Source organism: Durio zibethinus, chromosome 14 (assembly GCF_047325235.1).
Source record: "Durio zibethinus cultivar Kanyao isolate XHJ-2024 chromosome 14, ASM4732523v1, whole genome shotgun sequence".
NCBI classification, from domain to species: domain Eukaryota; kingdom Viridiplantae; phylum Streptophyta; class Magnoliopsida; order Malvales; family Malvaceae; genus Durio; species Durio zibethinus.
This window is the reverse complement of record NC_143175.1, coordinates 5,621,268-5,765,446: the sequence shown is the minus strand read 5'-3', so window position 1 is coordinate 5,765,446 and position 144,179 is coordinate 5,621,268. Positions and strand designations below refer to the sequence as shown.

The 144,179-nt window shown below is 31.4% G+C and overlaps 9 protein-coding genes and 4 pseudogenes across 29 annotated transcripts; 11 read left to right on the top strand and 2 right to left on the bottom strand.

The window, feature by feature from the left end:
• Positions 1-58,305: 58,305 nt before the first annotated feature.
• On the bottom strand, positions 58,306-59,695 carry LOC111293886 (putative glutathione S-transferase parA; annotated as a pseudogene).
• An 868-nt stretch (positions 59,696-60,563) lies between these two features.
• Positions 60,564-66,900, bottom strand: LOC111293885 (26S proteasome non-ATPase regulatory subunit 12 homolog A). Its single transcript, XM_022886930.2, has 12 exons — positions 66,821-66,900; positions 66,504-66,701; positions 64,110-64,217; positions 63,915-64,019; positions 63,770-63,826; positions 63,456-63,652; positions 62,033-62,132; positions 61,852-61,964; positions 61,587-61,740; positions 61,420-61,497; positions 61,023-61,266; positions 60,564-60,908 (listed from the first exon to the last, which is right to left on the bottom strand). Exons 1-11 carry the CDS (start codon positions 66,821-66,823, stop codon positions 61,048-61,050), a joined length of 1,332 nt encoding a protein of 443 aa, XP_022742665.1. The 5' UTR covers positions 66,824-66,900; the 3' UTR covers positions 60,564-60,908; positions 61,023-61,047.
• A 2,425-nt stretch (positions 66,901-69,325) lies between these two features.
• Positions 69,326-75,266, top strand: LOC111294076 (GroES-like zinc-binding dehydrogenase family protein). The gene is made up of 10 exons (XM_022887241.2): positions 69,326-69,754; positions 69,858-69,994; positions 70,533-70,570; positions 70,894-71,216; positions 71,471-71,553; positions 71,656-71,731; positions 71,819-71,880; positions 72,226-72,321; positions 72,413-72,574; positions 74,811-75,266. The coding sequence occupies exons 1-10, from the start codon at positions 69,706-69,708 to the stop codon at positions 74,925-74,927; spliced, it is 1,143 nt and encodes a 380-aa protein (XP_022742976.2). The 5' UTR covers positions 69,326-69,705; the 3' UTR covers positions 74,928-75,266.
• A 1,062-nt stretch (positions 75,267-76,328) lies between these two features.
• On the top strand, positions 76,329-80,067 carry LOC149514998 (mitotic-spindle organizing protein 1B pseudogene; annotated as a pseudogene). Of its 2 annotated transcripts, XR_016327450.1 has the most exons (3): positions 76,329-76,428; positions 77,067-77,298; positions 79,300-80,067. The product of XR_016327450.1 is annotated as a mitotic-spindle organizing protein 1B pseudogene, transcript variant X2 (transcript). The 2 variants fall into 2 exon arrangements; XR_016327449.1 differs by lacking the exon at positions 79,300-80,067 and having other exon boundaries at positions 77,067-77,714.
• A 573-nt stretch (positions 80,068-80,640) lies between these two features.
• Positions 80,641-81,701, top strand: LOC111295525 (Heavy metal transport/detoxification superfamily protein). The gene is made up of 3 exons (XM_022889053.2): positions 80,641-80,926; positions 81,036-81,111; positions 81,353-81,701. Exons 1-3 carry the CDS (start codon positions 80,879-80,881, stop codon positions 81,673-81,675), a joined length of 447 nt encoding a protein of 148 aa, XP_022744788.1. The 5' UTR covers positions 80,641-80,878; the 3' UTR covers positions 81,676-81,701.
• A 1,312-nt stretch (positions 81,702-83,013) lies between these two features.
• LOC111295408 (pentatricopeptide repeat-containing protein At2g13600 pseudogene) lies at positions 83,014-86,926 on the top strand (annotated as a pseudogene). 3 transcript variants are annotated; one of them, XR_016327447.1, is made up of 4 exons: positions 83,014-84,914; positions 84,994-85,049; positions 85,827-85,932; positions 86,696-86,926. The product of XR_016327447.1 is annotated as a pentatricopeptide repeat-containing protein At2g13600 pseudogene, transcript variant X2 (transcript). The 3 variants fall into 3 exon arrangements; XR_016327448.1 differs by lacking the exon at positions 85,827-85,932; XR_016327446.1 differs by lacking the exon at positions 86,696-86,926 and having other exon boundaries at positions 85,827-86,480.
• Positions 86,927-87,797: 871 nt separating this feature from the next.
• On the top strand, positions 87,798-88,686 carry LOC111294286 (kunitz trypsin inhibitor 5 pseudogene; annotated as a pseudogene). The gene has a single exon (XR_016327445.1). The product of XR_016327445.1 is annotated as a kunitz trypsin inhibitor 5 pseudogene (transcript).
• A 2,364-nt stretch (positions 88,687-91,050) lies between these two features.
• On the top strand, positions 91,051-91,735 carry LOC111294469 (kunitz trypsin inhibitor 5-like). The gene has a single exon (XM_022887778.2). The coding sequence runs from the start codon at positions 91,096-91,098 to the stop codon at positions 91,684-91,686; it is 591 nt and encodes a 196-aa protein (XP_022743513.1). The 5' UTR covers positions 91,051-91,095; the 3' UTR covers positions 91,687-91,735.
• A 2,187-nt stretch (positions 91,736-93,922) lies between these two features.
• Positions 93,923-104,705, top strand: LOC111293798 (uncharacterized). Of its 13 annotated transcripts, none has more exons than XM_089743328.1 (8): positions 93,923-93,989; positions 96,311-96,499; positions 96,612-96,655; positions 98,935-100,477; positions 100,592-101,937; positions 102,589-102,693; positions 102,837-103,011; positions 104,289-104,705. In XM_089743328.1, exons 2-8 carry the CDS (start codon positions 96,386-96,388, stop codon positions 104,469-104,471), a joined length of 3,510 nt encoding a protein of 1,169 aa, XP_089599454.1. In that variant the 5' UTR covers positions 93,923-93,989; positions 96,311-96,385; the 3' UTR covers positions 104,472-104,705. The 13 variants fall into 13 exon arrangements, with proteins under 13 accessions (XP_089599454.1, XP_089599458.1, XP_022742487.2 ...); XM_022886752.2 differs by having other exon boundaries at positions 93,926-93,989; positions 96,374-96,499; XM_089743330.1 differs by lacking the exon at positions 93,923-93,989 and adding an exon at positions 94,083-94,372 and having other exon boundaries at positions 96,374-96,499.
• A 5,106-nt stretch (positions 104,706-109,811) lies between these two features.
• Positions 109,812-114,819, top strand: LOC111294411 (putative metal-nicotianamine transporter YSL5). Its single transcript, XM_022887706.2, has 6 exons — positions 109,812-110,277; positions 112,253-112,407; positions 112,597-112,694; positions 112,786-112,920; positions 113,064-113,253; positions 113,356-114,819. Exons 1-6 carry the CDS (start codon positions 109,869-109,871, stop codon positions 114,451-114,453), a joined length of 2,085 nt encoding a protein of 694 aa, XP_022743441.2. The 5' UTR covers positions 109,812-109,868; the 3' UTR covers positions 114,454-114,819.
• Positions 114,820-116,157: 1,338 nt separating this feature from the next.
• Positions 116,158-123,173, top strand: LOC111293820 (plastid division protein CDP1, chloroplastic-like). 2 transcript variants are annotated; one of them, XM_022886788.2, is made up of 11 exons: positions 116,158-116,769; positions 116,846-116,983; positions 117,751-117,855; positions 117,950-118,072; positions 118,415-118,783; positions 118,911-119,006; positions 119,138-119,257; positions 121,095-121,145; positions 121,211-121,999; positions 122,202-122,392; positions 122,731-123,173. In XM_022886788.2, exons 1-11 carry the CDS (start codon positions 116,371-116,373, stop codon positions 122,813-122,815), a joined length of 2,466 nt encoding a protein of 821 aa, XP_022742523.2. In that variant the 5' UTR covers positions 116,158-116,370; the 3' UTR covers positions 122,816-123,173. The 2 variants fall into 2 exon arrangements, with proteins under 2 accessions (XP_022742523.2, XP_022742522.2); XM_022886787.2 differs by having other exon boundaries at positions 121,080-121,145.
• A 2,068-nt stretch (positions 123,174-125,241) lies between these two features.
• On the top strand, positions 125,242-129,417 carry LOC111293821 (uncharacterized). Of its 2 annotated transcripts, none has more exons than XM_022886792.2 (4): positions 125,242-125,641; positions 125,768-126,593; positions 128,097-128,263; positions 128,941-129,417. In XM_022886792.2, the coding sequence occupies exons 1-4, from the start codon at positions 125,430-125,432 to the stop codon at positions 129,146-129,148; spliced, it is 1,413 nt and encodes a 470-aa protein (XP_022742527.2). In that variant the 5' UTR covers positions 125,242-125,429; the 3' UTR covers positions 129,149-129,417. The 2 variants fall into 2 exon arrangements, with proteins under 2 accessions (XP_022742527.2, XP_089599448.1); XM_089743322.1 differs by having other exon boundaries at positions 125,254-125,641; positions 125,721-126,593.
• Positions 129,418-142,292: 12,875 nt separating this feature from the next.
• Positions 142,293-143,218, top strand: LOC111295174 (uncharacterized). The gene is made up of 2 exons (XM_022888563.2): positions 142,293-142,639; positions 142,727-143,218. Exons 1-2 carry the CDS (start codon positions 142,409-142,411, stop codon positions 142,907-142,909), a joined length of 414 nt encoding a protein of 137 aa, XP_022744298.2. The 5' UTR covers positions 142,293-142,408; the 3' UTR covers positions 142,910-143,218.
• Positions 143,219-144,179: the final 961 nt, after the last annotated feature.

Sequence of the window (144,179 nt, the reverse complement as noted above, 5' to 3'; positions counted from 1 at the left end):
CAATAAGCCGGATTCAACTCGTGACAATTAATATATTTTTGGTCAGTGAATTCGTTGTTGACTTTCTTCCTTCCCTTTCCTTTCTTTGATGACATTTTCATTAATATTTGTTGGGGAGTAATCTTAACATGATTTCTTTCAATTCAATTTAAGATGGGTATTTCAATTTAATTATGTTTTAGGACGCTAATTATAGAGATTGGAAAGACTACCTTAAAACTCGATGCAACTAGATTTTTTCAAGAACAGCCAACAACCTCAATTCATCTAATTTAAATTAGAAATAGAATCAAACTTAAAATTTTAATCTTGAAATAATTTGAATATAAAATAACTTAAATTTGAAATGATCAAACTTAGAAATTTTGAAATATTGATCTGAAACAATATAAACATAAATTTAATTTTTATTTTAAAAGAAATATATAACACAAACTATTATTCTACTAATGTTTAATGACTTTAAATGAGCTTTTGAAATATCTTTTTTTTTTCATTTTTTTCATTATTTCTTTTATCCAAGACCTTTCTAATTATAAAATAATAAGAATTCAATTAATTTAGAATGTTCTTAATTACTATTAAATTATATTTTAATTTAGGTACATGTTAAATATTTTAAACTTATCTTTAGTTTAATTGTAATTCCCCTAGAGATGAATGTATTTTGTTATTCCATTTAAAATAAATTAATTATTTTTGTTAGCAACGTATAAATCTATAGACCTATTGTTAGATATAGATTAAAGGAGTCATCACTAATTTTTGTTAATGTGTGATTGATCACCTGATAGAATCTGTCCTATTTAAAAATAAATCTCAAGATTGACTTAGGTATCTTTAAATAGTATATTCTAATCCACAAAACCAAATCTTAGGTTCGTGAGTATAGTTACGAGTGAAGAAGATTATAGTACCCTCACAATGCTCATCCAAAAGATAGTACTAGTTTGATTTCAAATCATCTAAGCTATAAAGTTTCTTTATAATTTTATCAACTAATTTAATTATTGAAAATTGATCTTAAAATTATTTCAATAGTTTAGTGGCTATTAAAAATAATTTTCTTACCTCAAGAGTATTCATGGAGACTAATATCCTACTCTGAAAAGGCTCTATCATCGAATTCATTTGATTTTCTTCTTAAAACTTTTATTTATGAAAACAAGGTTTAGAACCTTTGTCTCAAAAAATTCTCATCCAAATTCTCCAATATGTTGGTAAAATTTAAAAAAAATCCTCTCACTTAAGAATTTATATAAAGATTACTATTTGCAACGCTTTTAGTAATTCTATCATCGAAAATTCAAAACCTAATTTAAAACAAATAATAATTTATTTTCAAAAATATCCTCCAATATGTTAATAAGATTTTTTTCAAAAAATTATTCTCCAATTTGTTGGTAGGATTTTCTTTTTTAAATATTTTTAAAAAAATTCATTAAGTCCTCCAATAGCTTGATAAGACTTAATTCAAGATTTAAATCCTCTAATAGTTTGATAGGATTGAAAAAAAAAAATTTTGAAAATTAAAAAAAAAATAGACAAAAAAAATCATCATGCAATAATATAATATATCATACAGTAATAATATAATCATGCAATAATATAATTTATAAATTATCACCTTATTAATTAATAATCATACAAAAAAATAAATAGTAATAATAATAATAATAATAAATACATAAAATATCATAAATAATCTTGCCAAATTTTCTTTTTCTTTTTTTCATTATTTAATTATCAATAATAATAATAATAAATAAATAAATAAAACACTTGGTAAACAAATCAAAAAAATCAAAAATCAAAAATCAAAAATCAAAAATCAAAATTTCAAAATATCAAAAAATCAAAAAATAAAAAAAGAAAAAGAAAAAGAAAAAGGAAAAAGAAAAACCTACATCTAGATCGAGTCACAGGCTGGTCAACATACGAATCTCACACGAGTCAACATGTAGATCCCAAGGGATAAAATGACACTATTTCTAACCTATATAAAAGCCCAAAATTTTTTATTTTTCTCATATTCCTTGGCATTTTTTCTCTTTAAGCAAAATTTTCTCTGTCTTCTCTCTAGATACATTAACTGAAAACTTCAAACAGCCAAAATGAACCCAGTTTCTGATGTTGAAAAATTCAACCAATCGTCAAAAACTTCAAAACTTTCCCAAAAACCCTTATGAACCTAGAAATTGACCGTTGCAAAAACCCTTTAGCCATTGTGCATTCCACAAAAAAATTCAATGATTCAACTTTAAATTCAATCAAAATTCAATTAAACCTAGATCCTAGAACCAAAAAAACAATTGAAAATCCTAACAAACCAACCTATCAGAAAATGAATCAATCTTAGAAATTAAAATATAAACTTAAAAAAAAAAAAAACCCCAAAAGCTCTTCAAATCAAACCTGAAACAAAGTAAATCCCAGAACCAAAAAATGCATAATCCCTAGAATTTGTACGAATGATCCCTAAAAACCAAAAACTAACCAAAAAAAAAAAAATTTCTCTTTAATCAAACTACCTTTTTTCCTGTGTGATTTCTGTGTCCAATATCCTCCTTTTCATTTCCATTTTAGAACCATTTATAGGAGTTTTAATAAAACATTTAGGGTTCCTCATTTAAGACAGATTTAATTGTGAAGTGATTTTGAGGTTTTGATTATGATCAATGTTTTCTTTTTGATTCTATTTCCAATTTCATGTAGCTAAAATAAAATCTCCAAAATCGCTCTTTGCTCGATTCTTGTACGAGATGTCCAAAAAATCTCATTTGATTTCTTTTTCTTTCTTTTTTTTTTAAAAAAGTCTTTATTAAAGAATAAACAAAATAATAACAAAAAAAATAATATAAGATAAAATAAAATAATTGTTGGGGCCAAAGCCTACATCAAAGCCTGAATAAGATAAGGTTATTATTAGGCACCAAGCCTAAACCAAAATGTATGTTAGATTCAAAGCCCAAACATTAATTGAATAGATCCATTTGGAGCCCAAAAAACCAATAAACACCTCCAAGGCCTAATGATCCCGATAAGATTGAAATCGAGAAATAGATCGTATGCTCTAGACAAAATGGGGTGTCTATAGTTGTATCTATTTGCACATTTTTATGAAATAAAAATGATGCAAAGACATAGACAACCATTGAGACTAGTTCAACTCCATACAAATTTTTAGAAAACCTCTAAATAGAGGCATGTAAATTTTTTGAAAAAGTTTTAAAGAACTCCTCTAAGCAAAGGCATAAAGCGTAGAAACTCCAACTAACCCCTCTAAACGGAGGATCAACAAACTAAACTCCTCTATACAGAGGCAAACAAATTTAAACTAAGAAATTGGCTCATCTATTCAGAGGCTAAACAACTTTAAAATAAGAAATAGGCTCCTCTACACAGAGGCTAAACAACATTAAAATAAATAATTGGGATTAAACCGTAAAGTAAAAACAAATAAATGAGCTAGACTGATCCGAGAAAGAAAATAAGTGATTGGGACTGAACCGTAAAGTTAGAAAAATAAATGATCTGGCCTAAGTTGAGATTGAAAATAAGTGATTGGGACTAAACCATAAGTCAAAAAAATAAATGATTTAGACTAAGATGAAGTCGAAAATAAGTGACTAGGACTAAATCACAAGGTTAAAAAATAAATGACCTATATTGAGCCAAAGTCAAAAATAAGTGATGGGGATTGAATGCAAGCCAAAAAAATAAATGACTTGGACTAAGCCAAAGTCAAAAATAAATTACCTGAACCGAACCACAAATCATAAAAATAAATGACCTGGACTAAGCTGAGGTAAAAAATGACTAAGTTTGAGCCTAAATTGAGATATGAGATCAAACGGATCCACAAATTTTAAAGACTATGCCCAGAGGTCTTATAGATCATCTTCTGATGTCTTTAAGAAAATAATATCTTTTAAAATAAAGGCCTTTACAATTTTAAAATTCAAAAATGTTCTCCTCGTCCATTTTGTTCGAGTTCAGAAAAATTGAAAACTTTTAACTTGAAATCCAAAGATTCATAATTTGAAAATTCAAAGGTTTGTCACAAAACTTCAAAGATTCTCAAGGTTTCATAACAAAAATTGAAAGCTTGTAAGACGCCAAGATTCGTAAAATAAAATTCATAATAATTTTAAAATTCGCAAAGATTCAAGATTCATAAAAGTTTTCAGATTCTCAAAGATTTTAAGTTTCGTAAAGGTTTTAGATTCACAAAGGTTCCAATTTTCACAAGGTTTTAAGTTTCGTAAAGATTCCAGATTTGCCAGAATTTCATATTCTCAAGAATTTTAGGTTCGCAAGAATTTCGATTTCGCAAGAAAGAAAGATTCGCAAAAACTTTAGATTCACAAAAATTTTAGATTCACAAGAGTTTCACAAACTTTAATTTACACACAAATTTCAAAATTCACATTCAAAAAATTTTTGTTAGTGATTCACATCCAAAATTTAAAGCTTTATAGTAAAAAAAAATTAAGGATTCATATCAAAGATTTCAAGGTTCACAGCAAAAATTCAAAGATTTTCATTCAAAAAATTTTAGGATTTACATCCAAAATTTCAAAGATTCACATTCAAAAATTTTCCTTTAAACAAAGGCTCCATAATTATAAAATTTTGGATAGTTTTCCTTGTAAAAAAACCTCATCATGAAATATTTTCCTCATTCGAGAATTCAAAAATCAAAGATTTTCTCTAATCAAAGTCAAATTTTGTATGCAATAAATGTCAATGCAAATGTCTTTTACATGTTGCAAATGTAATAATCTAGATTCTCACTAAATGATGCAAATGCATGCAAATGTCATACTATGATTCAAATGTTCTCTACATGATGCAAATGCATGCTCCAACCATGATGCAAATGTAATTATCAAGGATTACAATGTAAACACAATGTATGTAATGCAAATGTCACTAAATCCACGTCATGAAATTCTAATTATGGTAAAAAAGTTCTTAAGACTCCATCATTCCTTCTTAACTTCTCAGTACCAATAATCTCAAAATAAATTTTTCAACTGATCCATGTCATTTTTCTCATCCAATCACAACTCACAGGTTACATTGACCAATCCACCATCATATTCATCCTTGGGTCACCTTATTTGCCCTTTTCAAATCATTTTCTCAGGCTTCTTTCATTTCTATCATCTTGGATTTCTTTAAAAAAATAAAAAAAAATCTTTTATGAACACTATCATTCATTTATTTATCATCATTCCAATTTATGGCACACATGATACATTTTCTCAATTCATTCAAAGGATGCAAACAAGAAAAATGGGTATTCATTATCAAAAGGAAGTCTGGTCAATAGCAAATTAAAGGTGAACAAAAGCAAAATATTGTGAAAATGAGGTATTAAAATCCAGAATAATATTAGTTCAAACAATTCTAAACTCTAACCTAGAATTCTTTCTTAAAAACACATTCCATTGATATTCTGAATTTAATCATCATCAATATTCTTGAGATCCTCAAATGAAATTATTTTCTCAAATATCTATTTTACTTAAACTATCCTTTCAAGTTTTTAGTTTAAGTTTTCCTTGTTTCCTTTTTATACTTTTTTTTTCATTTTTCATTTTTTCATCTTTTTTCTTATCTTTCCTTCTCATTTATCTTTCACCTTTATCCATCAGTGACACCTTGATTGAAATCCAAAACAATCCAATAGCAAACTTGCCTCAGTTCAATTCATAATTTTCCAATTCGAGTATTCATATTTGATCAAAATAGACTTTTAAAGGATGTAACATGGGCTAGGATGAGGAGTTATGAAAGAAAATGGACAAAATAGACCCAAAGAAGGCTTTTTTGTAAAATTTTTTGCTTTAATTTTTAACAATAAAATATAACTATCATAACGTTTAGATTGAGAAACCTACCCATTAGACACAAAAACTATGGTGTCACCACCAATCTTTTTTAGCTAGGTGTGATTGGCCACCTATGTGGGTCTATTTTTTTTATACTATGTTTGGATAAATATTAATAAAGGAAATGAAAGGAAAAGAATGAAAAAAAAAGTTTTTTAAAGGAAAGGAAATGATACATGTAACCTTATTTGGATAATTAAAATTAATAAAAGAAAAGAAAAGAAAGAAATTCTAACAACCATTGTTTAGATAAAGAGTGAAAAATAAAGGAAATGATTTATTATAATAATTTTTTCCAATTATAACCTTTCATTCCTTGTGATTTTAGAGTACTATTGGATCATGATATATTTGCTATCTTGTCTGGCATCATAATTGCTGCTATATCAATTTTTAATTAAGTGAAATATGAAGATATTTTACAACCATCCATTGATGGATTTGAGCTAGTCAATCATCTTATAAACCTAAAAAATATATCTATTCATATTCAACCATTCATCAAAATCAAATTATCAAAAAATTATAAAAAATTTGTATATTGAAAGAGATATGTGAAACTTAATTGAAAAAAGAAATGGCTTTGAAAAAATTATAGGATGATTGTGATCTGTTTAGGTTTTTTTATTAGGTTTTTAGTATTAATAAAAAGATGGACATAATAGTCTTTTTATAAAAAAATATTTTTCAACTTTTCTTTGCCTAGCTTTTCCTCCAAATTGGGGTATTAAAAAAATTTACAAGGGAAACCAAAGGTTATTTGGTTTCCACCTATTTCCCTTCCTTTAAATTATAAATTTATCCAAATAAAGAAAGGGGGATTTTATTTCCTTTACATTCCTTTACTTTACTTTCCTTTCCTTCGTCTCCCCTTAATCCAAACACACTGTTAAAGTTATCCTAAGCCTAAGTTAAGGGTTCCCAAAAAGAACAAGTTCTGGTCTATATCAACAGAAATAAGATTTGGGAGTCGATTACATGTAGGGGAGGTATTAGCACCCTTTTATACCCAAAATTGGTACCAAGTTAATTATGTGTTATCTAATTTAAACCTTATCAAAGATGGTCTTATCATGTAAATAAATCAATTTCAATCTTTTAATTTATTTACAAAACATGGTGATACAAAAATTCTATCAAAATATCAAGCAATCATACAATCATGCAATAAATATTAAATTATACCATGCAAAAATTATCATGCAAATATATTATAAATCATGCAAAATATCATGTAATAATATCATGCCTAGATCTGTTAAAATATTCATGCAAAAATGTCACGCAAATATATTAATTATCGTGCAATGATAACAATCATGTAAATATATAATATCATGCAAAATTATTATTATGCAAATATAAAGTACCATTAAATATATTAATAACCATTCATGCAAATATATAATCATGAAATCCAATATAATCACACAAATATATTAGTATGTATAATCATGCAATTATGCATACAATAAATACAAAAACATGCAATTCAATATCATTCAAAAATAATTTTAATCAGGCAATAACATATAATATCATATCATGCAATAAAAAAAAAATTGTGCAATAATAATAGTAATAAATAACTATGTAAATAAATATATTAATAATCACACAATCACACAAATAAATATTATAATAATCATGCAATTAACAATGTAAATCATGTAAATAAACATGCAATTAAATATATAAACCATGCAAATAAATATACAATTAAATATATAATCAGGCAATCATACAAATAAATAAATTAATCATCATGTAATTAGACATGCAATTAAATATATAATCATGCAAATAAACATGCAATTAAATATATAATCATGCAAATAATAACATATAAATCATGCAATCATGTAAATAATAATATATAAACCATGCAAAATATGCAATTAAATATATAATCATGCAAATAAACATTCAATTAAATATATAATCATGCAAATATATTAATAAATCACACAAATAAATATATTAATCATGTAAAAAATATATAAGGCAAATAAATTATCATGCAAATATAATATTAATCATGCAAATCCATGCAAAAATAAATACCATGCAATAAATATAAAAATAAGAGTAAGCAATTAAATATTATAAAAGTTAGGCGAAAATATTATAAATGTTAGGTGAAAATGAAAATTGACTATTAAAGACATTATATTAAAGTTGTATATTATGTAATTTAGTAATTTATTAATATATTTGATATCTACAAAACTTATTAAAATATTTTTGTCATAATGTATAGATCTGTGGACCTATCGTTAGACTTGGAATGAAAAGTAGCCACCACCAATCTTTTTTTGGTTAGGTGTGATTGGTCACCTGATTGAAGCTGATTTGCAAAACAGAGGTTAGGTTCGAAAGGCGGTTGTGTATAGGGAAGGTTGTAGCACCCCCACAATGCACATCATAAATATGGTACCAGTTTGATTTCGAATTATCCAAGCCTTAATCATTTTTATGACTTACCAAATAATTCAACATTTTATTACATAAAGAAAACAGTAAAACCTCAAAATTTTTCTCTTATATTTTTTTTATATATTATTATTTTGACAACATTATTTACAAATGTTTTTTTTTTTATGTTTTTCTCTCTTTTTTTAAAAAAGAAGATATTTTTTCTTCTTTTTTTTATAGGAATACCAATGGTAGAAATATATTTTACTTTTTTAAAAAAACATAAAATAAAAAAATGGGTTAAAAATAAAATAAAATATAAAAGTAAAATAAAATGAAAAAGGAAAAACTTGCAATCAGGTCAGGTCAAAGTGCAGGTTAACTCGTGGGTCACCGAGTCTGCGTGCAGATCCTAGCTTACCCAAAATGATGTCATTCTGAAATGGTATAAAAGGCACCCTTCCGCATTTTTCGTCAGAAGTCTCAGAGCCTCTCTCTCTCTAACCCAAAATCCTCTATCTTTTTTCTAAAATTTTCCATCGAAAACTTCAACCAAGATAAAAAAATCCATCGATTTCTAAAAAAATTATCGAAAAATTCAAACAAAAACTAGAAAACCACCAGTTTCTAGGAAGTTGGCCTAAATGTGATCGAAAAATTCAATGGATCGCCAAAAATATCATTGAAAAATTCATATTTTGCCGAAAAATTCAACCAAACCCAAAAAAATCCAAAATTTTTGAAAAAATTCCAAAAAAATTCCTAGATGTTTCTAAGCCTTCATTGAACCACCTACAACCCTAAATTCACCTCTAGAATCCTGAATTCACTCCCAAAAGTACAAATCAATTCTAAAATTCCAAACTTAACCTTCCAAAATCTTTCAAAATTTTCCCAATAGTATTTCTCTGTGTTTCTATGTTTTTTTTCATGTCCCTGTCTTTTAGAATTGGTTCAATTTATAGGCAGCCTAGGATCAATTCAGGAAATTGATAAAATCAATCCTAAGCTTGAATCCTAGGATTGTATTCTATCCAACGTGATTTTCAATCCAAAATTTTAGTGATTTGATCTTGTGTTTAAAATTGAAATAGCAAAGAAAAGTAGCAAGGAAAGAAAAAGAACAAAGAAAGAGAATAAAAAATAAAATAAAAATAATAATAATAATAATAATGGTAATACTAATAATAGTAATAATAATAAAAATAATAATGATAATAATAAACAAGTTAACACTTAGGCCTATACCTAAATGGGCCCAATTGGGCTCAGACTTTAATGGGCACAATCAGGCTCAAACCTTAACTTGCCCAAACATAAATGGATGTCTATAATTGGTGGGCTTAATTAGGCCTAAACCCAAATGGGCCTAATCAAGCTTGGACCTCAATAGGCCCTAATACAAATGGGTGTCTACAGTTGCCTCTCTTTACATATCTTTATTAGACAAAGATGATACAAAGACCTAGACACCCACTCTATTCAAGTCAAGATAGAGAGTAAAATCGACCAAGATGATCCTCAAGTCAAAAGTAAAATGATCTAACCTGAACTGATGTTGAATGAATGGGACGACATCGCAAGTCAGAATACGATCTAACTGGAGTCGAGATCAAATAAATGACCGAGACGATGCTGCGAACTTGATCAAGACTAAGTCGAGATCGTAAATAAATGACTAGACTAATGTTACGAGTCTAATGAGGATCTAACATGAGTCAAGATCAAATGACTGGGACGATGCTGTAAGTCAAAAAGTGACCAATACTGAGTCAAGGTCGAAAATGACAAGACTAATATCGTAGGTGTGAAGATGATCTAACATGAGCTGAAATAAAATGACTGGGATGATGCCGCAAGTAAAAAGACTACCAAGATCGAGTCAAGGTCAAAAATAAATGACCAGACTGGTGTCACAGGTCTGAAGATGATCTAACACGAGTCGAGATCAAATGACTCAGACAATGCCATAAGTCAGAAGGCTACCAAGACCAAGTCGATGTAAAAAATTATCAGACTAATGTCGTGAGTCTAAAGATGATTTGACATGAGTTGAGATCAAATAACTAGGATGATGCTGCAAGTTGAAAGGCGACCAAAACTAAGTCAAGGTAAAAAATGACTAGATTGATGTTGCGAGCCTAAAAATAATCTGACATGAGTGGAGATCAAATGATTGGGACAATGCCACAAGTCAAAAAATGACCAAGATTGAGTCAAGGTTGAAAATAATCAGATGGATATCACGAGTCAAAAGATGATCTGACATGAGTTGAGATCAAATGAGTGGATAGTGCAAGTGTATGTCTTATGCAAAAGAAACATCAATTGTGGAACTAAGGGTTCCACATTCTCGTTTTTGCACATTTAGCAGAAAAATCATCTTTTATTATCCTAAATATTTATCTTCACTGTACATTTTAGCAAAGAAATCATCCTTTTTTAATACTATTTTCTATCAGCCCTAAGGCATATTTTGGCAAAGAAACTATTTTTCATTCACCTGGAATGTTTATCCTAAGGAAAGCCATGGGAGTCAATTTCTTCCCTTTTTTTTTATTTTTTATTTTTTTTTTTGGATTCATCTTTTACCTTTATCTCCTTTAATCCTTCAAAGTAACACACACTTCTTATGATTTTGTTCAATTATCAATCACTATCCCAATTTTGAAGTATGAGGATACAAGTTATGTATTTCTTTCATTCATGGCAAGATATAAAGAGGAAAAGCAATGTATAGGACTAAGAGAATAATAAGATGGCTTTTATTTATTTGGATAAATTAAAAATGATGGTATAGAGATGAAAATAGAGTAATTAGGAGCAGCTATTTAGGGTAGCGATGCCCTAAGATAAATGATTAGATAAGCATAATAACAAATCTCGAATCTCTTTCAAAAACTCAATTAAAACTTGATGCCCTAACACTTTAAAGCTCTTCAAAATTTATTATCCCTGGTATGCCTTCCCAAGTAATGCTAATTCAAGCTTTCTTTCAGAGTTTCAAACCTTTCTTTGGATCCAAGTCGCTTTTTCGGGTTTTTAACTTGTACTTTTCTTTTTTTTTTGTTTTTTTTAAATCACCTTTTTGGGTTTTCAATTTGAACTTTCTCTTTTATTTTTTGGATTAAGCAAAGTACTTCTTTACTACATTAAAATTGATAGGACCAGGAAGTTCATCCCCGTCCATTTCTAACAAAATTAAAGCTTATCTCGAAAAAGCTCTTTTATCATATATGGCCCTTTCCAATTCAGGGTCCACTTTTCTCTATCATCATGTTAACTTGGAAGAATTCTTTTCAACACCAACTCTCCCTATCAGAACTGACAAGGTCTGACTTTTTTATCATGAGCTCTCATCATCCTCTTTTGGTACAATTGGCCATGGTAAAGCATTGTCAATATCTTCTCCTTAATAAAGTTTAATTGCTCATAGCACTCCTGAATTCATTCAGCATCTTCTAATCCCACTTCTCTTAGGACTTTTAAAGATGAGATTTTTACTTCTACTAGCAACACAACTTCCATCCACAAACCAAGGAAAAAAGAGTTGCCTTAGTAAAGGTACGTACAAAAGTTCAATATGCATGTAGAGTTTAAGGCAATTTTTCGTGCTAGTCCTTGTATGTTTTAGTCATCTTCTCTAAAATTCGTTTGATGTTCTTATTCATGGCTTCCATTACCCCATTCATTTTTAGGCGTTATGGAGCTAAATTGTGGTATTTGATCTTAAATTGAGCATATATTTCTTGCATTATCTTGCTGTTTAAATTCTTTGCATTGTTTGAGATGATTCTCTCTGGAGCCCATATCTGTAGATTATTTCTCTTTTGATGAATTTACAAACCACATATCTAGTCACAATTATGAAAGAGGCAGTTTCGACCCATTTAATAAAGTAATCAATTATCACAAAAATGAATATATTTCCCTTTGAGTCCTTTGGTGTGATAGGCCCAATAACATCCATTCCCCACATAAAAAATGGCCAAAGTGGTGCTATGATGCAAAGCATTAGGTGGAGCATGAATCTTGTCAGCATAAATCTGACATTTATGATATTTTGAGCATAATCAATGTAGTTTTTTTTCATTATCAACCAGTAATATCCAGCTCGCATAACCTATCTTGCTATCATGTGTCCATTTGCATGTGCTCCATATACACCACTATGCACCTATTCAATAATTTGTCTAGCTTCAAATCCATTCACACAATGTAATAACACTTTGGTTTTGCCTTTTTTGTATAAAATTTTCCCATCTAGAAAGAATCTCATGGTCGATCTTTATAAGACTCTCTTATCATTTTTTGTTGCTTGATTTGGATACTGCTAATTTTTTAAATATTACATGATATCATAATACCAGGGACGGTCATCCTCCTCTTCTTCTAAGTTGGCATAATGTACTGGCATATTTTTTACATCCAATTTGATAGGCTGAATCTCTGTAATGTCACCAATCTGTACCATTATGGCCAAGATAGCCAAAGCATCTACAATCTGGTTTTCTTCCCAAGGTAAATGTTCAAACCTAATTATTTTAAACCGTTTGCATAGCTCTAAAATATATTTATGATAGGGGATAAGTTTGGAATCCCTTATTTCCTATTCACCTTTTAATTGATAAATGACTAAAGCTGAATCCCCGAACACCTTTAATATTTCAATTTTTTTGTTCAAAGCAGCATGCAACCCCATGACACAAGCTTCATATTCAACTACATTATTGGTGTAGTTGAAATTCAATTTTGCTGTAACATGATAGTAGTGCTCTGTTGGAGATATCAAAATTGCTCCAATCCCATGCCCTATGGCATTAGCGACCCCATCGAAATACATCTGCCATGTTTCTTCATCGTCTTTATCTTCTTCTAATTCTAAGATGGCCATTAGTTCCTCATCTAAAAAATCAAGCTTCATGGGCTCATAATCATCAGGGGCCCTATCTACGAAGAATTCAACAATGATGCTTCTTTTGATCACTTTTTGGCTTACATATATTATGTCATATTCCGAAAGCATCACTAGCTATCTTGAGATTATTCTTGATAGTGAAATTTTCTTGAAGATGTATTTGATGGGATTGAATTTAGCTATGAGTAAAGTTGTATGATATAGCATGTACAACCTGAGTCTTTTAGCTATCCAAGCCAAAGCACAACACATTTTCTCTATTGATGAATAGTTTGACTCATATCCTGTGAATTTCTTACTCAGGTAATAAATAGCTTTTTCTTTCTTGTTGGATTCATTTTGTTGGCCTAGCACACATCTCATTAAGCCCTTATGTACCACTAAGTATAAAATCAATGGTTTTTCTAAAATAAGGGATGCTAATATTTGAGGTGTTGATAAATACTGCTTGATATTATCAAAAGCTTCTTAACATTGTTCATTCCACTCCCCAGGATTATTCTTCCAAAAGAGTTTGAAAATGAGGTCACATTTAAAAGTGAGTTAAGAAATGAACCGGGATATATAATTCAATTTACCCAAGAAACCTCAAACCTCCTTTTGTGTGCTTGACAAAGATAAATTCTGAATAGCCCGTATTTTGTCTGGATCCACTTCTATCCCTCTTTCACTAACTATGAATCCTAACAACTTCTTGAATCTGGCTCTAAAAATACATTTAGTTGGATTCAATTTGAGTTGAAACTTCTTTAACCTCTCAAATAATTTCTTGAGGTTGGCTGCATGATCTTCTCCTTTTCTAGATTTTGTAATCATGTCATTAGCATACACCTCAATCTCTTTATGCATCATATCATAGAAAAATGTTACCATGGCCCTCTGATAGGTTATCTCGACATTTTTTAGTCTAAAGGGCATAACCTTGTTACAAAAGGTTCCTCATATAGTGATGAATGTGGTCTTTTCTATGTCATCTAGAGCTATTTTTATCTGATTATAGCCATAGAATCCATCCATGAAAGAGAATATCAAATGTCATGCCATATTATCCATCAAAGAATCAATGTGAGGCAGAGTAAAATTATCTTTAGGGCTAGCTTTGTTCAGATCTCTATAATCTACACATATTTGTACTTTTTCATCCTTTTTAAGGACAAGCACCATATTAGCCACCCATTCAGGATATTTAGCCATTTGCAAAAAGCCTGTATCAAATTGCTTTTTAATTTTTTCTTTGATTTTCAATAACATCTTCGATTTCATTCTTCTTAGCCTTTGCTATATCGATTTGCATTATGGCTTCAATGGCAGCCTATGTTTCACTATTTTAGTACTGAGTCCAGGCATATTTTGGTAAGACTAGGCAAATACATTCACAAACTCCCATAGTAAATCTTCTAACCATTACCGATCAACAACTGAGAGTGAAGGACCAATCTTAACCTTTTTCCTATTTTTGGCATCACCTAAATTGATTAGTTCAACAATTTCTTGATGATGCTTAATAGATTTATTTTTTTGTTTAATTAGCCTCATTAAATCTGGGGATAAAGTGTATTCTTCATAATCTTCTTTAATATCAAGTTCATCGGTGTTGATTGAATTTTCAAAGTTGAGCCCTGAATCATTGTCATGATTACCTTTATATTCATTTGGGGACCTGAAAATTAAATAAATAAGAAATATTGGCAAGAAATTTTGATAGGATGATGGAATGGAAGAAATGAACAAAATGCATGCTACTACTTTTATTGAAATAACGAAACACAAAAGGCCTAAACATAAGAATTCATCCTAATGCTTTTGGGCATAAGCAATTAGGAGGTGTGATTACATTGAAAGAGAATAAAAAATAATAGGCATTTGAATGACCTTCCAATTCTGTAATTTATATCTCGGTGGGCATGAGTAAACCCAGGTTTTCTCATCTTGCATCCATCGTCCTCTATGTGAATGGATAGCTTGGCAAAACCTTTTTCCCATTTTGGTTCCTCTTTTGGGTCTTCTTCGACTTTTGAAAGCATGTATCCTTTAAGAGTGAAAGTCTCATTTACATGTGAAACAACTGTCGATTCATTCATTGCCCTTCTACTATGGCTTGGTATTTTCTCTGCCTCATAACCCAATCTTACTCTGCCACTGTTGTCCTCAAGATTTGGAAACTCTCTTATCCCTTGAAGATTCTTACCTAGGCTAAACCCAATACTCTAACCTTTGTTAACCATTTGATTAACCATAATCTGACTAAATTTAAGCCATTCGCCCATTGCATTAATAGGTTCAAAAGATCTATACGAGCACTCTAATAACTCTTTTATTGCTTCCACATATAGGGTATTTATGGGGTTAGGTCACTAGCAAATTTTTTTCCCTGACCACAATCACCAATTACCCTTCTACATTAAATTTGATTTTTTGGTGCAATAAGGAAGGTATGATGCCTACCTTATGAATCCACAATCTTTTCAATAAGCAACTATACGATAGGGATATATTTATGACCTAGAATTTTATATTAAAAATACATGGTCCAATCTGGATAGGCAACTCAATGTCTCCTAAGACTTCTCACCTAGTCCCATCAAATGCTCGAAACACCATCTGATTGTCTTGGATATAGGACATATCAAAGGGCAATTTAGCCAAAGTGGATACAGGTATAATGTTAATGGCTGACCCATTACCAACAAGCCATTACCAACAAGGACCTTGGCTAATATATGGCCTTTACATTTAATAGTGATATGCAATGCCTTAGTGCTTTTTCTACCTTCCGGTAGAATCTCATCATCGCTGAAGGAGATATGGTGTGGTACCACTAGATTACCTGCCATATGGTTCACTTTTTTATGAAAACATTATGGGCTACATAAGCTTGATTCAATACCTTTAACAAGGCATTGTGATGTGGTTCAGAGTTTATGAGAAATGATAATAGAGAAATTATGGCTAGCATCTTATTCAATTATTCTACCATAGAGTATTTGTCACACCCTGGGCGAGCGCGCTAGGCACATCAGGAAGACCAGCAGGCGAGCCAGAGGTTGAGGCCCACAGACCAGGCGTGCTGGCGGGTATCTACATGCAAAGCCTAGCAAACGAGTTCAGAACGCCCGCTCGACTTGTAGGCCAGCCCGTGAGACCAAGGCCTAGCATACAAGCTGTCCGCACCACATCTTGAAGGGCCCAAGGTGCTGGACACGTAAGGGAAGCTTCTGAAAGCAGGCAGAAGTATCCTGGCAGATTTGGTTAACCCTGAAAATCAGGAGTTAGTATCCTGATTGATTGTAATATGTATAATCCCTTGATTTTAGCCTTTATTCTAGGGATATGCTATTAAGTTGTAGCTAGAGCCTCAACTATAAATAGAGGGCTGCTCTACCCTCATTTGTACACCATCAAACACTTCTATTTCAATGAATACAAGAGCATTTCTAAAATTTTGTCTTGTTCATCCTGTTTCTCTTTAACTTGCGTAATCATCCCTTTTCATTGTTCTAGTGCCCGCACACTTGTGTTTTAGGCTGACTTAGGCACAAAGAAGGACATTTCAAGCCTAAGGCCGCATGAATTCTGAGTCTAAGGTCAGAGCTCGTGACAGTTGGTATCAAAGCCAGCTCTAAATCGTTCGATCCACGCCAAGTACCTCGAGGGAGGTAGGCAGGGTGGTCAGCCTCTATGACGAGGGCGTCACGAGGTTGGGTGCGAGAGAATGTCACAGACCTAAAGAAAAGGCCCGAATCCCACATCGAACATAATAGGAGGGTCTCTAGGGTATAAAAGGGTTCACACCACCTCTGCCTTGTGAGACGCCTTTTGTACGACAAAACCGTGAGGCCAGAAAGGTCAGAGTGGACAATACCTCACAAGGGTGTGAACCATGATGGTAGGCTGATCTGAGATGCTGAAAGGGTGAATGCCCGAGTCTCAGAGCCGTACGAGTTCAGAGCTTGAGTCTCGACCCGTGACAAGTTGGTATCAGAGCAAGTTTGATTCTACGTGTTTGTGTTGTACAGGTTAGATCATGATTGAAGAGATGGCATCCCAAAGCGACGTTGCTAGCCAACAACCAGAGGCTTAGGAGCATGGTCAGGGAAAAGGCAAAAAAGCTAGTTCTAGAGATATATGGTCTACCATGGATGGTAGGCTGGCCAAGGTGAAGGTGACCGTGGGTGACATGAGGGAGAAGCTTGAGAAAGTAGAGACTCATATTGCATCGCTAGACTCTATAGAGGAGGAGATCCAAAGTGAGCTGGAAGCTGCTCTCAACAAAGGCTTGGACGTGTTCACCAAAAAGAATCAGACCTTGGAGGTTAAAGTACGGACCTTGCGCGATGGCATGGAGGCCATGCGTCAGCGGATGGAAGAGTTTACCAATGAGCTCGTTACTTGCAAGACTGCCATTGGGAATGGCATGTTTGTTGAAATGTCCAAATCTAGATTGGATGTCCCTAAGCCTAAAGAGTTCAAGGGGACTAGGGCAGCCAAGGAAGTAGACAACTATCTTTGGGGTATGGAGTAGTACTTCCAGGCCATGAGCATGTAAGACGAGGTGATAAAGGTAAGCACCGCTACTATGTATCTCACAGATGTAGTCTTATTGTGGTGGAGGTCCAGGTGTGATGATGTCAGGCATGGGAGCACCAAGATTGGAACTTAGGCAGAGTTCCAAAAAGAGTTCAGAGAACAATTTTACTCGGAGTATGCCAATGATGAGGCACGGGCAAAGTTACGTAGACTGAGCCAGCAATGGGACATAAGGGAGTATGTCTGGAAATTCTCTGAACTAATGCTACAGATCTTGGATCTAAGTAAGAAGGATGCCTTCTTTGCTTTCATGGATAGGCTGAAGCCGTGGGTGAAGCATGAGCTATAAAAGAGAGGAGTTCATGACTTGGCTAAAGTCATGACTACTGCCAAGGCCTTAATAGAGTTCAAGCCTCTGAATAAGTTCGAGTCTTCCAAGCCTAAGAATAAGGGCAGGGACAATAGGGATTAAAAGAAGCAGTCCAATGGGAAGGACCGTGATCGGGAGTCCAAGGATAGAGATCGAGACTGTTCAACCAAGGATGGCGAGAAGAAGCCACCGACAGGCAAGTGGAAAGTAAAAGGGGATCGAAAGCCACTAGCATGCTACCTATGTGGAGGGAGCCACATAGCACGTAATTGCCCGTAGAAGGACAAGCTGGCTACTATAGACAAAGAGTCTGACGATGAGCCAGAGTCAGGGGTAGCAAAGCTTGGGTCATTGGTGCTCAATGCTATCTAGATTAAGGGGAGCCGCAAGCCAAAAGGCTTGATGTTTACAGATCTGATGGTTACGGGTCAAAAAATGAGCGCACTGGTAGATACAGGTACCTCACATCTTTTTATTTCAGGTGATGGAGCCCGAAAGCTCAGACTGAAAGTGCAAAAAGGGATTGGTACCATTAAGACGGTGAACTCCAAGGAAATTCCAGCCATTAGAGTAGCACGGAGAGTGGAGTTGTAGCTTGAAGACTGGAAAGGCAAGGAGACCATAGAGGTAATACCCCTTGACGACTATGAGTTTATGATTGGGTTAGATTTTTTTGTTCGAATTAACGCCCTCCTTGTGCCTTTTACCGATTGTGTTTGCATCTTGGATGCACGGTACCAATGCCTAATGCCATTGAGAAGAGGGTCTGGAGTTGAGTCGCGGGTGCTGTCAGCCATCCAATTTGCCAAAGCAGTAAGTAGACAAGAAGACACCTTTTTGGCAGCCCTGAAATATGATGAGCCAAGGGAAAAGGAGATCGAGTCACCCTTGGAGGTGCTAAAAGTGCTGAAGACCTTTAGTGATGTGATGCCTGTAAAGCTACCTAGCAAGCTACCACCTAAGAAGGAGGTGGACCACAAGATCGAGCTGGTGTCTGAGGCTAAGCCACCAGCTAGAGCCCCTTACCGAATGTCTCCACTAGAGTTAGAGGAGTTGAGGAAGCAACTCAAAGAGTTAGTTGATGCTGGCTTCATCAGGCCATCGAAGGCACCCTATGGTGCACCGGTTCTATTCCAGTGCAAGCATGATGGGTCGTTGCAGTTGTGTATAGACTACAGGGCTTTGAACAAGCTGACCATCAAGAACAAGTACCCCATCCCACTCATTGCAGACTTGTTCGATCAACTTGGGAGCGTAAGGTGGTTCACCAAGCTGGATTTGAGGTTGGGCTACTATCAAGTCAGGATCACAGAGAAAGATGAGCCAAAGACAGTATGTGTCACTCGATATGGTTCGTATGAGCTCTTGGTGAGACATTCAGACTCACAAATGCCCCAACAACATTCTGCATCCTTATGAATAAGGTACTTTAGTCATTCATTGATCGGGTTGTTGTACTTTATTTGGATGACATTGTGATCTATAGCCAGACTTTGATAGAGCATGTAGACCACTTGAGATAGGTGTTCGAGGTGTTACAGGCACACAAGCTGTTTGTCAAGAGAGAGAAGTGCTCATTCGCCCAGCAGGAGATCCCGTTCTTTGGCCACATAATGGGAGGTGGCAGGATATGCATGGATGAAGGCAAGATACACGTCATCCTGGAGTGACAACCACCAACCAATGTCACTGAGTTGAGATCGTTCCTTAGGCTGGTTAACTACTACAGGTGCTTCATCAAAGATCATTCAACAATAGCCACACCATTGACTGACTTGCTCAAGAAAAAGAGAGCATGGGAGTGGAGCGCAGGGTGCCAGGAAGCCTTTGATAGGTTGAAGCGGGCTATGATCGAAGAGCCATTCTTGGCCTTGCCAGACCATGCCAAGCCATATGAGGTGCATACGGATGCATCAGACTTTGCCATAGGGGGCGTGTTGATGTAGGAGGGACATCCAGTCGCGTTCGAGAACAAGAAGCTGAACGAGACTGAACGTAAGTACACGGTCTAAGATAATGAGATGACTGTAGTAGTGCACTACTTGCGCGCTTGGTGCCATTACCTGTTAGGGTCGAGGTTCGTGGTGAGGATGGACAATGTGGCAACCAGCTACTTTCAGATGCAGAAGAAGCTGCCCCTCAAGCAGACGAGATGGCAAGATTTTTTTACGAAATTTGACTTTCAAATGGAGTACAAGCCAGGGCGGGCAAACCTAGTGGCAAACGCCCTGAGCAGGAAGGCTAACCTTGCTGCCATTAGCCAACCAGAGGGGTCACTGGTGCCGTGCATTAAGGAGGGACTTGCACATGATCTTACAGCCAAGGCTTTGATGGAGTACGCCTAGTAAGGTAAGACTAGGTGATTTTGGTTGCAGGATGGTTTGCTATACACCAGGAGCAGTAGACTGTTTGTACCGCAGCACAGAAAGCTCCGCAAGGAAGTTTTACAAGAGTGTCATGATTCAAGGTAGGCTGGACACCCAAAAGTGAGCCGTACCTTGGTGCTGATCGAAGATCAATACTACTGGCCGCGTATGAGGGACGATGTGGAGGCCTATGTGAAGACTTGTCTTGTGTGCCAACAGGACAAGGTAGAGCTCAAGAAACTAGGTGGTCTCTTGGAGCCATTGCCAGTGCCAGAGCGACCATGAAAGAGTATTTCTCTGGACTTTATAGTCGGTCTACCCAAAGCAGAAGGGTTTAGAAGCATCATGGTAGTGATGGACAGGTTTTCCAAGTATGGAATCTTCATTCCAGCAACCAAGGAGTGCCCAGCCGAGGAGGTAGCTCGATTGTTCTTGAAGAATATGGTTAAGTACTAGGGAGTGCCGAGGACTATTGTTAGTGATCAGGACAAACATTTCACGGGCAGGTTCTGGACTGAGTTGTTCAAGCTGTTGGGGTCAGACTTGAACTTTTCCACCAACATGCATCCACAGACCGATGGGCAAATAGAACGAGTGAATGGACTATTGGAGGTCTACCTCAGGCACTATGTGAGTGCCACACAAAGGGACTGGCCAAAGCTGTTAGATATTGCACAGTTTTCCTACAACTTACAAAGGAACGAGGCAACAAACCAGAGCCCACTTGAGGTTATGACAGGGTAACAACCACTAACACTCGGTTCGATTGCTGCAGGTTATACAGGGTCGAATCTAGCAGCATACAAGTTTGCCAAGGCATGGCAGGAGCAAACTGACTTGGCCAAAGTTTGTCTACACAAGGCGGCCAAGAGGTCGAAGAAGTTGGCAGACCAGAATAGGCGGGACGTGCAGTTCCAGGTTAGAGACTTAGTGTTGGTGAAGCTGCATCCCATTGTGCGCCATAGGGGGCTGCACAAAGGCCTAGTTCGAAGGTATGAGGGACCTTTTCGAGTAGTCAAGAGGGTAGGCAAGGTTACCTATAAGTTGGATATGTCACCCAAGCTGAGGGTACACCCAGTGTTCCATGTGAGCATGCTCAAGCCATTCCATAAGGATGAAGGAGATCAAGGACGGGCAAAGTCAAAGCATGCACCATTGGGAGCAAGAGCCTCATATGAAAAGGAGGTCCACAGCATCATAGCTGACCGAAAGGTGAGACGAAAGAACTATCAGCCAAAACATGAGTACTTGGTGCGCTGGAAGGGACTTTCAGACAGTGAGGTGAGCTAGGAACCAGCGATGACTTATGGTAGTTCAGGGAACAGATCAGGCAGTACCATGCAAAAGACGCAATGAAGGTGTTGCACAATCAGGTGGGGGAGAATGTCATGCCCTAGGCGGGCACACCAGGCACATCAGGAGGACCAGCAGGTGAGCCAGAGGTTGAGGCCCGCAGACCAGGCGTGCTGGCGGGTATCTACGCGTAAAGCCTAGCAAACGAGTTCAGAACGCCTGCCCGACTTGCAGGCAAGCCTGTGAGACCAAGGCCTGGCATACAAGCTGCCCGCACCACATCCAAAAGGGCCCAAGGGGCTGGACACGCAAGAGAAGCTTCTGGAAGTAGGCAGGAGCATCCTGACAGATTTGGTTAACCCTGAAAATCAGGAGTTAGCATCCTGATTGATTGTAATCTGTATAATCCCTTGATTTTAGCCTTTATTCTAAGGATATGCCATTAAATTGTAGCTAGAGCCTCAACTATAAATAGAGGGCTGCTTCACCCTCATTTGTACACCATCAAACACTTCTGTTTCAGTGAATACAAGAGTATTTCTAGAATTTTGTCTTGTTCATCCTGTTTCTCTTTAACTTGCGTAATCAGCCCTTCTCATTGTTCTAGTGCCCGCACGCTTGTGTTTTAGGCTGATTTAGGCACAAATGAAGAGATTCCAAGACTAAAGCCGCACGGATTTTGAGTCTAAGGTCGGAGCCCGTGACATATTCACTATGCTCAACTAGCTTCAAAAACTCACAAGCCTCTTTTTCACCCACAGACTTTGGAGTATCTTTCTCTGGGATCTTTAATTCAGTTTGTTTCTCATTTTCTTTCCCTGTTCTTTCCAAATTCTTTGGAGTATAATACCTTCTACATCTAGTCATGCCCCCTACTTCTATTATATTGGGAGTTTTAGCTTTTAGTTTTTGCTACCCTTGAGTCATCACCTCACATTCATATCTCCAAGGCACCGTCTATTATCTTTATAAGGAAATGGGTGAGGAATTTTGAAAGCTATTGGTTTAGGAACAAATTTGCTCTCAGTTGATTGTGGCTTCTATTTATAGCATATAATGATAGATTTTGGCACCCACTTATCTGTCATAACCACCCTAATATTTTTTGAGGCTCCTATTTTCTCATATAACTCTATCGATAAGAGTCTAATAATTTCTATACCTCTTGATGAAATTCTTGACATTTTTCAATGGAATGCCCTAGAGCTTCTCTGTAATACTTACACCCTTGATTAGGGATATATCCTCTTATATAAGTGCATGGAGTCACTGGTTGTATCAGCCTAACTTTATATAAAGTATCATAGAGTTGGTTGAATGGCATCTTAATCTTTTTCACCCTTCTTTTTACATGCCTTTTATCTTTATCTGAGGCATTAACTATATGACTAGGTAAGGGATTCCCACTAACATTAGGTGCTAAGCTCCCACTAGTATCAAAACTTATCAACCCTTCTTTAATCAGATGCTACACTTTTCATTTTAGAAAAAAGTAATTTTCAGTAGAATGGCTCGTTACACCATAACAGTAGTCACAATGGGCAGTGGCATCATACCATTTGGGATAAAGAGGTTCAGGCTATTTGGTAAGGATAAGAAGGATTAAATGGTTCTTATAGAGCTCTTGATATAACTCTGTGTAGCTTATGGGAATAGAATCAAAAGTAGGCCTTTCTCTAGTTCAAGGTTCCTTAGTATTACTTGTAGCACTGACTGGGTGAGCAGAAGATTTTGGTGAAGATGGATAAGATGATCAAGTGGTTGATCGGTATGGAGTTACAAAGGTATGATTTATCGTGTAATGGTATGTGGGGTAGGTAGGTTGAGAGTAACTTTTAAATTGCTGCCCCTCAAGACTCACGGCTTGAGTCTCACTTTTCTTCTTCTTGAGTGCTCTCTTGGAAGACTTACCTCCTTCAAGCTTACCATTTTTAATGGCATTTTTAATAATCTCTCCCGAAATCACTATATCAGTAAAGTTTTTAATCATATTTTCAATCATCTTTTCATAATAGAGTGACTTTAGAGTGCTTACAAATAGCACAGTAGTTTGTTTTCTATTAAAAGAGGTTGTATTTGAACAGCTACATCTCGCCATCTTTGGGCATATTGTTTGAAGCATTCAAATACCTTCTTTTCCATTGCCTACAAAAAAAGACGATTGAGGCCATATCAATAATATGGCGATACTGATTGATGAAGGATCGAGTCAAATATTTTTATATCTTTATTCAGGTCATATCCAACTGGACATACCACTTTACAGCAGACCTAGTCAAACTATTCTGAAACACATGCATTAGTAGTTTGTCATTGCTAGCATGTGCCATTATTTTATGATAGTACATGGTGATATGTATGATAGGGTACTTAGTACCGTCATATTTTTTAAGCTCTGGTATTTTAAACTTGGGTAGTACCACCACGTTTGTACTAGGCAAAGTCCTGCAGCATCTATGGACCCATAAAAATCCATTCCCTTAACCATTTTTAATCTTTCCTCAAGCCAACTCATGGTCTAATCAGTTTTAAAACTTTCTAAGGGCACAACTATTTATAGCTTTTCTTTATCCTTTACTTCATTTATAGTAGGGAGTTGAATGGGCTCAGTTGCCCTTTTGATAAACACAAGATTATCATAACTTTGAACATTTTCATGGCTTGGTACATAGGTCATTCCTGGATAGTTGTATTTCGAAAAGGATGCCTGTTAAGGTTAGAATAATGGTGTGGTTTGGTTTTGTTGTGGACCAAAGCTTGAAAGATATGCTAAGTTGGTAGCTTTTTGTGAAGTATTTTTTTCTACTAATTTGCTCCTATTCATTTTTTCTAGAGCCTCTAGAATTTGGCTCAGCTTTCCTTCTAGTGCCTCTTAGGCTTTTTTTATCTTTTCAAAGTGGCTCATATTATCCTGCTTCATCTTTCTAGCTTGAGCCCGAGTATTGTATTGATGTGTAGCTATTCTTACACCTTATACCACAATTGAAGATGTTGTTATGATAATGAATGGATGAATGAATGAATGAATGTAATGCAAATGCATGAAAAAAAATAGAAAAGAAGAGTAAATATTTGCCCATTTAAACAAAAAAATTCAACAAAAAAAAATCTTCATTTATTCCACAAAAGTTTATTTTACATCAAACATAATACTATTCCTCTATAGAAACATTTAACTCACTCATACTGGTATTTAGCTTCCTTAATGAAGTTTAATAGTTTCTATCCATGCTCCCCTATTGGTGTAATCAAAGCTCTCAGTGCCTCAGCCTTTTCTACCATTTCACTTGCTTGGATCACAACTTTGCCTATCTAAGTAGTGAGGTGCTCTATGTATCTTTATCTTTCTAATCTTTTTCTTTTACCGCACCACACCTGATGGGATAATTCTCTATGCTTTTCTGTAATGATCCTAACATGATTTTTCTATTCACTCAACCTCGATGTTAGAGTAAAAATGTGATTTGAAAGCCATTTATTCTCTTGTTTAACCTCTATGAAAGCATTTTCTATTTGGTCATGCTCTTCTTTCAGCTCTTCATTTTCATGAACCAACTCGGCATTGTTTATTTTTTGACTTGTACCTATATGCACAACTTTTTATTCTTCTGTTGTAACTCCTTCAGCTCTTTTAGGGCATCGTCCCATTCTTTAACATCTTTTGGGCCTTACTGTACTCTTTAGAAATCCTGTGGACTTGGATCTATAATTTTTTTGCTTTATTCTACCATTAGTCCTTTTCTCCCTGTAGCTTCAAAGTTTCTTGCTTCAGTTTCTCCTTTTCCATTTCATGCTCTAACTTAGAAAGCTTATTGTCTTACTCTTAACCCACCGATATATGATGATTGTAAGGTATAAATATGATCTCTTGACCCCTATTATTTCTTCAAATCAAATATCCTTGAGTGACTCTATCAATGAATGACCCTGGGCTTACTCTCTCTAGGCTTCTTCTAGGCCTTAATCATATTATCAATCTTTTAAAAAGTTTCGAGCTCCTCATATGAACAGTCAAACTAGCCAAGCTTACAAATCATAGGAGTGAACTATTCAACTCCATGCTACCTTCTAACCATCAATGGTGCATAACTTGTTAACCCTTATAAACCTAAAAGTGGAACCCCTATCTTATCTCCACATTGATACAACATAGGTTCCCTGTCCATCCATAGACCTAACCATTTTACTTGACTAGCTATGAGCCCTTGTAGCAGATATTTTCACTCCTTTTGGGTCTTTGTTTTTGGCCAAGACTCTAGCAAAATTCCTTAATCGAATTTCAGATGTAGAAATAAAGTTTAGTAAAGGTACTTTTCTTGCATTCAAAATGACTCTTCATTTATACATACAATAAGGGTAGGCAGCCTATGAAACATGCTTTGTCCATCTGCTTACAAAAATTTAGAGATCTGATAGTTTCTACTAAGATAACTAGTGAAAGATTACACTCTCTTTCAATTTGCTCAAATAGATCAACCACTTCTAGCTCAACGTGTCCTAAGACCTTGGGGAAAATGACTAGCCCATATATGGCCAGAGCAAGTGCATTCATTCCCTGATCATCATCTGGATGCTCAAGAATGAAATCTTTGAGAACTTCTCATGAAATACCCTTGTAGTCTCCTCTCTCCCAAATGTATGAATCTATAGTCTTCTTTCCCACTCCTAGCATCTGACCCAACTTCTTGCAACTTTTTGATTTGTATTTCTTCATGTATACTCTATCTGGATACAATAGATGCATACCCACCAGAGTTGAATACTCATCTATTGTTGGTACTAGATCAACCATATTAAAGATGAAACACTGGTATGAAGTATCCCAAAATTGTACCATCACCCTGATAAGTGAGTAATCAACCTCCATTGATAAAAAATATGCAATATGTCCAAACTTCTTACAAAAAGCCTCTGCTGTGAATGGGTCATACTATTCTATGCATCTAATAGGCTTTTCAAGTTATTATGTTTGAGGAATAGGCAGACTTTTCCCGATAATGTAGTGACATGACCAAGTGGCAAATAATCTCCTTCTTCTAGTTGTCTCTCTTTTTATTCCATTCTCACCTCTATGAGAGAGTCACATTTGAACAGTATAGATGAGGCATGAACCAACGTTCTATGGAATCCATGAAGGTTTTTGTTGAAATAGCTTTAGGATAAAAATACTATGCAATCTATAAACATGTTCATGAATATGTACAAAAAGAAATAAAATAAGATAAAAAAATTAGTTAGTCACTTCAATGAAACATAGGGAAAACATAACAATTAAGATAACAACATGACCTAAAATTTTGGATTATCTCCAGAAGGTGAGAAAATAAGGCTCTATCTATGGTTGGGCTTCTAAAGTTAACTATATGTGGTTTGGGCTAGTTCTAAAAGATTCTTAAATTGTTCCCTACATCATGATCCATTACAAACTAGCAAAACACCACAATCTTTACCCATCATAGGCTTCAAGCAGAAAAGGTTCAATCTGAGTAAGAGTGTTTTGCAGGTCCATATGAAGATATAAAATCTCACGAGGGCATGTAGACACCCATTTTTGTCTGGGCCCAATTGGGCTCATTCCCAACTGGGCCTATTATGGTCCAGGCCCAATTAGGCCATTTTTTGGTCAAACCCGTTCTAGCCTATTTAGGTCCAATTAGATTATTATTATTATTATTATTATTATTATTATTATTATTATTTCTTTTTTATTTTCATTTTTTGTTCTATTATATTATACTATATCATATTATATTTATTATATTTATTATATTATTTTAGTTTCTTTTTCCTTTCTTTCTATTTCTTTCTTTCCTTTTTTGTTCTAATTCACACGTGATAAAATCAGAACCAAAATTCAACTGAGTCAAACTTTCTATACCAAATCGTATCAGCAAAGATTGCTAAAATTTTGGACCAAAAATCATGATTAGACAAAATGCAATCCCAAGATTCAAGCTTGGGATTGATTCTAACCGTTTCCTAAAATTACTCCAAAGGGTGCCTATAAATTGAACTTTTTCTAACAGACAACAACACACAGAGAATGACAAAACACAAGGGAAATTATTAGGGAAGCTCTGGGAAATTTTTGGCAATAAAGGTTTTTGGGATTCAAAGATAGGGATTTTCAAGATCATTTCGTAGTTCTATGAGTGATTTTGGGTTTGTAGAGGTGGATTTGAGATTGTAAAAGGTTTAGGAAAGGCTAGGATCATCTGAGAATTTTTCTAGATTTTTTTTGGATTTTTTTGGGTTTTTCTAGGTTTCTTGAAGAACATTGAATTTTTTTGTCGAATTTTTTGGTGAAAGTTTGAAGTTTCCGACGAGATTTCGATGAGATTCCAGTAAGATTCTAGTGAAGTTTCTAGAATTTGATAGGTTTTCCAAAAACCAGTGGATTCTTCAATTTTTGGTTAAATTTTTTTACAAAGTTTCCAAAAACTGGTGGGATTTTCAGTTTTCGGTTGAACTTTTTCATGGGTTTCTAGAGATAAAGGATTTTTGGGGTAGAGAGAGAGGCTCTGAGGTTTCTGAGGAAAAATGTTAAAATGCACCTTTTATACCACTCCAAAATGACACTGTTTTGCCCAACCAGGATCAGGGCATCGACCTGTAGATTCACACGCTAACTCGTGTCCCTACTCGACCTGACCGCAGGTTTTCTTTTTTTATTTTTTTTTATTTATTTTATTTTTACCCATATTTTATTTCCTGATTTTTTTTTAAGAAGAGAAAAAAAAACAAAAAAATTATTTTATCTTTTTTTAAGAAAAATGAGACTTCTTCCAAAAAAAAAAGAAAAAATTCTAAAAAATTAAAAAAACAAAAGAAATATATAAAATTTACTATTTGGTAAATCATAAAAATGATCAAGGCTTGGATAATTCGAAATCAAAACTGGTACCATCCTTGGATGGGTGCTATGGGGGTACTACAACTTTCTTCATGCGTAATCGACTTTCGAATCTAACCTCTATTTTACAGACTAGCTTCAATTAGGTGGCCAATCACACCTGACCAAAAAATATTGGTGGCGACTCCTTTTCATTTCAATTCTAGCGATAGGTCCGCGGATCTATACGTTATAACAGCTTAACGACTCCACGGGGACATTATGAAAAGTCAAGCCAGTAAAAGATTTCTTATTATCAAGGCCTTGTCTAACAAATTTGAAATTACTTCTTTTCATTGCTTATGTTTTCTTTATTATTATTTATTTGTTTGCCCTATTATTCAATATCTATAATTACCTAATTATATGCTTATTATATCTGTCATTCACTTGCATTTGTATAACATAGGCTTTCCACCTAGGCCATACGTTTAGGAGGGAGTGAAGTACCTATACCCTCATGAGATTTCATGTCTCTGCATGGGCCTGTAAAATATGCCTACTCAAATTGAACCCTTTTCGATTGAAGCCTATAATGGGTGAGGATTGGGGTGCCTTACTAGTCTGTAATAAACTATGATGTAGGGAACAATTTGGGAGCCTTTTAGAAATAGTCCAAACCACATGTAGCTGACTTTAGAAGCCCAACCATATATAGAGCCTTATTTTCCCACCCTCTGTAGATAATCCAAAATTCTAGGTCATGTTATTATCTTAATTGTTATGTTTTCCCTATATTTCATTGAAATGACTACCTAATTTCTTTGTCTTTTTTTATCTCTTTTTTGCACACATTCATGAACATGTTCACAGATTGCATAGTATTCTTGCCCTAAAACTATTTCAGTAAAAGTTCTCATGGATTCCACTGAACGTTAGGTTTGTGCCTCCTCTATGCTGTTCAAATGTGATTCTCCCATAAAAGTGAAGATTGAATCGAAAAGAGGCAGTTAGAAGAAAGATATTGTTTACCACATGGTCACATCCCTAAACTATCAAGAGAAGTCCACTTACTCCTCAAACATAATAACTTGAAAAGCCTTTTAGACACATAAAATGGTATGACCACTTCGAGGTAGGAAGCCTTTTGTGAGAAGTTTGGACACATAGCATATCTATTATCAATAAAGGTTGACTACTCACTCATCAGAGAAATGATACAATTTTGGGATCCTTCCTACTGATGTTTTATCTTTAATGAGGTCAATCTAGTACCAATAATTGAGGAGTACTCAACTCTTATGGGTATGCATCTAGGGTATCCAGACCGAACATACATGAAGAAATACAAGTCAGAGAGTCACAAAAAGTTGAGCTAGATGCTAAGGGTGGGAAAAGAGACTATAGATTCATACATTCGAGAGAAAGGTGATCACAAAGGTATTCTATGAGGGGTCCTCTAGGATTTCATCACCAAGCACCCGAATAATAACCATGGAATAAACACATTTGCTCCAGCCATATATGGGTTGGTCATCTTTCCTAAGGTCTTAGGGGACATTGAGATAGAAGTGGTAGATCTATTTGAGCATATTGAAAAAGGTTGTAACCCTTCACCAGTTATCTTGGTAAAAACTATCAAATCTTTAAGTTTTTATAGGTAGATGGATAAAGTACGCTTCATGGGTTGCATACCCTTATTATACGTATGGATAAAAAGCCATTTTGAATGCAAGAAAAGTGCCTTCACCAAACTTTATCTCCACACTCGGAGTCTAATTAGAGAATTCTATCAGAGCACTTGGCCAGAGGTAAAAACTCAAAATGAGTGAAAATGTCTACTATAAGGACTTACTGCTAGTCAGGTAAGATGGTTAGCTCCATGGATAGGTAGAAAACCTATGCTTTACCAATGTGGAGATGACATAGGGGTCCCACTTCTAAGCCTATGAGGGTTAACAAGTTATGCTCCAGTAATGGTAAGGAGGTAGCACAGAGCTGAACAGTTTATTCCCAAAACCCACAAGCTCGGCCAGTTTGACTGCTCATATGGGGAGCTCAAAACCTTTGAAAAGATTGACAACATAATTAAAGCTTAGAAAAAGCCCAAGAGAGTAAGCCCAGGACTATTCACGAATCAAGTTACTAAGAGATATTTGGTTTAGAGAAATATGAGAGGTCAAGAGATTACATCTGGGCCTCAGAATCATCACTTACCAGTGGGTCAAAAGTTTGATAAACAACTTTCAAAATTAGAGCATGAGATGGAAAAGGAGAAACTGAGACAAGAGGTCTTGAAGCTACAAAAAGAAAAGGACCAATGGCAAAACAAAGCAGAGAAGCTAAAACTCCAAGCCCACAGAATTTTCAAAAAATACAGCAAGGCCCAAAAAATTGTTAGAGAATGGGATAATGCCCTAAAAGAGCTGAAAGAGTTACAATAAGAGCATAAGAGGTTACGTATACAAGTACAAGCCAAAGAAAATAACAATACTAAATTGGCTCACGAAAATGAAAAGTTGAAAATAGAGCGCAATCACATAGAAAATGCTTTCATAGAGGTTAAGCAAGAGAATCAATGGCTCTCAAATCACATCCTGACCCTAACATTAAAATTGAGGGAATAAAAAAATCATTTCAAGATCCTTACAGAATAGCACAGAGAATTATCCCATCAGGTGTGCTACGGTAAAAGAAAAGGGTTAGAAAGATAGAGGTACATAGAACACCTTACTACTTAAATAGGTAAGGCTGTGATCTAGACAGGTGAAATGGCAAAAAAGACAGAGACTTTGAGAGCTTTGATCACACCAGCGAGGGAGTATGGGCAGAAACTGTTGAACTTCATTGAAGAGGCTAAGGACCAATATGAGCAAGTTAGACATTTCTATAAAGGAACAGTATTAGGTTTGATGTAAAACAGACTTTTGTGGAATAAATGAAAGTTTTTTTTTTGTTGGATCTTTTTCAAGGGGCAAATATTTTTACTTTCTATTTTCTTTCATTTGCATTACATTCATTCATGCATTCATTATTATGGTATTATCATTGAATCTTTAATTGCGATACTAAGGTGTAAAGATAGTTTCTCATCAATACAACACTCAAGCTCGAGCTAGAAAGATGGAACGGGATAATACAAGTCACTTTGAAAAGATAAAAAAAAGCCCAATAAGCATTAGAAGAAAAGTTTAGCTAAATTCTAGAGGCCCTGAAAAAGATAAATAAGAGAAAATCAGTGAAAGAAGATATTTCACATGAAGCTATTAATTCAGCATATCCTTCAGGCTTTGGCCCACCACAAAATCAAACTGCACCATTCTTCCAACCTCAACAAGCAGCTCTTTCGAAATACCAAGTTATGAGAGTGTCCAAAGCTATGAAAATCCTATCTTTGCTAAGAAAGTAGCTAAGCCCATTCAATTCCCCATTGCAGATGAGATAAAGGAAAAGGAAAAGCCATAGGTAGTTATGCCCTTATGGGACTCTAAAACTGATCAAGCTATGAATAAACTTGAAGAAAAACTAAGGCCTGTAGAAGGAATAGACTTCTATGAGTCTATGGATATGATAAGACTTTGCCTAGTACCAGATGTAGTGATGCCATCGAAATTTAAAATACCAGAGTTCAAGAAGTACGATGGTACCAAGTGTTTTATCACAAATATCATAATATACCATTGTAAAATGATGGCACATACCAATAATGAAAAACTACATATGCACATATTTTAAAATAATTTGATTGGATCTACGGCTAGATAGTATGTCCAATTAGATGAAACTCACATCAAGACATGAAAAGATTTGACCAAATCTTTTATCAACCAGTATCATCACATCATTGACATGGCTCCCAACCATCTTTCCCTACAAGCCATAAAAAAAAAGCCTCTGAATTCTTCAGGCAATATGCTCAAATATGGCGGGATATGGCTATCTAGATACAACCCCCTTTAACAAAAAAAACCACAGTGCTATTTGTGAGCACTCTAAAGTCACCTTACTATGAGAGGATTATTGGGAATGCAACTAAAAATTTTACAAATATGATGATTTCGAGAGAGATCATTGAAAATGCCATTAAAAATGGCAAGCTTGAAGAAGATGAGTCTTCCAAAAAGGCACCCAAGAAGAAAAAAAGTGAGACTCAGGCTATGAGTCTTGAGGGGCAACAATTTAGAAGTTACTTTCGACCTACATACCCCATATACCATCACATAATAAGCCATACTTCTGTATCTCTATACTAGTCAACTACTCGACCATCTTATTCATCTTTTTCAAGATCCCTTACTCACTCAGCTAGCACATAAGTAATACCAGATAACTATGAGCCAGAGAAAGACAAACCTTTGACCCCATACCCATAAACTACACAGAGCTATATCAAAAGCTCTATAACAGCCAATTAAAAGCCCATGTCCTAGCAAAATAGTTTGAACCTCCTTACCCTAAATGGTATGATCCCAATGCCTATTACGATTACCATTTCAGAGTAGCAAGACATTCTACTAAAAATTACATTCCTTTCAAACATAGGGTATAAAGCCTAATTAAGAAAGGGTTGATAAGCTTTGATATATTAGTGGAAGTTCTACACCTAATGTCAGTAGGAATCCTTTGCCTTGCCATACAATCAATGCTTTGGACACAAGTGAAAAACATGTGAAGAAGAGGGTAAATGAGCTTAAGATGCCATTTGACCAGTTATATAAAGCTTTATAGAAGGTTGGAATTATAAAACTAGTGGTTCAATGTACTCATATGGGGAAACACATCTCAAATCAAAGGTGTAAATATCATAATGAGATGTCTGGTTATTCAATCAACGTCTGTAAACAATTCAATAATGAAGTTTAAAAACTGATGGACTCTTACCAAATAGAGTGGTATGAAGAGTCAAAAGTTTTAAAAGACACCGAGGTGGCTATGATAGATAAATGGGTGCCAAAACCTATCACTATACATTATAAAGAGAAATCACCATCAGTTGGGAATAAGTTTGTTCCCAAACCAATAGCTCTCAAGATTTTATGCCCATTTCTTTATAAAGATAACAAGGCAGTGCCTTAGAATTATGAATATGGGATAACGATTTAAGGACAGTAAAATGATATGCCAAAAGTTGAAACTACCCATATAATAAAAGTAGGGGGCATAACTTGAAGTGGAAGATGTTACACTCCAAAAACTTTGAATAAGTCAAAAAAAAGGAAAGAGAAATAAGCTGAACCAAAAATCTCAGAAAAAAATACATCAAAACCTGTGCTTGAAAAAAAGGCTTGTGAGTTTCTAAAACTAGTCAAACACAGTGAGTACTCTATGGTAGAGCAATTGAACAAGATGCCAGTCAAAATTTCTCTATTATCACTTTTTTTAAACTCTGAATCACATTGTAATGCCTTATTAAAAGTATTAAATCAGGCATCTATGGCCCATAATATTTTCGTGGAGTATGTGAATCATCTGGCAGACAATCTAATAATGCCACATCATATCTTCTTTAGTGATGATGAGATCCCACCAGAAGGTAAATGAAGCACTAAGGCATTGCACATCACTATCAAATGCAAGGGCCATATAGTAGCTAAGGTCTTTATTGACAATGGCTCAACCATTAATATTATACCCATGTCTACTCTTATAAAGTTACCATTTGATATGTCTCATGTCCAAAACAGTCAAATGGTAGTCCAAGCATTTGATGGGACTATACGAAAAGTATTGAGAGATGTTGAGCTACCCATATAGATTGGTCTATGTGTTTTTAGTATAAAATTTTAAGTTATGGATATCTTTCCATCATACAACTACTTATTAGGGAGACACCGGATCCACAAGACAAGCACTATTCTCTTTTTATTGCACCAAAAAATCAAATTTAATGTAAAAGGGCAATTGGTGATTGCGGTCATAGAGGAATATTTCCTGGTAACCCAACCCATAAATGCCTCATATGTAGAAGCAACAGAAAAATCAGTAGAGTGCTCATATAGATCCTTTGAACTAGTCAATGTAGTGGGTGAAGGGCTTAAATTTAGTCGAATTATGATTAATCAGATAATCAACAAGGGTTGGAGTATTGGGTTCAGTCTGGGTAAGAACCTTCAAAGGATGAAAGAATTCCCAAAGCTTGAAAACAATAATGGTAGAGTAAGATTGGGTTATGAGATAGGGGAAGTACCAAAACCTAGTATGAGGGCAAAGAATGAGTCAATGATTGTTTCCCATTTAAATAAGACTTTTACTCCTTGAAGATACATGTTTCAAAAGCTGAAAAGGACACAAAAAAAGAATCAAAGTAAGAAGAATCTTTCATCAAGTTATCTATTCACATGGTGGATAATGGAAGCCAAAATAAGGAAGCCATGGTTTACCCTTGCCTGTCGGGGTAAGAATTACAAAATTGGAGGGTCATCTGAATGCCTATTGTTTCTAATTTTCCTTTAATGTAATCACATCTCCTAATCGCTTATGCCCAAAAATATTAGGATGAAATCTCATATTTGGGCCTTTTATTTTTCATTATTTCAATAAAAATAGGAGCATGCATTTCGTTCATTTCTTCTATTCCATTCATTTCACCATCAAAATTTCTTGCCAATATTTCTTATTCTATTAACTTTCAGGTCTCCAAAGGAATGCAAAGATAATCATGACAATGATCTAAGGTTTAACTTTGAAAATTCAATTAATATCGATGAACTCGATACTAAAGAAGATTATGAGGAATATACTTTGTCTCCAAATTTGATTAGGCTAATTGAACAAGAAAATAAATCCATTGAGTCTCATCAAGAAGTGGTCGAATTGATCAATTTGGGTGATCCTAAAAATAAGAAAGAAGTCAAGATTGGCACTTCACTTTCAGTTGTTAACCGACAATAGTTAGAGGATTTGCTCTAGGAATCTATGGATGTCTTTGCTTAGTCCAATCAAGATATGCCCGGACTCTGCACTGAAATAGTAGAACATAAGTTACCATTGAAGCCAGAATGCAAACTGGTGCGACAAAAGTTAAGAAGAATGAAACTAGAAATGCTGTTGAAAATTAAAGAGCAAGTTAAAAGGTAATTTAATGCAAGCTTCTTGCAAGTGGCTAAATATCCTGAATGGGTAGCTAATATAGTGCCTATCCCTAAAAAGGATGGCAAGGTACAGATGTGTGTAGACCATAAAGATTTGAACAAAGCTAGCCCTAAGGATAATTTTTCTTTGCTTCACATTGATACCTTGGTGAATAATACAGCTCGATACTCAGTATTCTCTTTTATGGATGAATTCTTTAGCTATAATCAGATAAAAATGACCCCAGATAACATGGAAATGACCACTTTTATCACCATGTAGAGAACTTTTTGCTACAAAATTATGCATTTTGGATTAAAAAATACTTTGGTAACTTATCAAAGGGTTGTGGTAACACTCTTCTGTGATATGATGCATAAAGAGATCAAGGTATATGTGGATGATATAATTACCAAGCCCCAAAAAGAGAAGGATCATGTCGTCAACCTCAGAAAGTTATTCAAAAGGTTAAGAAAGTTTCAACTCAAGCTGAATCTAGCTAAATGTATATTCAGAGCCAGGTCAAAAAAGTTATTTGGATTTATAGTCAGGGAAAGAGGGATAGAAGTAGATCCAGATAAAATCCAGGCCATTCAGAATCTATCTCCACCAAGTACACAAAAAAAAGTTCATGATTTCTTGGGCAGATTGAATTATATTTTTCAATTCATTTATCAACTCACTCGTAAATACGATCCCATTGTCAAACTCCTTCGGAAGAATAATTCCAGGGAGTGGAATGAACAATGTCAAGAAGCTTTCGATAAGATCAAGCAATACTTATCAAACCCTCTAATATTAGCACCCTTCATCCCAACAAAACCATTAATTTTATACTTAGTGGTATAAAAAGGCTCAATGGGATGTGTGTTGGGCTAATAAGATGAATCCAATAAGAAAGAAAAAGCTATTTATTATTTAAGCAAGAAATTCATAGAGTATGAGTCCAAGTATTCATCACTAGAGAAAATGTGTTGTGCTTTAGCTTAGATGGCTAAAAAGCTTAAACAATACATGTTGTATCATAGCATTTTGCTCATAGCTAAATTAGATCCTATCAACATATCTTTGAAAAGCCTTCACTATAAAAAAAAAATCACAAGATGGAAAGTGTTGCTTTTTGAATATGACATAGCATATATAAGTCAAAAAGTAATCAAAAAAAGTGTCATTGCAAAATTCCTAGCAAATAGGGCCGTTGAAAATTATGAGCCCATGAAGTTTGATTTCCCAAATGAGGAATTAATGGCCATTTTAGAATCAAAAAAAGATGATAATGATGAAGAAACATGGCGGATGTATTTCAATAGGGTTGCTAATGCCATGAAACATGGGATTGAAGTAGTTTTGATATCTCCAACGGAGCACTACTATCTTATTATAGCAAGATTAAATTTCAACACCAATAATGTCGCTAAGTATGAAACTTGTATCATGGGGTTGCATGCAATTTTAGACAGGAAAATTAAAATAGTAAAGGTGTTTAGAGACTCAACTCTAGTCATTTATCAATTGAAAGGTGAATGGAAGATAAGGGATTCAAAATGCATCCCTTATCAAAAATACATTTTAGAGCTATACAAACAATTTAAAACAATTTAGTTTGAACACTTACCTCAAAAAGAAAATCATATTACAGATGCCTTAGCTACCTTGGTCATCATGGTATAGATCAGTGATACCATTGAAATCCAACCTATCAAGTTAGATATTAAAGATATGCCAATATATTACACTAACTTGAAATAAGAGGAGGATGGTTGCCCTTGGTATTATGATATCATGCAGTATTTAAAAAATCAACAGTATCTAAACCAAGCAACAGAAAATAACAATAGAGTCTTACGAAGATTGGCCATGGGATTCTTTCTAGATGGGGAAACTTTGTACAAGAGAGGCAAAGACCAAGTGTTACTCCATTGTGTAAATATATCTAAAGCTAAAAGAATTGTTGAAGAGGTGCATAATGGTGTATATAAGGCACATACAAATGGGCATATAATGGCGAGACAGGTTATATGAGCTGGATATTATTGGTTGATAATGGAAAAAGATTGCATCGACTATGTTCGAAGGTGTCATAAGTGCCAGATTTATGCTGATAAGATTCATGCTCTGTCCAGTGCTTTGCATGTCATAGCACCACCTTGGCTATTTTTTTATGTGGGGCATAGATGCTGTTGGCCCTATCATACCAAAAGCTTCAAATGGGAATAGATTCATTTTTATGATGATTGACTACTTCACCAAATGGGTCGAGGCTACCTTTTTTATGACAGTGACTAGATCAGTGGTCTATAAATTCATCAAAAGAGAAATAATTTACAAATATGGGCTTCCAAAAAGAATTATATCTAACAATGCAAAGAATCTGAATAACAAGATGATGTAAGAAGTATATGGTCAATTTAAGATCAAACACCATAATTCAGCCCCATATCTCTAAAAAATGAATAGGGCAGTGGAAGCTCCAAACAAGAATATTAAAAGAATTCTAGAGAAAATGATTGAAATGTACAAAGACTGGCATTAAAATTTGTCTTTTGCTTTACATGTGTATCAAACTTCTGTACGCACCTCTACTAGGGCAACTCCTTTTGCCTTGGTTTACATGATGAAAGCTGTGCTGCTAGTGGAAGAAAAAATCACATTTCTAAGGGTTCTAATAGAAGTGAGATTAGAAGAAGCTGAATGGATTCGATAACGTTATGAGTAATTGAACTTTATCAAGGAAAGGAGGTTGACGACCCTGTGCCATGGCCAATTATACAAAAAGAGAATGATGAAAGCTCATGATAAAAAAGTCAAACCTTGACAATTTTAAGAGAGAGAGTTGGTGTTGAAAAGTATTCTGCCAAGTCATCATGATGATAGAGAAAAATGGACTTCGAATTGAGAGGGGCCTTATGTAGTAAAAAAAGCTTTTTTTGAAAAAGCCTTCATATTGTCAGAGATGGATGGAGGTAAACTTCTTGGTCCCATGAACTCTTATATAGTAAAAAAGTATTTTGCTTGATCCAAAAAAAAAAAGAAAAAAAAGAAAAAGGTTAAATTGAAAACCCGAAATGGTGTTTAAACCATAAAAAAAAAAAAAGAGAAGTTCAAGTCAAAAACCCAAAAGGGCGACTTGGAACCAAAGCAAGGATCGAAAAGGTAACTGAAATGAGCATATCATGGATAGTAAATTCTAAAAAGCGTCGAAGTGTTAAGGCATCAAGTTTTGATTGAGTTTTTGAAGAAGATCTAAAATTTATTGTCATGGTTATCTAATCATTTATTTTAAGGTACTGCTAACCCAAAATAACCGCGCCCATACATCTTTTTTCCTTCACACCATTATTTGTAACTGATTATCCAAATAAATGAAAGCCATCTTATCATTCTCTAAATATTATACATTGCTCTTTATGTCTTGCCATAAATGGAATAAATGCATAATTTGCATCCTCATTAGGTTAATGATTAATAATTGAACAAAATCATGAGAAGTGTGAAGGGGATAAAGGTAAAAGATAAACCAAAAAAAAAAAAAAAGGGAAGGAATTTAACTTCCATGGCTTTCTTCAATAGTCAGGCAGACGAAAAGGTTCTTATGACAAAAAAACACACCTTCAGGTTGATGAAAAGTGATTCCTTTGCATGGTTTCTTTGACAAAAATGCACATTCAGGTTGATGAAAAATACTTTCTTTATCAAATGTGAAGGGAAATTTCTCTGCTAGAGTGCACAGTGAAGGTGAACATGTAAGGTGATATCCGAGGGTTTCTCTATTAAAGGTGTACTGAAACAAGAATGCAAAAGCCTTAGTATCATAATTAATGATTCATTTGCATCTTAGATAGGCCATACATTTGCATTACCTCGATCATCTACTTTCGATCTTGACTCAATCTTAGTCACCTTATTTTGACTTGTGATTTTGTCCCAGTCGCTTGATCTTAGCTCAATTCAGATCATCTCTAATGATTCATGCTTTCATCTCGATCATTTATTCTCAACCTTGACTCGGTCTTAGTCACTTTTTTTTTACTTGTAATTTTATCTTAGTTGCTCGATCTTGGCTTAGTCCAGATCATTACTTATGATTTGTAATTCCATCTCAATCATCTATTCTCAACTTTGACTCGATCCTGGTTATTTTATTTTGACTTATGGTTTCGTCTCGATCACTCGATCTTAGCTCAATCCAGATCATTCCTTATGATTCGTGGTTCTGTTTTGATCATCTATTCTTGACCTGAACTCGATCTTGGTCACTTTGTTTTAACTTGTGGTTTTGTCCCAGTTGTTCCATCTTGGCTTAGTCTAGATCATTCTTTATGATGCGTGGTTTCATCCCGATCATCTGTTCTTGACCTTGACTCAATCTTGGTCATTTTATTTGACTTGTGATTTTATCCCGGTTACTCGATCTAGGCTCAATCCAGATCATTCCTTATGATTTTTGATTCTATCCCGATCATCTGCTTTCGACCTCAACATGATCCTAGCCGTTTGGTTTTGGCTCGTGGTTTACTCTCCCCCGTCCAACCTTAGCTCAGTCTAGGTTATTTTTCAAACTTGTGATTAGAGTGGGTGTCTAGGTCTTTGCAACATCCTTGTCTAGCAAAGATGTGCAAAGAAAGGTAGCTGTAGACACTCATTTTTGTCTAGGCCCATTTTGGTCTGGGCCCATTCTGGCCTAAGCCTAACTGGGCCCGTCTTGATCCAGGCCCAATTAGGCCACTTTTTGATCAGACCCATTTTGGCCCGTTTAGGTCCAATTAGATTTATTTATTTATTTATTTATTTATTTATTTATTTATTATTATTATTATTTCTTTTTTATTTTCTTTTTCTGTTCTATTATATTATACTATATCATATTATATTTATTATTATTATTATATTATTTTCGTTTCTTTTTCCTTTCTTTTTGTTTCCTTCTTTTCTTTTATGTTCTGATTCACACGTGATAAAATTAGAACCAAAATTCAACTGAGTCAAACTTTCAATACCAAATCGTATCAACGAAGATTGCCGAAATTTTGGACCAAAAATCATGATTGGATAGAATGCAATCCCAGGATTCAAGCCTAGGATTGATTCTGTTCATTTCCTAAAATTACTCCCAAGGATGCTTATAAATTGGACTTTTTCTAACAAACAAGAACACACAAAGAAAGAGAAAACACAAGGGAAATTATTAAGGAAGCTCTGAGAAAATTTTAATAGTAAAGGTTTCTGGGATTCGATGATAGGGATTTTCCGGATCAATTCATAGTTCTAGGTGTGATTTCAGGTTCTTGGAGGTGGATTTAAGGTTGTAAGAGGTTTAGGAAGGGCTAAGATCATCTAGGAATTTTTATAGATTTTTATTATTTTTTTTTTGGATTTTTTTAGGTTTTTCTGGGTTTTTCTGGGTTTCCTGAAAAACATTCAATTTTTTGGTAGAATTTTTCAATGAAAGTTCAAAGTTTTCAGTGAAATTTCTAGAATTTGACAGGTTTCCAGAAACTGGTGGGTTCTCTAGTTTTTGGTTGAATTTTTTGGTGAAATTTCCAAAAATCGATGGGATTTCTAGTTTTCGGTTGAACTTTTCGATAGGTTTCTAAAGAGAGGTCATATGATTTTAGGGTTAGAGAGAGAGGGGCTCTGAGGTTTTTGAGGAAAAATGCTGAAAGGCACCTTTTATACCACTCCAAAACGATGCCATTTCGCCTAGCCAGGATCCGCATGTCGACCCAAAATTCCGCGCGCTGACCATTGTCTCGACCTGACTCGACCATAGGTTTTCATTTTTTATTTTCTTTTTATTTTATTTTTTTTATTTTTATTTATTTATTTATTTTTACCCATATTTTATTTCTTGATTTAAAAAAAAAAGAAGAGAAAAAGAAAGTAAAAAAATTATTCTGTTTTTTCTTAAGAAAAAAGAGATTTTTTCCCAAAAAAAATTTAAAAAAAATTTTAAAAAATATAAAATTTACTATTTGGTATATCATAAAAATGATCAAGGCTTGGATAATTTGAAATCAAAATCGATACCATCCTTGGATAGGCGCTGTAGGGGTGCTACAACCTTCTCCAGGTGTAATCGACTTTCAAATCTAACCTCTGTTTTACAGACCAGCTTCAATCAGGTGGCTAATCACACCTAACCAAAAAATATTTGTGGTGACTCTCTTTCATTTCAAATCTAACGATAGGTCCATAGATCTATATGTTATAACAGGACATAGGTACTTCACTCTTTCCTAAAGGTAGAGCTCGGGTGGAAGGCTTATGTTATGCACATGTAAATGAATGATAGATATAGTAAGCAAATATAAGTAATGAACAATAAAGCAGACAAATAAACAATTATGTAATAAATAATAAAGCAAATATAAGCAACGAAAAGGGATAATTTCAAATTTGTTAAACAAGGCTTGGATAATAAGAAATCTTTTACTGGCTTGACTCTCTAATATTCCCAACGGAATCGTTAAACTATCATAATGTATGGATCCGTGGACCTACCGTTAGACTTGGAATGAAAAAGAGTCACCACCAATCATTTTTTATTATGAGTAATTGGCCACCTAATTAAAACTAATCTACAAAACAGAGATTAAGTTTGAAAGTCAGTTACGAATGGGGAAGGTTGTAGTGTCACGGGCTACGACTTTAGACTCAGAATCCGTGCGGCCCTAGGCTTGGAATCTCCTCCTTTATGCCTAAGTCAGCCTAAAACACAACGTACGGGCACTAGAACAATGGGAAGGGTTGATTACGCAAGTTAAAGAGAAACAGGATGAACAAGGTAGAACGCTAGAATATGTTGTATATTCACTGAAACAGAAGTGTTTGATGGTGTACAAATGAGGGTGGAGCAACCCTCTATTTATAGTTGAGGCTCCAGCTATACTTAATGGCAATATGCCTAGAATAAAGGCTAAAATCATGGGATTATACAGATTACAATCAATCAGGATGCTAACTCCTGATTTTTAGGATCAACCAAATCTACCAGGATGCTCCTGCTGATCTTGCCTGCTTCCAGAAGCTTCCCTTGCGTGTCCAGCACCTTGGGCCCTTCTGGATGTAGTGCGGGCAGCTTGTATGCCAAGCCTTGGTCTAACGGGCTAGCTTGCAAGCTGGGCGGGCATTCTGAAATCGTTTGCTAGGCTTTGCGCACAGATACCCGCCAGCATGCCTGGTCTGTGGGCCTCAACCTCTAGCTCGCCTACTGGTGCACCTGATGTGCTTGGCGCGCCCACCCAGGGCGTGACAGTAGCACCCCCACATGCCCATCACAAAGATGGTACTAATTTAATTTCAAACTATCCAAGCCTTGATCATTTTTATGACTTACCAAATAATTTAACATTTTATTACATAAAGAAAACAGTAAAACCTCAAATTTTTTCTCTTATATTTTTTATATATTATTATTTTGACAACATTATTTACAAAGTTTTTTTTATGTTTTTCTCTCTTTTAAAAAAAAAGATATTTTTTCTTTTTTTTTTTTAAGAATACTAGAGGCAGAAATATATCTTACTTTTAAAAAAATAACAAAAAATGGGTTAAAAATAAAATAAAATAAAATAAAAGGAAAACTTATGATCGGGTCGGGTCGAAGTGCGGGTTAACACACGGGTCATCGGGTTTGCGTGCTAATCCTAACTTACCCAAAACTATGTCATTCTAGAGTAGTATAAAAGGCACCCTTCTGCATTTTTTCTCAGAAATCTCAGAGCCTCTCTCTCCAGACCAAAATCCTCTATTTTTTCTCTAAAAATTTCCACTGAAAACTTTAACCGATACAGAAAAATCCATCAATTTTTGAAAAAGTTACCAAAAAATTCAAACAAAAATTGAAAAACCATCGGTTTCTAAGAGGTTGGCCTAAATGTGGTTGAAAATTTCAGCTAGTCACTGGAAACTTCATCTAAAAATTCATACTTCATCGAAAAATTCAATCAAACCTAGAAAAATCTAAAAAATTCAAAAAAATCCAAAAAAACTCCCAGATGATTCTAAGCCTTCCCCGAACCTCCTACAATTCTAAATTCACCTTCAGAATCCTAAATTCATTCCCAGAACCACGAATCAATTCCAAAATTTCAAACTTAACCTTTTCAAAATACTTTTTGCCCAAAATCTCCCAAAATTTTCCCAATAGTATTTCTCTGTGTTGCTGTGTTTTTTTTTTTTTTGTGTCCTTATATGTAGAATTGGTTCAATTTATAGGTAGCCTAAGATCAATTCAAGAAAAAGACAAAATCAATCCCAGGCTTGAATCCTAGGATTGCATTCTGTCCAACGTAATTTTCGATCCAAAATTCCAATGATTTGATCTTATGTTTGACCTAGGGATTTTGATCCTGATTCCATTATGCACATATGAATTGAAACAGTAAAGGAAAGTAGCAAGAAAGGAAAAAGAACAAAAAAAGAGAATAAATAATAATAATAATAATAATAATAATAATAATAATAATAAACAAGTTAACAATTGGGCCTGGACCCAAATGGACCTAACTAGGCTCGAACATTGATGGGCTCAATTGGGCTTGAACTTCAATAGGCCTAATTAGGCCCGAACCTTAACAAGCCTAAACATAAATAGACGTCTATAATTGGTGGGCCTAATTGGGCCTAGACCTCAATGGGCCTAATCAGGCTCGGACCTCAATGGGCCCAAACACAAATGGGTGTCTACAATTTTTATCAAAATAATAAATTTTTTAAAAAGTTAATAATAGTAATATATTTATGGATATTAAAAATAAAAAATCCTATTTAATATATGTAAAAATATATTATTATTTTACCAACTAAAAATTATATTATATGTGAACTAATTGTCATAATTTATAGATCTATAGACCTACCGCTAGATATAAACTAAAGGAGTCACTACCAATCTTTTTTGTTAAGACATAAACTAAAGGAGTCACCACCAATCTTTTCTATTAAGGTGAGATTGGTCACTTGACATAAACTGTCTCATTTAAAGAGGAGTCCTAAGATTAACTTTGATATCTTTAAATAATATATTCTAGTCTATAAAATCAAAATTTAGATCTGAGAGTACGATTATGCATAAAAAATGATATAGCACTCTCATAGCACCTATCCAAAAGATGATATCAGTCTAATTTCAAGTTATCCAAGCCTTAAAATATATTTAAAATTTACCAAATAATTTAATATTGAAAATTTTTCTTAAATTACTCCAATATGTTAGTAATAATTTAAGAATATTTTCTCACCTCATGAGTATTCAAAGAGACTATTTGCCATACTTTGAAGAGACTCTGTCATCGAATTCACTTAATTTTGCTTACAAAAATAAATACCTATAAATCAAGTTTATAATCAAAAATATCATCCAATCTGTTGGTAAGATTTTCTGTTGAAAATTATCCTACAATCTATTGATAGGATTTTATGTAAAAAGATAGGAAATATTTTTTTAAAACTTGATTTTTTTAGGAAATTATAAGGCTTTCCAATATATTGGTAAAACCCTCTTTTGAAAATAAATTATTGGCCCTCCAATCTGTTAGTAAGGCTTTTTATTTTTATTTTTTTAAAATAAAAAAAAGGTTATAACGTTTTCTAATATGTTAGTAAAATCTTATTTTTTAAAAAAATAATTACCTTCTAATCTGATGGTAAGGTTTTTATTTAAATATGTTTTTATAAAAATATATTTAAAGAATAATAAATAACCAAATAATTAATTAATTAATTAATTAAATTAAAATTTAAAAAAAAAACTTGAAGGCTAAGCAGCTGGGCTGTGCAACTTACTAGAATAAATCGTCATAATTTAAAATACTACAAAGAATTTCAAAAAAAAAAAAAGACCTACCAAAAATTGTATCTTTTCTCTAAATGATTTTCCTTTGCTCTTTTCTTAAGAGTTTTCTTATATCTTTTTCTCTCTCATTATCTGTGTGTGGTTTCTGTCAATTTATAAGGATTGAATCCCTTTAATTCTGAAAAATAAATTGACATAATATGGGATGTGATTTGATTTTAATCTTGTGATTAATTGTATGATTTTATTTGATTTTACAATGATTGCATGAATTAAGCCCAAAGATTCATCCATAATCAACTCTGAGATCAAATCCCCAATTCCCTATTTTTTAATTTCCTTTCCCTTTTTTTTTACTTTTTAATTTTTAAAAAAAATTAAAATTAAAATTAAATCAAATTAAAATTAAAAAATTCCTGTTGGGCCTCAAGTTTCACAATCGGGTCTAACCTATGATTGAATGTTCATTTTTTTTATGTTGGAGAAACTCTCGAATAGAATGGAGTATCTATAGCTACGCCTCTTTATACAGTTTTTGTGAAACAGGAATTGCACAAAGATATAGACAACTATTGGATCTGGTTCAACTTAAGGATCCGCTAAATAGAGGCATGCAATTTTTTTTAAATGAATCAAGTAATAGGTTCCTCTAAACAGAGGATAAACAACTTTAAAATAAAAAATGGGCTCCTCTATTCAAAGGCTAAATAACTTTAAAATAAGAAATGGATTCCTCTAACCAAAGGTAAAATAACTTTAAAATAAGAAATGGGTTTCTCTATACAAAGGGTAAACAAATGTAAAATAGGAATGTGTTCTTCTAAATGAAGCAAAATGACTTTAAAATAAGAAATAGGCTTCTCTACAGAGAGGCAGAACAACTTTAAAATAAGATATGGACTCTTTTATTCAGAGGCTAAGTAACTTTAAAATAAGTGACTGAAACTGAATACCAAAATCAAAAAAATAAATGACCTAGATTGATCTGAGGTTGAAAATAAGTTACTAGGACTGAGCCACAAGTAAGAAAAATAAATGATCTGAACTGAGTCGAGGTCAAAAATAAGCGATTGTAACTAAACCGCAAGTCAAAAATATAAATGACATGGACTAAGCCGATGTTGAAAATAATTAAGTCTAAACCTAAATTGAGATATAAGATCAAACAATCCATAAATTTTCAAAAATTATGCCCGAAGATCTTACAGATCATCTTTCGATGTCTTCAAGAAAAAGATCCTCTAAAATAGAGGCTTTCATAATTTGAAATTTTGAAAAATGTTCCCCTCGTCCATTTTGTTCAAGTCCAAAAAAACTAAAAACTTTTAACTTGAAATGCAAAGATTTACAATTTAAAATTTAAAGGTTCATCACAAAACTTCAAAGATTCACAAAGTTCTATAACAATAATTAAAAGATTCTAGAACTTCAAGATTTGAAAAAAAAAATTGTAATGATTTCAAAATCTATAAAGATTCTAGCTTTGCAAAAGTTTTCATATTCACAAGAATGGAAAATTCATAAAAACTTCATATTCACAAGAACTTTAGATTCACAAGAAATTTAGTTTCACCAGAATTTCAAGTTATTGAGGATGAAAAATTCTCAAGCTTTTTAGATTCTCAAAAACTCAAAGTTTCGTAAGAATTTGAACTTCATCATTTGCCAAAACTTTTTTATTTGAAGATTCACATTCATAAGATTTTTCTATTAGTGATTCACATCCAAAATTCATAGTTTCTTATTTGAAAATTTTATGAATCCACATCAAAGGTTTCAAGGCTTACATCTAGACTTCAAAAATTCTCATTTGAAAATTTTAGAAATTCATACATAAAAGTTAAAGATTTTCATTCAAAAAATTTAAAGATTCACATTAAATTTCAAATATTCAAAAAATTTTAGAGATTCGCATTCAAAATTTTAAAGATTCTTATTTGAAAAAAAAAGGGCTATTTTAAACAAATGCTTTATGACTTTAAAAGTTTGGAAAGTTATCCTTTTCTAAAAAATCTCATCGTGAAATATTTTCCTCATTTGATGATTTAAAAGTTAAAAGTTTTATCCAGTCAAAGTCAAATTCTTGTGTACAATGAATGTTATGCAAATGCTTTCAAAATGATGCAAATACAACAATCCAGATTCTCACTATATAATACAAATGTATGTCTGAAACATTAATACAAATGTTATACTATGATTTAAATGTTCACTACATGATGCGAATGCATGCCCTAACCATGATGTAAATGCAATGATTTAGTCACTAAACAACACAGATGCATAGTACAAACAAATAATGATAAAAATGCAATATTCAAAACAATGGTTTAAATATTCACCAAATAATGCAGATGTATGGTCTAATCGACTATGCAACTTAGATATTCCCCAAATGATGCAAATACATATCTAAATAATTCTACAGATGCAATTATCACAACAATTATCAAAACAAAGCATTTTTGTTACCCTAAAAGAGTCACTCTTTTCATATTGATTTGAAAATAATTTTTCTACTAGCCATCAAAATTCATTTACAACATTTCAAATTTGAAAATCTTCATAAACTCGTAAAAGAATGGCAGCCAACTGCCTCAAAAATTATCTCACACACCACTTTTCCCATGATCAAAATGTATCAACATGTGACATTTAAATCTTTTGAAAGCTAGTGATTACTACCCAAAATGAATTAGGAGGATCTTGGTCTTTCCAAAAAGATGAAATGGTTTGGCATATCAAGATTTAATCTATTAAAAATGCTGTTGTCATTGAATAAAAAAAGAAAATCAATATTTTTTCATCTAAGCTCACGAATAAAAGTTTAAATTTGAAAAATGAATCATTTTTAAAGCACAATTCATTTTGGCACTCCCTTAGATTCTTGAGATAGGACATTTTAACAAATGTCAAGATTGATTATAATAAGCTTAAAATTTCTAAGAAAGAAATAAAGGCTCAAATTTCAAAACAAATCTTCATATTAGGGTTTATCCTTTTGAATTTCTCAAAGGTCATCATTGTTCATTGGTCATTTAAAATCATTTTCTCTAATGAACTAGCTTAAGTTGCTTTCAAACTTGCTCCAGATTTTTTTTTCGGGTTTTCACCATAAAGCTTCATTCAATCTTCTTCTTTCTTTTTTTTTTTCTTTTTTCTTTTTACTATTGCATCATGTTTTTGAAAACTCAAAAATCATCCAAAATCCAAATGTAATGGTGATTTCCTAAAGAAAAGCTCTTCAATTTAGATATTCACACTTGATCAAAAGAAACTTTTTAAAAGATGTAATATTGGTTAACGTTTAAGGTTCTAAAATAAATGATACATAGGCCCTAAAATATATTTAAGTGTAATCAAACCAAGAATCATTTTTCTTCTCAATGACATTTGTCATTTTCATTTCTCAAAACATACATTTTCATCATTTTTCTTTCATTTTTTTTCTTTTTTCTTCATGTTTCCACATCTTGACAAATTGCCCAAAATTTTAAACTTGCTTTTTGACTGTAGGCATTCTTTCACTATCCTTAACTTTGGATCTAATGCTTTCTCAAATAGATCCCCTTTTATACATGCCTCCTTATGTAGAGGTTGATCCGTAGTTAGGATTTCTTGAAAAAGAATTCAATAGACTAAAAAGGGGTAGCAAATGGCTATTTTCTTTTTATGAAAGGAATATGAAAGATGGTCATTCATCATATCAAATATGAATACCCCTATTAAAAATAATTCTCAAGAGTACATTTTTCTTCGATTTTGGAATCCTTTGAATATCTCATTGCATGATGTTAAAATCAATTCTTTTTCATTTTTTTTGTTCTCTTTTTTTTTCAACTTAAGCTCGAATAATCATCTTACTACATCCCGATGTAACAATCTTCATTTTCACAACCCACACCAAAAGATGAAATCAATATCGTCTAAAAGAAAGTTATTGAAAAAATTAGATAATTTGCCCCAAGGCGTGGAAAAGAAAAATTTTAGGACAATGAAAGAAAGAGAAAAGGAATGTTGTATAAATCAAGATGTCAAACAAAGATATTGAAAGGATGTGATCTTTTCAATAATTCTACCTTAAGGAAGAAATTGAAGAGGGTTAGGCTTTGTGAAGAAACATGGGTAATGATGTGTTTGGAATAGTCTTGACACTTATCATATTGCCAAAATCTAGAATCTTTAAGAAAGAGCCTTATGTATTGGCTTACAATGAACTTTTCAAACAAAAATTTTCAAACTTCATTGCTGATAGCCTTAATAAAGATTATTGACTTGGAAATCCTTTTTTGTCAAGTGAAAATTAGGATCATTGAACTTGAAAAGTCAAGCTTTAAGTGAGGTGATGTTCAACTAAATTGGAGTATGAAATGGTAAGTCAAACAACTATATAAGTTCATTCTTGGTAGTAATCACCAATTTTCTTAAGATTGTTTCCACAATTTTTTTTTTTTTTTACAAAGAACATTTTTCAATCATGGAAAGAAATCATGTAGGTTTTTATTGTCAAAAAATTCAAATGGATGAAAAATATATATACAAATACATGTATGCAAATCATAATGGAAAACAAAAATTCATATTTATGTACAAAAGATTGCCCCAAACATACAAAAATGTATATATAAATACATGTATGCAATATATAGTAACAACAAGAATTCATATTCAAAACTATGTAAAAAATTGAAATGGCAAAGATTTTCTCAAGTAAATGAAATAACATGCATACAAAGATGTTTACATGGATCTATATGCAAAATAAGTAGACAACACATAAATGAAAATAAAAATTCATATCCAAAACTATGTACAAATTGAAAAGGCAAATATTTTTCCAAACAAATGAAATAATGCACATATAAAGAGTGTATATGGATGTATGTATATGCAAATACATGTATATAATACATAGTAAGAATTCATATTCACAACTATATACAAAACAAAAAAGGCTAAGATTGCCCAAAATAAATGGAATAATGTACATACAATGATATTTACATGGATGTATGCATGCAATACATAGTAAAAATAAAAATTCATATTCACAATTATGTAAAAAACAAAAAGAGATAAACTACTCTTTAATTTACAACTAAGTATTCCCATCTTTTAATATATGAAAAAGTTAAATGAAATAATGCATGAATGAATGCATGTATACATAAATGCAATAAAAAGGATTTAATGATGTGAATGCATGCATATACAGTAAAAGAAAAGGGTTAGTAACATGATATATACAAGAAACAATATAAATGGTTAGCATGCACATTCAATAGAAAAGAAACAATTTATAAATTTTCAAGCAAAATAATAAATGCCCCATCATATGTCCAATTTGGGTTTTTCTAGCAAAGGGAAGGGCATGGCTCTAACTTCAAATCCTAAAGGTTTATTTATGTGCTGGGTTCAAAGGTCTAACACTCTAAAGGTTCCCAAATTTTTTCTTACATCATCGTCCATTATAGACTAGTAAAGTACCTCAATCTTCACCCACTATAAGCTATAAATGGAAAGGGTTCAAACTAAGCGAAAGTGTTTCGCTAGCCCATACGGAGACATGAAATCTCACGAAAACGTAGGTACTTTACTCTCTTTTAAGGGACGAAACTTGGATGTAGAGCTCAAGTTATGCATGTGCAAATGAATGACAAATATAAAATAAATAAATAAATAAAATACAAACAAGGGAAAAAATCTTAAATTAAGTTAGGCTTCGATAACAAAAAATCATTTACTAGCTTAACTGTTGATGTCTCCAGTGAATTGTCAAACTGTCATAACGTATAAATTCGTAGACCTACCACTAGACATAGACTAAAAGAGTCACCACTAATCTTTTTTGTTAATGTGTGATTAGGCACCTGACAAAATCTATCACATTTAAGGAGAAGTCTCAAGATTAACTTAGGTATCTTTAAATAGTAGATTCTAGTCCATGAGACCAAAATTTAGGTCCGAAAATACAGTTATATGTGAGAAACGTTATAGTACCCTCATAATACACATCTAAAAGATGGGATCAGTCTGATTTTAAGTTATCTAAACCTTAAAACATATTTAAAATTTATGAAATAATTTAATATTAAAAATTTTTCTTAAATTACTCCAATATGCTGGTAATAATTTAAGAATATTTTCTCACTTCATGAGCATTCAATGAAATTATTTATCACGTTTTGAAGAGGCCCTGTCATCAAATTCACTTAATTTTGCTTCCAAAAATAAATACCTATAAACCGAGTTTATAGTCAGAAATATCCTCTAATTTATTGGTAAGACTTTTTGTTAAAAATTATATTCCAATATGTTGGTAAGATTTTATGTAAAAAGATAGGAAATAGTATTTTATTTTTTAAAAACTTTATTTTTTAAAAAAATTATAAAGTTTTTCAATATGTTAGTAAAATCCTATTTGGAAATAAAATATGCGCCCTTTAATATGTTGATAAGACTTTTTATTTTTATTTTTTTAAATAAAAAAAAGTTATAAGATTTTTCAATATGTTGATAAAATCTTATTTTTTAAAAAAAAAATATTACCTTCAAATCTGTTGGTAAGGTTTTTATTTAAATATATTTTTATAAAAATATATTTAAAAAATAATAGATAATCAAATAAATAATTTAATTAAATAATTAAATAAATAAAATTAAAACTAAAAAAATTTGAAGGCTATGTGACTGAGCTATGCGACTTACTAGAATAAATCTTCACAATTCCAAATTCTGCAAAAAATTTCTAAAAAAAAAAAAAAAACCTACTAGCAAAAATCATATCTTTTTTCTAAATGATTTTCCTCTCCTCTTTTTTCAAGAGTTTTGGTATATATTTTTCTCTCTCCCTGTCGTGTGTGGTTTCTGTTCATTTATAAGAATTGAATCCCTTTAATTTTAAAAAATAAATTGACATAATTTGGGATGTGAATTGATTTTAATTTGTAATTAATTGTATGATTTTATTTGATTTTGTAATTATTGCATTAATTAAGCCCAAATATTCAATCAACTCTAAGATCAAATCCCCAATTCCCCGTTTTCTTATTTCCTTTTTTTTTTTTTGAACTTTTTACTTTTTTTTAAACAATAAAATTAAAATTAAATCAAATTAAATTAAAATTAAAATTAAAAAAATTCTTGTTGGACCCAAAGTTTCACAATAAAAGCCAACCTACGATTGAATGTCCCTTTTTTTATGTTAGAAAAATTTTTGAACGAAATGAAGTGTTTACATTAATTATTATTATATTTCTGCACAAATTCAAAAATACATATTATATACTTTTTAGTATTCACTTATTATAAATTTTTAGTATTCACTTGAAGTATTTTTGTAATTAACGAAATGTACGAGGGCAATTAACAAAAATGTATGAAGGCAATTAAGACTTTTAATCTTCCATTTAGTGCCGTAGACTTAACCGGACCTCTAAGAGCCCAATGACATTTGAGGCTTTAACAGGAGGTGTGGTGCAATAGAAATTGCTTCACCATTTTACCAAGCAAGTTAAACTGCGGCGCGAGTAACTCCATTGCACCTTACCAGAGCCAATCGCCAATTCAAATGAGACCTATGGCTTCGTTTGGATGCAATCGCACCTACGGTGAAGTGCGGTTGGCACTCAAAAATCCATTGGACATCTATTTGGATGCTATGGTCCAGCACGATTGAAACAACTTCACTGTGCCATACCTCCGTTTAGCAACAGGACATTTTAGGTCCAATGAAAATCCCTCCCTTCCATCGGGCCTCTTTCTTCCAATCATATCCCTGCTCTTGCTTTTTTTCTCTCGTGCCCAACAATCAATTCCATCATTTATGCGGTGCATTCTGGGCAGAGGCAGGGCCAATGGCTAGGAATGCAAGAAGCATGCATTAGTATAAAAATATATTTTTTAATTATTTATTAATTTGATAAATAATTTAAAATGTTTATTATATTCTAATTTTAATTCAATATCCTTAGTTATTTATCTTATCACTACAATTTATTTTATTAATATTGCTATGAACATTCAAATATATATTTTTATAATTAATTTTAATTTCACCACTAAAACACTCAATTTTATAAATATAATAATTAATTTCACATCTATTATTATTTTTAATCTCACTAAATTTTATTTCAACATCCACATATAAATGGACCCTAAATCTATTTTTTTGCAATTACCTCTAGCTATCCTTTTTAGCAGCAATATCATGACAATATTGGGTTGATGTGACACCAGTGGTTAGGAAAATTTCCATCGATGCATTTTTTACATTTTTATCCTTTTTGTATTCTTCTAATTCAGTTTTATTCCTATATTTAAATAGTTAAAATTAAAATAATTTTAGTAAATTTAAAAAATAACATTCTATTTCTACTCATATTAAATTTTTTTATTTTTAAGTAATTAATTTTTTAATATTTTAAATTTTAAATAAAATTAAAATATACATCAAAATAATTTTTACTTTATTTTTATATTAATATCTCTAATAATCATTTTTATTTTTATTTTTATTTTATTATTATTATTATTTTTACATCTAAATATATATTTTATCACTAATTTTAATCTCATCAAATCAATCTTATTGCCCATCCAAATATACCCTAAATCTATTTTTTGCAAGACTAAATGGGTTGATGTGAGGGAGGGAGAATTTTCGATGATGCATTTTTTACATTTTTATCCTTTTAGTATTCTTTTAATGCCATTGTATCCCTATGTTTAAATAATTAAAATTAAAATTAAAATAATTTTAGTAAATTTAAAAATAGCATCATATTTCTACTCATATTAATTTTTTTGTTTTTAAGCAATTAATTTTTAAATATTTTAAATTTTAAATAAAATTAAAATATACATCAAAATAATTTTTACTTTATTTTATATTAATATCTCTAATAATCATTTTTTTATTTTATCATTATTGTTATTTTTGTATATAAATATATATTTCATCACTGATTTTAATTTTATCATTACAATATTCAATCTTAACATTATAATAATTAATATCACTATTACTATTACTTTTAATTTCGTTGAAACTAATTTTACTATCTATCCAAATACACTAAATTGAATATAAAATCATATATATGGGACAATAATAATAATGCGTAATAATATATTGATTTAAAAACTTCAATGACTGAATAAGTAGTAGGATATAAAATTTATGGGTAGATTAGTAACTAAAAAACTTCAAATTCAATAACTAAATTGGGACAAATTGAAATTTGGAGCTAAGTGGGAAAAGAGAATCAAATTTACTTTTCAAAACCCAAAACCGGAAAACCCCTACCTTTTGCACCGCAACAAGCCGCAGCTGCCATCCTATATTTTCGTTGGAAGCTGCGGAAAACAATTGTTTTTCTTTCTTATATTCGTCAAATGGGTAACTTTTATTCGGTTCTTCATATAAATAAAAAATTAAAAAAAATGCTAAAGCGTCAAAAATAATCTTGAAGTATAATTCAATTGTTATTTAATTTTTTAATACTTTATTATAATTAATTAAATTTTTTATTTTTATTTTAATTCAATTAAACTTTTAATTAAATGAAATTTAATCACATGATAAAATTAAATCAATCAATTATTAAATTATAGTCAATTAAATCCTTAAAGAATAAAAAATAGGGGAGAGAAAATATAAAAGAAAAATATTTTATTTTATTTTATTTTATTTTTACATATATTAATTACATCATAGGACAAACTTTCATTTATTTTATTAATATCATGTAAAATTTTATCTCAATTTACAAAAAAATTAATTGTGTTAATTTTTTTCATCCAAATATAAATGTCGGAAGGATTGATCGATTGTATTAAAAAACCAAAGACCTAAATAATTTCTTAATTATAGTTTAGGTTTTTTTTATCTTTAACTTATAACGAAAAAAAAAAAAAAGCTTCCTTTAATGGTATAGCTAGCACCACAAAAATAAAAAAAAATAAAAAAAATAAACTAAGAATCCCGCCCAGGGAAATGGAAAAAAGTATGTGTTTCATAATATTAATGATGCCCTTACTTTGTTTAATCAGATGGCTTATGCTTCTCCTAGGCCTTGTATTCTGCAATTCAATAAATTGTTACTTAGGGGCAATTGTGGGCATAACCCATGATGCTTATTATTGTCTCAACAGTTTGATTAATTGTTTTTGTCATTCGCATCGCATGGATTTTGGGTTTTCAGTTTTGGGGAAAATGTTGAAGCTTGGTTATGACCCTCATTTAGTTACTTTTTCTACTCTGATCAAAGGGTTTTGCATGGAACGTAAAGTTGCTCAAGCTGCTAGATTGTTTAATGAGATGGTTGTAACCGGGTATCAACCTGATTTGTATATATATAAGATAATTGTTAATGGACTTTGTAAAATAGGCGATAGTAATGGCGATCTTAGAATGTTGAGAGAGATGGAAGAAAGGGGTTTCCAGCCTGATATTGTAGCTTATAGTGCTGTTATTGATAGCCTTTGTAAGAATAAGTTCGTAACCGAGGCTTTCAACCTTGTTTCTGAAATGAATGGTAAAGGCATTCAACCAGATGTTGTCTCTTACTAGTTCATTAATTCCTGCAATGTGTAGTTCAGGCCAGTGGAATGAGGTGAAAAGATTATTCAATGAAATGGAGAGTAAGAATTTTAAACCAAATTTTTTTGTCACCTTTATTATATTGGTTGGACTTTGTAAAGAAGGGAGATTTCTGAGGCCTTAGGTGTAGTTGTAATGATGGTTCATAGAGGTCTTACAGCCTAATGTTATTACATGTAGTGATGGATATCGTTTGTGGAATGAAATGGATGAGGTGAGAAAGGTTTTTGATTTGATGGTTGACCATGGTTGTCAACCCAATGTATTTAGTTACAACATCATGATCAATGGATATTGCAAAACTAATAGGATAGATGAAGCACTAGAACTCTTTAATGAAATGACTCAAAAAGGACCGGTTCCTGACTCTGCTACATACACCACTCCTACGGTTGGCAGGTTCCAAGAAGGGAGGCTATCGGATGCGCAAGAACTCTTTGAGGATATGCATTTCTTTCTTTCCGGGAATTACTTACTAAAATGTTTTGCATGTATATCTTTTGTGGGCATCTGATGCTTTCTTGTGTTTGATTCTCTAAGTGAAGAGGTTTTCAATGGATTATAACCATAGTGCTCAAGTTTTAAATGCTTGAGATAATTCCATTGAGGTTTGGATTTGGACTTATATAAATGACTTCGGTTTGCTGTCTATTTGCAGTTTAGTACATTCACTAGTAGTGTGAGGTGCACTTCTCCAAATATTAGAGCCTTTCCCCGTCTCTGCAAAGTAGATGGCTTTGGTTCGCTGCTGGTACTAGTATTAACTTTTTAAACTCATAGGCTTATGATGATTTATATGCTGTAAATTGTGCTCCTCTGAACTGTTATTATATTGCCTGGTTTGCAAGTGAGATTCTCTTCGTAGTTTCTGGCTTTGAAAATCAGTTTCATTTTAGTAGCATTTTGTCATAAAATTTGTTGTGCATAGATTGTGTCAATGATTCTTGAATTAAAGAGATTACATTTATATAATGGTTATATCTGATAATACTAACAAATATAAAAACTTAGAGCAGATGTAGAACACTAACATTTTTGTCAATATAATCTTGCCCAGAAAAGGCTTGTGATCGTTGATAAGGATCAGAAGGAAGCAAAGGTGATTTGTGACTCGAAACTTCATAGATTTATTTGACGATAATTAGAGATTCACTAATGGATTTTCCATAATGAATCATGACAGGGATATTTTTGTGAACTGGGTTCATTTCTAGAAGCAGAGGACTGTTGTTAAGCAAGTCTTCTTGCTTGCACTCGTGTTTTATCTCATTCTCTGCTGAGGCGATTTTTACTCTCATTGCAAAAGAGCCGGGCCAAAAATCAAGAACTGCTTCATCTTCCATTTCAATCTTGTTTTGGTGTAGTTGGAATAACGTGGTTGTATCGGTGGTTTAATACTTTATTGCATGAGGCTAAGTTATGCATAGTTGTTAATAGCAACAATGATGTAATTGCCTTTTCTTTTTTATGTATAAAAGAAGTTGTAGTTTGAGAATAAAAAAAAATGATTACAGATATTTATATTTAAATTTTAAATTTGTTAAATATTATTTTTTAAAAATAATTATATAAATATAATAAATTAACGGATTGAATTAAGCTCCAAGCTTAATATGTTCTTCAGGTTCCTATTTTCTTTAGAAAACAGTCAGAATGGCCAATTGCAAAAAGCTATCCCATGCACTTGGTTTTTTCAACTGCAACATGAAAGGCTGCAAATCTCAATCGTCGCTTCCTTGTGTTTTTCCCTACAGACCAAAGTATAAATTTTCTCCTATGTTGTGCTTGTGCAGACCCCACCTGTCATTTTTGGCAGAAAAAAAAAAAAAAAAAAAAAACATAAAATATAGCATAGTATCTTTGAATGACTGTAGAAATGCATTGAGTCAAGATACAAAGAATTGAATAAGCAAAATATAGGAGATAAATAGCTAGTTTCATCCAACAAAGAACTAATTATAACCAGCATTCATGTACTTGTACCGAGCATTTGACTTAATGATGGGATAAATAACTTTTCTGTTCAAAGAGTCGAATTGGAACCTCTATTTTTCCAAATTATATTTGATTAAAAAAAAAAAGAAACCTTGAGTTCATATTTGATATTTGATAATTAAAATTAAAAGTATAATACTTTGATAACAGATCACGTATTTATTGACTTTATATTATACAAAAGCTGACAACACTTTTTTTTTTTTTGTAATTATAGGTCACTTGCAACTGAAGGAGTTCCTATATTTTTAATTTACTGCTGGAATATGAAAATAAACCAGGATATATGTGGACTCTGGAGCTAACTTTGATGACCTGAACTTGATACTAGTATATGTTTTGATCTCATTTCACTACTCTAATCCAAGTCCCTTCCTACGCTCGAAAACGAAACAAAAAATTTGGTGCGGATCAGGGAGTGCCTTTGCTATGCTCTCTCCTTCTTTGCACCTTTTGGCCCAAGCAATAAGCTTGGGGCATTCTGCCTCTAATGCTGAAATTCCCTCTAGTCTCATAACTGTAAAACCAGCTGGTGTAGGACACAAGTGCCACATCTACAAACCCAATATTCTCTCCCCCAAAGTACATTTTGTCTCCAAGCTCTCTTTCCAGGGTCTTCAAGCATTGTATAAACTCCTCCTTTGCTTCTTCTAGGTCTTCTTTCGCCATCCATACCCTCTTCCCAATGCCATATATCTGCACCATTTACATTCACCAATAATATGTGACGTCCAGAAGTATACAAAAAATTGATGTGATTCATGTAAATGGGTTCACTTATCATTAGCTAGCAACTTGGTTGATCAAAATTAATGATTCAAGAATCAAAAGTTTAACTTGGTTAATTCATGCAATCATTTTTTAAAATATTGCATTCAACAAGTCTGAAATTTAAATTTTAATACCTATAACCCATTTTTCTATTTCTAGGTTGCAACCTCTTTTGTATTAAAAAAATAATTATTTAAATCTAAATAGTTAATTTTGATGAGTAAATAGGTAAAAATTAAGTTTGATTTATCAATTGGTGGGCAACTTGGTAGATTTTATGTGGATGTTTAAGAATTTTTCATCTTAATTTATAAAAGGAGGGATCTGAACCCAAATCAAATAATAAGATGCATGAAGATTCAAGATTTTAATCAAAAAATAAATAAGACAAGTACATAACATTAAAGAGAAAACAGAAAGCACTCACATTCTTATCAATGTAATCTGCCCAAAACAAGGCTTGTGACCGTTGATAAGGATCAGAAGGAAGCAAATTAGGTGATTTGTGATTCCAAATTTGATCAATGTATTGAAAGATGATAAGAGATTCACAAATGGGTTTTCCATTATGAATCAAAACTGGGACCTTTTTGTGAAGTGGGTTCATTTCTAGGAGTAGAGGACTCTTGTTAAACAAATCCTCTTGCTTGCACTCATATTTTATCCCTTTTTCGGCCAAGGCAATTTTTACTCTCATTGCAAAAGTGCTTATCCAAGAATCAAGAAGAACCACTTCATCTTCCATTCTTTTTTAATGTTGTTTGGAGTAAAAGAAATATGAAAGCTTCTTCTAATTCAAATAATGATGAGGATTAATGCATGAGGCTAAGCTATTTGTTGCTGTTGATAGCAACAATATTGATGTCATTGCTTACTTCCTAGCAAGTTCTTCGAGTTCCTACTTTGTTTTTCTTATAAAAACAATTAAAAAGTTCAGACATAATCACTTCATCTTCCATTTTTTTTAATGTTGTTTGGAGTAAAAAAATATGAAAGCTTCTTCTAATTCAAATAAAAATGAGGTTTAACGCATGAGGCGGCTAAGCAATTTATAACTGTTGATAGCAACAATATTGATGTCAGTGCTTACTTACTAGCCTGTTCTTTAAGTTCCTACTTTTTTATTTTCTTATAAAACCAATTAAAAAGTCAGATATGGCCAGTTGCTTATAGCTATCAAATTCCCATTTCCTATATATACCCTAAGCAGCAAAACAAAGTTAGGGCAACATGAAAGGTGTTTGAAACACAATTGATTGCTTCCTAGTGCTTTCCCTTGGAGACGCTAGAAATTTTCTCTAACGTTGTGCAAACCCTGGTCATTTTTTTAATTTATCCTAAGGAAAGTAAGGCACAAAGAAAACATAAAATTACCATAGTTGTTTTTGATTCTTTGACTGACCGCATACACAGCTATTAATTAAGATACCAGAAGGGAACTAACAGATAAAGGAGATTGAAATCTATTTGTACACTGATATCACTTCACCATTTTATTCAATGGTAGGTGTATATTTCTATGTTTAAAAAACCACATTTGAATTCCCATCCTCCCAGTCAAAATAATAATTTAAACAAAAAGAAGCCTTTAACTAACTCCATACATGCATTCTGATTAAGGGGAACAACATGGTTTTTTTTTTTTTCTTTGTTTGTTTTATACCACCCAGAATGTGAATAAAGAAGCTTGCTACTCCCTCGGATACGGACATCATTAAGATGCTGGTTTGCTCACCAATAGGAAAATGAAGCAAGAATACATACAATTGTCAAAAGCTCAAAAATAATAGACTAGTGAAGCATGTTAAATGTGCCAAATCATAAAAAATGATGAAAAAGACAAATACCAAGTGATTTGTTTTCCTCCACTGCTTTAAAAAAAACAGCACCATTTAGGTTTTCTATAGTTACTATCTAACTTTCAATTACAGAAAGATTTGATCATCCAAAGTACGAACTTCCAGAAAAGCCAATATAGGCAAGCAACATACTTCACCAGCAACTAGACGACTTCCTTGAATTGAAAAACACAATTCAACTTGGCCAACCTGCAGAATATGAAATTCAAAAAGTCCTCAATTGAAAGATATGTTAATTTGTGACTATCTTTTGTATGCCAACATAAAGACATGAAGTATAATGCGACAAGGAGATATCACAACCTGCAATTGGTGCATATCATCATTTTCATACTTTCAGAGCAGCTTTGTGAACCATGGTTTCTTTGTGTATTTGGTGGCAACTCTTCTCAACAAGATCAAGAAGTTTTTCCAAGTTCACAGCCCATGAGTTGAGAATTTCATTGCTATCCTTTGCTACCTGGAAGCAGATTATTCCCATAGGACGATCAATCTTTGCCACCAATGCCTTGGACACAACCATTTCAGAAAGATGCTTCTCAGCTTCCTGGATTGAAAGGATCAGCTCATCAATCAGGATGGAAACAGCATGGTGGTATGTGATTCTTTTTTGTTTTGCATTTCAAACAAAGGCCTAGGTAACTACCAACAAGATATCTCATGAACAGAGATAGAAGGGGGAAAAAAAAGGCAAGCAAACCTGGACAGTGAGACACAACAACTCTGCAAGTCTCTTCAATGCAATCCTTGAGTAGTACTTTGAAACAACCAGGATATTCTGCAAAGCAGCAAATTCGTTGTCAGTGAGAAACAGATAAGAAATTAATAAGTGAAAAGAATCATATAATAGGAGGGTGGAAAATTTACATGCTCAATAATTCTCTGTCTCAAATCTTCTGCAGCTTTGTCACCCAAAGAGCCTCCAAGCATGTTCTCCTCATTCTCAAATTCATCCTTATAAGAATTCCAAAGGGATGTCCACTGGATAACCTCCATTGTAACTAACTGTTTCAACAGCAACCTATGATGGAAGATTAAACAAATGTGGTCACCTGATAACAGAACATTTCACAAACAACCTACATAGAGCTTGAAATATTCATGACTACTACTAAATTCACCAAGGACATACCTAAAATTTGGAATCTCAGAAAGATTCTTATCCTCCAACGTGGAATTCAGAAGGCTTGACTGCATTGGATCATGTGGGGCCAGGATTAAGTACCAACAGATTTTTCTCAAGACCTGTAAGTAATATATATGAGAACAGTTCAACAGGACTTGATAAGGGGATATATTGAGATGTGCTTTACCGGTATCCACTGAGACGGGTTTTCCCTTATGGATGGAATCTCGTAAATGGCCTTATAGCAACGGCAGATTTCAAGGTAGTCATTGTTATGAAAGTAATACCTACAGAGACAAGAAAAACTCCCGAGTAAGATAAATCCACCCACATAGCAGCAGAGAAAATGATTCACAAAATTCATTTCACGTGCAACCCCTTTGCAGTTGGTTGGGTCTCTACGGTGAAATGGAGGTGGTTAATATTTCTTCCTAAGTTGCTTAGTTATAATGGCAAGCTTCAACTACAAAAGCCAAGGGAAACACTGATTCTCGTTCTTACATCCAACAACAGACAAATAACTGTCTTACATCCAACAACAGTTTGAGAATTTTAAGGATCTATTTTTCAAACAACCATAGGCTCTGTTACTTGAATTTATATCCAGGGTTAAGTTTCCACAAAAGATATAGATTTCTAGCCCAAAAACAATAGAAGAAGTTTTTTCCCTCATCTTGTAAAACAAGGATCAAACCTTACACCATACAATATATATGAAATAACAACCAACAGAAAAAAAACATTCAGTGTACTCTTTTTGCAGATCTCATCCTCAAAAGAAATGCCACATTAAGCAATCTAACTTGAAGTCCTAAGTTTCCACAAAAGATATAGATTTCTAGCCCAAAATCAATAGAAGAAATTTTTTTCCTCATCTTGTAAAACTAGGATCAAACCTTACACCATACAATATATATGAAATAACAATCAACAGAAAGAAAACATTCAGTGTAATCTTTTTGCAGATGTCATCATTGAAAGAAATGCCACATTAAGCAATCTAATTTGAGGCCCTTTCTATGAGCAACTCACATCAGTTTATGAGGGTGCATTCTGAATGAATGCCCTCTTGTGTATATTTATTATCATCAGGATAGTTACAAGCTTTGGACAGAAGGTGCATGTAACTTACTTGAGATCCACTCAAACATTCAATTTATACAAAGATCAATTTACAACACAACAGAAGAACATTCCAATTATTCCAGTTACTTAAAAGTGCATTGGATATTTGATAAGACAACTACACAGAATAACCAAGCTGAGAACAGAATTTCCGCATAGCAAGCTCTTTTTCCAAAATTAAAAATAGGTTTCCAAACCCCCAACCCCCACTTCATCCAGCCTCCCCACCCCACCCCAACCCTCCTCCCTATACAAAGGAAAAGAGATCTTAACAATAATGGCATTAAAGTTCTGAGGTTGTGCTTATAAAGTATACATACTTGTGTAACTGGGGATTTACATAAAATTGATGCCATTCTAACAAAAGTATATAAAAAGTATTCAAGAGCCTTTAAACCTCATAATAATAATTATCAAAACTGAAATCAAAATGGTAACAAGAAAACTGAGCACAAACAATGAAGAGAGAAAAAGGGGACAAATACCGTATCATCAGTTCATAGTAGATACGCTTCAACTCCAATAGTGAAGGTATATCAGCAGGAGGCTCCTCTACAACATTGTCACCTTCTTTCGGTTTCTTCTTTTCCTTTGAGGTATCAGCATCAAATACTCTAGGGCTAATCTTCCTTGAAAGAATTTGAGCACGTACGTAATCCTGGCGATCTAAGCAGAGACGAACCTGCAAAGTTTAATTATTGACAAGTTGACCCAATTATTATAGCAATCTTAATCTAAAAGATGCAATAATATTAAAAACAAAAAGGGCTGCAAGCCTGCAATCAATAAGATGCTATACTTGTTCAAGAATAAAGGCAATTTTCTCAGTTTTTGCCATAGCACCAAATGTTTCCACCTGCAGTTAAAACCAATCCAAATATGAGCAAAAGGGGATAAATACAAAGATCCACAGAAGCTAGCATCTTATTATAGAGGAAACTTACAGCAACTTCCTGCATTAAATCTGCTGCTTCAGCAACAAGGCCCTGTTCTTCTTTAATCTTTGCAAGTTTCTTGATCAATCTAGCTCTCTCAATTTCAACATAAATCTACAAAAGGAAGATGTTTGTTTAGACAAAACATTACAACAATAAACAGATTACATCAGATAACTAGAAAACTTAACGTCAGACACTCACCTTTCCAGCAGACACACTGTTCAGGGTCTTGATGAGCTCTATACGAGTTTCAAGATCTGGTGTCTCATCAATGTATTGCATTGCTTGCTGAACCATCGCAGTCACTGCCTGCAGAGTGCAGATAAACAAACAGCTCTATTAACAACAGTAACTGCCTGCAGAGTGCAGATAATCAAACAGCTCTATTAACAACAGTAATACTGATTAAGTATAACCTCCTACAAACTGTTCTGATAGTAGGTAGAAAATTTTAACAAGATATGAGAAATACTCAATCAAATGGCTGTAGCAGTACGTCAACATTTCTGGCAAAACTACTTCACAATACTAAAAGGCAGGAAAAAATCTAAATTTAGGAGGCTCAATCCTGAGAAGAAGATCTGACCTTTACTCAAATGTTCAATCTATGATGTGATTTCAATTTGGTTCATTTAAGGCTTTTACGTAATAATTTGATTTTATCCTATGGTTCTAACTTCAATAGAAATAACTATTAAATACAAGTTCTTGTTCTGATTAACATGAGAAGAATCATATAAATCTTAGGACAATAATAACAGCAACCATAAGGAAAATATAAGAGGTGATAAAATGAAATTTTATTCATTTAAAACTTTCAATTAGGAATGGTCATCACCAGATCCATCCAAAGAGCTATCCAAATAAAAACATCTGTTCTGGGGCTTTACAAAATTGAACAGAAAGGTAGAAAAGTTTTCTTTCTCTTTTCAAGACTCTGGAAATTGGTTTTTTTTTTTTTTTTTGGCTAGATGAACTAAAGTGGAACTACAATAGAAATAGTGAGGCTGAGGGATGGTAGTGCACTTCAGCAATATTACAGAAAGAAAATGTAAAGAAAAACAAGCACTGAATTCTAGAATATAGGGTTGTTATGGATTGAGTCTTTTGGTTAAACTGTGGAACTGATTTGAGGGGAAATATGGAAGTTTTATAAGAGGTGTGTGGCTTTTGTCAGGGAGATTAAGGGAGGTCGGTAGCTTGAGAGGAGCAAAGGGGAAGAAATAGTGACAGTGGAGGATAAAGAAAGAAGGGAATAATTAGGAAAGAGAGTAGCCTCTGGCAGGCTGGGCAGTGATGATTGATTGAAAAGTGAACCAACAGGAGAATGCAATGAGAGAAGGGAAGATATAAAGCGGCTATATGTTTCTGGAAGTAAAGGAATAGTATGGGAAAGAAAACAGAAAAGATAAAGTAAGGGAGAGAGAGAAAGAATGTGAATGGATAAAAGCAAAAAAGTGATAAAGGAAACCCACAATCATAATTGCACATTGAAGAAAACTTTAGGCCCTAAAATTTTAGCATTTAGCCAAATTTAGGATATTTCTTGGATAACGATTAAGAAAAAAAGCAAAAACAAAAAGTAAATCATATGGGAGACGGGGTGCAAAAGAGCTCGAAATTATGATCCAAAATGCAGCACTCAACACATGTTAAACGAAAGAATTTCAAATTAAGTCTTTATCCACAATCATATCATCAGCATAGGCATGCATATATCCATATATAACCATAGGTGGATCCTCAAAGCAACCAAGGTAAATTTAGCTATACTAACATGGCACACAATAAGACATGATGTCTATTAATAGCAGTCAAAATTTGAATAGATCACCAATTAAATGCTCTTTGTGCATACAAAACAATAATAGGTGTTGTTACAAAGGTAGTATTTTACAGTTTGTTGAAATCAATCTTGACTTATTATTCTAATTTACCAACTAATCTAACTAGATTGCATGAAAAAGTTTACATCATTTAACTGGAATATACTGAGGTGGTATTATACTAATTATAAACAAATAAAGGCCGGAGAATATGAAAATTCAAATGGATTTAAACACCAGGCCTAGCTTATAAACTTCCTTATTAGTACCATTTATCAAAACAAAAGTTTCCTTACTACATAATTGTCCAATATCAATAAGCATAAGTACACTGTTCATGTCAATAGATAGAAAATAAAAGTCCACATTCAAGCAACAGACCAGGCTAGAAGATGAACAAAGAGAGAGCTGTGAGAATGGAACTGTTTTATAAGTTATAATAAAAAAGCAACAAAATTAGAGTTTAAACACACAACAACAATGAACTTCAGCTAAATGTAACTACCAAATGCCAAACACTTCAATATACCAACACCTCAAATAGCAATTATAGCTACCAAATGAAGCATTTAAAAAAACCAAATCACCTTAAATTCCCAAAAAAAAAAAAAAAAGAACCCTAAAAATAATCAGATTCGAAGCACAATCGCATGCAAATAATCAAATTAGATGCAACCCACAATTATACACAAACCCTAAATTTCCAAATATAAAAGCGGGTAAAACGATAAATTGAATTCAGTAAAGAGAAAGTAAAAATATTTCTTACCTGCTTAAGTTGACCTCGTTTCTTGGCCAAATTAACGATCTGCTCATTTAGAGACTTCCAATCCTTGTCTTCAAAACAAAGCTGCAATATGTCGGTGACCGCTTTCTTGGTCCCAGCGACATCGCCGGCGAATCGCATCTGCTTCTCAACATTAAGCAACTGATCGATCGCCGCCTCCATATTTCCGTTTTTACCCTCCTGTAAAATCCCCAAATAAAAAAAAAAATCAGTGAGAATTTGAAGAAGTAGAAGAAAATGGAGATTTCAGATCTCAAAAGAGAAGAGGAAAACAATAATAATAGAAAGTTCGATGTTACCATAGCTTCAGACAACAAAACCTAGCAGACAGAAAAAGAGGAGTGAAACTCTGAGTTTCTTGGATTCGTGAACTTGCTTTAGCGGAGAAAATGAGAAAAGCAGAGTGTTATAAAGTCGGACCGGACAATCATGCCTAAACCGGGTTTTGGGTTTTTAAGTTCAAAAAAGTCCGGTTCTAAATTTTTCTCACGTTCTTTTTGCACAAGACAAAGAAAGAGAGGCAAACGAGCCTAGCATTCCTCCAATGAATTGTTTTTTTTTTTTTTAATAGTTGATATTATTATTTGTAATTTATAAATGTGAGAAAAATAAAAATATATATAAAAAAGAATCCCAAACCAGAGTAGAGTAAAAAGAAAATTAAAAGGTATACTCAAATTATTTACTCATCATAAAATTTGTCATTTTGATTTGGTTAAATTATTTTTACGATATCTAAATTTGAAGTAAATATTATTTTAATTCTTAAATTTTAAAAAATATATATATTGATCTCCTATATTTTGATGATTGTAACAAAACGTTTCTTCCGTTAGTAAAATTAAATTGATATAAAAAGAAAAATTATAAAGTAAGATATTGAATTGATAATATTATAAATTTAAAATTAAGAGATAAAATAATTATGAAAGAAATAAAGTTCGATAAAACTTATTTTTTTAATTTATTTTTATGGATATTAATTTTTATCAATTTTTATTGTTATTTTTGTGATGCTAATTTTTAAATTAATTAATTTTTTTATTTTTTTATGAAAAATTTTTGTTAAATTGCAATTCGACTTACTGATATATGGAGTTGTCAACAAGAATTACTAGTTAGGTTTGATTTGAATAGAGTTTTGAACATGATTTTTAAAATTTAAACTCAACCTCGTCAAATTATTATTTTATTAATAAAATATTTTTTATGTAATTTTATTTTAAAATATTAATATAAAAATTTTTTTAATATTTTAATTTTTAATAGTAAAATGGGCCTGTTTAAGAACAAGTCAAACTAGGCCTTGAACGAAATTTTGACAGTATCATTCAAATTTAACTCAATTTATGAAAATTTTTAATTGCAATCCAAATTAATAAATTTGTTATTTTATATTAATAAGTGATAACAAGAATTTTATAATATTTCATTCAAATTTGTATACTAATATTTTATAATTAAAATTTTTTGAATTTTTAAAAAATATTTTATGAGTATGAAATATTATAAATAAATGACAAATACACAATGAAATATTTTATGATGATGTATAATCTAATTATGTATTTTAAACAAATAATAAATAAATTTGAAGAAAAATAGGCAATTTTTATTTTCAAAATATATTTATTTTTTATCCTAAAATTGGACTTAAAAAATATTTACTAACAAAATTAAAGATAAAATATAATTTTATTTTTTATATAATTATCAAATTTTCTAGTATTAAATAAAAAAATTTTATCATCATCTCTCTTTTGTAATTTTAACATCTAATGACTTAACTAACTATTTGAATGATGGAAAAACGATTTTGTTATGATCATTAAAATATAATGATTAATATATTATTTTTAAAAAATTAAAAAGCAAAACGATACTCATATCAAACTTTAAAAACAACGGAAGTAATTTACCCGTTTGATTTAATACTGAGTTTGTTTTAATACCTACCATGCCTTTATCTAAATGAGATGCTTTCAACGGTCAACATATTCATTTACTATTATATTTGTTAGGGTTATTATATTAATTTATTATAATATAAGATAATTTTTTTTTATAAAAAATTTTTTGAGATAAATAAGTTACTTAATCTTTCAAATCATAATAAAATATGTCGTATTTGATAATTTAATACAAATAATTATAAATCATGCATTCGAAATTATCACAATAAATAATTACGAGTAAAATTCAAATCTAATACCTCTTTGTCGAAGATAAAATATAAGATAAATTATATTGCAAGGAAGTGAAGCCATCTTTGATATTATTTTGTAAAATGATATCAACACTAGCCTATGCTTGAGAATTAATTTAGATAGTATACATACTATATAAAATTTTAGATATTATGAATTTGAAAAGATTTAATCACGTAATATCTTTGAATTAGATATAAATTAAAATTAAAAAGATTGATTAAAAATTAAAAAAATTAACCTCGTCAAATAATAGCAATATCTACATTAACATCACTAATTTTACTTTAAGCAAACCAAATGCCTGTATAGCACTAGAAAAATATCTCTGTAGCCATTAATTAATTAATGACCATTCTTAGCCGTTAATTTAAAAAAAAAAAAATTCACTCACTCTTAGCGTAAATAGTTTCCAATCTTAACTCTTAAATATGTAGAAAGAAACAAGGCATGAATAACAAACAAGGCATGAATATCACATAAAAGTCACAAATGAGTATAGAAATTAATTAAAAACTCAAAATTTTGGAAATGAAATTATCTAAACCCTAAACTCAAATCTAAATACTTAACCCCAAATCATTCCATACCCAAAATGATTTGAATTTTAAGTGATTCATGGTGTGAAATAACTCAACTTCAACTCGACCAACCGCGGCCCATGCCATCCCAGTTCTTACCAGTGGCAGGTCAAGTCAACCAGGGGAACATTTGTTACGTTTCCAGTACAAATAAAAAGGGGCAGAGTTTGTCATTAAAAAAAAAAAAAAAAAAGAGCGAAAATGGACTCAAAGACAAACCGAAGCCAGACTTAGAAGCATTAGACACTCATCCGCTCAAGATCTCACCTACTACCAAGTGTCAACAGTTCTTCTCCACCAACTACCTTCATTCTTCCTTCCCTCTTCTTTCTTTCTTCCTTTACTTTTTAGCACAGAAAAGAAAAGCTGTTGAAACTAACCAAGGTCTCAGCAGAAATGTCATCCTCCTCCTCCACTAAAGAAGCCAATGTCATCACCTGCAAAGGTAACTCTTGACACCCATCATTCCTTTTTTCTTCTTCTTCTTTTAATTGTTGTGTTGTTATGGTTTGATTGATTTTTTGAATTATTCTAATTTGTTGTTAAAGCAATGGTGGCATGGGAAGCTGGAAAGGAACTGGTGATGGAGGAAGTGCAAGTGAGCCCACCTCAGCCTCATGAAATCAGGGTCAAAGTTGTTTGTACCTCTCTTTGCCGCACTGACATTACTGCTTGGGAATCTCAGGTGCTTTCTGCTTCTTCTTCTTCTACAGATTAATCCCACTTGCTTTCCATTTTTTATATTATGTGTTAACTCTGATTGTTTTATATTCCCCTCTATAATACCCAACTTGCCTTTGCATTATATTAGGCTACCCTTATTGACAGGAGAAGAAGAAAAGATCAGTCATTTATGTATTTGATGTCATTCTCAATGAATGAGGGTGAGATGCCATTATCAGAGCTCAAATATGTAAAGAACTTTAGGTGGTCAAATTTCTAGTTGAATGCAGAGCCTTCTGCAAAATAGTAAGGAATTTGGGAGGAAAAATATTCTAGTTGACTCCATGTCTTCTTCACAATAATGTTGTTGATATAGTTTCCATTTAAATGTTAATTGCATTTTCTCTTAGAAGGAGAACTTCAAAGTTCTGGATGGTGAAGCAAAATTTTCTTCTATTCTATTTTATCCAAGAAACACTTCTTGTTTTTACTTCAAATTTTTTCTACCATTGCTGCTTTAGTACTGGCTTGTATATCTAACAGAGCATGCTCATGTGCAGGCTATATTTCCTCGGATATTTGGTCATGAAGCATCAGGGTCAGTTCTGCACCATTTTGGTTTTAAGTGTTCTTTGCAAGTCCCTGTAATCAGTTAAACTTCAATCCGATGCTGTATCTGTTCGAACAAATGTTCTAGAAAATTAAGTAAACCATAATAAAGATTTGACATACTATGGCTTAATGCACCACATAAGGTCTGCCACAGCAAACGAAGTCAAATAGAGCTTCACTAGAATTTCTGAGATTTTAAAAATCAAGGATATCATTACTGTTTTTCTTTATGATTATATTAACTGTCATATGGTGTCATTACACAGTTGACAAAAGAAACTGGCATTAAAGTTTAGTGTTGTTTTGCAGGATTGTTGAGAGTGTGGGCGACGGAGTGACTGAATTTGTGGAGGGGGACCATGTGCTTACAGTATTCATCGGAGAATGCAAGACATGCAAGCACTGTGCATCTGGTAAGAGTAACATGTGCCAAGTCTTGGGTTTGGAAAGAAGAGGTGTAATGCACAGTGATGAGAGGACACGCTTCTCGGTTAAAGGGAAACCCGTTTATCATTATTGTGCGGTTTCAAGTTTCAGTGAATATACAGTTGTGCACTCTGGATGCGCTGTCAAAGTTAGCCCACGTGCACCTCTGGAGAAAATATGCCTACTGAGTTGTGGAGTAGCTGCTGGTAAACAAACTTTTAGTACAATATTGCTGAACTCATTGTGCAGCTTTATCTTTATGTTTCAAGGATGAAGTAGCAGGAACATATGTTGAGACCTTTACAAAGAGCTAATGCTTGAATAAAAGAACAAAAGTCTTTGGGGTTCCATGGGTTTCCTTAGCTAACTAATATACTCTTGAGCATTATAAGTTTGTTTCATTTGGATGCAATTCACCACCATAGTTGACTACACTTGACACTCAAGGCTATGGTTTTAGGTCTTGGTGCAGCTTGGAATGTTGCTGATATATCTGAAGGATCAACTGTGGTGATCTTTGGTCTTGGAACTGTGGGCCTTGCTGTAAGTATAAGTAGAGTACTTAGTAACAAGCTCAATGCTTTAATGATATGTCCTCCACATTTGCTCCATTTTGATCAATTATAGCAAAGATTCTATGATTAGGTTGCACAAGGTGCCAAACTTAGGGGAGCATCTCAAATAATTGGTGTGGAGACTAATCCTGAAAAGTATGAAAGAGGTAATATAAATATTTCACCTCCAACTTCTGTTTTGAATCTTGAGCCTGTTGAAAATTCTCTAAAACGATGTGTGGTTATGTTTACAGCAAAGGCTTTTGGAGTCACAGAATTTTTGAACCCCAAGGACTATAAAGAACCTGTTCAGCAGGTATTCATTCAAAGAGCAACAAAATTCATAAAATTTCTTTTATAATAATGTTAAATACATATCCTTATAATGAATGACATTCAAAAGGATGTATGATAACACTTGAAATACGGAACATCATTACTGATTATGCCTCTTACAAGTCGTATACTAGCTGGTATAAGTTTGCTGCAGAAACATGCATATATACATATATATATATATATATATGTCCATGTCAGCCATGCATGTACACGCACGGGCAAACTAAAAAGAAACAGTACTGAAGCTTTAGACAGTGCAATGAGAAACTAAAATTCAATTGATTTTTTTTTCTTTTTTCCTTTTTCTTTTTGAGAATTTCAGGTTATTAAGCGCATATCTGGTGGAGGGACAGATTACTCTTTTGAATGCATAGGTGATACTGGAATGGTAGCTACCGCGTTGCAATCATGCTGCGATGTAATTTCTCTACATACGATTTGTTAATTCTCTTTTTTGGAGAAGATTTATTCACCAAACTGAAAATTTCTGGTCCTCTGTTATCCCATAGGGATGGGGTTTGACAGTTACTCTTGGTGTACCAAAAATGAAGCCTGAAATAGCAGCTCACTATTCAGCATTTCTTTCAGGAAGAACATTGAAAGGATCTCTATTTGGAGGATGGAAACCTAAATCTGATCTTCCATCATTAGTAGAGAAGTACATGAACGAGGTAAGAATTGCAGCAGAACTTCCTATAGGATTGATGCGTAGTTATTGCAAATAGCATTTTTATTGGTTTTTCCATTTTTCATTTACTTTTTGGACTGTGCTATGTTTTTGGGTTCTAAAGCACCGCTCATCAGTAGTGAAAATATAGACCATATATATCCTTTCCTGTATATTCCACACAGCTCCTACTAGTAGCCATATAGTTCCTTGATTTGCATAGGATAGGTTCATATCTTGAATGGATAATGTGTGTTGCCTACAATCAAAATGGTGGTTGAAAATTGCACAAGGCCCTTGCAGCGGATCTTGATATTTAGTTTTGAGGGGGCCAATTCAAACTATATATTACTTTTAATTTAGAGTATTCTATTTTATTTACTAATATAAAAAATATATGCAAACAATATATTAAATAAATATAAAATCTCATAAAATTATAAGTTTTATCAATTTATAAATAGATTAATCAATTTAATTTTCATAATAAAATCTCAACAAGCATAAGTGTCAAACTTTGTAAAAGAAGAATTATTTATATGTAATGACAACTCAATTTTATAATACTATAACAAAAATTGAGAAAGAATTATCCCAAACTTTTGACAAAAACACAAAAAGTTTAAGATTACTGATATAAAGACAAGAATATATACATTTATTTTAAAAAGCAAAGCTTAACATCAATTTTATAGCTTTGTAAAAGTGGCTGTCAAGAATGGCAACCTAAATGATTAACTAAAACACATTGAAAATGGTCACAAAGATATAGAACAAAATTGAAATATATAAGAAGAGTAGTAATAGGTAAAAGGAAAAAAAACACACATTGTAATACTTAGTTGTAAATAAATTTATTCAAGGGTTGGGTTATCTACCCAAACCCGAAGGATTTTCTAAGTTTCGAGAAAGTGTGAATAAAAAATTAAAACTCATTAAATGGGTTTGGATATATTTTTAGATCCGTTTAAATTTTTGATCGAGTCTTGGACAAAAAAATTAAAATCCGAGCCCGACTCGACCCGACCAACCCAAATAAACACATTTATATAAATTTTTATTATAAAATTAAAAATAAAAATTATATATTATTAAATTTTATATATTATTAAACTTAAATTTATTTTTATATAATTTTTATTTTTAATTTATAAATGTGTAAGTGAATTGAATATAATCTCATTAAACTTAATTTAATCACATTTTAAAATACTTTTATTATATAAATTTAGTTTAATGGATGAGTTTGGGATTTTTTTTTTTTTTAATTTGAGCTAGATTTGAAAAATTTTAAAATTCAAAATATTGAGTTTGGTCAAATTTGATTAAACATATAAGCTATTAATATCAAATATAAGTCCAATCCGAACCCGACCTAGTTCTACCCATAAACACTTCTAGTTGTAAACTTAGAGTTCTGTTAAGAAAGAAAAATAGTCAAATAACAATAGAATTTTAACTCATAAATTACAATACATAAAATTAAGATACACACAAAAATAAATAAAATTAGCATTAATAGTTTTAGTTTGAGGATTCAGTTCATATTTGTTTAATATAAATATATAATTAAGTAACGGGTTTTCCAAAATCTTGGATAATCCGCCGTTGCAAGGAAAAAAAAAAGACAAATAAAATGGTAAAATTAGCATTAGCAAAGCCTGTTAAGCAATTACTAACTTGGATTATAAAGCAAAAGAGATAAACCAACATTTTATTAATATTTTAGTATAAATAAATAAATAAGAACGTTTGGTAATTTCACTTTTTTGTTCATTAACCTCTTTTAAGTTGAAAACAGCCGAGCAATTTCATGGTCATTCTTTCTTACATGGATGATAACATTTGAAAAGGAATCCCTTTGTTCAAATTAAAAAAAGAAAAAAATCAATTAATGCATACCTATTTTAGGGTCTCCATACCTAAATTTTATTATGCATGACCTTTAAGATCTTACATAGAATTGGTCCTTCAGAGAAAATAATAGCTACTCATTGTGAGATGAAAAGATCGAATCAGCGAAGCATTCATATATTGTGCAAGTTTCTAGTCCATTGGTGCTCAAGATTGTATTAGGAAAATGTTCATATGCACAACATAGGTGCTTTAATATGAACCTTTTCTTCCCAGGGTTGTGCATCTGTAAAACACCCCGCAAGCTTGCTACTGGCAGCCATGGCTATTTATGTTTTTCATCAGATAGAAAACATAATGTGTTGACTTAATAACTCTTGTCACAGGAAATCCAGGTGGACGAGTTCATCACACATAATCTGGCATTTGAGGATATCAACAAAGCATTCAGTTTGATGAGAGAAGGAAAATGTTTGCGATGTGTTATTCACATGCCAAAGTAGCTTCCATATATGGCTGGGGTTGTCAAGTGTGCACAAATAAATGTGGAAGCAAACATGATCTATTCTGTGTTTGATGCTGATTTACTTGGGTATTTATTGTGAAGAGAGAGATTTGCCTATCTTAATTATCCGTTTATTTTTTCCCAAACTAAGGTTGTTTGCAATCTTATTTTCCAAACTAGAGTTCATTTAAACTTTATTTCTAAACACATGTAATTTGAAACAATTAAATTTCATATCAACATTTTATTTATATATCCTGATTGAGCTTGGAATAGCTCAGTTGTAAGTCTTGACTGAAGCTTTTAATTCCATCGTACTAGTGAAAATTTCCTTGAAGTCCTTGGCAAAGGTTGTCAAAATAGTGGATGTAGGTCAAAGGGAACAGACCACTGTATATATATAGATGTGTATGATCTTCTTCTCCATCATCTTTATTTAGAGAAATCTGCTTTTTACTCTAATTTTTGCACTTACAACATTTTAAACCTTTCAATCTTCATTTTACTTTCACAAAATGTCACTCCCTCTAATATTATTTACTTGAGGCAAACAATGATGTAGCTTAGAATAGCTTAGTTATAAAAATAAATTTAAAACTACTTTTACCTATACTTTTTTTTTTTTTACTTTCCTTGCTCACTTTTAATTTTGTCGCCAATTTAGTCACTAAATTTTTTAAATTGAGTAACCAATTAAACAATCATGTTATTTAAAAAATTTGTTAAAAGTTTTTTTTTCTTTTATCTGTTTTCTCTTTTTTTTTCTTCATTATTTTCGTTGATTTTCATTTTTTTCATTTTATTTATATTGATTAGTATTTAATTAAATAAATTACATTTTAATCATTTTATTACTTTTCAAAAAATAGACTTTTTTGAAAAAATCATATCCTTTTATTGTATAAAATACTTAAATAAATGAACTCTTTCAGTGATATAGACACCAAAATGAATAAAAGTAAAATATATTATTGATCACTTAATTATAATTATATTTTTAAAATAATCACTTAATTATTAATTTTTTATTTAATCAATTAACTTTGAATAAGTATTTTTTATCACACAGTTACTAGTTCTAGTCCTTAATGATATGCTGATTTGATATTATTATGCCAACTATCAAGTGTTACATACTCCTACTATCCCATTATTTTTACATCAGTTATAATAATATATTATATAACGTATCAAATGATGTGATGGTATCATGAGATATATAATTGCTAACATAGCAGTATTACCTCAGCATACTCATAGAGATTGATCACTTACTGATAAAAAACGTTTTTTTTTCAAATTTAAGTGATTAAATTGAAAGTTTTAATAATTAAATGATCATTTTAAAAACACCCCTATAATTGGGTGACTAAATGTGCATTTTACCCAATTGATAAATATATATATAATGGCATGAAGGTGAGAGACGAGGCGCAGTCTTTCCCAAGCATTCTCCCGTTCTGCGTCTGCCAATAGTTGCCTTACATAATTTGCCAAAGGTGACTTTTATTATAAATATAATTTTTCTTTATGAAATTCGAAATAGGGTAGCAATCATCCAAAGTAATTATTTGTGTAGATTTCAGAAAAATAAGCATTTGGGATTGGGATTTGGAGTTTATTGATTATGTGCTTTCGGTGAAACAATTTTATAAACCCTTAAGAGTACAATTTGCGAATGAATGCCAAAACCAAATTTGACTGTTCTGTTTACACTTCAAAATTTGTGTTCTAAGCTCTATTTTTCATCTCAACACTTGTCATTTCGGATTATCTTTGTTTTTGCTATTTGCTTTTTCACTTTGTGAAGAATTGTTATAAGATAAAACCCAACGGTCATAATAATTGATTGATAATGTATGAGGAAATGGTTAAAATATAACTTTGAATTCAACGTAATTGGTTTATTGGGCAGTGATGTAAGACATATTGTTATCTAAAACTTTTTTTGTGTGTGAGAATATTGCTTGCTTTTTGTATCAAAGCTTTTCATTTTATGCTTCTGAAAACGATATGAAGTTGTAAAATGAACAACCAAGTGGAGTCCTAGCTATTATGGGTTTTCTTTTGTGAAATTAATAAGATTAAGATGCCTAGATTATTTATTTATTTATTTTGGGTTTTTTTTTTTTTTCAGCTTTTCAATATGGAAGAGGCTGCAAAGACGGCAAGAGAATCCCTGGACCTGGCATTTCACATCTCAAACATTCTTGATACTGGTGTTGATCGGCATACCCTCTCAGTTCTCATTGCACTTTGTGACCTGGGTTTGAACCCTGAGGCATTGGCTGCTGTTGTTAGGGAACTTCAGGTAGAACCCTGTCCCTTGCCCCCAACACCAACTGCCCCATCATCAGTTCCTTAAACAGGTTTGTAGTGCCCCCTCAGTTTTTAAGATCGATCTGGGAGACTCTCAGGTGACTTTTGACTACTGTTGTAGCAAGTCTTGTTCGTACCACAGGGAAAAGGAAAGGGGGCAATACATGTAATTTAATATTACTTTCGCCATTCTCAATATTGTCCAACGTTAATAGATATATCAATTCCAGGTTCACCATCAATTTCATTAAATCCACTTCCCGTATCTTCTTCTAATAGTCTATGGTGGAGCCTAGTTTAGTTTGTTAAGTTCCTACTTTTTTTTTTGTGACATGTTCGTAGTAGTTAATTTTTTACATCCAATCTGAGTATGTACAAAGATGTATTCCAGTTAGAGCCTCTTAAGAGGTCTCAGAATTCTAGATGTTTTATGAGCTTGCAAGCTACAAATGTAAACTACCAATCATCATGATTTGTCTGTGACTAATTTTTCTAACGGTTGTCATTGGGTTCCCATTCAGGGATCAGGTCTCTTAACATGCTATGGGATAAAATAATTTAATGGCTTTCTTCCCTCATTTCTTATGATTCTGAAGCCATATGGTATTTCTGGTGACCTTTGGCCTGAGATCTTGGGTTCAAGTCTAAGCAGTGGTTAACATGCTATGGCATTAAACATTCAATGGTTTTTTTCCCTCATTTCTTATGACTCTTAAGCCATATGGTATTTTTTATGACCTTTGATCTGAGATCATGGGTTCAAGTCTAAGCATTGGTCTATGTGTTGCTCAACTAATGGGGAGAAAGGCTATACCACATTTATGAATGCTAAGTGTAGACAGCCATGATTGTCAGTAAATTCTAATCTCAAGTATTTGATGTGTAAAATGGTATGCAAAAGCTCTATTGTTATTAGTAAATGGCAATTGACATCTATTGTTAGTCACTGGGGTGAATATTAGAGGAGAATGGAACAGAGAGAGTGAGGAAACATAGTGTAGATAGGAGGTACAGAACATTTAGATGTCTAATATAATATCTAAACTATTGGAATATGTATGACACCCTTTGCAAAACTAATCCCTTAAAAGCTACCCCTAAAAATATTTTATTGATGGAACACCAAACCAAGCATTGGTATTTGTCACCTGTCCACTTTTGGTTTTGAGAAATATATGGGTGACCGAGCAAGGTTCATGTAGTTTTATGAGAGTTTCTGGATATCAGTCAATGTAGCATTTGGATAAATATAATCTGCAAGTGCATGCAGACGTAGTATACTAGTATGTACTCCATTATTTCTCTGCTGTGTATTAAGCTAGATAAACAAGCGACATTATATGAAGGATGGAGGTATTTGCTGGATAAGAATATGTGCTCCTTCATGGTAGCTTGCCTGTTCTCTGTTTATTAATCTAACAGAGAATCCTTTTGAATACCAATGTCATTTCATCCATGCTTGGTACAATATATACCCAAGAAATATATTCTGATTTTCATGGAATTGTACTATTATTTTGTTCCTTACTGCTTTTGTGGCTTTAAATATAGCATGTTAATTTATTTTTCCTATTTCTGCAGCTCAAATATGTTAGGCATAAATGCTCCTATCCCATTACCCTCTATGGTTTATATGTTGACATTTCCTTGCCTGACCTAGACTCACTAAATTAGAATGCAACAGCTGAAGTAGTTCTTTTCTGGACAACTACTACTGCTCAACCGTGTATCAGAATAGTGTATGCATGATAGTTCTTGGTGCAAAATCATCACTATCTTTTGATCAATGTTGTGTCATTCGAGGTTCTTTGAATTCTTTTTCTGAACTTTTATGTGAATAAGTTCTGTTTGTAATTATTCTCAAGAAAATGATCGACATAGGTTCTCCCATATGTCATTTTGTTAGAATATGAGCTACTTACATAATGTATCTCTTTTATGTTGAAACATATATAAAAGTTGTCAGATGTATGCTGGCAATATATTTGAATCAATTTGTGCAAAATATAATTTATCAATGATGCAAGTGGTCTGTGGTTCTGCTTTTGCAGTTTTTCACGATTCTGGATTGTTTTAAACCCTTCAGCCATCCATCCATTGTTCAAAGTACTGTGTCCAACCAATAGTACAGGATGTTTTTAGGAGCTAACCTATGTAAATGGCATCTTCCATCTTCTACTAAAGCTATAGAGAGAAGCAAACTGTGCGGCTTTTTGGCAAAAACAGAAGGCTGAGGGTTCGGGGATGGTTGTGCAACTACAGTGTAATCTGGTGCGGTGGGGGTGGACTGATGGAACGGTAGCTAGTTGGGAGTGTTGGGGCAGTGGTGAGAAAGCTACTGCACATCAATCGCCATCCTAGCACAGCATATGCTCTGATAAGGACAGTTGGGACAGCTACTCAACATTCTGTTTTTCCCAAACCTACACCCAACCATTGCTTTCTTCTAGCAATATTCTTTGCAGCAATTTAGCCACTCAACTTGCACTATATATACATATATATATATATATATATATATATTTTCCTTCTGCAGAATTCTTGCATGAATGAGCATGACAAGGATACGAAAATCTGTACATCTAAAGACAGCAAGGTATTTTGAGACCAATGCGAACACAAAGCTAGAAAAAAAGGAAACCGGTTAGAAATCATTCAAGTCATTAGTTGGATTGCAGAATAAGATATTGTAGCTGATTCTTATACTCTTTTGTTTGCTTCATTCCCCAAAAATTGACTGTTCCAATTCTTCTGTTCTTGGTGGACTTTTGAATTTTATTAGCTATATATTAAAGTATATAAACAAATTTTTTATGGTTTTTTAAAGTTTCTCTTTCGTCGGATGTTAGAATTCTTTTAGTATTGTTTCATGCATGAATAAATAGATCCTAAATATGAACTATGAATTTCATATTTATTATATATTAGAGTTTGATTTGGAATAAAAATATTCGCATAAATTTTAACTTTTGAGATAAAATTTTAAATCTTAAATTACAATACCGTATAAATTGGTGTAGATTGTGATACATAACATCCTTGTTTAACTTCACTTTTATTGGACTTTTGGTAGAGAATAAACTTATTATTCTGCTGTCTTTTAAGTAAGAATGCATGCTTTTGTTTTTCCAATTTTTAGTTTAGCATGTGTTTGTTTGGAAACAAAAAATTCAGCCAAAAAGAAGGAATCAAATCGAGGATCGATTCCAATCGCTATCAATTTCAACTTATAGGCCAATGGCCATGTTGATATTCTTTCTCATTTATCGACTAAATTAAGTTGAATTCTGCCAATATTCTGTAAATGTGAACTTGGATATATAAATAAATAAATATATATATATATATATAAACCAGACAAATATTGTTAAAAAAAAAAAAAAAAAGAAGAAATGGAGGGCTGAAAATCAAGCAAAAATTTGACAACTCAAAGCTGATTAGGTCTTGCAAAAAAAAAAAGGACATTAGGCAGCTGTATTTGGCTTCATAGTCAAGCCATGTTCGCTACTAAAATTATCTGCCAGCACAAGAAACATGTACGGTAGCCTTAAGAGAGATATTTCGAAGATAAAGCCTCGTGGAAGAACAATATAGAAAGGCTTGACGTTTCGGTAAGAGCAGTACCATAAAATGTTTGGTTGGCTCAATGGAAAGACAAAATTTTCCAATGCCTTGTCTGTAAGTGCATGCTCTAGCAGATAATCTTTTGTTCAAATCAAACCTCTTGCTTCTATATCGATTTCGAGATTTTCATTTGTCTTTCCTTTTTATTTCTTTTCATATATAGATTGTTGAGCTTTTGGTACATATGGATTGTGAAGGATGCCAAAAGAGGATACGAAGAGCAATCTCAAAAATTGATGGCAAGTGTTTATTTTTATGTTTTTCTTATCTGCATTTCATCTAAATCACTCAAATTTTTAAAAAGTATTGAGTATCGGATATGAATATGTGTTTGACATAAATACGTTTATTTTTTTAAAAACTTTCAATTCATGTCTGTTGGACTTGTCAAATACTTCAAAAAATTATTTATTAACTGCTTAGAAAAATATATGGCAGCAGCAGCAGCTGATTTTCGAAGTTGATTGAAATGAATGGCAGGAGTAGATAGCTTGGAAATCGACATGGATAAGCAGAAAGTAACAGTGACAGGATACGTGGATGAGAGGAAGGTGCTAAAAGTAGTGAGGAGAACAGGAAGGAAAGCAGAGTTGTGGCCATTTCCATATGACAGTGAATACTATCCATATGCATCCCAGTATTTGGATGAATCGACATATGCATCTTCTTATAACTACTACAGGCATGGCTATAACGAAAGCGTTCATGGATACTTCCCAGACCAAGCTTACTCAACTGTTCCTGATCAAACTGTCCATCTCTTTAGTGATGACAATGTTCATGCTTACTGCAATGTTATGTAACTGATCACCACTGCTCATTTGAATAATTGCTCATAAATTATTGATGGTAAAAAGTAAAAACTACAATATGGTAGAATTCAGTCAATAACTTCCAATACAGAAGATGGTTAGACAGGTTACAATTGATGTTCGTCCAACTCTTTGGTAAGATGAGAGCAAATATAGTAGGAAAATTGGATCTCTTCTAATAAAGAATATACGAATATTTATTACATTATTTTTAATATATTTTTAATCATCATTTATTAGAATACGAATTTCATAATAAGAAAATGTTTGACGTGGATCTATCATTCTCTTTCTCAAATGGAATAAGGGACGCATCTCAATCATAAATTTTAAAAGTTGTAAGCATCTAACTTGTTTACATAATTATAATTATTTGGATCTATAGTAAGATTAGTTTCAATGCAATTAAAAATAACGATGATCAAGAACGAAGTCAGCATCATGATATTGGGGATTAAGTATTAAGTCAACAATAAATTAGATTAGAAGGGATGTTAAGAATGAAAATAACAGTGCCAAAACAATAATTTTAAGGCTATCAAAAAATTTTTGGGGGGCTATCTGTCCCTTTAGATTCACCTCTGATGGTGGTAATGATACATTAATAATAAGTAAAATATTTTTATAATTAAATTAATATATGACACATTAACATATATAAGTGATATATTATCAATCAATCATATAATTTTATCTCATTAATAAAAAAAATAAAAAGTAATAAAGTGTTTAAAAATAAATTTAATGTTTATTTAAGTTTAATTAATTACTAAAAATAACTTTTTTTAAAGATTTAATTATTTTTAATTATACTCATTAATGATGTAATTGTTCATTAACTATTTATAAAACTTACTGTACTGTACACTACAGGCATTAACTCTTCATAATTTATGAATTTACGAATAACATACCAGCGGTAATAATTAAATGATTATGAGCAAGGTTATAGGTAAAAAGAAACGGAGTAAAATTTAAATGAAGTTATTGGGGTAAAATTTGTGAATTTTTTTAAAAATAATTTAATAAAATTTTTAATAAAAAAATTAAATCAATAAATTAATAAAATTTAATATAAAAATTAATAATATATAAAAATATATATTAAAAATATTATTTATAATTTAAATTTTATTGATACTTATTTAATAATAAAAATTATATTAATATTTTTATTAAAAATATTTATCTAAAATTATATATTAAAATTAATTAATTTTTTTTTAAAATTTTACATATTTAATTTATGTACTAAAACTTTTTAATTTATAAATTTTAATTTATAATTTTAATTTTTATTTAACTATTTCAAGTGATGAGTTTCACACATTTCACCCATTCGTCTTTCCCAAAGAAACGATAAGCGGGGTGGACGATGTTTCGTTGTTGGCCGGAATTGACCTGAGGTTTTTATTTGGAGATAGCAAGCAAGCATGAATTGCCCGAAAGCCAAAAGCTCAAGAGCCCCAACTTCAAATCCCCTTCCATCCATGTTCCCTCCATTTCCCCTAAATTAACAAATTGTTACTATAATAAATGAACCATAAGAAACTGCTGCTTTCAGTCCTAGAAAAATGTCCAAATCTTAAAAACCTGAAAAAAATCCATGCCCTCGCAACAACACTAGGACTACTGCAAAACCACAACCAAGCCTTGTCGTGCAAAATTCTCACCATCTACGCCAATCTAAACATTCCAAATGATGCAAACAAAGCCTTCAACCAAATCCAACACCCAGACATAGTATCGTGGACATGTCTCATTAACATTTTCTTACAATACAAAAATCCCGTCAAATCCGTCTTAGCCTTCTCCCAGTTGATACGTAACGGTTTAAGACCCGACAGTTATTCTGTCGTTGCTGCCGTGTCAGCCTGTGGTAAAATTAAAGATTTGGTCCATGGGATGTTAATTCATGGAATTGTTTTGAAATATGACTTGGGTTTTAAGAACCCAATTGTTGGAAATGCTCTTATTGATATGTATAGTAGAAATGGTGAAATTTTATTGGCCGAAATAGTGTTTGAGAGGATGTTTGTTAAAGATATTGCTTCTTGGAATAGTTTGCTGAATGGGTATTTTTTGTGCAATGATTTGGAGGCTTCTCGCGGCGTGTTTGATAAAATGCCGGAGAGAAATGCAGTTTCTTGGACCGCTTTGATATCTGGGGTTGTAAAAGGGAAGGAACCGTTGGTGGGAATGAAGCTTTTTAAGGAAATGAGAAGCGAAGGAAAAGTTAATCCCACTATTGTTACCGTTGTCGCTGTTCTTTCTGGTTGTGCTGATAGCGGTGCTCTGTATTTCGGTAGGAGTGTTCATGGTTATGTTAATAAAGTGAATTTGAATAAGAAAATTGTTGTTCTAAGTAATGCTTTGACGGATATGTATTCAAAATGTGGATACCTTGATGTTGCTGGGAAGATTTTTAATGAAATGGTGGAAAAGGATGTGTTTTCTTGGACTATTATGATAACAGGATATGCATTTCATGGGAAAGGAAAACAGGCTTTGCAGCTATTTTCTGAAATGTTAGAATCAAGGGTTGCTCCAAATGAGGTGACCTTTTTGTCTGCCCTATCAGCTTGTGGCCATGAAGGGCTGCTTGTTGAGGGGCAGAAGGTTTTTAGAAAAATGGTTCAATGCTATGGTTTTAAACCCAAGATTGAGCATTATGGATGTGTTCTGGATCTTCTTGGCCGAGCTGGGCTTTTAGAAGAAGCAAAGATGTTAATTGAAGAAATGCCCATTTTGCCAGATGCTGTTATTTGGAGGTCATTACTTTCTTCTTGTTTAATCCATGGGAAATTAGATTTAGCAGAGGTGGCAGGAAAGAAGGTTATTGAACTAGAACCAGATAATGATGGGGCCTATGCACTTTTGTGGCATATGTATTCTAGCACAAATAGGCGCGAAGATGCTATGAGGATTAGGAAGTTGATGAGAAATCAAAAAGTTAGGAAAAGACCTGGATGTAGTTGGATTGAGGTGAATGGTATTGTTCATGAATTTCTTGCTGAGGATAGACCACATCATTTTGGCAGTGACATTTACTTGATTCTAGAAGGCATCAGTGAACAATCATAACTGAAAGGAGAATTTCTTTGGTTAGAGTTGGAATTGTTCAATACTCCAAGCTGCTACTTTCTTTGGCTCTTATCTTTTGGGTGGATGGATGGTGAGGAAGGCTTTGCAAAAGGCTTTAAATTCACAAGAAACCTGTCCACTATCAGGTATGGCCCATACTTATCATGTTTCTGTTCAGAAGAATTAGCAAAACTTATAATGAGGAAAACTTGATGCTCAATGCAGATCCATCAAAACAAAAGAAGGGAAATGCTAGAATTGTAAACTAAATGAAGCATGAGGTCAGTCACTGTTATTGCTAACATATTGCTTGTTTTTGTATTTGACAGAATCACTTAACTTTTTGTTTTTTTATAATTTGATTTTACATTCCAATTTTTAATTGGTTCTCTTTTTTGTTTGATCTGATTAATTTCATGAAGCAAAATCTTAGCTAAAAATTTTGGGCCAATGTTTGAAGTCCCGTTATATATTTTCATCATTCAATTTGTTAAAAAGTATTTTTTTTCCCCTAAAATCTTTTTTCTCTTCAATTTAATCTCTCTTCGTTATTATTTTCTTATTCCCTTTAATTTCAGTCTCTTTCCTTTTCTTTTTGTCAAGTGCCTTATGCAAGGCAGTATATTGTTTGTCCATGCTATATCGAATAGAGACTCTATAGTAGCAGACTTATTAAGCCAAGTACATTTGATTTTGCTTCTAAGCTCGGACACAGTTGGCCATTTCTTTTCCCATCCTTTCCACTAATCTGGGTGGTAAGCTACAGGCAAACAATCACTGGTCAATCAAGGCTAACATATGGCAGAGAGCCAGAGACAATAAAATTCTTGAGCTATCAAACAATTCTCTTTGCAACTAATGCATTTTAAGATCTCTTTGGCCTCTCTTTAATTATGTAAATTTCAATTGCATAGGGAAGATGTTCTGTTTTTGGATTTTAATAAACACTTGATTGTTAATTATGCTTTAGTGCTTTGGCTTCTTAACTCAGTGCAGGATCTTGATCTTCTCAAGTTGCTTATAGACCCTTCGTTTTTTTTTTAATTCTGTCTTATAAGGGATCATCGGCTGCACTAGAGGAAAAAGAAGATATCGCCTCACTCGAAGCCCATTTTTGAGCACTGTCTATTACACTGATCTCGCTCCCCTTGGTTCTTCTTCCTGGTAGAGTACTACTTTATCTAAGCAGATGTCATGCTAAGAATGTTGGAGAAAGTTGTAAAGGGTAAAAACTGAGCCACACATCCCTGATGATGAGCTAGACTTCCTTTTCTCCCAAGTGACCTCTGCTCTTCTTAATCGAACGTGTCTGACACATTTCGAATTTTCAATATGCAAATTTCTTCTGGATTCATCTAAACATAGGTTTTAGTAATGATTTCAAATTAGGTACAATTGCGATGACACACTCTACTGTAATTTATTCTTGTTTTCTGAACAAAGCAGAAGGAGGGTTACTTCATCAAACCCCTCTTCACTATCTACTCTAATCTTCCCGTCTTTTCCTCTCTGTCTCCCAAGTGGATTGCAGCCCTCCTTTCCCACCAAACTCCCAAATCCATGCTGGCCTGCTTATTAGCCTTAATAGGAGATTAATGATGGTAAATTTGGCATTCATGTTGAACTTGGACCAAATATCTTATGTCAGGAATGTAATTTTTTATGCCCAAGTCAGATTTAATATTGTCTCTTGTTGGCTTGAACTTTTCAAACATGCCTTGAGTCTTCATGTTAGTTATTACAATAAGGACAATGCATTCAAGTTTACGGTATCGTAGGTGGGAGGATAACGGGTTATGACTTTCAACATTTCACAATGTATTTGATTTTGCTAAAATCTTAATCTACCGACATGGCCACAACTTCATAGACAGTTTGATAATGAAAAAATTTGCAGCCATTGATTGTTAACTAATATTGTGAACAGGGCCAATACTCATGACTTTCTAATGTATTTGGTCTCCTGATCTTATCTGCAACAAATTATCATCACGTAATGATCAGAGGATTGAGAGGTTGACGTGGCTGGCTCTCATCATCTTGGAAGATCAATCTTATTTATGAAGCAGGTTCTAGATCAGTCCAGGTTTTCTGTATTTGATGATTCAAGTTGTAAAGCTTCACCCGCAAATTAATCTATATCTTGTTTAAGGACACATGGCAAATAAGATATAAAATAAATATATAAATATAATATGATTTAAATTTTATTAAAAATTATATATGATTTAATAAAAACAAAAAAATCAATTTAATTTTTTTGTATTGATATAAATTGTAATATATAATTTTTATATAAAATATCATATAAAATATAATTTTTGTATAAAATATTATATGAATATATAAATGACCCGATTTATTTAAAGTGAGATTATGCCCTATTACCACACCCTACAGCTTTTTTTTGGTTTTAAAAAATCAAGCTTAATGTTTGTACAAGGACAAGAGCCCCTTCTATTTTGCAAATGAAACGAAATAAAATGGTTTTCAAGTTGACCTATGGCCATCATCCATTTCTATAATGAGGTTGAATACATTAAATTTTATATGAAATTTTTTAATTAAAGTTTGTAAAGTTTTTTTCTTGAAAATGATTTAATAAAATTTTTAATAAAAAATTTAAATTGATAAATTGATAGAATTAGATGTAAATATCAATAATATGAAAAAAAAAATATTAAAGTTATTATTTTTAATTCAAATTTAATTAATATTTTTTAATAATAAAAATTGTCAATATTTTTATAAAAAATATTTATCTAAAAATATATATCAAAATTTATTAAATTTTTTTTAAAATTTACTTACTTGATCTATATAACAAAAATTTTTTAATTTTAATTTTAATTATTTTTAATAAAAAATTTTCCAAACTGCATTAAAAAATTTTATCTAACTTACCAATTTAGAATAGCATCAAGAGTTTGGTCAAAAAACCGCGGCTGTCTTGCCCCACACTCCTTAAAGTTCTTTGCCTCTGAATAATCTACCCGCTGCCTCTACCTCTATAAATTTGTATCGGCTATGAGGCTATCAAGGCACAAACAGAAGCAAGATAACACAACACAATGAAGACTACATTATTTCTAGCATTTTCTTTCCTTCTTTTTGGCTCAACAATAGCCGATGATGAACTTGACCCAGTGCTTGACATCTCAGGTCAAGAGCTCCGAACAGGCACTGATTACTACATTTTGCCGGTTATCCGCGGCAGAGGTGGTGGCCTAACTCTTGCTAGCACTGGCAACGAGACCTGCCCGCTTGATGTTGTTCAAGAGCAGCACGAGGTGTCAAACGGTCTCCCATTAACATTTTCACCTGTGAATGTCAAGAAAGGTGTTGTACGTGTGTCCACTGATCTAAACATCAAGTTTTCTGCTGCTACAATTTGTGTACAATCCACTGTCTGGAAGCTTGACAACGATGAATCCATACAAAAACTGGTTGTGACAACCGGTGGAGTTGAAGGCAACCCGGGGTCTGAAACTCTCAGCAACTGGTTTAAAATCGAAAAATTCGAAGATGACTACAAGCTTGTTTTCTGCCCAGGGGTGTGCAATAACTGCAGACCTGTATGTGGGGATTTGGGTGTTTTCATTGATGACGGAATCAGGCGTCTGGCTCTCTCTGATGTGCCCTTGAAGGTTATGTTTAAGAGGGCTTGAACTTAAGTTGTGCCGATCAACATTGATTTCCTTGATTTACCCCCACATCCTTCTCACTTTTCAATATTACATATGTATGCTATAGCAATAAGATTTGAATAATGTAAATCTTGGGAAAGATTATAGTAATATATCACATACTAGTTGCAAAGTGCATAGAACTTGGCAGCAAGTTTGACAACTTGCAGACTTTCCAATGCTTTGTCATTGATTACGCTATATATAGATTTATATACCATTTCTTCGTCTAGGTTCAGAAAGTCGTACTTGTATTTATTCAGAAGAAGTATGTGTAGTTTGGGGATTGTTGGTTTTCATGCATGATAATCTTTTCACATTCAAACTATAAAGCTATATATACACATTTGATCAATTATCTATTGCTAGTTCACTGACAGCAAGCTTTTTGAAAACACCACATCTACATCTGGTTCTTCTCATTCCTCTTAGGGTTTTTTATTATATATAAAAGAAAAAAAAAGCGTACTTGATGCCCTTTTTTAGCAATGCTCATCATATGGATCATTCTCTCCATACTCTTGTTGATTTGAAAGGAAAAAAAAATCGGAAATCCAAATTCTTTTCTGAATAGAAAATAACATGCATTTAAAATTGAGCCAAATGCTCCCAATTCTTCTTTCTTAAGTAGTCTTACAAAATGTTAGAGAAGTGGTCAAAAAGCCAAATGCTTCCATTTCTTTATCTTTCTTCCTCTTTATCCTATACAAGATATCATGAATATTATCAACAAGATAGGATAAGATAAAATAATATTATGAATAAGATTAAATTAAATAATATCATCTTATATTATAATTGATGTGTACAAATATTAAGATACGATAATTTATTTATTGATCAAAATTATTTTTTTTCAAAATTTATATAATTTAAATTATTAATGTAATTTTTAAAAATATAATAAAAAATATAAGATCAATCTCAAAGATTAAAAATAATCATTTTTACTTTGATATGATTGAATCTCTCACTCTAAGTGCATAGAACTTGGCAGCAAGGTTTACAATTTGCGGACTTTCAGATGCTTTGTCATTGATTTTCCTATAGATTTATATACCATTTCTTCGTCAACGTTCAGAAAGTCGTACTTGTATGCATTCAGAAGAAGCATGTGTAGTTTGGGGATTGTTGGTTGCCATGCATGATAATCTTTTCACATTCAAACTATAAAGCCATATATACACATTTGATCAATTATCTATTGCTAGTTCATTGACGGCAAGCTTTTTGAAAACACCACTTCTACATCTTGATCTTCGCAATCCTGTTAGGGTTTATATTTATATATATATATATATATATATATATATATTTATATATATATATATATAAAAGAAAAAAAAAGCGTACTTGATGCCGGTTTTTGGCAATGCACATCACATGGATCATTCTCTCCATACTCTTGTTGATTTGAAAGGAAAAAAAATCGGAAATCCAAATTCTTTTCTGAATAGAAAATAAAATGCATTTAAAATTGATCCAAATGCTCCCAATTCTTCTTCCTCCATAAAAGCAGTCTTACAAAATGTTTGAGAAGTTGTCCAAAAGCCAAATGCTTCCATTTCTTTCTCTTTCTTCCTCTCTATCCTATACAAGATATCATGAATAGTATCCATAAGATTAAAACAAGATATGATAAAATAATATTATAAATAAGATTAAATTAAATAATATTATCTTATATTATATTTGATGTATGTAAATATTAAAATAATTTATTTATTGATCAAAATTATTATTTTTTAAAATTTTTATAATTTAAATTGTTAATATAAGATCAATCTCATGAATTAAAAATAATCATTTTCACTTTGAAAAGATTTAATCATCTTATATTAAAAAGATGATTAATCTTTTTTATAATTTTATTATTTTTTTAAATACAAATTAAACATAATATAAACTGATTATCATTCTGTCATATCCATCATCCTCTACATCAAAAATTACTTTAATTTCTTATATACAATTCTTTATATGCCCTAAGATCCAGGTATCAAATCTCTAAAATTCAATATATTAGTGGTGCCATTCAAACCCTTTTTTTAGTGGAAATTAGTTATATTATTAAAAATTATTACAATATATCAAATTATATATATATATATATATATATATATCTAGTACAGAAATCGATAAACAAGTGAAATAAATAAAGATAAGGGGTTTTGACTTTTGACCTTCTAGGAGAACATTTACACATCAAAGGACAAGGCGGCAACTTTCTTTATAGACAATTTATAACCCAAAAAAAAAAAAAGAGAACTATTCTTATCAGTTTGACTTTCTAATAAATAAATAAGAGTATTTCTTCTCATTATGCTGACTATGATAAAGAATTGGTTCATGATTGCGTGGGCCGTCTCACTGTCGGTTCTTGAAGTTCAGCCTAATTCTATGACCAATTTTCTATATCCTCATTTCATGGATTCAAGCCGTAAATCTTTATGTGCATGTGCAAGTGTTTCTTTTCATGGGTTGGTCAAACAAAGCCAGCTCTATTCTGCCCCACGGTTCCTATGAACATCTTCAATCCAGGTCAGACACTCTTGAAAAATATATTATCAACTTGATCTTCTTCAGCTCTATAAATATGTTGTAGATTTGTGTGTCATTCAAAGCAGAAAACACCCACAAAATGAAGACTGCATTCTTCCTAGCACTTTCTTTCCTTCTCTTTACCAATGCTGCACCTGATCCAGTGCTCGACATCCACGGCAAAAAGCTCCGCACCGGCACTAACTACTACATCCTGCCAGTTTTCCGTGGTCGAGGGGGCGGCCTAACTCTGGCCAGCACTGGCAATGAAACCTGCCCGCTTGATGTTGTCCAAGAGCAGCTCGAAGTGTCAAACGGCCTTCCCGTTACATTTTCACCTGTTAACATTAAGAAAGGTGTTATTCGTGTTTCCACCGATCAAAACATCAAGTTTTCTGCTTCTACAATTTGTGTCCAGTCCACGGTCTGGAAGCTTGCCAATTTTGATGATTCAACACAGCAATGGTTCGTGACAAGCGGAGGGGTTGAAGGTAATCCAGGTCGTGAAACTCTTGACAATTGGTTTAAGATTGAAAAGCACGAAGATGATTACAAGCTTGTTTTCTGCCCAACCGTGTGTGATTTCTGCAAAGTTATATGTAGGGATGTGGGTGTTTATATTGATGATGCTGGTGTTAGGCGTCTGGCTCTGAGTGATGTGCCCTTCAAGATTATGTTTAAGAGAGCCTGAAAATTGAAATCCTACCTATTATATAATATTGATCTTAAACTTTGTTTCATCCTTGACAATAAGATTTCAAAACAATGTAAATCTTGGAAAAAAATTGTAATAACATCTCAACCTTTGCTTCTGCTGGGAGCTTGTAACATCGGCAGTAAATTTAACATTTTGATCGTTTCCAATGCTGCTCAATTCATTTTGATTGATATATATATATATATATATATATATATATATATATATATTACAAAGTATTCAATTTGTTACTATAAGTATGTGAAATATACTCTTAACCAATATATAAAAAATTAGTAATTATTTAATTATTTAATTATTTTTTTATTTTATTTAATACACTATTATTAATTAATAAAACTAATTGTTTTATCTAATATTGCAATCTAATTGTTTCATATAAAATAAACAAAATTTTGTTATTTACTACATATGTCTTATTATTATTATTATTATTATTATTATTATTAAATTTTATTTATCATTTCAAATATCACATATTTGTAAAATTGTAATTATATCTCGTTTTTACTTGATACATTTACCGCATTGTCATTATTGTTTTATCAATTGCACTTTTATTTGATCGTTGATTGCGATGTCATTTTTGCAACTATTAGTCTCACTCATAAATTATCAATATTGCATTATTTTTAATCCGACCGTTGCGCTCTAGTAATATCTCAATATTGACATGACGCCTATTTACCTGGCGCACTGACTATTCAATAATTTTATTGCCCACTTACCGGTAAAAAATTAATTTAAATAATTTTCATTCAACTGATCAAAAAAATTCCAAAATTTCATGGATTTGAAAATTTTCTATTCAATTTCAATGTGTATCACATTAAAATTCTACATTAAATATTAAGCTCTTATATATTAACAATAGTAAAAAATTTATCCATGAAAATTTAAAAGGCATCAATTATTAGTTATGAATACGATGATTAATGTCTGTTAATTTAAATGATTAAGGAGTTCAATTTCTCTTAAATAAAATTTTAATTTTAAATTTTGTAAATAAAAAAAAAATATCGAGGGAGTTTTATTTATCTTATGATATTTAATTTAATTTTAAATTTATTAGAGTTCAAAATAATTATCGAATATAAAAATTCTCAAACTAATAAAAAAAATAGTGATAGATCAAGAATCAAGAGATTATTCTATATTATTTTTATATGTACACTTAATTATTACAATCAATTATCTAATAAAATATGGATAGAAAACTAGTAATTATCCAACCTAGCAAGAGAAACTTATATTGTAGAACTTTACATCAACGATGGACTAAAATGAGATTCTAAATGACATGTAGAAAAAGTTTGTAGTTGATGCAAGGGTATATTATTAAATATATTATCAATAAATCATATGATATTTATTTATTAATAAAAAATTTTAAAAATTATATAATCAAAATGCAAGAAAATAATTTTTCTTAAAATTTACTTTTAATAATTGAATGATAATATTTATGAAATTCAAAATATTTAAGAATATTCATATAATATAATATAATGAGGAGGGATTAATTTCTATAAGTATAAAATTAAAAAATTTTACATTTTCTTAATTATTGATTTTAATATATCCAAATGATGAAATTAGATCATTTTTTTAACTTATTTCTCTCATTTTGTAATTTTATTGAAATTAATAATTAAAAAATAATTTTTATTTTATTTTATATGAATATAAATTAATTTTTTTAACATAATATAATATAATTTAATATAATGTAATACGACGTCTATAAATCATGAGCCTAATTCACAATTTAAAAGATTTCTAATTAACAAATATCTTCTTATAAGATTGAAATTCTACTTCTATACTTTTTTTTCGGAGGAAGATCATATTAATAAATAGTTAACACAGAGAAAGAACCGTAGGGCTAGAGTGTTCCTTCATTATTCGGCATGCATGTTTTGCACATGGTTCCCTTTCGTAAGAAACTATTTAAATGATTGATTTTAGAGAGAATAAAAATAAAAATAATTATGATTATGATTAAAAAATTATTATAATTTTGATTTAAAAAATTAATAAAATATTTATATTAAATAAATCTTATTAAAATTGATATTTAAATTATAAAAGTCTTAAATTCCAAAATAACTTTGTAATTATTCACTAAACTGACCGTAATATCCTTAAGAATACTGCAAAATCACAATAAAAAGGAAGGGTAAATATGAAAATAAGAAAAAAAAATAACACTAAGAGAAGCGTCAGGTTTGAAACAGCAAAGAATCAAAGCCTCCTTCACTGCCCTTCCTTCTATGGTTTGTCTTTCTCTCTCTTTGTATTTACTTTTAAATTTCTTTTAAATGAATTAATTAATTTGAATTTATATATTTTAAGTAAGTGGAAAAAATAAGACTGGTTGTTGAAAATCACCTGGCGAATTTAAATTTAGCTCTTCACTTATTTCTAGCGATTCTATCTGAACCTCACACCTAAATTTGGGGACCCTTTTTTCTGATTGTTTCCTCATAGATTGTTGGGAAAATGGGAATCTCCTTTTTGTTTTTTTTTTTATCTTTTAGATTTTTCACACTCTCTTCTATAACTATTATAAATTTCAATTTCCATTCCCTCTTTGCTTTTTTTTTTTTTTTCAATTTCCCAAATTCTTTTTTTGCTTCAAATCATCGCATGATTTCTGGTGAGTTTTAATTCAACCTCTTTTTTCCTTTTTAATTAAAATTTTACTGCCCTCTCGAAATCTCTGGAAAAATCGCCTTTTTGGTTTTTGTTTGTGATGGGGCTACTCTCTTTTCTGTTCTCCGTTTTTTTAACTTTGTTTGCTGAAGCATTTTTTTTTTTCCAGAATTTTGAAATGACTAGTAATATTATTACATTTTGTAAAAGCAAAAGAATTAACTAAATTATAATATTAATGAATGGTATTTAAATATTAAAGTAACACGGTATTGGATTTTAATTGTTAGTTGACCAAATATATATTTTAATTTAACTAAACATTAATAATATATTTTTAGTATTCTTCGTATATATGTATGTATGTATTTATGACTATGGGTAAAAAGACTTTTTTTTTTGTAATTTTATAGGAATTCATTTGAGTATCTGTATTGTTACTTGTATTTAATTATATAATTAGAGGAACAAATATTTCTTTAGTTTTAGTGTTTGATATAATTATATCTTTGATTGTTTATAACTATTATGGTTTGGATTAATATTTATTTAATTATATATTTTTTATAATTTTGATAATATCTTCACAAATGGTAAACAAAAAGATTTGGTATAATTATATATTTGATGGCATTATTTAATTTGTAAACTCTTTATATTTTGTATTATATAATGTTTATTTTTTTATATTATATCAATTTGGTTTTATTTTTTTATATTTTGGGATCATATTAAATACTAGTTAATGTTTATATGTTTAATTTTTAAACATTTTGATATGCTTATTTCATTTTAATGTTAAATTTCTTAAATTTACTAGTTAATTATTTTTCATGTATGTTTTTCTTGTAATAAAAATTTAAAATATCACTATGTACCCATGGTCAAGAAATTTTTGCTTGCATTGTTTGTTCTGCAAAGAAAAACAAAAAGCGAAAAATATGACATCAAACATTTTTGTTGTATTGACTATTTTGTTTCTGGTTAATGTTCAAAACTCTACTAATGGCTGGTAGCATTTCGCTTGTCATATGTTGCAAAAGCTTGGATTGTCCAGGTTGTTGGGAGAACGCCGTTTGACTTTGCTAAATTCAACTAATTTAGTAGCTGTTGTTGTTTCTTTGTTTTAGGTTTTTGACAAATGTGATGTTTGTTCCATGCGGTCTGATTTAGTAACTAGTTAATGTTGTCATTTATGTGGCTGTTTGTTGTTTCAATTTATACAGATTGCGTTGATTGAGTTGAGCTAATGCCCTTAGTTAACATTACATTTTTTCCTGCTCCAATCTAGTATTTTATTCATTTACTTGTTAAGTGGAATATGTTTACCATGGGCATTTAATGGACACACTATCAAGTTCTGTTTCAGTTGAGCCCAAAATCTTCCTATTTTATGCTATGAGAACTTTGAGTGACACTTGGTTTGAAAGGAAATCAATGTCACTATTTAGGGAAGAAATTGAAATGGTTTAGCACTTTCTACTTTTGAGTTGAGAAATACAACTTCAAGCAATCGGTAATTAATCACCCACTGAACCTATTTTTCTTTTTTTTTTTTTCCATCAAAAGCGGTTGATGATTGCGTATACATTAAACTTTTTGAAGACAGTTGTCGATTTGATAGTAGTGGTTAGTTCATTGAATGGCTCTAAAACTTCTTTTTCAAAAGCTATCTTTGTTGTTGGCCAACAAAACACAGCTATCTTTGTTACAAATAGTTCATTTGAGCTATTCTCTTATACCCCATTCCTGAGTTTTATATTTTCTTCTAATATCTATTTTGAGTTGGAATAATTACTGCATCTGGGTATTTTTTAGGGCTTTTCTTTGACTGAAATTTGTTGTTTGTCATTTTTGTTTTCCTAGTAGGTTTTATAAACAAATGTTCTTTCTGTAATTCGTGTGGGAAAATTTTGATTTCAAATGTGATTTTTGTATCTAGTAAATCTTCGTGAGTTCTTCATAAGGTTGCCCGTTCATATGTTTATACTATCGGCTTCAGCAGATACAGAAAAAGATGCCTCAAGCCCTTCGACGAACTTTTATAGATAATCAGAAAGTGCCAGAGGTTGGAAACGCTATCCAGTCCAAGACTTCTTTGCAGCTGAATGATTCTAGAAGATCGTCAGAGGTTAGATACTTTTCCCATGTTTTGCCAATATTAAATTGTTGAGTTCATAGTCTTTGATTTTATGATAAGCTTGAGTAATTTCTTTTTCTATCGTTATCCATATATTATTCAGGATTTTGGAATTTCTTCTTTCAATTTGAGGAACACTGATCAGAGGTAATCCAATTTTGGTTGTTAGATATGTAAAAATGTACTTACATGTCCTACAGTTTCAAAGTTGCATTTAGAAACCTAAACTTGATTTAGTATAAAAGTGGGTAATAGAGCTCATGAAAAATGACTTTCTTGATTATTTTCAAATTCATAGATTTGCTAGATCTTTATTTTGGTGGAGGATTTGAGATACCTTAACAATTTAGCAAATTTCAGAATTCATTATTTAAAATATTTCAAATATAGGGTGTATTGAAACTTAACTAGTGTTTAGATAACGTTTACCTTCATTGTTCATGATTTATATAACAAACCAAATTCAGATACATTCTCCCAAAATTCATATTCCCAAACATAGAAATTAAAGTTTTTTTTTTTTTTTGTACTTAATATGTAAGCTGTCAATACTCATTTTTTTCCGCATGTATTCTTTGCTAGATTTCTCCATTCAATGTGATTGCTGAATAATTGTTTTCAAATATCTGTCTTTAGATATTTGCTCATTTCATTATATGGTATTTTTCTTCTGTATTATGAAGTGGCCTTTGTGTACCTGAATCTAGGAATACCATCATACTATATACTACAAGAAAGAAAATAGAAAATTCTAGCTTCAGATACTCTATTAATTGGAATCGAAAGAACAAAAAAAAAGTTATTGTTTACTATTAATATTCAAATCTGCTGAAATCCATCCCTCAAGAAAAGATATTTGGTGAAATGTACTAATTCAGGTGACCTGAAGTAATTCCTTTTCTATTGATTGGGTATCATAGACAAAATAACTTACATTTGTCATTTTGTTGACGTGAAATGCAAAATGAAGAAGTGAATGACCCTCCCTCCTCTCCCCTCCCCCCCCCCCAAAAAAAAAAAAAGAAATGAAGGAACCAAAGGTTTTTTTTTTTATGTATGGAACATCTAGACGAAGTAATTTCCTTATACCAAACCACCAGCTAATGCAAATTATGTATTTCATTCAAAAAGGTTTGACAAATACTCTCTTTAAAATTTCAATTATCTTTCTATACTATATATAAATGTGGCTTAAGGGGTGTAAAAATGTCTTGAAGACTATATTACCCCTTTGTTTTGAATCAAATTTTTATTATGCTAGTTAACCCAAAAAAAAAAAAAAATCCTCTTATACTATTTTGTTATTATGGTGATTTTTATTTATTAATAGTCTTTGTCCTATTAGAATAAAACAACCTTCAAGAAAGTGATAAATCCTAAAAGATCAAGAAAAACTTGGCTGAAATGTAAGCCAAAAGTTTTTCATTAAATTAATTAGATAAAATAGTATGTTTGGGATGCAAATTGCACCTCAAGAAAAGCTAGTGCATATGAATGTGTTTTTGGATACTCTTGATAGCAGTAATAAATAAACAATGAATATGGTAAAATCAGGAATTTTTATGAATACAAAATCAATGGGTAGAACAATTACTTTGGGTTAGAGGTGGCAATTGGACGGATGAGGTCTGGTTTGGGTTGCATCACCTCAAGTCGAAGAAAATTTGGGTAGTTTCGGATTCAGTCATCTAGTGCGGGTCATTTCAGGTGCAAATTGTTGAGTTTTAAAGTCATTAATTTAATTTTGGGTTATTCAGGTTTGAATTTATTTTGGATTCAGGTTTGAGTTATTGATTGGGCTTGTGTTCAGACAGTTGAGCTGGTTTTTGGGGTTTGTGTCAACTTTGCTAGTTCTACTTTCAGTACATTTATGATAGAGGAAATATGTTCAATTTGTTGATATATATATTGCTAGAAAAAATGTCAATAAGGGCTTGATGCACGCTTTGGATGCCATTTACAGTTAAAATCTTTTGTTCTTCCATAACTGAGTTATAACCCTCACTAGTAATCTCATAACTGTATTTAAGTTTACTATCTTAGTTCCGAACATGCCTTAATGCTTACTGCTTGAATGTACGCTTTCTCTCTGTCAAGAAGATCCTTGAGTTGTCAGTAGAGTCTTAAGCTAAGCTTTTTGAGCAGCTTGTACATAGTTGGTCTAGATTAAATGTCTAACGAATTAAAGTTGGGGTTGGAGTTTGCTAGGAGCCAAGGATGAGGATTTAGAGTTTGTATATGTGTTTTTATGTTATATTTTACCTTTTTGTCCAGATGAAACAACTCTGGTAAATCTTGATTGCCGAAGCTAATCATTTATTTTCCTTATTGCTCATTTTCCATGTGCATAACATATATATTTTTCTCTTTTGACAATATTTTTATTTGATTGTATGACTGGGTCTTTCTCCTGTTAATTTTTTTAGGTGTGCCATTTTGGCATTCCCTACCCTTGAATCTGATGGGCGGTGGAGAATTGTTGCACTGCCCTTGCAATGTTTTGATTACACTAACCATTTCGGATCTAGAAATGAAGTGAATATGAATGGCCTGCATCTGGTCTCCTCTCCGTCTATTAATTCATTTAAGGTTGATGGACAGAAGACAAAGAAAGGGCCTCAACCTGAGATTACTTATTCTGCCAAGCCATTTAGAGCCAGAAGCTTTTCTGGATCCAATGTGCAACATCAATCTCGCACTAGGACAATTGCAAATAAAATATCTAAATCGAATGAAGTGTCCAACAATTCTTCCTGTCATAGTTCCATCACTTGCGATGATTACTCCGCAGTTATGTCAAAAGGATCTAATGCTACCAATCCATCTGCTATGTTCATCAATTGTTCTGAGGAAGACAACACTATAAAGAGAAATTCACAAAAGAAGGCAAGAAAGAAGGGAAAACATAAAAAGAAACTGTTGTGTGATGTTGGCTTCACAGAATCAGAAGTTTGTACTGAGTGTACCCATGGAAGTTCAGCATCTGAAATCTGTGGTAACAATGACATGAATTGTGGTGTAGTAGTATCACGTGCAACTTCGCCTGAAGTTTCACCCTCTGATGGTTTGCTTAATGTAACTGATTTTGCAGACAGCAGCAATGGTGTTGTTAGAAGTTTTGATTCACCAAATATATGCACATCTGACATTGATGAAGTGGATATATCAGAATCTATTGTACCTTCTCTAGTTCAGAAGTTTCCTATGGAGCATCATATAAATAATTCCGAAGTTGGTAGTGAAGACCAGCGACTTTCAAGGTGTCAAGGAGATATAGAGAGGAGACATCCTTCACATATGGGCTCTCTTGAAGGCATACATCAGAAGGATTTCTCTGATATGCGTGATTCTCTAGTGTTGGACTCAGTTTCCGTTGGTTCAAACAGTGAAGACTGTACGAGTGCTGGTCAGATTGTTAAGCCATTTAACAAAAACAGCCATGAAATCAGCCAATCAGAGCTACCCGGTTCCATTACCAAGAAAGGGTTCTATCATCAAAACTCATTATGTAGTATTTCAGAAACCCATGATTATACTGTGGGAACCAAGCATGGTCTGGCTCGTAGCAGCTTTGATGGACGAATGGTTGCATCAGGCCAGAGGGGTAAGCAGTTTAAATCTATTCCTGGGAGTTCAGGTACTTGCAAACTTGGAACTATAGGAAAATTGCATGGTAGACCGGGAGCAGAGAACGGTCATTCTGTTTGGCAAAGGGTTCAGAAGAATGCTGTAGAGAAATGCAACAATAATTTGAAGAAAACAAGTCCCATTTGCTCACAATTTGATGTTACTTTAAAGGATGCTCCTTTGCTGAAAAGAAATTCTAATGTTGCCAATGTAACAACCTTATGTATTAGTGATGACAAGAGGAAGTCAAAAAGTAAGGTTTCTAGAAAGTTGAGAAGAAAAGTTAGTCCCGCTTCAAAGCAAGAAAACTGCTGTTATTCCAAGGAGTCTCATCCCAACGAGGTAAACTTAAATGCTCATGCAAAGACTAACATGCCAAAATGTGATATATTAGATGTTTTAACTTCTCTGGATGACCATGGTGTGATTAAAAATTTTTCAAGGTCTTGTTCTCAGGTTGGTTGTGCAAGGGTTGAGGCCATGAAATCTGAATCAGTTAACAACTTTCAAGCTGGTCCAAGGAGCATAGAACCATGTGAAAGTGTCTGTGGTACTGCTTCTGGTTTTAATAATCAAGACAGCTTACTGCAAAAATCATGTGTCCCTTTGGACCAGCCAAATTTGCTTGAGGTGCAAACTCCAGTTTATCTCCCTCATCTGATGGTGAATGCTGTTGCTCGAACAGAAAAAGAAAGTTATTTTACTGAAAATGGTAAGCAAAACCATAATATGGGCTCTGTTCTGCAGAAATGGATACCTATTGGGATAAAGGATCCCGGATTTACAACTTCTGCTAGATCTGCCAATTTGTCATTGGAACATCCTAATGGGCCAGATGCTGAAGATTGGACTTTCAAAAATACCGTTGAAGATAAAGTTGCTCCTTGTTCTCAGAATCTTTATTCTTCAGTGAATGCTGGAACACTCTGTAGGATTGGGAAGGATTCAAGATATGCAATTAGTTCTCATGAAATTGGGAACCACACTAAAGAATTGAGGAATCTGAATGCTTGCATAAATGAAAATGAAAACAAGCACGATGGGGCTAATTTCTTAATGGATGAAACTAAAGAACAAAATTTATCAGCAGTTGCAACTGATTTAAACAAGATAGCAAAGGCATTGAATGATGCCTATAGGGCACAAATGGCATCTGAAGCTGTTCAGATGGCCACTGGGGTTCCCATTGCCGAGTTTGAAAGGCTTCTTCACTTTTGTTCTCCAGTTATTTGTCATTCATACAGTTCGGTAGGTTGTCAAACTTGCTTGCTGGACCGGATTCCTAGCGCTCTATTGTGTAGACATGAGACACCAAACATTCCATTGGGATGTCTGTGGCGGTGGTATGAGAAACACGGCAGCTATGGATTAGAAATAAGGGCAGAAGATTATAAAAATCCAAAGCGATTGGGTGTTGATCAGTTTGAATTTCGTGCCTACTTTGTTCCTTACTTGTCAGCAGTTCAACTCTTTAGGGACAGTAAAAGTCATTCCACCCAGAATAACACCAGAATTTCTTCTCCTGGAGTTTCTGAGGCTTGTGATACTGGTTCCACTTCAAGAAACTCTACTAAGGTCAGTCACCATCCAATATTTTCAGTACTTGTTCCACAACCACGCACTGCAGAACCAAGTAGTCAGTTGCAAGTAAATGATGTGGTTAGATCAGAACCATCTCCAGTTTCTCCTAAAGATGTGTTGCCTGTTAAATCGGTTGACATGACATGGTCTGATCATCTTGAACTAGTTTTTGAATACTTTGAATCTGAGCAGCCTCAACAAAGACGGGCATTATATGAAAAGTGAGTATTAATTTTATCTCTTTTCAGTAGTTTCCCTTAGCAATTTCACTGCTTTTGACATTTGATATCATTATTATGGATCTTATAATTTTACGTATTAAGTTTCATCCCTAAGTGGAATCAACTCTCATGCCTCACAATCCCCTTTCAACCCTTTCCCCTATTCTTCTTTCACCTGCTAAGCATAAGTGTAATAGTTTTCTCTTTTGATTGCATGGATACAAATCTTGATGCTAAATACTTACAAAATTATATCTTTCCCATTCTTCACCTCTAACATATTTGATGAGTGGAATCATGATCTGGCTGCTCTTGATTCTGAGAGAATGGTGGGCCAAATGCAGTAAAAAAGCTCTTTTAGCCTATAAATCTTACGTGTGCTTTTGTTTTATGCTGTTCTTGTCCTTCTTCTGTCTGTTGCTCCATTGTTATTAATGGCATCTATAACTTGTTGTTCATGTTTTAATTTAATGTAAATGAGCATTTGATGGTGGGACAGCCGGTGAAGATGCAGGTTTGCATAATATTTAATTAGTCACTATAGTTTGATTTAACTCTTTCATCTTGTTGTCAGCTTTGGGTAATCTAGTTTGCTAAATAAAAATAACAATTTTATTTTCAAATACTTGATTCTGATTCTGTTGGTTTCAGGATACAAGACCTGGTTAGAGATGATGTGTCTCCTCGGTGCAAAATGTATGGAGATCCAATTTATCTGAACTCCATAAATATGCTTGATCTGCATCCTCGATCTTGGTTAGTGATAGAATATGCTTCACTTAACAAAATGTGGAATCTGTTTTGGATTTTATTTTAGATAACTTAATGCATGATGATGGTTCTGTGCTGCCTAGTTATACCAAGAGTTCTTTTAATGTTTGGTTGCTTCTATATTTCAGGTATTCTGTTGCATGGTATCCTATATATAGAATTCCATATGGGAACTTCCGTGCAGCATTTTTGACTTACCATTCACTTGGCCATTTGGTTCGTAGAAGTTCCAAGTTTGATTACCCTAGTGTGGATGCTTGTATAGTATCTCCTGTTGTCGGACTTCAGAGTTACAATGCTCAGGTACCCATTATTAATTACTCAATTGCTATGATAAACTTCAGTACTGTAGCTTGCTTTTTGGTGCTCTTATTTTTCAGAACAGACTTTAAGATGTTCTCTGTTGCCTAACTTATTCTGTTTGGACAAACCTCCTTAACTGAACTTTGATGTATTTTAAAGAGCTATATTTCCTTTGCTAATAGACGGATATGAGCATGCACCAATTATTAACTTGATAAGTGTTTGAAATTTAAGTATGTAGGGTTTTGCAAGATAGAAGCTGTCATCTGTATATGCTGTTTTAATTCTAATGTACAAGGGCAGCCTTAATAACTGTGTAAATTCTATTTTAATGTCATAAAAGGTTTTTCGTATGGTTTGTTTGAATTTTACATTAACATGTATTGTATATATGTTGGTACCTATATACTGAGGATTGATTTTGTCTAAAGATCACCCTTTCTTTAAGATGATACCATTTAACTTGATGATGGAGGTTCAGAAATGTAGGATCACAGAGGTAAATACCTAACTGGGTGATCCCATCTGATCACATGACTAAGAGCTCTATCAGTTGCTTTACCCCCTTTCATCAGCATCTCAAATGATTATTGCCTATTAGTCATTTGCACCAACTATAGAAGCACCTCTGTTATCAGAAATTTTCTAATCCGACATATATGCATGTTTGATAGTCCAAATAAGCTTTAAGAAATTGATTTGGTATGTTATCTTAGCTCCTATTATATTAACATATGGTATTGGTTGAGTCTGTATTATGAATAATCACCTTAAATTATCCTATGCTTGAGGCCTTAGATAAAATCTGGGGACTGAATTGATTGGTGAAAGATTGTTACTTTGCTGTGTAGCTTTGAATAAGGAAATGCATCTGTTGTCTCTTGAAAGATTATCCTATCCATCCAACATCTCTTGGGTCAAGATACATGAACTGGTTTTGCCTTTATTGCTTAGTTATGACCTTTTGCTGTTGTTTCTTCTAGTTATCTCTAAATAGAGTATTTCAGAACTTAGTTTCCAAAGGTAAACATTCCGTTCATATAATACAGAGTAATATAACTATCATGAAATTATTGATTTGGTGTTCACTTCAACAGTTGATTATCAAATAACAATGCCTGTGAGTCAGTCTAATATGCAAGCATGTCCTCTCCTTATTTTTGTCACTGCCTCTTCCATTAGTTACTAAATTTTTGTTGTTCTGCCATTGAATATTTACTGTATCTATTTTTAAAGATGGTGGATTTTTTAATCATAAATGCATGTCACTTGAACAGAGTGAATGCTGGTTCCAGCCGAGGCCCTCTACAATGAATGATACTTCAGGAATACTGAAGGAGCGATTAAGGACTCTGGAGGAGACTGCATCTCTAATGGCAAGGGCTGTGGTCAACAAGGGAAATCAGACATCAGTTAATAGACAACCTGATTATGAGTTCTTTCTCTCCAGGCAACAATAGTTAATTATGTGCAACTCACCTCTTCAGCTTGTCAGTTCAGCAATGTTCAGGTAGAAGCTAACCTGAACAGTGAGTTCAGTTCATAGTGTTGTTTGGCCAGTGAATGCTCTATCTCTGTACAGTTTGTTTGTATTAGTATTGATTTTGAAAACTTGAAATAGGATGCATAGCTTTTAGCGGACAGCCGAATGATGTATAGAAGTTTTGTTTAATCAAAGTTGAGTCTTCAAACTACGTCTATGAATATATTTGTTTGTTGAAGAAAAGGTTTTCAAGCATTTTCTTAAGTTTTCGCTTCCAGAAGCGGATACTATGGCTTATAATCTTTCTTTTAACCCAAACAAGTATTTTGGCAGAGTGGGAAGGGCATTAAAAAAAAAAAAAAAAAATTTCCCAACCAAACACTCTTTTAACTGCTCAAGGAAATGAAACATGTTGGCTGGGAACATGTGAAGATTCGATACAATCGTTGGTCAAACTAACCTGAGTTGTCGACATTTGTTATTTCGTCACTTATTATAAACACTTTTCTTTATTGAAGTGTTGGTAAAGAACTTTGTGTTAATGTGAATGTGGCTATCAATGTGAACGTTAGGCCGGATTAATGTTAATGGGTCAAATTATATGATAATTAGAATTAGAATTTGTCAGATTCTATCAATCATTGTCCATCATTTTCAACGATTTTTAGTATTTTTCTATTGCTTTATTTTTATGTTATATATTTAGATAGTTTTTTTTATAAATATATTTTTTAATAAAAATATATTAATTTTAATTAATCTAAATAATAATTTATATTATTTAATAAAAAATATATTTACTAAATATATATATATATATAAAGTATGAGTATAAGTAGAGTCGATCGCTATGCAACCCATCCCTTTTTTCGTATACAATAAAAATTTAAAATTATAACTATCTTTATCTTTATACTCATAATATAATATACATTTTTATTCATATTTAAATAAATTGAATTCCGTATTAGATATAAGTAAGATTAACATCCTTAGTTTCGAAATTGCATTTCTAAAAGTTTTTATAAAAATCCAAAAATACAAATTTAAAAATTATTTTCATTTTTGTAAACTTTTAAATTTCCAAACTTAACCAAAATTTAAAATAAATGATATTAATTCTCAATCCTCAATCCTAATCCTCAAACTTTCTAAATAGCAAAGAGAGATGAAAAATTGGGAGCTACACTTGAATAGAATCTTCCAACAAATGACATTTATCAAATTTCTAAATTTTATGAAAATGCATATATGAAAAGTTTAAAAACCTTTTGAAAATGCAAATTAAACTTTCCGATGCATTTTAAAAAGATATTTAAACCTTTAGAAATACATATCCGAAAATTTTTTAAACCTTTCGGATATATATTTTCAAAAATTTTTTAAACATTTTGGATATACATTTTCAGATGCACTATAAACAAAAACTTACTGATAAAAAAATAATTTCAATAAAAATTATTAAGTAATTTTATTAATGGGTATTTTTGTCTAAATATTTTTTAGTGTAAAAAAATTTGTGGTGCATTTAGATTTTAGAACTACCCAATTATGTATGCCGAATTGCTTGTCTTTTTTTATGTCCAATTGCTTGTCTTTTTTTGTCAGGAATGTCCAATTGCTTATCTAATTCCACATATTTGAAAATCAATATATACATATATATATATGTCCAATTCAAATAAAATAATGAGGTAATTATATCAAAGTAAAAAATTATTTTTGAAAAGACAAAGTTTAAAAGAATTGAATAAAAATTAAATTTTAAATAATAATTTTCCTTTAAAAACATAACATCAGTTCCAAATTTTTCACAAAAACCTAAAGGTGATAGCAACTAATAAAAAAAAAAAAAAAGAAAGTTGCATCTATAATTGATTTTGTATGCAAAATATATGTAGCTTAATAATGCATGTATAAAAAGAAAGTTAAAGAAAATTAAATTAAAAGATTTATTGATTAATTTTATGTAGCTTAATTAATTATAATTTGAGTGTTAGGCTTACACATATAATAATCATTCATATGCGTTTATATAATATTTTATATTTAATATTGATAATTAACAAAATATAATTATACTAATACATAGTAAAACAAACAAAATAAATTTTATTTAAATAAATAATTAATAATTTAATATAATATAATTTAAAGTTATTTTAAAAATTAATTTAATTAAAATATTTATAAATATTAAAAAAATTTTGCCGACACGTGGGCAACATTCTAGATCCAGTTTTTCTAATAATAGCCTTACAATTAAATAAATACAGATATTGAAAATGAAATCGACATATTAAAATATGTAACGTTAATATTTATATGTTTAATAATATTTTTTTATTTAATATGTGATTAATACATTCTGTCTGTCTCTTATGAAATTTTGACGTTACATAAGCAAGTCTTATTCCATCCATTTTCTACGGAAGGATTAGTCGATTGTTTAAAATTCCTATATAATTTTAAAAAGTTTGGAATCAGAAGAAAAAGATGGTTATGAAATATTCTGTACCAGCTGTCAAACATTTCTGTCGATACAAGTTTCATGGCTTATCAACTTCATTAAAGGTCCTCCACTTTTTTTTTTTTTTTAATTAATTAAAGATGTTTTTGAATTTTATTTGATCAAATTGTATTTACAAAAATAAAAATTCGAGTGATAAAAAAAAAAGAAAGTTTATTTTCTTATCAATTTGATTAATCCTTAAAGATTAATTTCTTCAGTATTATCTTTTAAGTCTCAGTTTTCCTTTATTTTTATATTAGAACAATAAATTTTAATTAACAATATGTGATGTTTTTTATTTTTAAAATTTTTTATTTTAATATTGAAAAAATAAGATGATTCTAAATTAACTTTTTAATTAATAGATGTTAAATGTTCAAATTAGGATATAAAATTTGAGTATTATTTTAATTAAAGATATTATTTTTAATTTGACTTAATATAAAATTAAATATTTTTAAATAAATTTAGAACAGAATTACACCATGATAATGTGATGCACATATTAGTAAAGTCAATAACACATGACATATAAATAACATGTGATACATGAATAATACATTATCTTATTTTTTATTACATATTTTTTAAAATATATTAAAAATTTTTGAAAAATATTTTTTTATATTTTCAACAAAATTTATTTTTTTTTATTTTAAAAAGGTCATTTTTATTAAATTTTAAAAAATAATTTTTTTTTATATTTTTAACAAAATCCATGCTTTTTATCATAATATTTATCAGAGATTTCAATTGCAAGATTCTTTGTTTAAAATATAAAAAAAACTATAATTTTTACGTAAAAATGTAATGTTTGTTAATAAATGCTATGTTTTTTTTTTTTTTAATATAGTCTTTGTTGAATTTATGAAAATTTGAAAAATAAATTTTTTCATACTATATCATCAAGCAAAAATAAAGAACAAAATAAAAATTTTTTTATAATATATTTTCAATAAATATCAAAATTTTATTTTAAAAAAGGCGATATTTGTTGAAAATGTGATAAAGACAACGTTTCTAATCTCAAAAACGTGATTTCTATTTAAAATATATTAAAAAAATTACTTTCATAATTTTTATAAAAAATTATTACTCTTTTAAGGTAAATAGCATTATATATATAGAATTCAAAAGTACAATTAAGTGAAGATAAATAAAAAAATATTTTCCTTTCTTCTTATATTTAAAAAAAATTTTGGAGATTAGAGATTTTATTCTCTACTTTTCCTCTTCTTGATATTTTAGAAAATTTTTAAAAATCTCAAGCAATCATATTTCCCGAATCAAAGTTAAAAATAAAATTACAAAAAATAAAATTTTAACAAAAAATCTTACATTTCCTTAGGCAAATATCCTCTTAATTTTTTTTTAAATCCCTTCCTTTATCATAATTTTATTGTGGTTGAATCTTACTTTAAATTAATATAAAATATTTAATCTTACATTAAATTAAATTAAAATTAATATATTTAATTGAGAAAATATTTAAACATTAAGTTATAAATTGGGTATTTAATTTTAAAAAAAATACACACCAACTATTAAATCGAATGTTAGTAATATTATAGTTGATGTTATAAGAGAATAAAAAATTATAAAATATATTGAAAGTTAAATTTTTAAACTTCACAAATAAAATTAAAAAAATAATATATATTTCTTAAGGTACATCTAAAAAAATAAAAAAATAAAAAATAAAAATAAACATATGTCAATCTTTTAGTATTACATATAAAATCATAAAATTTATATTAATAATATATTAAATACTAACTCTAAAAAAAATTATATGGCCAAATTTGAACGCAAAAGAAGTTATTTGAAACTAAAAAATTTTCCATCAAGCCAATTAATAATTTAACCTAACTTCTATCCTATTTTGAGATTATATGACTTCGTGGCTTAAACGGTGAGACACTTCACATCAATTAGGATTTATCTTATTAATTAGGATTTAAAGTGGGACCAAAAATAATTAATTTTTTTCAAATAGATTTGATGGATTAATAAATCGAACCCTCCATCTCTCTTAAGTCACAAGAAAAGTACAAATTGTTTGCTAATGTTTCTCTAACTAGTATTAGTTTTTTTTTTTTTCAAATTATTTGAAATCATAATCATTTTTAAGAAAATTTGAAAGAAAATGAAAGGAAAAATAAAAGTAAAAAGTGAAAAAAAATACAAAGGTTAAAATCAAACTCAAATGGAAAATGATGTATAAATTTCAAAAGATAACATCAAACCAATTTTGCAAGTCAGGGGATAAAAATCGAATTTGTCGTTATGCTTCGGTTAAACATTAAAGTTCGTCATGGGATTGAATTTTCCAAAAAAATCAAATGGAATAAAAATAGTGGCGAAATTCAATATTAAAGCAAAAGGTTAGGACAAATTGGATTCCTTAACAGTCACACATATCCCTAGACGGCTAGACCCTACTTGCACAGCGCGGGATGCAATGAAGAAAACAGATTGGTTTACATTCACATTCACATTTACATGATTGTGACAATGAAAATGAAGCCGCTAGGCCCCCCAAATTAAATGCGTAAGATTGCAGACAACGGCAATCAACGTCAAAACATTGAGGCGAAAACAAAAATAAAAAAAAAACAAAACAAAAATTATTGAAAAAAAGGAGTCGACAACCAATCAGCCCATGTTTCCCATTTGAATAGTTCATTTTCTTTCACGCTCTTGGTGTGATAAAGTGAAAGCAACAACCTCCATTTTCACTTGTACTAGTATATTCTCACTTCCAAACCGTTTCCTATAAAGCCCAACCTCCATCAGATTCATTTCAGTTGTTAAGGATAAAAGATTCCTGTAATTTTACAAAAGAAAAGAAAAAGAAGAGAAATGGATGGGAATGGTAGGGATGAAGATAGGGTTGAGAACGGATTCAACCCAGAAGAAGAAGAAAAATATGGCAAGAATAATAATAAGGAGGTGAAGGGTCGTGAGATGTCAGTGGAGCAAATCTTTGAGGGACAGGAAGTGCCATCATGGAGAAAACAGCTGACGATGAGGGCCTTTGTTGTCAGCTTTGTGTTAAGCATATTGTTCAGTTTCATAGTGATGAAGCTCAACTTAACAACCGGAATCATCCCATCCCTCAATGTTTCAGCTGGTTTGTTGGGGTTCTTCTTTGTCAAGACGTGGACTAAAATGCTTGAAAAATCTGGCCTCCTCAAACAGCCTTTCACCAGGCAGGAAAACACCGTTATTCAGACCTGCGTCGTTGCTTCCTCCGGCATCGCCTTCAGCGGTACGTATTTCTATTTTCCTGTCTTTCATTTGTATAAACTGTAAAACTCTTATCCCTTTTCTGGAACAAAACTTTCCGAATTGTCTCAAAATCAGACACAGAGTATTCTGACCCTGTATAATCGGGTCGGATAGTTGAGCCCGGACCTGGTTAACGAATACCCATTGCTGTCCAGAACCGTTTAGGCCTTGCGTTTTCCACCACACATCCAAAGAAGCTACTAGTCCTTTCCTTTTACAAGTACTTCAGCTTTATGCAGTGACGTTGAACAGTATTATTTTCTGCTACATTGTAGTGTATAGATTGGGGAGACTAGATGAGGGAGTGGAAATTGCTTTCTTGGTTAATCAAAAGTGTCATCCACTTTGTCAATATTAGACATTATTAGCAATAGAAAAAATAAAAAACTACCCATCAAAATTTTCATTGAGTTTTTGTAACGTGAAACTTGAGTCTTTTTATTGTTTAATGTTTAATATTATATTTAAATTATAATTTATTAATTAATATAATATTTAAAAAATATTTATTTTTCATATATAATTATTAATATTATATTAATTAATAAATTTATAAGTTAAATATTACAAAAAAAAATTTAATTTAAATAACACGTTATATAGTTTATTATAATTCAAAAACTTTTAATGATATTAACGTTCCCAGAAATGCAGTTATTAAGTGTGAAAATGCCAAGCTGTAGATTAGTCTGGGTTTGGGTCCACAGTCCACTAAAAAAGAGTAATGGATGGCGGCAGTTAAGCCAAGTTGCAGCTTCTGGAAAGAGGGTAATGATAGGATGAGATTGAGAGAGGCATGCGGTATTTGCCGTATTCTGTTGACAAGTCAATGACAGTTTTAGGCTTTTTTGGAGGATTTTTATGCCAGAACATATTAGCTGCAATTCTGATGCTAAAAGTCAAGCTGACACAATATTTTTCGTATCTTAAATAACTTAAAGCACCATGTTCACATTATATAATGCTAGTAATTATTATGCTAATGATGTATCATTAATTTAATTTAATTATCATTTATATGTATGACTTCTATAATTTATGATGAATTGGGCTTTATTCCTATGAATGGTGATGATAAATCTGTTAAAAAATAATTAAGATATGAGGAAGATGCCCCCCACTCTTATCACTATATAACTGCAACCAATATTAATCAATACCAATCATATATTACCATTTTATATAATCCATCAATGGTGTATGGTTAGACAGTATATTGTCTAACAACAACTTTTAAAACTGTTCTATATTTTTTTTTTTGAAATTTCCTAAGCTATCCCTAGCCCCCCTGCCCTGTCTATTTATTTGATTGAAAATGATATTACATATATGAGCTCGTTTGAACTTGCAACCATCAAAAAATAATAACAGTTTCGTACCAACTGATTCTAACATCAGTTGGATTTAAAACTGTTCAATCTTAATTACCCATGTGATCAGATTCATGTATTGCATTTCCACTTATATTTTGCATACTTGGTAAAACTGTCCTTGGTTAATTTCTTGAAAGATGAACATGTTCTGCTGTATCAAACATTAATTAATCAATGCTTAACAATAGTGAGAAACATAACTACTATGAAGATGAACTTAGATCACACTAAACTCTGAAAAAAAAACAAGTTCCATTAGTGATTTAGTATTATGAAATCACTTTTTTTCTTTGACATGAAATCGTGTGATATACTAGTTCACATAAGACTCTGGAATCAACATAACAAGCGCCTTTTAAGGACAAAAACTCAGAGAAAGAAAGCAATAGCTTGCATTGTGACTTTAGGAGCAAGAATCGATTCACCTATCACAGATAATGTTCTTATGCATTTTGGCAATTACATAACAAATTTACAGCATAAAACTGTGGTTTTAGACTCGTAGTACTTGCAAATTTTGTAATGTATACTTTGTTTAAGAGTTGCTGGAAATTCTATTTTTACTGTACCTGGTTACAATAGGTGGATTCGGGAGTTACCTTTTTGGAATGAGTGAACGCATTGCCAATCAATCAGGGGACAATGGAGGTTTCAAGAATCCATCACTAGGATGGATTATCGGCTTCCTTTTTGTTGTTAGCTTTCTTGGTCTCTTCTCTGTAGTGCCTCTTCGAAAGGTACATTCTGCTCTGTCCCTATATATTTGCAAACTTGCAGCAACCACATTTTGAATGGACAATGTAATACAAATTTCAAAACAAATATTTATATGTATCGTATTGTTTAAATGCAGGATTGAAGTCATTTGGTTGATACTGAATAATTAACCTGTATAGCTCATTATTCTTTTGTCCTCCTTTTCTCAGATCATGGTCATAGACTTCAAGTTGACATATCCAAGTGGTACTGCAACTGCACATCTTATCAATAGCTTCCACACTCCTCAAGGAGCTAAGCTAGCAAAGTAAATCACTGTCATAGTTGTGATTTCTAATTCAAGTTGATCATTTCGAAATTTATACATTCTAATCTTCTCATGCTTTTTACACTTGTAGGAAACAAGTAAAAACATTGGGCAAGTTCTTTTCTTTCAGCTTCTTGTGGGGTTTCTTTCAATGGTTTTTCACTGCCGGAGATAATTGTGGATTTGTTAACTTCCCTACATTTGGTCTTAAAGCATATAAGAACAAGTACGTAAAATCTGTTATTATTTTCTTTAGTGAACACAGTTAATGTACAGTTGATACAAGATTTAAAAATATTTTGCTAAAAGAGTGCTAAGCCACTTTCTCGTGAGGGCATATTTAGCTAATACATCCTTTGTAATGTTCAGGTTTTACTTCGATTTCTCTGCAACATATGTTGGAGTAGGGATGATTTGCCCCTACATAATAAACATATCACTGCTGCTTGGAGGAATACTTTCGTGGGGTCTAATGTGGCCTCTCATTGAAACAAGAAAGGGTGATTGGTTTCCTGCAAATCTTCCCTCAACCAACATGCATGGCCTGCAAGGTTACAAGGTTAGTTTCCTATAAGTTCATCAAATCTGTAGTTTTCTGCCACCATTACATAAAATCATGAGACTCTTCCTCATTGACGCTTGACGTATTCCTTAAATTCAGGTATTTATTGCAATTGCCATGATTCTAGGTGATGGACTATACAACTTTTTAAAGGTGTTAAGTAGAACCCTCACAGCCTTGTTTTATCAAGTTCGGGGCAGATCAGCTCTCCCCATTGCAAACCAGCCCTCTCTTGATACCTCAAATAAGCTATCTTATGATGACCAGCGTCGAACCCAACTCTTTCTAAAAGATCAGATACCTACATGGTTTTCTATTGCAGGTTATGTCACAATTGCTGTCGTCTCTACCATCGTACTTCCACATCTCTTTCACGAACTCAAATGGTATTACATATTGGTCATCTATGTCTCTGCACCAACACTGGCTTTCTGTAATGCCTATGGATGTGGACTGACTGATTGGTCCCTTGCTTCCACCTATGGCAAGTTAGCAATCTTTACAATTGGAGCTTGGGCAGGTTCACATGGTGGAGTCCTTGCAGGCCTCGCTGCATGTGGTGTCATGATGAACATTGTTTCAACAGCCTCTGACCTAATGCAGGATTTTAAGACTGGCTACTTGACTCTCGCTTCTCCTAGGTCCATGTTTGTTAGCCAAGTGATTGGCACTGCCATGGGCTGCATAGTTTCACCTTGTGTCTTCTGGCTGTTCTACAAGGCATTTGATGATCTTGGACTTCCTGACAGTCAATATCCTGCTCCTTTTGCAACTGTTTATCGCAACATGTCTACATTGGGGGTAAAGGGCTTCTCTGCTCTACCAAAAAACTGTCTCTTGCTTTGTTATGTGTTCTTTGGTGCAGCCATCTCGATCAACCTCATTAAAGATATGCTGGGTAAGAAATGGGGATCCTTCATTCCATTTCCAATGGCAATGGCAATACCTTTCTACCTTGGGCCATACTTTGCAATTGATATGTGTGTTGGAAGTTTGATTTTGTTTGTCTGGGAAAAGTTAAACAAGGCCAAGGCAGATGCATTTGCACCAGCAGTTGCCTCTGGTTTGATCTGTGGGGATGGTATATGGACTTTACCTAGTTCAATACTTGCTCTAGCAGGGGTTAAACCACCAATTTGCATGAAATTTCTGTCGAGGGCAACAAACGGCAGGGTTGATACATTCTTAGGATCATAAAAGTTGAAGTTAGCCTACCAAGGAAGTATGCATGCAAAATATTGGAAACTCATAGCCATGTAAAATATCCCATCAAGTATTATATGTATGTTGTTCTTCTGTGTTTCCTTCTTCCTGGTGTCGACAAAACAAGGTCCAGCAAAGTACGAGCAGTAGAGGCTGAGAAAACAAGATAAAAGAAGCCAATGAAGCATGTTGACTATCAAGCATGTGACAAATAGCATTACCAACATGTTATTGTTGACTCAGTGAAAAAGAATGAAATTTCATATGGTGAATATTGTCTTTGTTTTAGCATGTTTACGGTATTTTTTTTTTCTGCAAAGTTTACACTAAGTAATTGGAATTGCTCATTTCTTTTTGGTATCAGAACAATTTCGATATATCAGTTAGAAACCTCAATGTTAGTTGCAGGAAAATGATGGACAAAACTATTCGATTAAAAAGGATTAAAGAATACTTCTTATTTAGCAACATGTAAGCCTGATACATTTCTACTGATAAGCAACGAAGTGAAGAACTAAATTTGCTTTGTCGTGGTATTATAATCTCATGCGATCCAATCTTCATCGCTTCCATTAGCATCCTAAATGAGATAAATAAGAATAAATCACTAAAATTGACAACAGCCATGCAATTTCTGATGCACATGCTGCATCAGAACCAAAGGCAATTAAAAGCCAAAATTTTCAGCTGCATGGATATGTCACAAAGAGGAAAACCTGCACTACGAACAAGTTATAGAAACCATAAGAATATGGAAGCTTAACAGTTACTTATTATGAGAGCTGAACTACATAATTCTTGGACCGCCAATTATTCTATATACTCAACCTGTGGAACTGCAGATTGATAGCAAAATGGACCCTCAATTTCTTAACAAAGTTCTTGAAGATGATAAAACACAAAGACAAACAAGTATATCCAACCTGTTCCAACCATCTTTTTTTTTTAGCTAAAAATAAATCCTTTTTAGTAAGTAATTTATTACTAAACAAAAATTATTGTTTGGTAAATAATTGTTGTCCGTTGCCCCGTTTAGGACTTCCTCCATTTTTAATAAAAAATGTTTGATGATGTTTTGATTTTGTTTTATAAATAAAAAATTTAACTTTATTAAAGAAATCATAAATTTTAAAGTAAAAGAATAAAATAAAATAAGTTATTTTATTTTTTAAAATAAATAAATAAGTGAAAAAAACCAAATAAAAAAATTATTAAAAAAATTAAATTATAGTATATAATTTTATTAGATTTAACAATTCTTTTATATATATATATATATCTATTTGATATCTAAAACATATAAACCGTGATATTTATTATATTGCGAGCCCTTGGCTGATATTATCAGAGTTGTTTAAACACAAATTTTAGGTGGTTAAACACGAGCTTGAGTGATTTGATTTTGACCGATATTATTGGAGTTGGTTAACCTAAATTTCTCTAGTTCTATTTTTCTTTTAAGCCTTCGGATTTGGTGCATATCAAAAATATTTATTACATCATAATTTATATTGTCAGATTAAATACAAACTATTTTTTTATTTTAAAAAAATTTATATACAATTTTTTATTAAAATTTTATTATTTTATAAAATTTTAATCCTTATTATTTTAATTTTTTTCCATATCATTTTTTATTGCGTCATCTTTCTCTTTAAAATTGTCATGCGTAAACTTTAGGCAGCAATCGAAAATCCTAGCGTAAATCATTTTAAATCATTTCTTACTTTTTGTTTTTTTAAATTTAACATTTCCGAAAAGGGAAAATGAACAAAGAAACGGTCTATACACAATAACCATAACTAAGAATCCGATCTAAGATCCTCTAGAAATCACAGCAAAATAGTAAAAAAGTTAGGAGAAGTTCTATTCATGCAAACAATTAGGGTTTTCTTTTATCTGGTGTAGGAAATGGCACTGAGTAATGTAACTTTGGCCCCAATTACTCCTTCTTCTTCTTGTTGTTGTTGTTTCTTCTTCACTCGAAGCTCCAATTACATTGAGCTTTTAGGATTCGAAACCCTAACCAAGTCAAACGGATGTCTTTTTCCCACTGTGAGAAACCGCTGGAGATCCGGCGCTATCGTCACTCGTATCGGCATTGTCGAGAAAGCGCTGGTTTCACCTTCTTCCTCCTCGCGCACCGCGACCGTTGTCGGAAACGCGGCCGTTGATATCCCGGTTAGTTGTTACCAGCTGATCGGCGTTTCAAGTCAAGCTGAGAAAGACGAGATTGTGAAATCGGTGATGAATTTAAAGAGCGCTGAGGTCGACGATGGCTACACTATGGATGTCATCGTTTCTCGTCAGGTAAAACGGCAGTTGAAGTGGTTGTTTTGTACCTTTTTTATGCTTTTTTTTTTTTAATTTCCTTTCTTCTTTATAGGAAGTTTTGATGGATGCGAGGGATAAGCTACTTTTCGAAACAGAATACGCTGGAAATGTGAAAGAAAAGATTCCACCGAAATCTTCACTTCGAATTCCATGGCGTTGGTTGCCTGCTGCTCTTTGCCTTCTTCAAGAGGTGCATTATATTTTATGTATTTTCGAGTGTTTATTTTTCGCTATTTTTTATTTTTAATAATTTAGTAGATATTGTTAATTATTTAGAATATTTGGGAGATTTTGTTAATCATTTAGAGAAAATTTTGTCTTGTTGCCTTCTCGTTTGTAATGTAAGGTTTAACTACTATGGGTTCCTATTAACATTCTTCTTGCGTTTGAAATAAAATGTAAAAAAATAAAATAAAACTAAACTAAACAAAAAAAAAGAAGAAAAGAAAACAGGTTTGAATAGTGTTCATGCTTAGTTATCATGTTTGAATTGGTTTTACATTTTAGTCAGTCGCTCATTGTACATCAAGTATGAATTTAATTTTTATTATGAGCTTTTGCTTTAAATTTTTGAGGAAGCAGAAGCAAAATGTAATAAACTAATGAAAACTGAGACTTCGTTTGGTTGTTTGTTGTTTCTTTCCTTTTTTTTCATTTTGCTTGTTGCTGTTTATTTCTTAAGAATTTGCTAAAAAGTAAAAGTAAATTGTAAAAGGGAAATTGGATTTGGTAGGAAATGAGCACATGGTTAAAATGTAGAGCGCATATTCAAACATAATTGCTGCATATCAATGTAATTTGGTACGCTGTGCTTTGGCATCCGATTTTTTTTTATTTTTTTTTTTTGCTTTTGGAAGCTAAAACAAAGGAAAGTATCCACCAAGAAAGCCTTAAATAAGTCAAGGATTTTAGCTTGGTAACATAGAAATGATATGTTGTGGGTTCCTTGTGAATCAGATTGGAGAAGAGGAGCTGGTTCTTGAAATTGGGAGTGCAGCTGTTCAGTGTCCTGATGCTAAGCCATATATTCATGATTTGCTTCTATCGATGGCACTAGCTGAGGTGAGGCAAGTAGGAGAAGAGCTTAGCAGCTTTTACCAGTTTTAACATCAGCTTTGCTATGCCTACTTTTCTTATCATAGGTGCTTTCTTGAAGTGTTCAATTGCAAAGATTGGTTTTGAAAAGAACAAGTTATCTGAAGGATTTGAAGCTCTTGCTCGTGCTCAGTGTCTTCTCAGGAGTACAAAATCTCTTCGACAAATGACATTGTTATCTCAGGTAATTCTTGTTTCTATTTTTTGCTTTTGCCTTCGGCTTATTGAAGGATTGCTAAGATGTGCTGTGGTTTAGTCTGTAATAGGTGTACTCTTGGTTTTCATGTGTCTCAATGGCAATGATTATTGTTAATAGCATAAGGTAAACATAATTATACAATCCAAAATTTCTAATGAATTCATCTTATGGTTAACACTTAACATATTCAGCTGATAGTGATGACTGCAATATTGTCAGAGGAAAGGTGCCACATTTAGACATCCTGTAATTTTATGCCATCGTTATTACTCAAGGGTTTATGTTGCAGCCTTCTCTTTACGTTAATTTATTGACCATCATTCTTAGATAGAAGAATCTTTGGAGGAGCTTGCACCTGCATGCACATTGGAATTATTAGGCTTGCCCCAATCACCTGAAAATGCTGACAGGCGAAGAGGAGCAATTGCAGCCCTGCGTGAACTGCTTCGACAGGGGCTTGATGTGGAAACATCTTGCCAGGTCCAAGATTGGTCAGGCTTCTTGAGCCAAGCACTTAATAGGCTGTTGGCCTCAGAAGTAGTTGATATTCTTCCCTGGGATAATTTAGCAATTGCAAGAAAGAATAAGAAATCAATTGAATCACAGAATCAAAGGGTTGTAATTGATTTTACCTGTTTCTACATCGCCTTGATTGCTCATATTGCTCTTGGATTTTCTAGCAGGCAAAATGACTTGGTAATTTCCTTATTCCACATGATCTCTAAATGATGTTTTGGGGGTTCTGTGTTGGACTGGTGGGGTGGGGAGACTGTTAGCTATTGATTCTTTCTTATTATTTTCACCTTTTACTATATTTGTGTAGATTATCAAAGCAAAAACTATATGTGAGTGTTTGATAACATCTGAGGGTAATGATCTAAAGCTTGAGGTGGCTTTCTGCTTGTTCCTTCTTGGACAGGTACAGATTTCATCTCCTCCCTTTTATCAAATGTTGCATTAAAATCTTGTAGAAATTGAAGATTTTGTTTACTTGGAGGCTGGAGCATTTTTTAATTGAAATACTTTTGAAACTTATATGTTGACTACTAGGGAAGTGAGCCTGAGGTTATTGAAAAGCTTCAACAGCTTGAATCAACTTCAAATCCTACTCCACAAAATTCTATCACAGGAAAGGAGATACGAGGCACTTCTAGTACAAATTCACTATTGGTATATCTTAAACCATCTCATACTTCAAAATATGCATCTGAGAATGCAGTGAATAAAAAGTTTCAACAGTTGGGAAGTCATATGTGTTTAATTTACTGTTTTCAATGGTTTTTTCTTTTATGATACATTATTAGTTATTTTACATTGACTATCAAATGGTGATTATATGTATGCTTAGGAAGTTTCTGGAGAATTAAGGAGTCTGTGTGTTATTTCAGGCTCTGAAGGATACATATAATGGAGTAGTGACTTGTGTAAAGACTCATAGAGGGGTGGCCAGATTGCCCAATAACAATAGTTTACTCAATGGACCAGCTTTTTGCCCTTATCTATTTGCCTTGGTGATTGATGAATTTATTAGGCATATTCAAGATTCTATATTTGGTGTATCATGTATGCTTTTGCAGATGACATGAATATGGTGGATGAGATGACAGCCATTATAAATGCTTCAGCTATGAAGGGAAACCATAGAATCAAAAGCTTTCAGTAAGTAAGTCTAAAAAAAGTGTATGAAATGAAAGCTTCAGGAAAGCAAGGAAAGGCAATGAAGCAAGGGTAAAAATTGAAGAAAAAGATATACTGCAAAGTGAGCTGTTTCAGTATCTTGGCTCAATCATGCAAAAATAGGTTCCAAATATGATTGATGAAATAGAGAAATTTTAGTGGGGCCTTCACTTGTGTGACAGCAAATACCTTTAAGCTTAAGGCAGATTTCTGCATGATAGCAATGAGGCCAGCATTGCTCTATGCTATTGAATTTTGGGTGGTTAAGCAAAAGATGAAAGTAGCAAAAACGAGGATGATGCAAAAGATGAAAGTAGTGGACATGTGGATGATGCAAAAGATACATGGGTTTATAAGAAAATATTGGATTAGGAACACGCACATGCATTCAGGAAAAGGTGAAAACAGTAGTCAGCATAAAACTATGACACTTGTTTAAGTGGGTTGGCCATGTGGGGCAGAGGTCTATAAATGCTTCTATTGGAGTATGTGATTTAATGGAGAACGTTCATTTCAAAAGTGGGAAGGATACGCTAATGAAGAGATAAGTGGAAACCGTCCAAAATGACTTTGTGCCTGATGCATGCCTTTTGCGCCTAGGCACACTTTTTTCAAGGCTAAAGGTGCAGAAAAAGTGTGCCTGACTTAGTGTCCTTTCGTTTCTTTTAGTTTTTCATTTCTTTGGTTAGCTATTCTTTCATTAGTCAAAAAGGGACAGTTTCAGCTCTATTTACTGGACTAAAAAATTAATAATATATCTGATGCACAACTTGTTGAAGAAACTGAAGTAAACTTGGAACTTTATGATAATTCTTGATCTTTGGAACACATTAGGTACTGGATGTAAACTCTAATATTTATTAACAAATCATATATTTTAAGCTTATTAGATGTAATACATAATTTTTGTCCTGTAGTTATTAATTATCTTTTAGAAATTAGTCTCTTCACTCAAGTGAGCTTTTTTTTTACACCTTGGCTGATGTAGGTGCCTAGAGGATGCCTTGTACCTTTGACAACATTGAGGTAGAAAAGGGCTTGATTCTTGCTTTTGTGGAGAGCGTGAACTTAAAACTGTTGAATGTGTACAAATTCAAGCCAAGTACCATGTTAATTCATGTTCTCTTTTTATTGTTTCTTTTTATGATTTGAAGACAAGTAGTTTGGTAAGGTTGTGTATTTGATAATAGTCATGATTGTGGTGCTAGTTGGACTGTGTTCCACTACCACATAACGCCTTTGAATCTTTGACCTTCTTGTTTATCTTCAAGATTGATGCCTTCTCTAATATCAAACTGTCTGCTGACTTAATCAGGAAATGTGGCTGAAGGATGCTGTGCTTTCTCTGTTTCCTGATACAAGAGATTGTTCTCAATCTTTGGTAAGAGCAAAGTGATTGAGTTATCAGATTATCAAGGAAGTGTTAACATGTGTACATGTCTGCAGGCCAACTATTTTGGTGGTGAAAGAAAAGCTCCTGAGAGCAAGAAAAGTAAAGGAGCCCCTCAGACCATGCCTAATCTAGGCCATAAATCACTATCTACTGCTCTTGCATCAGAGAGAAGAGATTTTGAGGATTGTTTTCCCCATATGAAATCTTCTCTACATATTGTGTCAGCTGTTAAACAATTAGCACCAAGCGATTTGCCGAGCCCTTTGTTAACGGGTGACAATAGCAGTGGGAGCAATGGAAGTGCATCGTCTGTTCAATTGAAAAGAAAATTAGGAGTAAACGAGAATAAAGCTTGGGAAAGCTGGTTGGCCCAGAGGAATGTGACTGAAAGGGTAACTTTTCTTACTGTATTAGGGTGCATTTTTTTCACTAGCTTTAAGCTATCAGGAATGAGATTAAGTGGGGTCAGGCGGATGTCAGTATGGGCCTCCAATAAACCACACTTGAGCACAAGTTCCCTTACCTGTAAAGGACATTCTTCCTTGGATTACAGTGTAGGCTCTTCTCATATCAAGGAAAGTGGCATCGGTGGTGGGATAAAGAAACTCTTAGAATTGGCTAAGGTTCAATTCAGGAACCCTTCAGATGCTAGGATTTCACAAAGTTCCTGCCTTCCTGCTAGTCTTTCAACCTCCATTATGGCAGCGGACAAGAAGCAAATGTCTGTGGAAGAAGCTGAAGCTCTTGTCAGGCATTGGCAAGCAATTAAAGCTGAAGCTCTGGGACCAAACCATCAGGTTCATATCCTCTCTGAAGCTCTTGACGAGTCAATGTTAATTCAGGTAAAATCTATTGAACGATATCTTTTGATTTCATGCTTTTGCTATGTTAACAATAAGATAATCCATAAACCTTTGAAAGGCACCAACTCTGAATTCATGATGTGGAAAAAGTATGTTTATTTCAAGATTCTATTCCTTGAGGTGGAAGTAACACTTCGTAGCTAAACCCTTTGGCTTTTCTGTTTACATAATTGGTCTGCAGTGGCAAACTTTGGCTGATACAGCAAAAGCTAGATGTTGTTATTGGAGATTTGTTTTGCTTCAATTGACCATTCTGCGAGCAGACATTCTGTTGGATATAAACAAGAGGGAGATGGCTGAAATTGAGGCTCTCATAGAGGAAGCAGCAGAGCTTGTTGATGAGTCTCAGGCAAAGAATCCTAATTACTACAGGTGATCAAAACCACTTTGGCTTAGTGCATTTTTGGGGCTCAAATTGTAAATGTCACTGTATATAGCTGTATGTTAGAATAATATTTGCAAAGCTTGAAAGGATGCCAAGGGAAAATTTCCACATCTCAACTGCCAATGCATTAACATTAAATTGCAGCTTCAGTTAAATCCGTCTGAAAACTGGCTACATCCCTGTATTATGTTGCATTTTCTGCATTATTTGTGTATCTGTCACTTAAACAGTCTTATTATATTTTACTTAAAATTTTGCCAAAAACCTAAACTTTGAAACTGTTCTATTATCCTTTCGACCAAGTTTCTTTCTCTTTCGATTGCAGCACTTACAAAATCTGCTATATTCTAAGAAGGCAAGATGATGGATCATGGAAATTTTGTGGAGGTGACATTGTAATGCCATCATGACACAGCATTCTGGAACATGTATAACAAACCACGATCAGTCGACCGGTAATTGTCTCCTAACTTAGCTTCTAGTCTGGAACCTTTGGCCGAACGATGAAACCTGGGAATGTAGAAGCAGATCTCCAAGGCAGTGCTGTGATTGGATTTTCAATTTGGTCAGCCATACGTGATAAGTTATAATTTTAGCCATTGCCTGATTCTAACATGTGACTGCTTGTAAATGTCCAGAAACCTTTGAGTACCTAATTTCAATTTTTTCATTGTAAATGCGAGTTTGACAGACTCGGGGTTATATAATGGATGTATGAATCTTTTAATGAAAATAGATGTGACAGTGGCACAATTTTGACTAGCCTAATGTCAGATTTAACAATTCAAAATACGATATGAGGATAAGATATGAAAACGATATAAAAATAAGATATAAAAGTGATGATTTAAAATTACAATAATAATTATATGTTTAACAAAAATATATATTTTATATTTTCATATCAATATAAATTAATATATAATTTTTATATAAACTATAATATAAATATATGAATTTTAATATTTTATATAATATAAATATACGGTTACCTAATTATTTATTCTCCAATTAAGATCTGATGAGTCTAAATGATGTTTTCTATCATTTTTTTTTATAATTTATGAATATGATTAATAAGATAAGATAAATAAATAAGTTTGGTAAATTGAAAAATAAGAGATTCCGAATGCAGCTAAAAAAGTTGTAAAACCATTTTAAGAAAATTAATTCATGTTTAGTTATTATTCTTATTTCTTTGATAATTTATAATGTTAAAATGGAGAGACAAGTGGGAAATATTTTTTTAAATTAAATTGGTCCTTAAATTTGTTTTTTTTTTTTAAAGAAAAAAACAGAGGGAATATATTTAGAAATGATATTTTTATCGGTTCTTTGTAACTAGGGTTAAATGCATTTTAGTTCTTTAAAATATATATATTTTTTAATTTGATATTTGAAAAATAAAAATTTATTATTAAGTATCTGAACTGGTACATTGCGAATCAAATTATTCCGAAGGTAACTCTATTATGACATGGCATATCAGCTGGTAATTAAAGCCTAATCGGTTAACATGTCAGTGCTATGGTATTCACCAGGTCCTCGTCGTGTTAGCGATAAAAAGAAATATTAAAAATAAAAAAAAATGATTTATAAAAAGTCCTAAAATAAAAAGAATAAAAAAAGAAAGATCAAAGAAAATATGGAAATTTAAAAATAATCAAAAATTAAAAATATGATTCTCTTTAAAAAATCAAAATATGGATATTTAAAAATTAAAAACTTTAAAAACTTTTAAATTTTGTCAATTTAAAAAAATCAAAATCTTGAAAAAAAACTTAAAAAAAAATTAAAATATAGAAAAAAAAGAATAAAATAAAAAAAAAAGAGAAAGAAGGAACTAAAAAAAAAATAGAGACGAGAGATTGACTGACTTTGATCGATCGATTTGGGGCATTTCAAGATTGATTTACTTTAAATTAAGTGAATCAATATTGATTTAATTAGAATTTATCTAATTTAAGATTTATTGATCTCGATGATCCAAGATAGATTAATTGACTTTAATTGTTTTATTGATCAATTAGTTCTTTATTTTAATTTAAAAAATAAAAATATTATTTTAATTTTTTATTTTTAAAAATAAAAAATTTTAAAATAAAATGATGTAATATTTTTCGTCCCTTTCATAATTTTATTAAATATTTTTGTTACCTCAATCAACTAACTAATTATATTAATAAAAAAAGTAAAAAACATTATGAAAATAACATTCAAATATACATATATATATATAAATTTGTATTCTCTAATAACAAATTAAAAAACATATCATAGATAAATTTGTATTACTATATATCAATGAACACTCTACATATGTTAGGTATATAAAAGTAGAAGAGTTTATTTAATCAATTCGATTAATTTTGAATAAATTATTTAAAATTAAATTAATTGAATTAAATTAAATTATTTTTATTAAATAAATTAATTATTTAATTTAAAAAATTAATCAAAAAAATTAATTTAACTAATTTGATTAATTTTTTTATTAATCAAATGATAAAATATATTAAATTAAATTATAATTTAAATTCTTATATTTAAGATAAATTATATAAAATCATCCAATAAAAATATTTGAATATTAAAATATTAAGTTAAAAATTTTAATAATTTGAAATAAAATTATTAATTAAATATATTTTTAATTTTATATAAAAATTTTATTATACTTTTATTAAAATTTTGATTAATTTAATTTTTAAACTAAATTAATTAAAAATTAATTTTTTCAAATTATCTTTTATAATTATCTAAAATTAATTTGATCAGTGATTAATTAAATTAAATCGATTTCATCCGCTAATTCATTAAAACCAAAATTTGGAGGACCCTGGACAAAAGAGTGGCTGGCAATTCGTCCATTTTATTCTACACCGTCTGTTCCTCCCACTACTTTACTACAAAAAAAAACCTAATCAAGTACTAGTTAGTATAATTTTGTCTTCTTCACATTTGTAAATTCGGGAGGAATAATAAGGTTTTGATCCAAGCTTAAAAAATTTTGGGGTAGTTGGCATGAATCATCAAGGTAATCTGAAGAGGCGGAGCATGGAGGAGGAGGTGGAGGCGGCGAAGCAGAGATGTCGAGTATTGATAGAGAAAATAGAATCTTTGGGCATCGCCCTCAATTTCATTTCCAACTGCAAGCACACCCTCTCGAAGTTGGCCCATTCCGAGCTCTCTTTCCTCTCTCGCTTTCCCAATCCAACCTCTTCTCATTCTCTCAGGTTCTTCTTCTTTCTCTTACTTCTTCATCAATATTTCTAACCTTGTTTACATTTAGCTCTCTGTATCTGTCTTTTTCAGTTTCAACAACAACAAAAAGGTTTCATTATCTTGTTTTGAATGAACAGTGTCAACATTGGGCACCTGGAAGCCATTGTTTACATTCTTCAACAACCTTTTATAACTGCAGTTTCCCGCGTTTGCAAGCCACTTCCCCTTCCATTTTCAAATAAAAATAAAACCCAATTTTCTTCCAATCTCATCCATGTCCATATTGTATGTACTCTCAACAAAAACCCAGTTTGGATTATTGTTTCTGATAGAAACCCAAACTACATTTCTTGGCATCCAAGTAAAAAAACCAAGGGTTTTAAGTCTAGAATACAACAAATCCTTGATGCAGCACGGTCAACCAAAACCTTAAGACCTTTCTCTATTGTCCTTTTCTTTTCAAATGGACTCACCAACTCTATCCATCAGAAGCTTATGGACGAATTTAGGGCCTCCAAGCTAGCACTGGACTTGTCTGACTCTTATTTTGATTCCACTGAGGAAATTGATGGCGAATGGGTTAATGTAATTTCAAGGTCGTATAAGGAGGCATGTCTTCTTGAAATTAAGGTTGATTGCGTTGTGAATGATGTCTTGAGTTTTGATCATGGGACGAAAGATTTGTTTGCAAATGTTTTTACCCCTGAGCATCAAGGAGGGAATGTGAATCTAAAATTAGGCTTAGGCCATTCTTTTTCTGCTCTTCTTTCACAAATGAAAAAGGTGGAATCTACTAAGGCGGTGGATTTTTCCGGTGAGAATGATTTTATAAACTTTGATACAACAGCTTTGATAGCTGTTGTGTCAGGAATCAGCAATGGTTGTGCAAAGGAACTTTTGAATAAACCACAGGTTGAACTGCAACATCGGTTCAAGGGAAATTATGAGTTTGTGATTGCCCAGGTAAAACTTTCATTCAAGTTATGTTTTTCCTGTTGCTTCGTGCCACATAACTTTAAGAATCTTGATGATGCAAGTTGATCCATATGGATAACTTAAGATCTCTTCCTCCTGTCTTTGTATTACGCCCATGGAAGTTAGATAGCCTAAAATAGTTTCTAGGCATGAATTCTTAACTTGAAAGTCTTGTTTCTTGAAGGTTCAATATATTTTTGTATAAAATTCTAAAGAAATTTTTGTTTACTTGTGGATTACAGTTTACTAATCTCTTGTTTGCATTGGCTCATGTCTCGGGCTATATGTTAATTTAAATATGAGGAATGACGGTGAGGAATATTTTTTTTGAAATTAATTACAATGGTAGGAGTTGATTCACTGTGGCAAAGTCAGATGGTTAATGATATCTCTTCACCTAACCCAAAAACATGAAAAAAAAAATTGAAATTATGCAATTTTCATGTTGACCAGTCTCTGGGTAAAGCAAGTCTAGTTAATACTCATGGAAATATGGTCATGACATTTGTACTAATCTATGCAGTCATTCTTCTTCTTTCTCCATGGGGACAAAATTAAAAAGCCTTCTTATACTTTCTCTGTTTTTCTTTTTCCCCAACATTCACTAATGAAGCTATTAGTAATGGCAGACTCATTGCTCATGGTTGCTGTGGTTAAAAAAGATACTTATCTTTGGAAATCTGAGGCTACTTCTATGAGCCTTAAATCTCTAACGATTGAAGGAGATATTTTTCTTCTAATTGAAAGCGTCTATGGAAGTCATATGATTGGCAAGTCTTACCCCAAATAATGTCTATTCTGCAATTGTGTTGTGGTTGATTTCCTTGACAATTTAGTAAGCTTGTTGCTGGTTTGGAATTCTTCTTCTTTCTTTTCTCATTTGGATTTATCGTAGTACCTCGTATTCGTTCATAGAAAAGAATAACTCGAGTAACCTTCATACATTCATCTTCTTTGTATCATAAAATCTTGTACCCTTGGCATGCGAAATTATCCATGTATTTTCCTACTGAATCCTGCCAATTAAGTATTCAAAAGATATCCATGAGATTAGTGCAAAATTTTAAGCAACCAGAACTATCAATTCCAGCTACCATTTTTTCATCAAATCTTAACCTAGGCCAATGAATTACAAACCCTTATTGCCGTTCCTACCATTATTATAGATTTAAGTAACTAGTCCCTTAAATTATATCCCACTGTTAATATAAAACCATGTGGGTTGATTCTGATATACATGCTACATTAATGTCAATGTTTTACTTGATATATCTCCCCCAACTGCCTTCCCACGAGGAGGGTAAAGCAAAAGTGATTTTGAATGACATGTAAGTTTTTTTTTTTTTTTTAATAAACATCAGTTTTTTTATGATGCTGACTTACACCTCTGTTATTTTTAGCATTATTGATGTTTTGTTTTTATGCCTTGTTAATGGATAGTTTATATTAGACTTAGATCTCAGTTGGAGTAAGGCATGTACCTCTTGACAGGCAATGTCTGAAATTCTGAACCCAATACATGCCGACCTGAGTGCTGCTGTATCCAGAAAGATAGGCATAATATGTGAAAGTGTTCTTTCCGAGTTCAAGGAGCTAATATTGATGTGTGGAGGAGCTAATGAGAAGCACAGAGCTGATCAGCTACTGAAATGCCTCCTGTGAGTTCTCTGACAACTCTTACTAATATATTGAAGGGTTTAGTTGCGAGTCTAAGGATTTAAGCATATGATTTATTTAGGTTTGGTGGTAGCAAATCAAACTGGCACTAAATCTGGTGTCAAATCTGAAATCTCAATTAAAGCTGCGGCAATTTTAATATAGAAGATAAATACTGAGATTCACACTTAGGTTTGCATAGGAGTTACATGACCAAATTCTAAGGCTATTGATTTAGAGGCGCAAAGTGCTGTGCTAGAAAATCACAAGAAATAGTTCCCGTTTCATGCAATAAGTTACTAGCTTATATCTATAGAGATCTAAGAATCTTATTCCTACAACCAAATATACAGCCACCAAATTTGACTTAAACAATTCCTAAACCATGACAAAAGCCTGTACGCATAAGTAAAACTTAGTGTTCTTGGACTCAACATCTGTAAGTTCCAGCAATTCTAGAATTAGTGGAATCCCTGATTCTTAAAAACGAGGATAACAGGTAAACTAAAACCAAACAAACTTCTATCTGTTAAGAAACTTAAAAAATGGGACAATAATTTCTGTTCTTGGTTATTTAGTTTCTAAATCTGTATAGATCAAAATAGGTCCTAATTCCAGATTTTCTTGGATGTAGAATTTGACTTTTCTCTGAAATTTTTCCATGTCTAAACTTTAACAGGGTTGTGCGAGATAGCCCCTCTGAACGACTGATAAGCCTGCCAACGACAAGAAAGCTGGCACTGAAAAACAAGATTGTGTTTGGAACTGGAGATTACTGGCATGCTTCGACTTTGACTGCAAATATGGCATTTGTGAGAGCAGTTGCACAGACTGGGATGTCTTTATTTACTATTGAGCATCGACCACGGGCTTTAACTGGTAACTAGCCATGCTAACCAGTGAGACGTGCTGTTAAGAGAAATCCATTTTTGGTTAAAGTGTTCAAGGGCTATGTGTGCACTTGTTACCTCTATCTTGTGTACAGTTGAGCAAACTCACATTTTCACTAACGGTTAGCTGTTCCAATTAATGAAATGCATATTTAGAGAACATTTTAAAGGAAGATAACCCCTGATTGCCCATCAGATAGAGACAGATTTGGCAATAATAATTCATTGAGCACACTTAGTTACAAACTTGCCCATTACTTTGCATATTTCAGATATCAGGCAAAACATGTTGGCTAGCAAGCTTATGAGTCATGATGGTGATCCATGATTTCTCACACGTAATCAGCTCTTCTAGATGTGTTTGTGACCTGTCAGACATCTCTCTTGTTAGAGTAACAAGTTTGAGTCGGTTACATGTTAATAATTAATTTGATAACCAACCCATGCAAGAATGGCATTGGCATGGTATGCAACATTTAAAAAAAAAATAAATTTGTGGGAGCTTCAAAATTATTGTGCCTATTTATTGTCTTGCTAAGTAAATTGCCAATGCCCAATAGATTTGAGTAATATGAATGTAATAACATCTAGTACTACGAGTGACTTAGATTTGCTTCATCCTTTGATCTTCTTTTGAGATTGCATGATTGCACTATCCTTATATTAAAAGGGAAATGATACTATGAGTGGTCATGTAACAGGAATGGACTTGGAAGTTTCTTTATGCTAATTGAACCGCTTTGCTAGGTTTGAGATTTCGTCAATGGTCCACAATTTGGCTGGACGTTACGTGCTTAAATTTAGGTAATTTATTGTATTTTTGTTGAATATTTACTGTTTGTACTTTCTGGATACGTTCGCAGTAATAATAATAATAATAATAATAATAATAATAATAATAATAATACTAATGAACACTGGGTGATTAATATTATAAAACACTGCAATGAAAATAAAAATAAAAATGATAAACGAAAAATTTTCATAATTTAATTTTTTACAGTTATCAGCCAATATATTTATATTCAAATTTGATTTTCGATAAAAATACCAAATAATTTTTATAATTCAAATTCATTACTTATCAAAATCAGTATTAAAAATTTAATACTTAATTATTCATCACTTGATTTTTTAGTTTATAAAAGAGAACCCAAGTTAATTTGTTAATTTATTAATTAAAGAATTGGGTTATTGCATGAGAGTGCAACCCCAATAGGCCCAATGTCTTTGGGCTAGTAGAATTTGCATGGAGACCATATTTAGATGGACTAAACCTAACTAAAAAAAGCCTAGAAAGTCCAATATATCTACAACTCTTTGACAATTAATCCGTGTTAGAGAAAATAGTGTGAAGGCGGTCATACGTTCAGGGAATAAAGGACCCAATGTGATAAATCCTTGTAATCACACGTCGAACATGATATGTTGAGAATGAAAATAAAAATATTAATAAATTTCATTGAAATCGAGTTGTGATTTTTAAAAGTTTTATTATCAAAATTGAAATTTTTGAAAAGTTAAATGGTCAAATATATAATTATTCCTTTTTAATATCCAAAATTTATTTTTGAAAAATTATAATTGTACATTGATAATATCATTTGACATGTTAGATGACGTAATAATACCATGTGATAAATGTCAGATGACATGAAAAATCACGTCAATTAGCTATTAGCCTCTAAAAGCTTAATAACCAAAAAATAAATTTAAAAATGTTGTTGATCAAATTGTGATTTTTTTGTAACTAAGTGATCAAAATATAAAACATGAAAGCTGTAGGGGTCAAATGTATAATTTATCTTTTTTAATGTTAGTGCTTTAATAGTGCTTAGGTTGTTGAAAATTCGATTTGCTTTCACATTATTATTTTTAGATTACAGGTATGAATGTGAGTTTGGTTTTTGATAGATATGTATATCTGATTAAGAATTTTTAATCAATCAATTAATTATCATTACTTTTTCATTATATTTTTTAATTTTGAATTAATATATTTAATTAATAGAGTTTAAATTAAATTAAATTAAATTAAATTAAATTAAATTGCTTTATTTATAGTTCTAATGTATAACAGAACCCACTTAATTAGCAAAAGTTAATCTGCATGAAGTTCAATAAAAACAAAAACTAAATAAGGTTTACGGTAGGAGAGTTATTATCATATCCAAGATAAAATTAAAAAATTGGACAATATTTTAATGTTAATGGAATAACATACAGAAAAACTATTCTCTTTGGCTTTGACTTCCAGTCAGCGATTTTTTTTTTTTTAAATTTCTCCGTAGAAATTGGCATTTGATTAAAAAAAAATATATAGAGTGATGGTTATCCCTTCCTTCAAAATTGATCTTTGATAAGTAAAATTTTTCTTTTTCTTTAATATAATTGTGTATATTATGTTTATTTTGTTATGTAAATTAATTGATTTTCTTTTATAAATAACACAATAAGTCATGTGCAACGTAGCGATCAAGAAGCTAGATTTTATAAAAATTTCACACCCTAAGGCCCAAGCCATATTTATATAATAATAATATAGATTATTGTTACTTCATTTTTTATAAGTTAGATTAAAAAAATGATGAGGGATTAATTAACACGCATACTTTTATGCTTTCAAGAAAAAATATATATAAAAGCAATTGATCATATGAACTTTTTTTTTTTTTTTTGCAAACATTTTATAATTATTTGTAAAATTTTTAAAGTATTATAATAATTATTATTATTATATATTTTTTAGGTGTGATTTTGGATCACACAATGAGATAAACATCTCCCATCTCCTAAAATTCTTGTACATATCCCAAATTTCGAATGCCAAATCATCTCAAATTCCAAATGCTGGGATGCTAACGCATCATAATTCGTCTCTTTCAACAATTATTTTGGCTTTCTACAAGCACAGTTTGAACGCCATGCAGTAAATGCAATCCCCATATAAATGTAGACTTGCGTTTAATGTTCCACCTCTAAATAATGCATCCAACGTTCCAAATTACAATCCAAATCTCAATTGCTAAGGACAAACAAGCAACGAATGATCAACAATGAAAATAAAGTATTTCTAAAACACAGCAAGAATCAATGAACAAAATGAAAAATGAAAAATTATTGATGTATTTTATTTTTTAATGATATATTTGATTAGTTGATTGTAATGATGTATTGAAATTGATTATTAGTCTTATTTTAGCCTTCAGAGAGATTATTTTTTATTTTAAAAATTATTAATTGAAAATAAGCCACGTAAATTGGTTCTACGGATTTATTTAGTTATAAACATTAATTTGTCATCATCTCCAAATGTCCTTTCATTTTCATATTGGTTTACTTCCGTTATGAGACTTGTACATGAAAGTTAGGGCTTTATTGTAGGTTGTTGAAATTTTAATTTGGTTTCATCTTATTATTATTTTTACATTACTGGTGTGAATATATGAATTTGGTTTTTGATAGCAATGTAATATGATTTTCTATTGTTTTTAGTTTTAGTGCATTAATTGTAGGTAGTTGAAATTCTGATTTGCTTCACATCATTGTTCTTACATTTATTTATGGTTTTGAAAATGAGCATGGTTTTTGATAATTACGTAATATGGATTGTTTTTAATGTTGGTGTTTTAGTAGGTAGTGTTGAGGATATTTTTGGTGATGATAAAATGGAGCTTAGCAAGATGGTAAGGTGTATGAAAATTGGATCTGCGGCAATACGTATAGGATTATTTTGCGCTTTTTGAAAAGAAAAAAAAAACTTGGTTACCTTGTAGGGTGATTAGGATTAGTTATTATTGTTTATAAGTATGGGAGCATTTTAACTATAATTTTTTTATTATAATATTACAATTGTTTAATCATAATTAAAAATTCTGTGAGGATCTATTACTTATAAGAGTGGACTTCACATAATATTTTGGTAGAATCTACATAACTCTAAATCTGATTGTTTAATTGTAGTACAATTATTGTTGATAATATGTTTTTTTATGAGTTTCATGTAAAATTTTGATTAATTTCACATGTGTAATTATGAATGATAATTGATTAGTTGTACTACAATAATTATAAATGATACGCATCCAATTTTGAGGGAAGGAAAAATGTATAAATTCACTCATTTTCTTTCATATGAAACGAAATAAATGATGAAAAGAAATAATTTTTCTTTTTTTTTTTCCTTCTTTTCTCCTACCAAACACAGTTTTGACGCCATGCATTTAATTGCAATCCCATAAAATGTGGACTTGCTTGTAATGTTCAACCTCTAAATAATGCATCCAACCTTCCAAATTGCAACCCAAGACCAAACTCCCCCCAACTCTCATCTGCATTTAAAGGGATTGGATTTATATGCATGGCGTTAAAACTGTGTTTGGTAGAAGGAAAGAGGAAATAAAGAAAAACTATTTCTTTTCATCATTTCTTTCGTTTCGTATGAAGGAAATAAGAAGATGGAAGGAAAATGAATAGATTTACACACTTATAAGTAATAAACCAATTATAATTTAAAATTATATGGGATTTATAAAAAATTTATATAAAGACCATACTTATAAGTGATAAATCGTTACATAATTTTTTATTATTATTGGACAATTGTAATATTATAATAAAAAAATTGTAAATGATATACTCTCCATAGATTGTGTATGAATGTGAGAGTTAAGTAATTTGATTTTGGATTTTTGGATTAATTAATTAATTTTCATTATTTTTCCATTATACTTTTTAATTTTGATTTTAATTAATTGATAGAGTTCTAATATAGAATAAAAACCACTTAATTAGTAAAAGCAATCTATTGAAGTTTAACAAAAAACAAATTCCATAAATAAGATTTATGGTAGGAGAGTCATTATTAATTTGAAGATAAAAAAAATAGATAAAACCTTTTTTAAAAGTTAATGGAATAGCATAAAAATTTATTTTTTAGAAAACTATTTACTGTACACAAATTTTTATTAATATTTCATTTTCATAATGATTCTTAAAAATTTCATACAACGACCTTTCAGAAGACTTTATTTGAGATTGTTTTTAATGTTAGTGCTTTAATAGTAGGTTGTTGAAATTTTTGTTTGCTTTCTCATTATTAGTTTTAGATTAAGTGTATGAATGCAAGTTTGATTAATTAATTTTCTCCAATGGTTAGTAGAAACTGGCATTTGATCAAAGAAATTAGTGATGCTTATTCTTTCTTAGCACTCAATCCTGAATAGTAAACTTTTTGCTTTTGTTTAATATAATTGAATATATTATGTTGAGTTTGTTATGTAAGTTAATTGTTTTCTTTTATAAATAATGAGCAAAATTCATTGATGACATACGACCTTTTATCTATATATTAATTTTATTTAAAATCTTAAAAGTTATATTTATCATCTATGACTTTTATTAATATCTCATTTTCATCGACAATCTTTAAAAATTGCATTTGTCATTCACTACTTTTATTAATATTTCATTTCTATTCATGATCTTCAACAGTTTCTTGTATCAATACTTGCAACCTTTAATAAAATTTTACCTTTCATTAATCCTTTAGTTAAAAAAAAAACTCCTTCTGTCCCATTTTTCTTATCCATTTTTATTTTTTGGAATGTTCCAAAATTATGTCTTATTTTTTTTAACATTTAAAACTCTTACTTTTTATATTTTATAATTTTGTTTCTTTTTTACATTAAAAATCGTGTAACTAAGTGATCAAAATAAAAAACATTAAAACTGTAGGGATTAAATGTATAAGTTATCGTTTTTAATGTTAGTGCTTTTATAGTGCTTAGGTTGTTGAAATTTTGATTTGCTTTCACATTATTATTTTTAGATTACGGTATGAATGTGAGTTCGGTTTTTGATAGATATGTATATCTGATTAAGGATTTTTAATTAATCAATAAATTATCATTATTTTTTCATTATAGTTTTTAATTTTGAATTAATGTATTTAATTAATAGAGTTTTAATTAAATTGCTTTCTTTATAGTTTTAACGTAGAACAAAACCCACTTAATTAGCAAAAGTTATTAATAGAGTTTAAATTAAATTAAATTAAATTGCTTTCTTTATAGTTTTAATGTAGAACAAAACCCACTTAATTAGCAAAAGTTAATCTGCATTAAGTTAAAAAAAAACAAAAACTAAATAAGGTTTATGGTAGGAGAGTTGTTATCACATTCAAGATAAAATAAAAAAAATTGGACAAGATTTTATTTAAATGTTAATGGAATAACATTCAGAAAAACTATTCTCTTTGGCTTTGACTTCCAATCAGCGAATTTTTTATTTTTAATTTTTCTCCATAGAAATTGGCATTTGATAAATATATATATATATGTATATATATATATATATATATATATAGTGATGGGTATCCCTTCCTTCAAACTTGATCTTTGATAAGTAAAATTTTTCTTTAATATAATTGTGTATATTATGTTTATTTTGTCATGTAAGCTAATTGATTTTATTTTATAAATAACACAATAAATCATGTGCAACGTAGCGATAAAGAAGCTAGATTTTATACAAATTTCACACCTAAGGCCCAAGCCATATTTATATAATAATATAGATTATTGTTACTTTTTTATAAGCTAGATTATAAAAATATGAGGGATTAATCAGCACGCATATTTTTATCCTTTCAGGAAAAAAATATAAAAGCAATTGATCATATGAACGATTTTTTTTTTTTTTGCAGACATTTTATAATTATTTGTAAAAAATTTTAAAAGTATTATTATTATTATTATTATTATTATTATTATTATTATTATTATTATTATAGATGTGATTTTGGATCACACAATGAGAGATAAACCTCTCCCATCTCCTAAAATTCTTGTACATATTCCAAAATTCGAATGTGAAATAATCTCAAATTCCAACTGCTTGGATGTTACCATCAACGCATAATAATTTTGTCTCTTTCAACAAGAATAGTTTAATTTAATGCCATATATATAAATGCAATCCCCATATAGATGTAGACTTGTTTTTAACGTTCCACCCCTAAATAATGCATCCAACGTTTCAAATCACAATCCAAATCTCAATCACTAAGGACAAACAAGCAATGAATGATCAACAATGAAAATAAAGGATCTTTAAAACACAACACGAATCAATGAACAAAATGAAAAATGAAAAATTCTTGATGTATTTTATTTTTTAATGATATATTTGATTAGTTGATTGTAATCATGTATTGAAATTGATTATTAGTCTTATTTTAGCCTTAAGAGAGATTATTTTTGTTTTTCATCCTTCATACTTTGATTTAGGTTGAAATCTCTAAGGGATTAAAAATTATTAATTGAAAATAAGCCATGCAAATTGGTTCTATGAATTTATTTAGCTATAAACATTAATTTGTCATCATCTCCAAATATCCTTTCATTTTCATAGTGGTTTACTTCAGTTATGAGACTTGTACATGAAAGTTAGTGCTTTTATTGTAGGTTGTTGAAATTTTAATTTGATTTCATATTACTATTATTTTTACATTACTGGTGTGAATATATGAATTTGGTTTTTGATCGCAATGTAATATGATTTTCTATTGATTTTAGTTTTAGTGCATTGATTGTATGTAATTGAAATTCTAATTTGTTTCACATCATTGTTCTTACATTTATTTATGGTTTTGAAAATGAGCTTGGTTTTTGATAATTACGTAATATGGATTGTTTTTAATGTTGGTGTTTTAATTGGCAGCGTTGAGGGTATTTTTGGTGATGATAAAGTGGAGCTTTGCAAGATGGTAAGGTGGATGAAGATTGGATTTGCAGCAATACGTATCGGATTATTTTGGGCTTTTTGAAAAGAAAAAAAAAAATCTTTTGGCAACTTGCACACATGTAAATATCATTGCATATGTATATATATATTATCTTTATGATTGTGTTGGTTACCTTGTAAGGTCATTAGGATTAGGGGTATAATTGATGAAGTTCGAGTTAATATAGTATTAAACTTAAGCTCGAGTTCGATTCGAAATTCAAGACTCGAAATTTGGCTCGAACTTGATCGAATTTTAATTTTTTGGTTAGAACTTGACTAGAGATAAAATTCGAGCTACTCAAGTTCACTCGATTAAATTCGATTAACATGTAACAATAAACTCAATTCTTATATTCAATTAAAGCTCGATTATTTGTACTCAAATTAGAATTTGATATATTTTATTAATTAAAATATATTAAAATATAAAAACTCGATTAGACTTGTGAGTTACTTGTGCCGAATATAAAAATATTTGAACTCAACTCAATCGATAAATTAAGTTACTCGAGCTTGAGCTTGAGTTGATAATAATTGAATCGAATTCAATTTTTGTTCGTATTAAACTCGAATAACTTGTGAGTACTAATATATCATTTACACTCTTAATTAAGATTAGTTATTATTGTTTATAAGTATGAGAGCATTTTAACTATATTTTTTTTATTATAATGCTACAATTGTTTAATCATAATTAAGAATTTTGTTAGGATCTACCACTTATAAGAGTGGACTCCACATAATATTTTGTTAGAATCTATATAACTCTAAATCTGATTATTTAATTGTAGTACAATTATTGTAGGTGATATGTTTTCTATAAGTATGAGTTTCATATAAAATTTTGATCAATCTCACATGTATAATTAGGAATTGTAATTGATTAATTGTACTATAATAATTATAAATGATACGCATCCAATTTTGAGGGAAGAAAAATGTAGAAATTCACTCCTTTTCTTTCATATGAAACGAAAGAAATAATGAAAAGAAATATTTTTCTTTATTTTTTTCCTTCCTCTATCCTCCTACCAAACACAGTTTTAATGCCATGCATTTAAATGCAATCCCATAAAATGTGGACTTGCTTTTAATGTTCAACCTCTAAATAACGAGTGGATTTGCACACTTATAAGTAATAAAGTAATTATAATTTAAAATTGTGTGGGATCTATAAAAAATTTATGTGGAGATCATATTTATAAGCGGTAAATCTTTACATAATTTTTTATTGTTTTTAGACAATTATAATATTATAGTAAAAAGAATTGTAAATGATATACTCTCAATAAATTGTGTATAAATGTGAGAGTTTAGTTTTCATATAGTTAAGTAATATGATTTTGGATTTTTGGATTAATTAATTAATTTTCATTATTTTTCCGGTATACTTTTTAATTTTGATTTTAATTAATTGATAGAGTTGTAATATAGAATAAAAACCACTTAATTAGTTTTTGGAATGTCTTAAAATTATGTATTTTTTTTTTTAACATTTAAAACTCTTACTTTTTATATTTAAAAATTATTTTTTATGTTTTTTTTTTAACTTTTTGACATTAAAAATTATGAAACTTTAATTTTATAAAAAAAATTTAAAATTTAATATTAAATACATTAAAATCAAAATTTTTTTTCTTAAACTCTATAAAATTAATATATAACAAACATTTTGAGACGGAAGGAGTACCAAATATTCTCGTAAGCTTTATTTTTCAAGTCGTGGTAAGGTCCACCAAAGAATCATCAGCTTCATTAGGAATCTAATTTATTTTCATTTTTGGCATTCTTTTTATGTCTGTTTAGCTTAGTAATTAGATGTGTGACTTTCATTGAAATATTATAGAATGAAGTAATATATTTTGTGTTCATGTGTTTTTGAAATATTTTTATATTGATATTTAATTTGTATTGTTATACTATTGATATATTTTGTCTAACCTATTCATTAGCAATTTATCCATTTGCATCTAGTCGATTATACATCCAAAATTTATCTCTATTCAATCAAATCGGTTTTGGTGCAAAAAATTATCGACCAAATTAAAATATCAACGAAAATTAGCTTCGTTAATACCCACCTAAGGAATTCCATCAGTAGTTTCGAAAACCCTATCCCCTATTTTCCAATGTAAACGCATTGTAAATCTGTCAATAAAATCGACTTTTAGGGATAAAAATTTTCGCTAAAAGGCGTTCCTCTTGTGGTGGAAGTTATAAAAAAAAAAAAATTCATTAAAAATCTAATTGTTTCTTAAAAAATGACTTTTGAAAATTTTTTTTTATATTATTTGTGTTTGTTTGATAATAAATTTACTGGTCTACAAAAAATATGACTATTTTCTTGAAAATTAACTTCCCCTTTTAATAATTAATATTATTTAGTATAATATTATTATTTTAATAATATGAATATATTTAATAATTTAAAAATATTTTCCAATCTAAAATGTATTATTTTTTATTTTGACAAATGTATTTATATTACTAATTTAATAATAAATATAATTAAATAATGTTTTGTTATGATTTAATAATAAATTCTTTTAATAAAAAATATAACTTTTTAATGTTTAAATATTTTTAAAATTTTAATAATAAGTAATATAATTTTAATATTATTATATTAATAGAAATAGTATTTTAGGAATAGTAATACTATTTTAAATAGTTTAAAATATTAATATAAATAACAAATAGTTTTATTTTAAGTGTTTAATATTAATATAATATTTTAATATTAATTATTATTTTAAAATATAACTATTTTTTAATATTAATAATTTTAATAATAAATCATTTTAATCAATAATAACTAATTTTTAATATTTTAATAGTTATGTCATTTTTTTTTCAAAAAATAAATTTTCCGAAAAATAATAGAACAATAGAAAACATTGTTTATAAACTCATTCTAATAATAAAAAATCTTTAATTTTTTCAAAAATATAAATATCTTTCAAAAAATAATTTTTGACAGTCAAAACAAATGAAACCTTATAATCACAATCAATTAAAGTTCAACATATATAACCTAGTTATTTCAACCAACAAAAGAAATGAAAGAAACAAATCAAATATAATTAAAGGTAAGAAGTCTATTGTATGTCTCACCCGGGAGTATATCACTTACAATTACTGTAGTATAATTAATTAATTAATTATAATTCGGCATTACATGAGGTTTATCCAAAAAATTATGCAAAGCCCACATTTTTAAGTGATGAACCCCTACATAATTCCTGAATTTTATTAGCTAATTGTAATATTATATGAAGGAGAATTGTAGGTGATATAGATCCGTCTCACCTAGCCCATGGTTAATAGAACTCTTACCTATTAAAATTAAAGTTTGTAACTACTACATTGTTATTATACAAATTTTATACATTAACAATAAAATAGATGATGTCATTTTATTAATAAACAAATATAAACAATTAAAATAAATTAATTTTAAGCCTGTGTGATGCATGGATATGCAATTATATATATAACTCAATTATATATAATATAACTAATAAAATTTATATAAAAAATAAAAAAATTTAATGTAAAATAATGGAAAAATAAAAATAATGTAGATCAAGATGTACTTATATAATATAGAGAAAAAATGTTTTGTATCATATCTCATCTAACAGTAATATTTTATATGAAATTAAATAATGTTTGATTCTGAATGATAGAAATTTATTATACTTAAAATAAATTTTTATAGAAACTTTTGCTTGGTGTTGCCGTTTATTTTGGTGCAAGACATCTAGAACTCACAATAACAATAGCAAACCTTTGAATAGATAGTGTTCATCCTTACATTGTATTCACAAAAGTCAAAGTCGTTCAAATTGAATTTGCATTCTTTGATGAATGGGATTGAAACCATATATTACATATTAAACATGGATAAAACTATAAATGAAAGGTAAAATAGAAGAGCAAAAACTTGTACCAAATTCTAACAAACTCCAAAGTTAAAAAAAAAAATTCACCAAAATCTCTAAGGACTAAAAACTAAAAAGAGATAAAACATATGAAATTATTTCATTTAAAAGTTAAAAAAAAAAGCTAATATTAAAAATGAATGGATAAATAAAGTATAAATAAAAGAGACATAAAATCAATGATAAACATGACAAGAAAAAAGTTTATCAACATAAAAATACATATAACTTAGTCATCAAAATTTCCTTAATCATAATGAAATCAATACATTTGGAGGCTTTTGAAAATTAACCTCCTAGTACTCTTAGCATACATGATTCTATATTTATAATAAGAATTTGAGACTTTTATAAATTGAGAGTAATTTATGCAAAAAATTATAATGGATTATTAATTATTTATGTAATATATGTTTTATTTTAAAGTCTACACTATTTTGAAAAATTCTTGTAAGACAATAAATTGTACCAATTGTAATTAATACTTATATAGAAAGAAATATGAAAATACATTTCCAACTAATTGGACTTTTATTTTAGGTTTGAATTTTAGCATTATATGCCTTGTATATTTCATTTAGGTTAATAAATACATAAATTATTTTTTAATTAAATACTAAATTACGGTCATTAAATAGTCGATACTTTCAAAACATTTCAAAACATATTTCTTAGTTATATTATACATGTTTGATGTTTAAAATTAAGAATTGAATTTGGTTTAAAATGATTTAAGATAATTTAATTGTAACACATTTGTAAAAGGTTAGATTACTGAATATTTATATAAAAATAAATAACCTAATTTAGTCAAATAAATATCTTTTAAATTAATAAAATGTATATGAAGTCAAATCAAAATAATTAAATAAAGAACATGTAATGATTATTCAAAACAATCCACATATCAAAAAAATAGATTATTCACACTGAATTTTTTTTTATCAAAACTGTTGGTTTTTATATATTTATATAAAATATACAAAAATTTGATATTTTAAAAAAAATTTACTCATTAATGAAGTAATAATATTCGATTCACTTATAGTTTATTCATATAATACATCAAATATAAAGCTTTAAAATTAATAACTATTCTATAATAAATTAATAATAGGAATTATTGTCCTATGAGGACTATTCAAAAACTCTTTAATTAAGTGGCTGTATGTACTTTCCATGTGACTATTTAACTATAAGTAAAAATGAATAAGTTAACGAACTTAAATGGAAACATGGAAATTGAATGGTTGTGAAGACATAAAAATTATTGTTTATTGTGATAAAGATCGTTCTCTGAACCATGGTTTATTTTGTTTTTAAATCAACAATAGAAGTATTGAAGAAATTTGTACCTACGGGGTTCTTGTCGTTTTATCGTTGCCCATACTGCTATATAAATCTATGTGAGGAAACTTTGGAATCACAAGAAAAACCAATAGCCAAAATTGTAGAAACCTCCCTAACCTAGTTACTTAAAACTATCACCGCTGGTACTGGACACAGTGCAGCTAATTGTCCACAAATGACGACAACTTTAGTGATTAAGAATTCGACTGATGGTGCAGCAAAGCTGTCCTCACATATGGATTGGGCAGGGTTTAAACCAGCCCCGCGCAAGATTCCGGTTGGATCGGACCAAATGTTTCTGCACGTTGCTGACAATCGAGGTTCAAGAGGAGCTGTTGTGTATGAAGTCAAGGATGGGTATCGGTGGCTTCTTGCCTGGGCCAACCAGCCGTCTGTCGACAACCAGGTATTGTATTGTATTTGTAACAAACAATAAATTAAACCAACGTACTCAGATCCTTTACAGCTTTGAAATAATCAAATCTATCTGCAGGTCTATACTAAGATTCTTAAAATCGGCGAGAAAATTAATTGGGATAACATCAGTAGCCAACTTGACCAAGGTACCTTCACCAGTAATCACTCTACCGCTGGATTCACCTCAACTGTTACGATTGATCTAACCGCTGGTTCGCCAACACTTAGGGCAGAACTCAATTATGATCGTCCGTCCTAAGTAAGCTGGCTTTGCTCGATGCATTTGCATGCGAGCAAACTGTGGTCGGAAGGCTGTCAAAAATAATAATGTGCTATGTGCACAACTAGTAATCTATTTCTACTATCAAAATAAATAAATTTGACAGCAAGCTTCTTATGCGTGCTTAGTGTGCTTAGTGTGTGTAATGTACTACTGTGAAATATTTCAGATTATCCCCAGAATTAAGAAAGGCCTTGAAGCTCATGCCTCATGCCATTCGCTTATATACCTAGCTGTCTGTAATATTTCATCATAATATATAACGAATAATGCAAGGTCTTTATTTCATCTTTTTTAGTATAATGCTTGTGGGTCAACATATTTGTGGTCATTGTTCCTGTTTCGGAGCATTACCCATCAAGCTAAAAAAAAATTACAACATTTTCTGTGAAACCTTAATCATGGACATAGTATATAAATAACCATACACCAAGACCGGCTGCTCGATTCATGTTAATCATGGTATATTTTTAAATGTTTATGAAGTAAATGAAATTCTCCAAGGAATTAAAAAAAAAATTACAATTGACGAAATCTTTGAAAATTTTTTGGTGAAAAATTTTCTCAAAATCTTATCAAAAGTGTTGAGAAGATTTTTCAATAAAAAGAATTTTTACTTATTTTCTTAAACAATATTTAACAGTTAATTAGAGAATTTTTTTCTTTTCACATAAATCATGTAAAATTTTGACTAATATATGAAAATTTTTCGATAATGGAATTAAGAAAAAAAAAAACACAAGTACTGATTTTTTCAAAATCTTTTAGGTGGAAAATTTTTTTCAATATCTTATCAAGTGTTGGAAGGATTTTGGAAAAATTTCAATAAAAGGTATTTTTATTTATTTTCTCATAAAATTTAATGACTAATAAATTTTAATAGCAAATGAAGTTCTCCAATGTTGGGATTAAGAGAAGAACAAATGATGATTTTTTCAAAATTCATTCGTGAAGAATTTTTTTTCAAAATCATACTAAAAGTGTTTGGAGGAGTTTTGAGAACTGTTCAATAAAATAAGCTTTTATTTACTTTCTCATAAAAATTTAAAAATTTTCATAGGAAGTAAAATTTTCTAAATAAAATAAATCACAAATTTTGATTTTTTTAAAAAATTAATTTTAAGCTCGTGCGATGCATGGATATGCAATTATATAATATATATAACTAGATTATATATAATATAAGTAATAAATTTAATATAAAAAAATTTTAATGTAAAATAATAGAAAAATAAAATATTGTAGAACA

Coding starts and splice junctions, on each gene's coding strand:
- LOC111294076 (XM_022887241.2), top strand. CDS start 69,706: ATGTCATCCTCCTCCTCCACTAAAGAAGCCAATGTCATCACCTGCAAA. Junction 71,554..71,655: donor TTGGAACTGTGGGCCTTGCT/GTAAGTATAAGT, acceptor TTCTATGATTAG/GTTGCACAAGGTGCCAAACT. Junction 72,322..72,412: donor CGTTGCAATCATGCTGCGAT/GTAATTTCTCTA, acceptor GTTATCCCATAG/GGATGGGGTTTGACAGTTAC.
- LOC111293820 (XM_022886787.2), top strand. CDS start 116,371: ATGGCACTGAGTAATGTAACTTTGGCCCCAATTACTCCTTCTTCTTCT. Junction 119,258..121,079: donor CTAGTACAAATTCACTATTG/GTATATCTTAAA, acceptor TGACTTAATCAG/GAAATGTGGCTGAAGGATGC. Junction 122,393..122,730: donor AAGAATCCTAATTACTACAG/GTGATCAAAACC, acceptor TTTCGATTGCAG/CACTTACAAAATCTGCTATA.
- LOC111293821 (XM_022886792.2), top strand. CDS start 125,430: ATGAATCATCAAGGTAATCTGAAGAGGCGGAGCATGGAGGAGGAGGTG. Junction 126,594..128,096: donor ATGAGTTTGTGATTGCCCAG/GTAAAACTTTCA, acceptor ACCTCTTGACAG/GCAATGTCTGAAATTCTGAA. Junction 128,264..128,940: donor CAGCTACTGAAATGCCTCCT/GTGAGTTCTCTG, acceptor AAACTTTAACAG/GGTTGTGCGAGATAGCCCCT.
- LOC111293885 (XM_022886930.2), bottom strand. Junction 62,133..63,455: donor TACTATGAACTGATGATACG/GTATTTGTCCCC, acceptor TTGTCTCTGTAG/GTATTACTTTCATAACAATG. Junction 61,741..61,851: donor TCTGAGATTCCAAATTTTAG/GTATGTCCTTGG, acceptor CTTCCATCATAG/GTTGCTGTTGAAACAGTTAG.
- LOC111295174 (XM_022888563.2), top strand. CDS start 142,409: ATGACGACAACTTTAGTGATTAAGAATTCGACTGATGGTGCAGCAAAG. Junction 142,640..142,726: donor AGCCGTCTGTCGACAACCAG/GTATTGTATTGT, acceptor ATCTATCTGCAG/GTCTATACTAAGATTCTTAA.
- LOC111295525 (XM_022889053.2), top strand. CDS start 80,879: ATGTTTGGTTGGCTCAATGGAAAGACAAAATTTTCCAATGCCTTGTCT. Junction 80,927..81,035: donor AATTTTCCAATGCCTTGTCT/GTAAGTGCATGC, acceptor TTTCATATATAG/ATTGTTGAGCTTTTGGTACA. Junction 81,112..81,352: donor AGCAATCTCAAAAATTGATG/GCAAGTGTTTAT, acceptor AATGAATGGCAG/GAGTAGATAGCTTGGAAATC.
- LOC111294469 (XM_022887778.2), top strand. CDS start 91,096: ATGAAGACTGCATTCTTCCTAGCACTTTCTTTCCTTCTCTTTACCAAT.
- LOC111293798 (XM_089743323.1), top strand. Junction 96,656..98,934: donor TTGAGGAACACTGATCAGAG/GTAATCCAATTT, acceptor TAATTTTTTTAG/GTGTGCCATTTTGGCATTCC. Junction 101,938..102,588: donor AGACGGGCATTATATGAAAA/GTGAGTATTAAT, acceptor TGTTGGTTTCAG/GATACAAGACCTGGTTAGAG.
- LOC111294411 (XM_022887706.2), top strand. CDS start 109,869: ATGGATGGGAATGGTAGGGATGAAGATAGGGTTGAGAACGGATTCAAC. Junction 110,278..112,252: donor CTCCGGCATCGCCTTCAGCG/GTACGTATTTCT, acceptor TGGTTACAATAG/GTGGATTCGGGAGTTACCTT. Junction 112,695..112,785: donor CAAGGAGCTAAGCTAGCAAA/GTAAATCACTGT, acceptor TTACACTTGTAG/GAAACAAGTAAAAACATTGG.